The sequence below is a fragment of the Molothrus ater genome, chromosome 27, assembly GCF_012460135.2.
Source record: "Molothrus ater isolate BHLD 08-10-18 breed brown headed cowbird chromosome 27, BPBGC_Mater_1.1, whole genome shotgun sequence".
Taxonomy (NCBI): domain Eukaryota; kingdom Metazoa; phylum Chordata; class Aves; order Passeriformes; family Icteridae; genus Molothrus; species Molothrus ater.
The window spans coordinates 4,986,247-5,116,471 of record NC_050504.2 but is presented as its reverse complement, the minus strand read 5'-3'; the positions used below and the strand labels follow the sequence as shown (position 1 = coordinate 5,116,471).

Here is a 130,225-nt window from a genome sequence, read left to right as displayed (position 1 = left end):
AACGGGGGCACCCGCGGGACGCGCGCGGGCCGGGGGAAGGGGGAGGCGGCGCTGTGCGCATGCGCCGGGGGCCGTTCCCGCGCGCCCGCCCCTTTCCCGCCGCTGCTTCACCTGAGGCGGCGGCGCGCGGGGCGCAGGTGAGGCGGGGAGGGGGCTGCGCATGCGCGGGAACAGGGAGCGGGCTCGGTACCCCGCGCCGGTAATTAGCGACCGGGCCCTAATTAGTGCGGTCCGGGGTTTGCGGAGTGTGTGGGTGAGCCTGTTGTGTGAGGGGACTGATGGAACGGGGAGCGTCCCGGCTCCCCCTCAGCCCGCCCGTGCCCTGCTCCGCGCGGGTAATTAGCGAGCCCGCCCTAATTAGCGCACCGAGGTGAGGCGGGCAGGCCGTGCCCGAACCCTCACGGGGCCCTCAGGGCTGCCGGGGATGGCTCCTGCCCTCGGAGCTGCCCCTCGGGCCCGGGTGAGGCCCTGAGCCCCTCAGTGAGACCCGGAGCGCTCTGCAGGAGCCGGAGCAGTCAGTGCCAAACCCCAGCTCCCGCTTGCTCAAACTTTCTCTCCCCTTAACACGCTAATAACTACTTAACTGCAGCCTGCGGTTTGGTGATGACTCCCTGATGAGTGAGTGTGAGCGGTGTGACAAGGAGCAGCACCTCTGGCAGGTAGCTGGTGACAGGTGCGGGGCTCCCGGGGGACACGGAGCTGTCCCTCCCCGGGCTGGCCCTGCCTTCTCCAGGTGCCACCTGCCCTGGGAAGCTGCCGAGCCTCGGCCGCAGCCCCAAAACCACGGCTGGGGCTGTGTAGGAGGGGACAGCGCTGCTGTGGTTTGGGTTTGGCAGCCGTGGAGGAATTAGTGAGAGGGGGAAGGGCACCGAGCCCTTTGGCAGCGCCGCTGTTTCCCGAGGACTTCCCTCAGCTTTGCGTCCCTCTCCTAAAGCCTTCAGTCCACCATCTCCACCTGGTTTGTCTCCTCACCTGCAAGTGCCCCCAGCAGTGGAGGGCGCTGGCTTTGAGATTCTGCCAAAAAACCTCGGCGCCCTCGCTCCCCCCCCCCCCGGCGTTACAAATGCCAAATTCCAGAGGGTTTGGCTTGCTCTGGATTCCTGAGCATGAAGGCCGGAGCGGAGCTGCCCGTGCCGAGCGGGGATTGGGAGGCAAAGTTCAGGATGGAGTGAAAGGGGCAGGGCAGGCTGGGGCAGCCCCTGGCGGGATCAGAACAATGCTCCCCGTTTTCCTCCTTGCCCCCGCTGTTCCTGCAGCAGAAGGGGACACGCTGACCCAGCCCCGGGGCAGCTGGTGCTGCCCGACCCAGCCAGAGCTGTCCCAATCTCTGCTGGACGTGGTCACCTTGGAGTGCCCGGGCACGGCTCCAAATCTCAGCCCAACACCCCCGAGCAGCGCAGCTCCGGGAGGAAAAACGGTGTTGGGGCAGGTGCTGGGCTGCTGGATAACTCTGGGCGAGGATGTGCTGGAATTCCCTGCCTCGGAGACGGAAGGAGGAAGAATTTTGGGGATTTTTTTGTTCCTTGGGAGGTGAATGCACAAGCAGCAGCGACAGAGCCCCTTTTCCAAATGTGGGATCTGAGGGACAGCGCAGAGGGGGAGCAGAGCCATCAACCACCACCACAGCCACCAAGGGCAGCAGGTACAAATATCCTGGAGCTGCTGGCATGAGGAAAACAAGGAACTCATCTCCCCATCCATCCCTGACTGAGAGGAGCAGGGAGAGAGAGGGGGGAACCACCCCAGGCCCTGCAGCTCTGCCCCACAGCCACAGGTCCCTGTCAGCCCCATTTCCTCAGATCACCTCTGCTCTGGCTCCGGGGTCCTTCTCTCCTGCATTTCCCTTCTCTCCAGCTGTCAACAGGGTTAAAAACCCCTCCTGGGCCAGGTAAAGGTGACACAAATCTCCATTTCCTCCTGAGCCCCTGCAGTCCCTCAGCCGTGGGTGGCCTCCCCTACAATTCAGATTTTGTTTTGTCTAAGCAGCTGAAAAGCTGAAAAAAGTACAGCAAAAGTGGGAGAATGTGCTGGGCCCAGGGCTGCAGACACAGCAGAACGCGCTGCCCCCACCTGCGGGGCTTCCAGAGGCTCTGGGCTTGCTGAGGAAGCAGATTTGGGTCATTGCTGGGGCGCAGGGAGCCCTGCCCGGGGTCAGCAGTGCCTGCGGGGCTGTGGGGAGAGGGGATCGGGGAGGAACAGAACCCCTCACTCAGGAATGAACAGAACCCCTCACTCAGAAATGAACAGATCCCCTCACTCAGAAATGAACAGATCCCCTCACTCAGAAATGAACAGATCATCTCACTCAAAAATGAACAGATCCCCTCACTCAGAAATGAACAGAACCCCTCACTCAGAAATGAACAGAACCCCTCACTCAGAAATGAACAGATCCCCTCACTCAGAAATGAACAGATCCCCTCACTCAGAAATGAACAGATCCCCTCACTCAGAAATGAACAGAACCCCTCACTCAGGAATGAACAGATCCCCTCACTCAGAAATGAACAGATCTGACTCAGAAATGAACAGATCCCCTCACTCAGAAATGAACAGATCTGACTCAGAAATGAACAGATCTGACTCAGAAATGAACAGATCCCTCCACTCAGAAATGAACAGATCCCCTCACTCAGAAATGAACAGATCTGACTCAGAAATGAACAGATCTGACTCAGAAATGAACAGAACCCCTCACTCAGGAATGAACAGAACCCCTCACTCAGGAATGAACAAATCTCACTCAGGAATGAACAGAACCCCTCACTCAGAAATGAACAGAACCCCTCACTCAGAAATGAACAGATCCCTTCACTCAGGAATGAACAGATCCCCTCACTCAGGAATGAACAGATCCCCTCACTCAGGAATGAACAGATCCCCTCACATGAGGGGCACAAATCCCATCAGAGGGGCACAGATCTGACTCAGAAATGACCAAATCTGACTCAGAAATGACCAAATCTCACTCAGAAATGAACAGATCTCACTCAGAGAAGAACAAATCTCCTCCCTCACTCAGGAGCACAGATCTGACTCAGGAATGAACAGATCTCCTCCCTCACTCAGGGATGAACAGATCTGACTCAGGGATGAACAGATCTCACTCAGAAATGAACAAATCTCACTCAGGAATGAACAGATCCCTTCACTCACTCAGGGATGAACAAATCTCCTCCCTCACTCAGGAATGAACAGATCTCACTCAGGGATGAACAGATCTCACTCAGGAATGAAGAGATCTCACTCAGGGATGAACAGATCTCACTCAGAAATGAAGAGATCTCACTCAGGAATGAACAGATCTCACTCAGGGATGAACAGATCTCCTCCCTCACTCAGGGATGAACAGATCTGACTCAGGGATGAACAGATCTCACTCAGGGATGAACAGATCTCACTCAGGAATGAACAGATCTCACTCAGGGATGAACAGATCTCACTCAGGGATGAACAGATGCCCTCGCTCAGGGGCACAGCTGTCCCTCACTCAGGGAAGGCCCCAGCTGGCTGTTGCTGTGCCCTGGGCAGGCTCAGGGCTCTGCCTGCTCCCCGTGTCCCACGCAGCTTTTAGGGCCGGAATGTTCTGGCAGTGCCCAGCCCTGCAGGTCCTGCCACGGGATCCGTGCTGGGAGCTCCGGGCTCCTCATCCCCGTTCCTGACAGGAGGATCCTGGAGCAGCCCTGGCCCTTCACCCCTGAAGTGCCTGGTGATTTCTGAGGCCTCCAAACGCTGCCAGTTCCGCCTTGGGCACAGCCTGGACCTGGCACCTTTGGGACAATTTCTCCTTCCCCAAAAGGGCAGAGCCCTCGGAGCTGCTCAAGGGTCCTGGGAAGGGAAACTGAGGCACAGGCGGTGCTGGCAGCCCCAGCTGTGCAGCCCCAGCTGTGCAGCTCCAGCAGTGCAGCCCCAGCTGTGCAGCCCCAGCTGTGCAGCCCCAGCCGGGCTCCAGGTTTATCCTCAGATCTGCCCAGGATGCCCTGGAGCAGTGGGAGAGGCAGCAGAAGGGGAACAAAGGGATTTTCCTGCTGGGTGCTGCCACAGGAAGGCCTGGGAGCCACCACTGCCGAGGCTTTGAGGCTGTGTCAGTGCAGAGCAGAAGCTCCAGCAGAGGAAATTCCTGTTCCCTTTCCCGGTGTAGAAGCACAGTTCAAGATTAATTGCCTCCAGGCAGCAGAGCTCACACCCAGCAGCATCTCCTGGCGCTGGGGAGCACTGGCAGCTCCATCTGGGCTGGTTCCTTCTCCTTGGGCTCCTGGAGAGCACAACTGCACCATCAGACCCTGCACAAAAAACACCGAAAAATTAAATTCCCCTTTGGCTAGCCTTGGCTAAAAAATTCCCTTTGGCTTTGTGGTTTTTATTTTTTTTGCCTTTTCAAGTTAAGCACAGAACAGATTCCTCACAGGGAAGTTCTAAAGTCCGTGCTGGAGCAATCATTAAATGAAAACTTGGCCCTGAGGGTCTCTGCCCATCTCCCAGCCTGACCTGGGAGGTGATTCCTGCTCTTTTCCACCTTGTTCCTGCTCCCCCACCCCTCTTTCTCCCAGGACATTTTCTGCTGGATCCCCTCAGGTACAAACATCACAAAGGTGAGGAAACTCTTCCCCATCTGCTCTCCCCGAGCTCCAGGGCAGGGATTATCCTGGGTTTGGGTCCTGTCCCACCTGGGGGATGATTCCAGGAGGCTCCAGGGCAGGGATTATCCCAGGTTTGGGTCCTGTCCCACCTGGGGCAGCTGCAGCAGGGCCAGGTGCCCATTCCAGGGCCCAGCAGACCCCGGGTGCCACAGAGGCTGCCCCAGGTGCTCTCAGCTGCTGACAAATCCAGTCAGACTCACACCCCAGGCTCTGGGGGTGGCAGGGTCGATCCCCCTCTTTGCCAGGACTCTTCCCAGCCACCCCAGCCCCACCGAGCCCAACCCTCAGCACAAAAAAAAAACCAAGGACCCAGGGTGCCAGCCTTGGGACTGTGACATTTATTGAGGGCTGGTTACACAATCCCACCCTCCTCACAGCTCCCCTTCCCTCAGCAGGGATGGCACAGGGGATTCCTGCCCCTGGAGCAGCAAGGGGCTGGCACAGGAGCCCGTGGGGCAGGACAGGGACAGCTCAGGGGCAAGGAGGGGAGATGCCCAGCCCCAGAGGGGCTTCCTGCAGAGCCAGAGCGAATCTGTGCTCCTCAGAGCCCCTGCCCTGCCCTGAGCTGTCTCGGGTGACACCTGAAGGTCTGGCACGGCTGAGGGCCCTGAGCTGAGGTGTCCCCAGGCTCTCAGGTGACACCTGAAGGTCTGGCACGGCTGAGGGCCCTGAGCATCCCTGGCCCAGCCAGCCTGAAGGCACTGAGGCAGCTCTGAGCCCTGATGGATGCAGCACCTGTGGCCAGGGACTCACCTGGGCTCCGTCCCAGCAAAACTCTGCTCCTGCTGCTCCACCTGCCCGCAAAGGGCCAATCCCCAAATCTCACTTTCTGAATCCCCAAATTTTCCTGAACTCCCAAACTCAGAGTCCCTGAGTGAGGGGAGGGCAGCGCAGGGGAGGAACCGCAGGCCTGACGTCGCGAGCGTTCACTTTTATTTGATTACCCATCCAAAAAAAAAAAAAACAAACCACCCCAAAAATAAATCCCTCCAATTTCCAAATTTCCGTTTCCTCCGCGAGGAAATTGCAATGATTTCTTTGTGTGTTTCTGGTGTTTCCCCAGAGGGCAGGGGCTCACTGGGGCAGCTGCAGCAGCACGGACTGGCCCGAGGGCAGGTAGGTGATGTTGCGCGAGCGCGAGAGCTGGTACGCGATGTCCTCGGCCGCCTCCAGCTTGCGCAGCTCGATCAGCCCGTCCCCCGCCGTGGCCAGAGAGTTGGCAATCAGCTCTGCAGCCTTGGAGTCGCCCTCTGCAGAGATCACAGCTGCCTTCTTCTGCTGCTCGGCCTGCGGGGACAGCGGGGAAATGGGAATGCACGGATGGACAGACAGACGGACAGAGCGGCGCTGCCCCGCGGGGCTCCCCCAGCCACGGCAGGTGAAAGGGCTTTGCTTTAGGGTGGCGCTCTTTAAACCGGGTTGATGAACAGTGGGATACAGAATAACCAGTTTGCCCACTGTGGGAAAAGGAAAAAAGGCAATTTCGAGCTGAATTCTGGTGGTTTTCAGGCTCTGTCCCACCCGGAGATCCCCGCTGGCAGTTCCCAAAGCCAGAGCCTGCAGTCAGCTGAAATCTGAGCTGACACAAGAGATGATGACCCCACTGTGCTGCTGGACACTCCAGAGATGATCCAGAGTGTGTCACAGAAACCTTTTATGGAAAATCCTAAAAAAGGATTTTTCATAAGAGATTTCTGTGACACAAAATCCTTTCCTTAGGATTTTCCATAAAAGATTTCTGTGACACAAAATCCTTTCCTTAGGATTTTTCATAAAAGATCTCTGTGACACAAAATCCTTTCCTTAGGATTTTTCATAAAAGATCTCTGTGACACAAAATCCTTTCCTTAGGATTTTTCATAAAAGATCTCTGTGACACAAAATCCTTTCCTTAGGATTTTCCATAAAAGATTTCTGTGACACAAAATCCTTTCCTTAGGATTTTCCATAAAAGATTTCTGTGACACAAAATCCTTTCCTTAGGATTTTCCATAAAAGATTTCTGTGACACAAAATCCTTTCCTTAGGATTTTTCCTCCTGAGAGGCTGAGAGGCCTCAGGAACAAAATGCAAACAATGGTTATCTGCTGCTGTGGAATGCAACAGGTGCATCTGGGATTGGGCTCATGTGGTTGTTTCTAATTAATGGCCAATCAAAGTGAGCTGGCTCAGACAGAGAGCCACGAGCCCTTGTTATTCATTCTTTCCTGTTCTATTCTTTGCCAGCCTTCTGTAGAAGTCCTTCTATTCTTTTAGTATAGTTTTAATATAATATATATCATAAAATAATAAATCAGCCTTCTGAAACATGGAGTCAGATCCTCCTCTCTTCCCTCATCCTGGGACCCCTGTGAACACGGTCACAAGAGTGGATCCAAGCAGGGATGAGCCAGGAGCAAACAGCGAGCCCGGCTGCATTCAGCGCTGTGGGGTGGAAGGAGGAGCCTCCCTTCTCCAGCTGGGTTTGGGTTGGATTTTGGGGAAAAAACCATTCCTGATCAGCACTGCAGGGAGGCTGGGACAGGATATTCCAGGAAAAAGCCCTGGGGAGAGACGGGGATGGCAGAGGTGATCCCCAGTCTCCTGAAGGAGCAGGTACCTTCTCCACGATGAACCTGGCCCGCTCCGCCTCCTGCTGCGCCACCTGCTTCATCTCCACCGCCTCCGTGAACTCCTTGCCAAAGGTCAGGTGGGTCTGGGGACACAAACCAGACCAGGTCACCCACAGGGACCCCGGGATGGGCACAGAAACCGGGATCCCTGGAAGGAAATCCCACCGGGACCCCACACCCAGCCAGGGCAAAGCTCCTGAAACAAAGTGTCCAAACTCCCCTTTGGCAGAAACAAAGTCACCTTCTGCAGAGGCTTCCTGTGCTCCCAGCAGGATCAATTCTATTTCTGAAGGGAGCTGGGAGGGCAGAGCTCCCTCCCTGGATAGCTCAGCACAGGAACCAGTGGGAATTTCCTGCTGTCCCAGTGGGGATTTTCCCTCCTGGTGCTTCCAGGGCTGCCTGTGGAGCTGCCCCCAATCCCAAAGCACCCGCAGCCCAACCAATTCCCCCTCAGCAGCTCCTGGGGGGCTACAAAACCCCTGCACAGGGAGGGCTGAGGCCACCCAGAGGCCACCAAGGGCTGCCCAAGGTCACGGGGACAACAGCAGAGCTGTGACCATGACGTCCCTGCAAACACGGCCACACGAGCCCAAGCGTCCAACCCTGGCCACCCGGGGATCCCCTCCTGTCCCAGGGGTCCCCTCCTGTCCCCGGGGCCCTGCAGGGCTCACCAGGGACACGTCGTCCAGGATGAGGCCGAAGGTGGCCGCGCGCTCGGTGAGGTCCTCGCTGACCTGCCGGGACACCAGCTCCCGCTGCGTGATCAGCTCACCCGCGTCAAAGCGCGCCTGGAACGGGACGGGAACGGCGTGGAAATGCTGGGAACGGGATGGGAATGGGATGGGAACGGCTGGGAACGGGATGGGAATGGCTGGGAACGGGATGGGAACGGCTGGGAACGGGGTGGAAATGCTGGGAACGGGATGGGAACGGCTGGGAACGGGGTGGGAACGGCTGGGAATGGGGTGGAAATGCTGGGAACGGGATGGGAACGGCTGGGAACGGGGTGGGAACGGCTGGGAACGGGGTGGGAACGGCTGGGAACGGGATGGGAACGGCTGGGAACGGGGTGGAAATGCTGGGAATGGGATGGGAACGGCTGGGAACGGGATGGGAACGGCTGGGAACGGGAATGGGAACTGCTGGGAACGGGAATGGGAACTGCTGGGAACGGGGTGGACACTGCTGGGAACGGGAATGGGAACTGCTGGGAACAGGGTGGGAACAGCTGGGAATGGGATGGGAACGGCTGGGAACGGGAATGGGAACTGCTGGGAATGGGGTGGGAACTGCTGGGAACGGGGTGGACACTGCTGGGAACGGGAATGGGAACTGCTGGGAATGGGGTGGGAACTGCTGGGAACGGGACGGGAACGGCTGGGAACGGGGTGGGAATGGGATGGACACTGCTGGGAATGGGATGGAACAGGATGGACAATGCTGAGAATGGGATAGACACCGCTGGGAATGGCTGGAGCAGGATGGACACCACTGGGAACAGGATGGAATGGGATGGACACCACTGGGAATGGGATGGACACTGTTGGGAACGGCTGGAACAGGATGGACGCCACTGAGAATGGGATGGAATGGGATTGACACCACTGGGAACAGGATGGAACCTCTGGGAACGCAATGGACGCTGCGGGGAACACGCAGGAGCTGGACACAGCCCTAGGCCGCACCAGTGAGGACAGCAGCAGGAATTCCCCCATGGAAAGGGTCTCCCAGGGAGGTCTGGAGGCCTTGTCCAAGGCCAGGCCGGATGGGGCCGGGAGCCCACGGCAGGGCTGGGTCTGGACGAGCTCCCAGCCGCCTCCCACCCAATCCAGGCTGGAACTCCGCGATTCCAGGGCGCCGCGCGTTCCCCGCCCCGCGCCAGGAGAGCCCAGGGCGCGCTCACCACCACGGACTTGAGGATCTCGGTGGTGATGGAGGGCAGCACGCGCTCGTCGTAGTCCTCGCCGATGCTGGTGAAGATGCGCGGCAGCTGCGCCGTCACGGGCCGGAACAGGATCCGCAGCGTGATGTTCACGTTCTGCAGGTCTGCAGCAGCAGCAGCCGCCCGTCAGGGAGCTGCAGGAGCAGGGAATGCTCCCCAGAAAAACCCCCCACCAAAAATGAGCTGGGCTCGCTGCCCTGCTCCCCTCCGGGGTCCTGCTCTGCGCTGCTGTAGGGGAGAATCCCAACCCCACTGGTGTCACCTGCCCCAGGTGAGCTCCAGAGGTCCCTCCCAGCCCCACTGGTGTCACCTGCCCCAGGTGAGCTCCAGAGGTCAGGATTCAGTGATTCACAGCACCAAAGGAAGATCAAACCATTCCTGTGTCACCCTGGGACGTGTGGGATCTCCAGAGCCAAGGAACATTTGGGACTGGAGGGTCTCCAGAGATCCCTTCCAGCCCCAAATATCTGGGACCAAAGGAAGAGCTCTTTAACCTTTATGTCCTTTATAAAAACCTCAAACCATTCCCGTGTCACACTGGGACGTGTGGGATCACCACAGTCAGGGACGGTTGGGCAGGAGGATCTCCAGAGGTCCCAAATATTTGGGACCAAACAGTTCCTCAAGCTGTTCTTTATTTAAGAGACCAAACCACTGCTGATGGAAGGGACCTCTGGCCATCAGCCAGCCAAGGCAGGGCCACCTGCAGCAGGTGACACAGGTGGGGCTGCCACCTCTGAGGGACACTCCAGGCCCTTCCTGCTCACCCTTACCTCACCCTGAGGTGGACCTTGCTCAGTTTCTGGCCCCTGCTCCACGGCCTGGCCCTTAGGACCACAACTGCAGGTGCAGAAGGATAAACCCCAAACCCCTGGAGCCCCCAGACCCACCTTTGCTGCCGGTGATGACGGGCACGTTGCGGGGCCGCGAGCGGCAGTCGAAGATGATGGGTTTCTGCACCCAGGGGATCAGGAAATGGGTGCCCTCGCCCACCACCACGTCCTGCACCCCCCGGAAGCGGTCGAAGATCACAGCTCTGTGCCCTGCGTCCACTGCAGGGGGCAAAGAAAGAGCACTCAGGGCTGCTGTGCTGCTGCCACGGGGGTTGGAGACTTCATTAACAGCATAGCTTAATTAACAGCAGTGTTTGGAGCAAACAGGGCTGCAGGTCCCCCAGTCTGCTCCTCCCAAGCAGCTCCGTGATTTTTGGAGGAAGGAGTGCACTGCAGGCCCTCAGTCTGTTCTTACTGGGCAATAAAAGCACTGAGAAGTCAGGGTTTGGACAGAAACACAAAATGAAGCGACCAGGGCTGTCCCACTCACCGTTGTAAAGAGCAGAATTGACGACTCCCCCCGCCACAGCCAAGCCCAGGCCGAGCTTCCCGATGCTCTCGAACACCTTGGCAGCCATCTCAGCGCTCCAGCCCCCGCTCCAGAGCCCTCCTGCAAACCCCCAGACCCTCAAACCTCACTGCGACCCCTGCCCAGAGCCCCAGACCACAAAACCGCACCGGGCAGCGACCCCTGCCCAGGGCCCCGAACCACACCGGGGGCTCCTTCTGCCCCACAGACACCTCGGCCCCGGGGGTCTCCCTCCCGTGACCCTGCCGGGGCTCGGACCCTGCGGCCTCGGACCCGTCCAGGGCCTTCCCCCGCTCTCCCGTGCCCCCACGCCCCCCGGGCCTCCCCCTCCCCCTCCCCGCTCCCTCCTAGGCCGCTCGCCCCCAGCACGGGCAGCCCAGGGGCCAAGGCCTCGCTGTGTCCACCCTGCCCGCCCGCCTCAGGCCGCGGCTCAGCTCGGGTCCCCCGGTTTCCCTCGGTTTTCCCGGTTTCTCGGACCCACCGCCACCCTCCCTCCCGCCGCTCCCGCCGCGCCGCTGACCTCCACATGAATCCGCGGCCGCCCCCCCCCCAGCGCGCCTGCGCGGCGCGCCAAGACGCGCGCTCCTCATTGGCCCGCGCCTCCCGGGGCTCTCTGGGATATGTAGTTCTGAGCGCCCGTGCTCTCTGCCGGCCCGCCTATAGGTTCCGGTGTGCCCCGCGGCGCCCCGCTGGCTGAGCAAGGCCGCGCGCTATTGGCTGGGGCGGCGGCCTGCGCGCACAGGCTCTTGGGAGATGTAGTCCTGTTGGGGGAAGGCACCGGGGTGTTGGGGGGCGTGCGGGGACAAGGGACATGCGGGGGACACGGGACATGCGGGGGACACGGGCACCATTCTGGGGCAGCGCTGCCCGCTCCCAGAATGCCAAGATAGGCTGGGACCTCTGAAGGTCACACAGTCCAACCCCCTGCCCAGGCAGCGTCACCTGGAGCAGGTGACACGGGTGGGGTTGGAATGTCCGAGGGACACCTCAGACCCGTCCCGGCCACCCTCCATGGACAGATCTTTCTCCTGCCGAAGTGGGAGTCGTGGTTAATTTCTGGCCATTGCTCCTCGTCCTGAGGAGCAGAGTCTGACACCTCCTGGAGCTATTTCCGTGCATTGGTGGGATCCCTTCTCTGAAATGAGAGATTCCCATGGATATCTGAGCTATTTCCGTGCATTGGTGGGATCCCTTCTCCGAAATGAGAGAATTCCATGGATATCTGAGCTATTTCCGTGCATTGGTGGGATCCCTTCTCCGAAATGAGAGATTCCCATGGATATGTGAGCTATTTCCGTGCATTGATGGGATGGATCCCTTCTCCAAAATGAGAGATTTCCATGGATATCTGAGCTATTTCCACGCATTGGTGGGAATCTCTCCAGTGACAGATTTCCATAGATATCTGAGACGTTTCCATGGATATTTGAGATTATTTCCATGCATTGACGGGATCTCCTCTCCCGTGACAGATTCCCATGGATATTTCAGATATTTCCACAGGAATGTGGGATATTTCCACTCTCAGCCTTCCCTCCTCCAGTCTCACCAGGCCCAGCTCCCTCTCTCTCCTCACCCGAGCCTCTCGAGACCCCAAATCATGTTCGTGCCCTCCCTCGAGCCCTCTCCAGCAGCTCCTTGTCCTTCCTGAGCCGTGGACACCGGGATTTGATGTTCCCCCTGTCCCTGGAGCCGCGGTTCCCCAGCGGAGCGCGGGGACATTCCCGGCCCTGTCCCCTCCTGTCCCCTCCTGTCCCCGGAGCCGCTAGAGGGAAGCAGCGCTCTCCCTTTGGCTCCGGGAATCCCGAAAAACGGGGAAAAAAGGGAAAAAAAACCCCACCCCAGCCCCGCGCCCGTGGCGGGTTCCGCTGCCAGGTGACCGCTTTGGATGCCGGATCCAACAGGGAAAATCCCATTAAACCTGGGATTCATGGATCGGGGTTTGCACCCCCCGAGCTCTGCTCCTCACTCGCTCCTGCTGGGTTCATGTAGCCCATTCCCATTCCTATTCCATTTCAATTCCCAATCCCGCTCCTGTTCCCATGTGGGGTGAGCTCTCCCCATTCCCATCCCCATTCCCATTCCCTTTCCCATTCCCATTCCAATTCCCATTCCATTGCCATTCCCGCTCCCGTTCCCATGCAGGATGAGCTCTCCCCATTCCCATTCCCTTTCCCATTCCCATTCCATTCCCATTCCCATTTCTGTTTCCGTTCCCATTCCCATTCCCATCCCCATTCCATTCCCATTCCTGCTCCCGTTCCCATGCAGGATGAGCTTTCCCCATTCCTGTTCCTGTTCCCATTCCCATTTCCAGTTCCCATTCCCATCCCTTTTCCCGTTCCCATTTCCAATCCCATTCCCTTTCCCATCCCCATTCCCTTCCCATTCCCGTTCCCAATCCCAATCCCATCCCCAATTCCCATCCCCATTCCTCATTCCCCGTTCTCATTCCCATCCCCTTTCCCTTCCCCTTTCCCTTTCCCATCCCCATTCCCATTCCCATTCCTGTTCCCATTCCAGTTCCCATCCCCATTCCCCATTTCCTATTCCCGTTCCCATCCCCATTCCCATCCCATTCCCATTCCCATCCCATTCCCGCTCGGGACGAGCTCTCCCCATTCCCATTCGGGACCGATTCGAGGCCGCGGCTTCTCCCGGGCCAGAGTTTGGGGTGGGGGCTGTGGGATCAGGGAGGGCCCTTGGTGGGGGACCCCGCTCTCGGGGGGCGGTGACACGGGGGACCCCAAAACTGAGCCCGTTCGTGGGGGTGGCTGTGGGATTGCACCCCAAAATTGGGCTGGGAGCTTGTTCTTGGGGGGTGGCTGTGGGGTCGCAAGCCAAAATTGAGCTGGGACCCCGTTATTTGGGGGTGCCAGCAGAACCGCACCCCAAACCAGCACAGGAACCCCGTTATTTGTGGGTGCCAGCAGAACCGCACCCCAAACCAGCACAAGAACCCCGTTACTGGGGGATACCAGCAGAACCGGACCCCAAACCAGCACAGGAACCCCGTTATTTGGGGGTGCCAGCAGAACCGCACCCCCCGGGCCCCTCCCCGAGCCCCCCGAGCCCGCGGTCCCGTTTTTGGGGGACATTTCCTGGCGGGCAGCGCGGGCGGCTCAAGAAGGGCTCATTGTGCCCCCCGGGCTGGGAACGAACGGGAACAAAGCGCGTCCTCTTCTCCTCCCCCCGCCGCTCCCGAGCTCCGCGGCACGAACGCGCCGAGCCCGGGGGGACCCGCGGGGCTTCCGGGGGGTGCCAGGACTGGGGGGGTTCCACCCCAAAGCCGGTGTGGGCCTGGTCCCAGTCCCACCCACCCCAGCCTTCGGGGGTCCTGGCGTCCCCAGGGGTCCCAGCCCAGTCCAGAGGGATCCCGGCCCTTCCCAGGGGTCCTAACCCGGCTCTTCCCGGGGATCCCAGCCCTTCCTGGGGGTCCCACCCCATCCTTCGGGGGGTCCCAGCCCTGCCCAGGGATCCCAACCCAGCCTTTTCCGGGGGTCCCAGCCCTTTCTGGGGGTCCCAACCCAACCTGGGGGTCCCACCCCATCCTTCGGGGGGTCCCAGCCCTGCCCGGGGATCCCAACCCAGCCTTTCCCGGGGGTCCCAGCCCTTCCTGGGGATCCCAGCCCTTCCTGGGGGTCCCAGCCCGGCCTTTCCCGGGGGTCCCAGCCCAGCCCGGGGGGTCCCAACCCAGCCCCGCCCCCGGCACAAACCCGAATTAGGCTCAATAAGCGTTTAAATTCAATTAGTGAAACTGCATTAAAAGCCCTGCGAGGACACGGCTCGGAGTGGAAACGGCCTTAATGTGATTTCGGCCGAGTTCCCTGCCGCGATTTGCAAGTCAGAGAAATCGAATTAGGGCTGTTTGCATTCTGAACTCTGTCCGCACGGCCCCGCAGTGCAGCTTAATTCATTAATGGCTTCAAAGCCAGCCTGCCTTCCGCTCAGACAGCCCCGTCCGCCAAAAACCCCCCCGGGGGCACCGGGACGCCCGGGCAGCCCCGGTTTGGGGATCGCGGAGGGTTTGGGGAGCGGCGGGATTGTCCCGGATCCCAGCGGGACTGACCCTGACCCGGTGCGGCCCCGGTTTGGGGATCGCGGAGGGTTTGGGGATTGTCCTGGAGCGCACAGGGAATGACCCTGACCCGGTGCGGCCCGAGCTGAGCCCCCCGGGCCGGGCTGGGCCGTGCCCGCAGAGTCGCGGGGGGAGCGGGACCGTCCCGTCCCGTCCGGTCCCGTCCCGTCCCGTCCCGTCCGGTCCCGTCCGGTCCCGTCCCGTCCCGTCCGGTCCCGTCCCGTCCCGTCCCGTCCCGTCCCGTCCGGTCCCGTCCTGTCCCGTCCCATCCCGTCCCGTCCTGTCCCGTCCCGTCCCATCCCGTCCCGTCCCGTCCGGTCCCGTCCGGTCCCGTCCCGTCCCGTCCGGTCCCGTCCCGTCCCGTCCCGTCCCGTCCCGTCCGGTCCCGTCCTGTCCCGTCCCGTCCCATCCCGTCCCGTCCCGTCCGGTCCCGTCCCCCAGCCCGGGCGCCCCGCGGCTCCCCGGGGCTTCTCGCCTCTCCCCGGTGCCGTAACCGGGTTCACTCCTCCAGCTGGAACCGGCCGCGTTATCCGGAAAAGCTCCCGGAGTGGGAATTGTCAGCTCCAAGGAAATTGGGGCCGGGTCAGGGAAAAGCGCAGCCCCCAAAACCCGAATCCCCCCAACCCCCGCATTGTCCCCAAACCCCGCATCTCCCCAGACCCCGCATCCCCCCAAACCCCGCATCTCCCCAGATCCCGCATCCCCCCAGACCCCGCATCCCCCCAGACCCCGCATTTCCCGCCCCCCGCATCCCCCCAAACCCCGCATCCCCCCAAACCCCGCATTGCCCCCCAAACCCCGCAACCCCCCAAACCCCACAACCCCCCCAAACCCCGCATCCTCCCCGGTTCCCACATTTCCCCACCCTCCTCTTCCTCGGGCTCAGGGAATTTGCGGAGCGAAGGGCTCTGGGCACCAAGAGGCGCTCCCGGCCGGTTGGGGACATTCCCGGGGCGCGGGGACGGCGCGAGAGCCGCCGGTGCCACCCCCGCGCCACCCCCGTGCCACCCCCGCGCAGGTAACGCGGCGTCCCCAGCAAGGGCTGCAATTAAAAGGGAGTTAATGAACTTAATGAATGCTGACCCGATCCCCGCATGAGCGCCCGAACCTCGGACCCGGCCCCGGCCGCGGCTCTGGGCTTGCGCAACTTTGAATTTCCTCCCGAGTTGGGCTCGGGTTTAATGCCGCGTTTAATGTCCTGGAGGGGAGACAAAGTGGGGACAGGGGCTGGAAAACCCGGCCCGGACGCGGCCGAGCCGCAAAATCCCTCAAAATCCCTCAAAATCCCTCAAAATCCCTCAAAATCCCCCAAATCCCCCCATTCCTTCCCGTTATGGGACCAATCCTGCACCCCCCCGAGGGTCCAATCCTGCACCCCCCAAGGGTCCAATCCTGTACCCCCCCCGAGGGTCCAATCCTGCACCCCCAAGGGTCCTATCCTGCACCCCCCCGAGGGTCCAATCCTGCACCCCCAAGGGTCCAATCCTGACCAAGAGGGGTCCAATCCTGACCAGGAGGGGTCCAATCCTGACCAGGAGGGGTCCAATCCTGCACCCCCCGAGGGTCCAATCCTGCACCCCCCCAAGGGTCCAATCCTGTACCCCCCCCCGAGGGTCCAATCCTGCACCCCCGAGGGTCCTATCCTGCACCCCCGAGGGTCCTATCCTGCACCCCGGGTGGGTCCAATCCTGCACACACCCCCCTCCCCCCCCCCGGGAGGGTCCAATCCTGACCATGGTGGGTCCAATCCTGCACCCCCGGGAGGGTCCAATCCTGACCATGGTGGGTCCAATCCTGCACCTCCGGGAGGGTCCAATCCTGACCAGGAAGGGTCCGATCCTGCACCCCGGGAGGGTCCAATCCTGACGGGGTGGGTCCAATCCTGCACCACCCCACCACCCCCCACCCCAAGGGTCCAATCCTGACCCGACCCCTCCCCCCCCCCCCACCCCAAAGGGTCCAATCCTGCCCTCCCCGCCGGACAAAGCCCCCTCAGTGCGGCCTCTCCCGCTGCCCGCGGGGCCGGAGCCGCTTCCGCCGCCCCCGGCGCCGCCGGTGCCGTCCCGGTGCTGCCGTTTCCAGGGGCACTGCCCGGGGTCAGCGAGGCCTCCGGGGTGTCCCAGCGCTCCCGCAGCGCCCTCTGGGGCGCAGGATCCGCCCGGAGCGTCCCGGGGCCCGCGGGAATCCCTGGAAACGCCTCCCGCCCGTTTTCCTGTGTCTCGCAGCGGGGAACAATCCGGAGCTTTGTGGAGCCGGAGCCGGCCCGGGGTCAGGGAGCCCCCGCTGCCTCCTGGGCCTCGGGCAGGGCCCCGGGGGCACGGGGGGGACAGCGCGGGGCCCTCGGCTGGGAATGAGGGCAGGGGCGGGCAGGGGGGGACCGGGGGGTCACAGATAATGGGGGGTTACAGATATCGGGGGGTTACAGATATCGGGGGGTTACAGATAACGGGGTCACAGGTATTGGGGGGTTACAGATATCGGGGTCACAGATAAGGGGGTAACAGATAACGGGGTCACAGATAACAGGGGTTACAGATAACAGGGGTTACAGATAACGGGGTCACAGATATTGGAGGGTTACAGATAACGGGGTCACAGGTACTGGGGGGTTACAGATAACGGAGTCACAGGTATTGGGGGGTTACAGATATCGGGGGGTTACAGATAACGGGGTCACAGATAACGGGGTTCACAGATAACGGGGTAGCAGATAATGGGGGGTTACAGATAATGGGGAGTCACAGATAACGGGGATCACAGATAATGGGGTCACAGATGTCGGGGGTCACAGATAACGGGGGTTACAGATAACGGGGGTCACAGATATCGGGGGGTCACAGATATCGGGGCCATAGATAACGGGGGGGTCACAGACATTGAGGGTCACAGATGTCAATCAGGCGGTCACAGACACTGGGAGGAGCACAGATAACGGGGCATTACAGATAACGGGGGTCACAGATATGGGGGTCACAGACACGGGGGTCACACATATGGGGGTCACAGATATGGGGGTCACAGATAACGGGGGTCACAGATAACGGGGGGTCACAGACACGGGGGTCACAGATAACGGGGGGTCACAGATATGGGGGTCACAGATATGGGGGTCACAGACACGGGGGTCACAAATATCGGGGTCACAGATACGGGGGTCATTCCTGGGGCTCTCGCACCCCCTGTTTCCCCCCCAGCACAGCCTCCTCCTTCAGCGGCGGGGCCGGGCGGCCCGCGGGGGGGTTCTGGGGCCCAGGGGGCTTTGCCAGCCCCAGCCCTGTCTGAGCCCCCCCGGCGCTTCCATTTCTCGGCTGCCAGGCCGGGCCCTTTCCGTGCCAAATGCGCCCGCAGCGCTCCCCAGGCGTCACTTCCCGCATGGCTCCGTCCCAGCGCTGCCATTCCCCGGCACCGGGAGTCTCTCGGGCGGGACCGCTCCGGTTCCGGGGCGCGTTAATTGTGCGCCATTGATCCCCCAAATTCCCCGCTGACTCCCATTAGGGCTGGGAGGGGGCGGGATGGATCCAGCCGCGCTCGGAGAATCGAGGGGGGAAAAGGTGAAAAAGGCACTTTTGGGGTGCAGGAAGGGGCCCCCCCTTTTGGTTTGTGCCACCCGAAAGCTGCCCTGGGCTGCGGGAAAACCCTCGGGAAAGCCGCCGGTCACCTGGAGGGGATCGAGCCCCGCACACCTGAACTGTCCCTGCGGAAAAGCAGCCCCCGACACTTTTTAAATGATTTTTGGAAGGAGCTGCGGGGGCGCGGGGCATTCCCAGCCCTTGGAGCGGCTCCCGGGGCCAGCACCGAGCGCGGGCTTTGCCCGGGAGGCAAAAAATCCTTTTTGAGCCCCATTGGGAAATCCTGGCTCAGGGATGTGGGGGAGCCCCCGCGCTGCCCCCAGAGCCCCGGGCGGGGATGGAGCCGCCGCTGCTGCACCAGGAATTGTCCCTGGCAGCTCCCGGTCTGATTGGAAGGAGCCCGGAGCAGCTGGGTTGGTAATGACGATTGATAAACGATTGATAATGATTGATAAAATCAGCTCCGGCTCCTGCCCGACACACAGAACCTCCCCAGGGAGGGTGGGCGCCCCAAATCCGGGCTGATCTCCCTTAACGAGCCCACCCAGCTCCTTCCCGGCCCCCTCCCCTCATCCCCGGCTGCTGAGGGGGATCCGAGCCCCCGGAGCACCCCCGAGGAGCTGGAACCGGGGAAATTCCAGCCCAGATTTCCAGGAAGGCTCCGGGTTTCTCCCGAGCAGCAGAGCAGCGGTGGATGGACGAGCAGGGAGGGTGAATGGGGCCGGTGAAGGAGCCGCTCCGATCTGGGTCAGCGGGGCAGGGCTGGCCCGGAGCATCCCCGGAGCATCCCCGGAGCATCCCCGGCCCCGGGAGAGCGAGGCGCGGTCCCGGCACGGCTGCGGAGCAGTTTGCAGATGGGCAGGGAAGGGAGACAGCCAGCGCTGCCGCTCGGGGCCATAAATTACCCTGCAGGTTTCCTAATGGGACCCTGATTTATCTCCTGCCTCTGTCTGGACTAATTGAGTTCATTCCGCTCGGTGATTCATGCCGTGGAAATGGGTTCCAGGGAAAATGGGACCTCGAGCGGCTTCAGCAAATCCCCGGCGCTGCCGGCCTGGGAGCTGGAATGCTTTCAGGAGCGGCTTTAGGAGCGGCTTTAGGAGCTGAGGATCCGCCAGGGCAGCGGCCCCGGCCCATCCGTCACTGCCAGGGCGCGGCTCGGGTTTCACCGGGAGGGAGAGACCCCCGGATCCCCCTGGGCTGGAGAGGTCTGGGGGTCACAGCCCCCGGAAGGGACCCCGGGTCTGTCCCTGAACATCCCAGGGTGGGGAGGGACAGGGGAAGGGAAAACCCGGGAAAGAACAGGGGGGAAACGGGGATGGGATGGATGGAGGGATGGATGGATGGATGGATGGATGGATGGATGGATGGATGGATGGATGGATGGATGGATGGATGGATGATGGATGGATGGATGGATGGATGGATGGGGGATGGATGATGGATGGATGGATGGATGGATGGACATGGATGATGGAGGGATGGATGGATGATGGAGGGATGGATGGATGATGGAGGGATGGATGGATGGATGGATGGATGGATGGATGATGGATGGATGGATGGAGGGATGATGGATGGATGATGGATGGATGATGGATGGATGGATGATGGATGGATGGATGGATGGACATGGATGATGGATGGATGGATGGATGGATGGATGGATGGATGGATGGATGGATGGACATGGATGATGGAGGGATGGATGGATGATGGAGGGATGGATGGATGATGGAGGGATGGATGGATGGATGGACATGGATGATGGAGGGATGGATGGATGATGGAGGGATGGATGGATGATGGAGGGATGGATGGATGGATGGATGGATGGATGGATGGATGGATGGATGGATGGATGGATGGACATGGATGATGGAGGGATGGATGGATGATGGATCCGTCCATGGAGGTATGGATGGGAGAGCAGTCCACAGGATTGGGAGAGGATCCCATGGAGCTGACAGAGAACTCCATGGGGCTGGCAGAGAATTCCATGGGGCTGGCAGAGCCCTCCCAGACCAGCACGGGACCTCTCCAGGTCTCCAAACCCCTGTGCACACCTTGAGGGCTGTCAGGGACCCATCTCCCCACAAATCCAGCACTGGGATCCCTCTTTGCATCCCCCGGGCAGTCCCGAGTGCTCCCAGGAGCCTCTCCCCGCTCCCCTGGGCACGTTCCCTGTCGCTGTCACGTCCTGGCCCTCATTAAATCCCTCCTACACGCCAGGATAAAATTGCTTTTACCCAATTTCCTCCTGGCTGTTTGCTGGCTCGGAGAATTCCAGCGGGGCCGCGCCAGCGCTGCCCGCCCCAATCCGATTATCCCGCCCCGATCGATCCCGGCTCCTGACCTTTGGCAAACTCTCACCTGCCTCCAGCGCGCCCGCCGCCCCCTCCCGCGGCTCCTCCCCGCACCACGACCTCCCTCAACGCTGCCCCGTCCCATTGGGAAAGCGTTAATTAAAATAAACCCGATAATGGAAGCGGCGGGGCCGGGCCGGAGCTGCGGGAGCGGCCCCGCGGATCCCTCGGGGTGTGCGGGGACACGGGGCCGGCTCCGGGCGCGCTCCCGGCTCCGGGCCCCGCTCCCGGCTCCGGGCCCGCTCCCGGCTCCGGGCCCCGCTCCCGGCTCCGCTCCCGGCTCCGGGCCCCGCTCCCGGCTCCGGGCTCCGCTCCCGGCTCCGGGCCCCGCTCCCAACCCCGCTCCCGGCCCCGCTCCCGGCTCCGGGCCCCGGCCCCGCTCCCGCCGCCTCCCGCAGATGCTCGCGGCTCATTTGCATAAGCAATGAAGGCAGCAATTAAGTTCCCTCATCATCTCGGCGGGCTGGAAAAAGAGTTCCCTCCTCCTGCGTCAGGCACTGCTGGGAAGAGGCTCTGGAGGGGTGAAATTCCTACCCCGAGGCGAAATTCCCACCCCGAGGCGAAATTCCCACCCCGAGGCGAAATTCCCACCCGGAGGTGAAATTCCCACCCCGAGGTGAAATTCCCATCCCGAGGTGAAATTCCCACCCGGAGGCGAAATTCCCATCCCCACCTGCACGGGGGAAACTGAGTCACGGCTGAGCTGGAACTGCCGGCACAGCCATGGAGAGAGCCCCGGCCTGGAGTGCGCTGGGAGGAGCCCAAAATTCCACTGGATCTCTTCTGGGCTGCACAGGGGGATTGGGAGATTGATTTAGGACCCTTCCAGTGGGAATATTCATTCTATTCTATTCTATTCTATTCTATTCTATTCTATTCTATTCTATTTACCTCTATTTTATTTCTAATTTATTTCTATTTTATTCCTATTTTTTCTATTTTCTATTTTTTCCTCCTTTATTTCTATTTATCCTATTTTATTTCTATTTTTCCTATTTTATTTCTAATTTTTCCTATTTTATTTCTAAATTTTTTCCTATTTTATTTCTATTTTTTTTCCTGTTTAATTTCTATTTTGTCTCTATTTAATTTCTATTCCATTCTATTCGTCCCTCTCTTCCATTCCTCCTTTATCTCCTTCTCCTCCAGCCGAGCTCTGAGTCAATTAAAATCAATCCCCACCCCCAAACGAGAAACAAACGCAGCGAAAAGCGCAGCCCTGAGCCAAGGAAAATAAAAAAATCTCCTCTCGGCCGGCTCATCCCCACTGACACTCGTTTCCTCCGGGCAGCGAAATTCCTGATCCAGCAGCAGCAGCAGCGCCGGGATCAATCGGTTCCCAAAGAAGGAGCCGGCCCCGCCCGGGGATCGATCAATCGCCGATAACGATCGATAACGATCGATAACGCTGCCGGGTGTGGCCCCGTGCTCCCTCCCTGCCCGTTCCCCGTTCCCGGGATTTTCTCCCCGCGGTTTTTGGAGCTGCCCGGCCCTGGTTTCTCTCCGGGGTTTGTTTTTTCCAGCCCGGCTCGGCTCTCCCGGAGGTTCCTCCAGGCCGGCCTTATAAGGGCCCGAGGATCCATCCCGAACCCCCCCTGCTGCCGGCAGGGTGATGGATGGCGCTGGAAAACACGGGAAGAACGGGAAAAAGGGAAGGGGGAGGCCGGGAGCTGCCGGAGAGGGGGATGGAGGGAGGAATTGCAGGCCTGGAAATCAGGGAGAGAAATGGGGGGCAGAGGGGGACACCCCGAGGGGATGGGAGCGGGACTGGGGGGGTTGGGGAGAGCTGGGTCCCTCCTGCCCTGGGGCCTTTGGGGTGCTCTGAGCCTCGGGGTCACACCCCAGCCCCAGCGGGACAATCCTGTGTCCTCCACGTCCCTCATGCCCTCCCTGTGTCCCCCTATGTCCCCCCTGTGTCCCCCCATGTCCCCCCTGTGTCCCCCCATGTCCCCCCTGTGTCCCCAGGCCCTGCAGTCCATCCCAACGGGAATTCACCTTCCCTGTTCCAACCACACCCCAGAATCGCCCCATCCCTGTAGGAACAGAACAACTGGGCCCCATTTCCATGGGATAACTGACCCCATCCCTACGGGAATCACAGCCCCATTTCCATGGGATAACTGACCCCATCCCTATGGGAATAACTGACCCCATCCCTATGGGAATAACTGACCCCATCCCTACGGGAATCACAGCCCCATTTCCATGGAATAACTGACCCCATCCCTACAGGAATCACAGCCCCATTTCCATGGAATAACTGACCCCATCCCTATGGGAATAACTGACCCCATCCCTACAGGAATCACAGCCCCATTCCAACGGGAAAATCTCCCCTTCGAGACGATTTTCTAGAGCGCTCCCCACTTTCCCCAGGCTGCATCCAGGGCATGGATGGGATGGGATGGGATGGGATAACGGGATGGGATGGGATGGGATGGGATGGGATGGGATAACGGGATGGGATGGGATGGGATGGGATGGGATGGGATGGGATGGGATGGGATGGGATGGGATGGGCAAGGCTGGATTCAGGGAGAGGTGGGAGGTGTCCTAGGCAGTCCCTTCCCAGCCGCCCAAATTCAGGGAAGGGTTTTTTCTCCCGAATGCAAAACGGCTCCGAGGGCTGCTCCCGGTGCTCCTCAGGGCTCCCGGGGCTGCTCCCGGTGCTCCCGGGGCTCCCTTGGAGCCGCAGCTCCAGGGCTGCTGCCGGTCCCGCCTGCCGGGAGCGCCGGGAGCCCGGAGCAGACCGGGTCGGGCTCTTCCAGGGCTGGGGAATTTCCCGGGATGGTCCCAGACTGGCACCGGGACACGGGGGGGGCAGGGCCGGGGCTCGGGGACCGCGGGCCACGACCTCGGTGTCCCCAGCATGGAGGGAGGAGGAGGAGGAGGAGGAGGGCGAGGAGGGGGAGGAGGGATTTATCCGAGGGCCTGAGGAGAACATCTGGATTTGCCACTTGCTGCGGGGAATTAATTGTGGGATCCCGCGGCTGCTGCCCCGCTGTGCCAGCCCTGCCTCCCGTCTGCTCCGGGAATGCCCCCAGGGACGGTGGCCCTTGTCCCCTGCAAGTCCTGTCACCCCCTCCCGTCCTGCTGGGGCTGGGGTGCCATCGGTGACCCCATAAAAACCCCTTAAAATGCTGGGATTATGGCTGGCATCCCTACCAAAGCCCGGGTGGGCATCCCAAAAAACCCCTGGGTGGGCACCCCAAAAAAACCCTGGGTGGGCACCCCAAAAAAACCCTGGGTGGGCATCCCAATGCCGGGTGGGCACCCCAAAAAAACCCTGTGTGGGCACCCCAATGCCGGGTGGGCATCCCAATGCTGGGTGGGCACCCCAATGCTGGGTGGGCATCCCAAAAAAAAACCCTGGGTGGGCATTCAAGCCCCAGGTGGGCACCCCAATGCTGGGTGGGCACCCCAATGCTGGGTGGGCTCCCCAATCCTGTGTGGGCACCCCAATCCCGGGTGGGCACCCCAATGCTGGGTGGGCTCCCCAATCCCGGGTGGGCACCCCAATCCCGGGTGGGCACCCCAGCCCCGGGCAGCTCCCAGCCCGTTCCCACCTGGCCCCAGCGCGGCGTTCTTGGCTGTGAACTCCGCTCCATGTGGCTCGCAGATGTTCCGCCCGTGCCGGAGAACAAACGGCGGCTTTGGCTCGGCTTTAATCCCGCGGAGGAGCCGCGAGAGGGAATTCCGTGCAGCCCTGCCCGGGCTGAGCCGGGCGGGAGCAGCCGGCCCCGAGCACCTCGGAGGCTCCAGAATTGGCTTTTGCAGAGGAAATCCAGCGGGATCCCGGGGCTGCAGGGGTGGGAACTGCTGGATTTTGGGAGCCCCAGAAGCACCTGCAGAGCCCGGAGCGGGGAGGAAACACCTGGAGCTGGAGACGCACACGAGGCCAAATCCGCTGGGCCGTGGCCACGGGAGCCGCCCCGGGGCAGTGACGGCGAGACAGGGGCGCTCCTGTGGCACCAGTGACCCCGTGGCACTGCTGGGTGACCCCGCAGAGCCGTGCCAGGGGTGACACAGAGCTGCGGGATGGGGAATGAGCCCTGGCATTTCAGAGCCGTGCCAGGGGTGACACAGAGCTGTGGGACAGGGAACCAGCCCTGGCATTTCAGAGCTGTGCCAGGGGTGACACAGAGCTGTGGGACAGGGAACCAGCCCTGGCATTTCAGAGCCCTGCCAGGGGTGACACAGCGCTGCGGGATGGGGAATGAGCCCTGGCATTTCAGAGCCGTGCCAGGGGTGACACCGCTGTGGGACACGGAACCAGCTCTGGCATTTCCAGGAACCAGCCCTGGCATTTCAGAGCCGTGCCAGGGGTGACAGCGCTGTGGGATGGGGAACCAGCCCTGGCATTTCAGAGCCCTGCCAGGGGTGACACAGCGCTGTGGGACACGGAACCAGCCCTGGCATTTCAGAGCCGTGCCAGGGGTGACACAGCGCTGCGGGACACGGAACCAGCCCTGGCATTTCAGAGCTGTGCCAGGGGTGACACAGAGCTGTGGGACACGGAACCAGCCCTGGCCTTTCAGAGCCGTGCCAGGGGTGACACAGCGCTGCGGGACACGGAACCAGCCCTGGCATTTCCAGGAGCCAGCCCTGGCATTTCCAGCTGCCGGCGCTGTGGGATCGGGCAGGGCCCGTGGCCGGGCAGAGCCGCCCTGGAGCGCCAGGACAAAGGAGGTGGCACGCGGGGACCTTTCGGGGACCGCAGGACGCCCAGATGGGATTTTCTTTGCTGTGGAGGGCAGAAATACAAAGATTTGATTCAGCCCCCGCCGCATGTGCCCCTCTGGGGCCTCTCGGTGTCACCCGCAGAGCGGGGACAGGCCTGGGGTGTCCCCGGGGTGGGGATGCTGTCCCTTGTCCCCTGCGGCCGGAGCAGCGCTGGTCACCCCATCCCGGTGCCATCGGTGACCCCACCCCGCTGGGGACACAAGGACAGACAGACAGACGGACAGACGGACGGGGAGAGGAGGGGGCGCAGAGGGGCAGAAGGACGGACGGACAGCGCGGGAGGAAAAGGGATGGATGGGCTGAAGAGCTCGGGGCGAGCGCACCCCAAAAGCGCTCCGGGGGCACCGGAGGGGGCTCGGGGGGGTTCAGGGGGGGCTCGGGCTTTGTGTGGCGGCGGCGGCGGCGGCGGAGGGTGCGGGCTCGGCCGCTCCGCGATGCTCCGAGGGCGGGGAGGAGGAGGAGGAGGAGGAGGAGGAGGAGGAGGAGGAGGAGGGGGAGGGACTTGCAGCCCTTTTCTGGCCGCCGCCGCGGCGGAGAGCGGCAGAGCTCGGGCAGCCCGGCCGCGCTCCGGCTCCCGGGGGTGTCACCGGCGCCGCTGCCCCCGCCATGGCCGGGCTCCTGCCGCTGCTGCTGCTGCTGCTGCTGCCGCCGGTGAGTGCGGGGAGCCCCGCGAGCCCCGCGGGGAGGGGATGCGGCGTCCCGGGGGCACCGGGAGCGGCCCCGGAGGCACCGGGGCACGGGGAGTCCCCCCGCGGGATGGAGGGGCCCGGGGGCTTCACACGGGGCGGGTTCGGAGGGGCCCGGGCTCACCGGGATGGGACCCCCCGGGTGAGGAGCGGGGGCAGCGCCGTGCGGGGCTGGAGGGTCCCGGGGACACCGGAGAGCCCCGGGGGGGGCGGGCGGAGCTCTTGGGGTGCGGGGGGAGCTGGGCGGGGATGGGGGTCCCGCAGCCCCGCCGGTGCCGCTGTCCCCGGCTCTGCCACTGCAAAGGGTGACGGAGCCGCAGCCCGAGGGGAGCGGGGACAGAACCCCCCAGCGCCTTCATCAGCGCCCCCCACGCACCCCCCGAAACCTCTCCCAGAGTTTCCCGGCTCCGAAGTGCCCCAGAGCTGGGGCTGAGACCCTTTTGAGACCCTTTTCCCCCTGGCAGAGCCCTCGCCGTGCGCCCCAGACAAAAAAAAAACTTCAGGGCAGGGGCAGGGGGGGCCAGCAGAGAGGGGACTGGGGCGGGGGGGGTCCAGGCCCGCAGCTGGGGCAGGATCGGGGCCGTTTTGGGGCCAGGATTTGCCGGGGGTCCCAGGGGGGCCGTCAGGCACCGGACACCCCTCGGGCAGGATATTAAAGGCGGAGTTCAGCCGGGCAGGGCCGGGAGCGGAGCGGGGCTGGCACCGCCGGCCCGGGGGGGCCCTTTCCCCCTTTCCCCATCGCCCCCTCGGGATCGGGGTGGCCAAACCCCCCTCCCAGCCGGGGCCGCTGGGACAGGGGCGGGGACAGCAGCGCCCGGAGCTGTCCCGGCCGGATGGATCCCAACCATTCCCCCCGGGCATCGCCCTCTCGCCCCCCCGGCTGCTGCGGATGTCCCCAAATCGCCACTGCCCCGCTCGGGGGGCACCTCCGGGGCCGGCTCTGCCCTCCGGGACTGCACCTGCGGGGCTGGGAGTGTCCCGGGAGGGACAACGGGGACCCGGCTGTGCCCCCCCAGCTGTGCCCGCACCCCGGGACCCCCCCGGGACCCTCCGGGACCCCCGGGACCCCGCAGCCGCTGCTCGGAACCTGCCAGGGCCGGCCGGAGCCGCGGGGCTCGGACGTGGCTCCCGGAGCTGCCCAAAGTTCGGGAATCGCTGGGAGCCGGGATTTGGCCTCTCCCCGACGCGGGGCTCGGCCAGGAGCGGCAGAACGCGCCCGTCAGGCTCGGATCTCGGCCGGGCTCGGCTCCAGCTGGAGCATCCCCTGCCCTGTGCGGCCGCTCCGCGCTCCGGGGCTCCCAAATCCCGCTCGGAGCGGCTCCGTCCTCGCCCGGCAGCGGCTCCAACCCTCCCCGAGCCGGCTCCAAAAGCAATTCAGAGCTTCCAGAGGTGTCGCCGGCGCCCTCCGCCCGCGGCCGGGCCGGGCCAGCTGTCAGGATGCTTTATGGCGTTAATTCCGCGCCTTTGTCACCGGGAGCCGCGCTAAGGACGCGCGCGTTTCCGCGGCCTAACGCGGACCAGGTGTCCCTGCCCTGGCTCGGGGGGGCTCGGAGCCCCCAGCCCCGAAGGGAAACCCCCGGAACGAGGGGGCCCGCGGCACCTGGAGCGGGGAATCCGCAGCGTTCCGGGAGCGTGGGCGGGGGAGCCGGCGGGGAGAGGGGGTGGCCCCGCGGGGAGGGGACAGGTGGCACCGGGTGGGCCGGGAGAGGCACCGGGGTGGCCCGGGAGAGGAACCGGGTGGCCCGGCCAGGCCTGTCCCACGCGGGCAGCTCGCAGCTGTGGGGGAGATGGGAGATCTGGGATCGGGGGAAAATTTGGGATCGGGGGAGATTCTGGGATTGGAGGTAGATCCGGGATCAGGGGAAGATCTGGGATCCCTGGAAACTCGGGGATTGCGGGATGCTCTGGGATCTTTGGGTGCTTTGGGATCAGGGGAAGATCTGGGATCGTGGGATGATCTGGGATCGTGGGATGATCTGGCATTGGGGAAAGCTTTGGGATCATGGGATGCTCTGGGATTGAGGGAAGATCTGGGGTTTCTGGATGCTCTGGGATCGTGGGATGCTCTGAGGTCTCTAGAATCATGGGATGCTCTGGGGTCTCTGGAAGCTCTGGGGTCTCTGGGATCATGGGATGCTCTGGGATCTCTGGAAGCTCTGGGATCTCTGGGATCTCTGGAATCTGGGAAGCTCTGGATGCCCCGTGTTCAGCCCCATCACCAGTCACAGCCAGCCCCGTTCCCGGCTGCTGGAAGCGCATCCCGGGGATCTGGGAGCTGCCAAACCCTGCCCCAGAGGAGCTCGGCATGGGCTGTGCCCAGCTGGGCTCCAAAACCCCCAAATGTGCCCCCAATGTGTGGGCACAGCCTCACCCCAAAGCCCTTTCCAGGGGGCATTTGGGGTGCTGGGAGGGTTCCCGATATTCCAATCCCTCCTGCCTGCCTGGAGTGGGAAAAGGGGCTGGGAAAAGGGGCTGGGAAAAGGGACCTGGGAAAAGGGGCTGGGAAAAAGACCTGGGAAAAGGGACCTGGGAAAAGGGACCTGGGAAAAGGGACCTGGGAAAAGGGACCTGGGAAAAGGATCTGGAAAAATGTTCTGGGAAAGGGTCTGGGAAAAGGGACTGGGAAAATGTTCTGGGAAAAGGGGGTGAGAAAAGGGGATGGAAAAAGGTTCTAGGGAAAGGATGTGGGAAAGGGGCTGGGAAAAGGATCTGGAAAAAAGGATCTGGGAAAATGTTCTGGAAGAGGGTCTGGAAAAAGGGTTTGGAAAAGGGTCTGGGAAAAGGGCTTGGAAAAAAGGGCTGAGAAAAGGGTCTGGAAAAAGGAGCTGGGAAAAGGTTCAGGAAAAGGATCTGGAAAAAAGGGTCTGGGAAAAGGGTCTGGGAAAATGTTCTGGGAAAGGGCCTGGAAAAAAGGGCCTGGGAAAAGGGTCTGGAGAAAGGTTCTGGAGAAAGGGTCTGGAAGAAGGGGCTGCCAGGGCGGGCTGGCGGGGGCGCGGCGGGGAGGGGGAGCGGCCGCCTCGCAGCGCAGGGTAATTGGAGCACTTTGTCATTCAGCTGCCTGGAATTGGCGCTCCATTGTCTCGGCCCCGCCGGATGCGGAGCTCCGAGCGCCGCACCGAGCGCGGGGACGCGGCCAAGGCGCTGACGAGGCCGCCAGATGCTCCCCCGGGCCTCTCCCCCCTTCCCCAAAATCGGCCGTGGGTGGGTGGCAGAGGGAGGGAGCGGGGCTGCGAGCGGGAGGAGGCCTGGCAGGGCCGGCACCTGCTGCGGGACGGGGCTCCCGCACCCCGCGGGGCTTTGGGGGGCAGCGCGGCCCTGCCCGGGCTGCAGAGCCCCGTGGGGGTGGCCCGGGGGTGTTGGTGGCGCTCAGGGGCGGTGTCAGCAGCCAGGGAGGGCACCGAGGCTCCTGCTGCTCCCTCAGTTCCCCGTTCCTGGTGCCCAGAGGGTTTTGGGGGGCAGAGGTGCCACCCAGGCTCTCCAGACCCTCCACGGGGGCAGGAATTCCTCCTCTCCTCTCCTCTCCTCTCCTCTCCTCTCCTCTCCTCTCCTCTCCTCTCCTCTCCTCTCCTCTCCTCTCCTCTCCTCTCCTCTCCTCTCCTCTCCTCTCCTCTCCTCTCCTCTCCTCTCCTCTCCCCTCCGGGTGGCTCAGGGCCCTTAGGGGACGTGGCTGAGGGAGGGACAAGGACAAACAGAGGCCACATCACCCCAAACCCCCCTGAGGACCCTCCCAGCTCCCTCCAGCACAGAACTCAGCAGGGCCTTTCCCGAGGAGTGAATTCTGCCTGGAAAAGCGATTTTTTTTTCCCCCCCCAAATCCGCATTCAGCACGAGTGGGGTGTCCCCAGAGCGGGCCCTTCCCGGGCTGTCCCATCCCAGGGGTGACAGGGGTGACCTCTGGGCTCTGCTCTCCCGCCAGGGTCCCGGGGCCGGCGCCTCCAAGGACGATTGTGTGTCCAAGCTGTTCACGGCGGGCGGGGAGTGCTGCCGGCTCTGCAACGTGGGCGAGGGCGTGGTGCAGCCCTGCGGGGTCAACCAGACCGTCTGCGAGCCCTGCCTGGACAGTGAGTGCCCCAAACACCCCCCCGTCCCCCCTGCAAGTGTCACAGCGTTCCCGGGTCACCCCTCTGCTGAGTCAGGAGGGGCTCGGGCCGGGTTCTGGGCAAAGGATGGGTTAAAATGGGAGATTCTTCCCCCAGAATGGGAGTTTGGGGTGTGGAGAAGGGCACAGGCCCATTGTGGGGTCAGGGCAGTGCTGTCAGGCACAGGGCGGGGTTTGGGATGTGCACAGAAGGGTTTGGGATGGGCACAGGCACAGGGAGGGTTTGGGATGGGCACAGGGAGGTTTGGGATGGGCACAGGAGGGTTTGGGATGTGCACAGGGGGGATTTGGGATGGACACAGGGGGGTTTGGGATGTGCACAGGGAGGGGTTTGGGATGTGCACAGGAGGGTTTGGGATGGGCACAGGCACAGGGAGGGTTTGGGATGTGCACAGGAGGGTTTGGGATGGGCACAAGGGGATTTGGGATGGGCACAGGCACGGGGGGGGTTTGGGATGTGCACAGGGGGGTTTGGGATGTGCACAGGAGGGTTTGGGATGGGCACAGGCACAGGAGGGTTTGGGACAGGCACAGGGGGTTTGGGATGTGCACAGGGGGGATTTGGGATGTGCACAGGGGGGGGTTGGGATGTGCACAGGGGGGGTTTGGGATGTGCACGGGGGGGTTTGGGATGGGCACGGGGGGGATTTGGGATGGGCACAGGGGGGTTTGGGATGGGCACAGGCACAGGAGGGGTTTGGGATGGGCACAGGGGGGTTTGGGATGGGCACAGGCACAGGAGGGTTTGGGATGTGCACAGGGGGGTTTGGGATGTGCACAGGAGGGTTTGGGATGGGCACAGAAGGGTTTGGGGCAGGGAGGGAGCAGACAGGAGGCAGAGGAGGCTGGAGGAGCAGAGCCAGGGCAGGGCTAAAAATACCTCAGCGTCCTGAGAAATCGATGGACGGCTCTGCCTGCCTGAGCCCGGCCGGGAAACGGGGCTGGATCTCTTCTGGATCAGGGGATGGATCCCAATGGGGGACAGATCCCAGTGGGGGATGGATCCCAGTGAGGGATGGATCCCAGTGAGGGATGGACCCCAGTAAGGGACTGATCCCACCAAGGGAAAACCTCCTCCCCACCCTCAGCACCTCCTCCCACCCTCAGCTCTTCCCTGAGAGGGATTTTGGGGTGTGGAGGGAAGGAAACCCGCAAACCCCGCAGGTGTCCCTTGCTGGGATGGGGAGAGGACTCCTGTGGCCCTGGATCCCCCTGGATCCTGCTGGACACACCCAGATGCCCCTGAATCCCCCTGGACATGCCCGGATCCCCCTGGAAACCCCCAGATCCCCTCGGATCCCCCCGGATCCCTCCGGATCCTGCTGCCAGGGGCCGGGCAGGTGGAGGCAGCCCCGCGGCTGGCACAGCCTCCAGACTGCGCCCCAGGAATGTGGGCACGGCCCAGGGCCGAGGGTCCCCACCTGCACCCGGGGCTGCCTCCTCCGAGCACTCCCTTGGACGCGTTCCCGACCCTCCGGGGGAATCGTTCCGGAAAAATCCTCTGCAACCGAAGCCCGGCCCCTGCCAACGCCCGGGGGGCTGCCAAAACCACCCCAGAGAGGGGGGGATTGCTCTAATTCCCCCTTCTCCCCCCATCGCAGCCTCCCCAGGGCCCGGGGGCTGCCTCATGATTTATTTAAGCCCCGCAGCCTCCGGGGGAGGGAGGGAGGGAGCGCTGGGGGCTCGGGCCCCGTTCGGAGCGGGGCTGTAATTGCTCAGCTCAGATCCCTTCGGCTGCCACTGCAAATGTGCCCACTCAGCCGAAAGCCTTTCCTGGCCACTTCCCCGCTCTAATGGCGCCCATCAATAATTCAGGATAATGCGAGGCATGAGCCCAGGTTAATGGGAGCCGCGTGTGCCGCCCCGGGGCTGCTCCGGCGCTGCTCGGGCACGGGGCAGGGGCTGCGCGGGGCTGGCGGCGACAGCGACAGCGGCACCAGGGGAGCCGCGGCTGCCCCGACCCCGGGAGCGGCCGAGGATGGGTTTGGGAGCAGCCTGGGATAGCGGGAAATGTCCCTGTCCAGGACGGGGTGGGGTTTGGGGTCCCTGCTGCCCCCAAACCTGTCCGGGATTTTGTGGCTCCGCGTCCTCTGCAGGTCCAGGGAAAGCCTCAGGGCAGGGCCAGGACACCCGGGCACAGGCACAGGGTGAGGGAAGGTGCTGGGAACGGGAAAAATCCACTGCTGAGGCTGGGATGGAACCCCCATCCCTCCCATCCCGCCCATTCCCGGGGGTTTGGGGCAATCCCCCCAGACCAGCCCGAAATTCCTGTCCTTCCCTCGGTGTCCCCAGGGAAGCTGCTGGGAGCAGGAACCCATTCCCAGCACCATCCCTGGGGCTGAGCAGGGCTCGCAGGGGTCCCCGGCCCCTTCTCCACCCCTGGGGCTGGAATTTCCCGGGATGGGATGGGGCGGGCAGCGCGGGGGCAGCAGCAGCTGCGCCCTCCAGGACGGGCTCCGCTCCTTCTTCCGGGGCTAAAAATATCGCCGAGCTCCTCCGGGAGCGGGCACAGCGCGGAGCGGGCATTGATTTCCCCCGCAGCGCGTCCTGCGGGCTGAAACCCGAGCGCAGGAGCCGCGGGGTCAGGCAGAGTCAGCGCTGCCACCATCGCACCCGGAGCGGGGACACGCGGGGCCCCGGGGAGCCCGGCAGGATGTGCAGGGGAAAGCGATGGGGTGTGAGGGGAGGGCATGGCCCCGGGAGGTCAGAAAGGGGAATAAAATCGGGAATTAGCGCGGGGATGGGCAATGGGGGCAGCGCAGCCAGGCTGGACCCCGGGGGGAAATGGGAATGGGGAAGGTGTTAATGGGAAGGACGCTGCAAACTGGGAATTGCGGAGGAATGGGAGGAGGAGGAGGGAATGGGGATGAAGAGACGTGAACGGGGATGAGGTGGGGATGGGGATGAGGTGGGAAAGGGGATGAGGTGGCAGGAATGGTGCAGATGTCAATGGGAAGCTGAGCCTGGAAGGATGCTCCAAACTGGGAATTGCAGAGGAATGGGATGAGGAGGAAGGAATGGGATGAGGAGGCGGGAATGGGATGAGGAGGCGGGAATGGGATGAGGAGGCAGGAATGGGATGAGGAGGCGGGAATGGGATGAGGAGGTGGGAATGGGATGAGGAGGCGGGAATGGGATGAGGAGGCGGGAATGGGATGAGGAGGTGGGAATGGGATGAGGAGGTGGGAATGGGGAAGATGCTACTGGGAAGCTGAGCCTGGAAGGAAGCTCCAAACTGGGAATTGCTGGGGGAATGGTGCAGGTGTCAATGGGAACGGGAGCCTGGAGTGTGCCGGAGCTGGGAATTGTGGTGGGAATGGAGAAGGTGTTAACGGGAATTTGGGTCTGGAAGGATTCCAGACTGGGGATTGCAGAGGAATGGGATGAGGAGGCGGGAATGGGGAGGGTGTTACTGGGAAGATGAGCCTGGAAGGAGGCTCCAAACTGGGAATCGCTGGAGAACGGGGAAGGTGCGAATGGGCTGAAGAGATGAGGAGCTGGGAATTTCTGCGGGAACGGGGAGAGCTCATTAACAGGAAGCCGAGCCTGGGGGGGCCGCAGAGGGGGCACCCCCGTCCCTCTGACCCCAGAGGGGACGGCTGGAACCCGAGGCCGAGCTTTGGTCCCCTCCATGCCCGCCAGGCGTCACCTTCTCGGACACGGCGAGCGCCACGGAGCCGTGCAAGCCGTGCACGCAGTGCGAGGGGCTGCAGAGCATGTCGGCGCCCTGCGTGGAGACCGACGACGCCGTGTGCCGCTGCGCCTACGGCTACTTCCAGGACGAGGCCAGCGGGAGCTGCCGCGAGTGCCGCGTCTGCGAGGTCGGCTTCGGCCTCATGTTCCCCTGCAAGGACTCGCAGGACACCGTGTGCGAGGAGTGCCCCGAGGGCACTTTCTCCAGCGAGGCCAACTTCGTGGACCCCTGTCTGCCCTGCACCACCTGCGAGGACAACGAGGTGCTGGTGCGGGAGTGCACGGCCGTGGCGGACGCCGAGTGCCGGGGTAAGAGCGTGCACGGCGTGGCTGTGTCATTGTCACCGCTGTGTCATTGTCACCGCTGTGCTGCCACTCCAGGGACATTCCCGGTGTGGCTGTGTCATTGTCACCACTCTGCTGCCACTCCAGGGACATTCCCGGTGTGGCTGTGCCATTGTCACCGCTCTGCTGTCACCGCTGGGACGTTCCCGGTGTGGCTGTGCCATTGTCACCACTCCGCTGTCACTGCTGGGATGTTCCCGGTGTGGCTGTGTCATTGTCACAGCTCTGCTGCCACCGCTGGGACATTCCCGGTGTGGCTGTGCCATTGTCACGGCTCTGCTGCCACTCCAGGGACATTCCCGGTGTGTGCCATTGTCACCGCTCTGCTGCCACCGCTGGGACACTCCCGGTGCAGCTGCCGAGGTGTGGCTGAGTCTGGGTTTAGGGAGTAGTGCCGGGATCTGGCACTGCTGGGCCAGCGAAAGGAGCTGGGGTTGTGTGCCTGTCGCCATCAGCATCCCAAGCACAGCTCCAGCCCTGCAGGGAAGGGGAAAATGGGGGAAAAAGGGGAGAAAAAAGGGGCAGAGCAAAGTGAGAGCCGTGCTGAGCTCCTGGAGGATGCAGGGCTGCTCCCACCAGGGCTGCTCCCACCAGGGGCTGCTCCCCCCGGGGCTCCTCGCCAGCCCCAGCAGCGCTCCCGGGCAGGAGCAGCGTCACTCCTGCCCTGAGCATGGCAGCAGAAAAGCTCTTTCTTTGTCCCGGCCGCCGCCGGGCCGGGCAGAGCGGCAGCTCCGCCGAAGGGTCGAGTAAATGGAGCCACAAGTCAAGGACACAGGGATGGCTTTGTCTGCAGCGGGCTCGGGAGCGGCTCCCAAAGGGCAGCGGGGGCTGGGACACAACGGGGCAGGATGGGACTGGGACATGGCCGGGCAGGATGGCACCGACCCCCCTGTGACAGCGACAGCGACACCAATGAAGCCCCGGGGCTGGCGGGGCAGAATTCCAGCCTGGCACAATCCCAGCCCAGCACAATCCTGGCTCAGTCCTGACTCCAGACCGGCACAATCCCAGCCTGGCACAATCCCAGCCCAGCACAACCCCAGTTTGTCACAATCCCAGCCTGGCACAATCCCAGTCTGGTGGCAGGGGGGTGGCAGGGTGAGGTCCCAGCTCCTGCTGCAATTCCCAGCTCAGCCTCACCCCAGGATGGGCTGGGGGATGTGGCCCGGCCCTGGCACCGGGCAAAGGCCCGGAGAGGGCACAGGGAGGGTGGGATGGGGTGGGATGGGATGGATGGGATGGGATGGATGGGGTGGGATGGGATAGGATCAGATGGGGCACCCATGTGTTTCCCCGTGACAAGCCCAGACGGCTCCGCTCTCCCGGGACACGCCCGGGTGTGGCAGGAGCGGGGTCACTCCCGGACGGAGCTGCAGGGGCCGGGAAAGGAGCAAACCCAGGCCCTGGAGCTGCGGGAGCGGCTCCGTGCGGGCCGTGGGCACCTGGGCTGCCTCAGGGCGGGTTTGGGGTCAGCTGGGGCAGCTCCCCTGGGTTCGGGGGCCGCAGCAGGAGCCGTGCCCCAAGGGACAGCGCTGGCACAGCCACGGCCACCCTCAAGGCAGGGCACAGCTGTGCCTCATCCCGACCCCGATTTCCCTTCCCCTCCACCCCGGCAGGGCTCCACCCTCGCTGGACAACGCCTGCCCCGTCCCTGGGGGGCTCTGAGAGCCCCGAGGCCGCCTCCAGGGAGCCGCTGAGCACCGAGGGGGGGCCCAGCACCGCGGCGGACACGGCCACCACCGTCATGGGCAGCTCGCAGCCCGTGGTCACCCACGGCACCAGCGACAACCTCATCCCCGTCTACTGCTCCATCCTGGCCGCCGTGGTGGTGGGGCTGGTGGCCTACATCGCCTTCAAGAGGTACCAGGACAGGGATTTGGGGAGCGGGGAACAGGGGGATCCCCGCTCCGGGTGTCCCACAGCCACAGCTGCCACCACCAAGGGCACCAGGATGGGCAGATTTCCAAAATTGTGTGAGGGGTGAGGTGGCTGAGGGGTGAGGAGGGAGGTGGCAGCAGGGTGGGGGACGCACTGCAGCCTTGTCACTGTCACTGTCCCATTCCCTGTCCCTGTGTCCCTGTCCCTGTCCCATTCCCTGTCCTTGTCTCCTTTCCTCTGTCCCTGCCCCATCCCCTGTCCCTGTCCTGGCACCAGGGCAGAAAACAGAAACTGGGACAAACCGCAGGGAAGGGGACAAGTCCCAGGGAAGGGGACAAAGCCCTGGCAGCCCCGGGGATGTCACCTGTGTGTCGCTGTCCCCGCAGGTGGAACAGCTGCAAGCAGAACAAGCAAGGGGCCAACAACCGCCCGGTGAACCAGACGCCGTCCCCAGAGGGGGAGAAGCTGCACAGCGACAGCGGCATCTCCGTGGACAGCCAGAGCCTGCACGAGCAGCAGCCCCCCGGGCAGGGCACCCAGGGGCCAGGTGGGGCTGCTGGGGTGGGCAGGGAGGATGGGCAGGGACAGCCTGGGATGGGCAGGGACAGCCTGGGATGGACAGGGACAGCCTGGGATGGACAGGGACACCCCAGGGGTGGGTGGGGACAATCTGGGGTGGGCTGGAACATCTCAGGGATGGGTGGGGACACCGGGTGGGCAGGGACAGCCTGGGATGGGCAGGGACACCCTGGGATAGACAGGGACAAACAGGGATGGACAGGGGATGGACAGGAAGGATGGGCAGGGACAATTTGGGATGGGCAGAAACACTCAGGGATGGACAGGGACACCCTGGTGATGGACAGGGACACCCAGAGATGGACAGGGACACCCAGGGATGGACAGGGAGGACGGGCACAGACACCCAGGGATGGACAAGGACAGCCAGGTAAGAGCAGGGACACCCAGGTAAGGGCAGGGAGGGCGGGGAGGACAGGCACAGACACCCAGGGAGAGGCAGGGACACCAGGAATGGACAGGGACACCCAGGGATGGGCAGGGAGGACGGGCACAGACACCCAGGGATGGGCAGGGACACCCAGGGATGGGCAGGGACACCCAGGTAAGGGCAGGGAGGACGGGCACAGACACCCAGGGATGGGCAGGGACACCCAGGGATGGACAAGGACAGCCAGGTAAGAGCAGGGACACCCAGGTAAGGGCAGGGAGGACGGGCACAGCCCCGGGCAGGCTCTCAGACCATTCCCGCCTCTCTCCAGCAGCTCCCAAGGCGGACGGGAGCCCGTACTCGGCGCTGCCGGCCAGCAAGCAGGAGGAGGTGGAGAAGCTGCTGGGCAGCTCGGCGGAGGACACGTGGCGGCAGCTGGCGGGGGAGCTGGGCTACAAGGAGGAGCTGATCGAGTCCTTCACCCGCGAGGAGGCCCCGGCGCGGGCGCTGCTGGCGCACTGGGCCGGCCGCGAGTCGGCCACGCTGGACGCGCTCCTGGCCGCCCTGCGCCGCCTGCAGCGCGGCGACATCGCCGACAGCCTGGCCAGCGACTCCACCGCCACCTCCCCCGTCTGAGGGCCGGCCCCGGGGGCTGACCCTGCCCGGCGACGGGGGGAGATGCTGGGGTCACCCCCAAGCAGGTCCCGGTACCGGTACCGGCCCCTGGTGGTGTTGGAGGGGCTCGGCCCCACCCTGATCACAAATCCCGGCTGCGGGATGGACGGACAGATGGACAGATGGACACGGGAGAGACCGCCGTGCTCTCAGCCCTCTCCTCTCCTCCCTTCCAGCTCCTTCTCTCCCTGGGGCTCCTCTTCCTCCTGCCCCACCCCGTTCCCCTCCAACACCCCCAAATCCGGCTGCTTTTACCCCAAAAGCGGGGGAAGGGTGGGGTTGGGGCACCCTGGAGCCGCTGCCCCGGGATTTGGGGGCTCGGGGGGCTGGGGGAGGGGACCCGGCTCCCTACACTGTGAAATTCGGGGTGCAGCTCCCCACAGCTCCGCAGGGATTTGGGGGAGCAGCCAGGACCAGCCCGGACACTGAGGAGCAGATTTTGGGGTGCCAGGACCCCTCTGTGGGGGCTGCAGGGGACACCGAGGGGACACCGAGGGGACACTGAAGGTGGAAAGCGCTGACCAAGTGCCTGCCCCGCGGGGACACCCCCAGGGCTCTGCTCCTCCCTCCTGCCCTGTCCCTGAGCTGCAGGGACCACTGAGGCCACCCTGGCACCCCTGCACTGTCCCCGAGCTGGGCCAGGCCACCCTGGCACCCCTGCACTGTCCCCGAGCTGGGCCAGGCCACCCTGGCACCCCTGCACTGTCCCCGCTGTCCCCACCCTGCTGAAAGGGCTCCTGCTGTGCCAGCACCGTCAAGGGCAGCTCTGCCCCCGGCGTGACATTGGCACCTTCTCGGGGAGGTGACATCGGTGACATCGGGCAAGGGAATGGCCCGGGGTGACATTGGCACCTTCTCGGGGAGGTGACGTCGCTCAAAGGGCGTTTTGGGGGCGTTTTGGCCTCAGCTGGGTGAGCTGGGGATGTCCCCTGGGCTGTCACCAGCCTTGGGATGTGCCCTGGGCTGTCACTGGCCTGGAGATGTCCCCTGAGCTGCCCCCAAGCTCCCGGCGATGTCCCCAGCGCCAGGTGTGGGCACAGCCCTGAGCCAGGTGTGGCCACCGCTCCCCTCTGGATTCATCCCAAAATTCCTCGCCGAAGGCAGAACCGGGGTTTTTGGGCCCTCCCGGAGGAGAGACTTGTACATAGGAATTTGGTGTTTGACCCAGTGCTCGATGTGACCCCTGGGGACAGCCCTGTCCCCTCCCCACTTCCAGCTGGGAATTCCCATCCCAACCCTTTGGTCCCCCCTCGTTTCTGGCCTTAAAGGCTCCACGGGGAGGCAGAGGAACCAAAATCCCACAGTTCACCCCCAAAATCCCACAGCGGCGTTGGGATGTTCCCAGCATCCAGCTCCAGGGGCTGGAGCGGCTTCCATGGGAATCCAGCACCCAGATCCTCCGGAATCTTCTGGAAATTTCCCTCCCATTGTGCTCTGGATGATGGAGAAGCCAGGCTGGGATTTGGGGGATTCCAGCACCCAGATCCTCCGGAATCTTCTGGAAATTTCCCTCCTGCTGCGCTCTGGATGATGGAGAAGCCAGGCTGGGATTTGGGGGATTCCCACCCAGATCCTTTGGGAAGAGCCACCCCTGGCTGGAAGGGCTGAAAACCCCAAATCCGAGTCCCAAACTCCTCCCGCCACCCAAATCCAAGGAAATTTGCCCCAAATTTCCAACCCCACTCTGGAAACCCCCAGCTCCTGCCAGACCGAGCCACACAACGGGATGGATTTGGTGTTGATTTGGGATGGATCTGGGATGGATTTGGGGTGAATTTGGGATGGATTTGGGGTGAATTTGGGATGGATTCGGGGGATGGATTTGGGATGGATTTGGAGTGAATTTGGGATGGATTTGGGGTGAATTTGGGATGGATTTGGGGTGAATTTGGGATGGATTTGGGGGATGGATTTGGGATGGATTTGGCATGAATTTTGGATTAATTTGGAATGGATATGGCATGAATTTTGGATTAATTTGGGATAGATTTGGGAGATGGATTTAGGATGGATTTGGGTTGGATTTTGGATGGAATTTGGATTAATTTAGGATGAATTTGGGATGGATTCCATCGCTGGCCACCTTCAGGTAGCTCCCATTGGTCTGGGATTTTGGAAAGCGACTCCAGGGCAAGCTGAGGGCGCCTGGATCGAGGTGCCCGAACCCAAACCGAATTTCCTGGCAGAGCCAGCCCAGCCCAGCCTCTCCCGCCGGGAATTCTGTTCCTCAGGACATCCCCGCCTCACCCTCAGGTTTTCTTTGCCATGGGACGGGATTTCAGCGCCCCCAATCCCAAAAAATCAGATTTTCAGGGCCGAGGGAATGGGGACGAACTCAGCATCCAAAGAGGAGCCGGGAGCTGCCTCAAACCCCCCTGGCTGCGGGGGGGAAAAAATGGAAATAAAACTCAAAAAAAAACCAAAAAAAAAAACCAAAAAACCCAAAGCCAGGAGGGAAACCCAAGCCAAAGCCAGAGCTCGTTTCGTGTTGTACCAAGCCCGTGTGTTGCTCCACTCCCCACTCTGTAATTCCAGGGCCGATTTCGTAGGAATAGAAGGATTTTGGGGGGGTCTGGGGGCAGCATGAGCCGGGGGGGATGCACGGGGGAGGCCCAGGGGGGTGGAATTTGTCCGTGTGTATCCTTGGGGTGCCAATAAAGAGCATCCGTTGTCGTTGTCCCGCTCGCTTCTTCCTGATGTCCCCCCCAAAAAAAAACCAAACCAAAAAACCCTGGGAATCCAGGATGGGAAAAAGCCCTCAACGCCTTCCCGATGGGATTTTCACCGGGAACATTCCCATTCTGATCCCAAATCCCTGAATTCCCAGAGCAGGAAAAGCAGGAAGCAAGCTGGGCTTCGTGTGTGGGATCAGGGACAGCAGATTTATGGGGAGAGAGGGGGAAAAAAAAAGGGAAAATTTGGAATAAATCTGGAAAGGGGCCTGGTGTTCTCACGGGCTGGGGGAAATCCTTGGAAAAGCTCCTTCCCCTTTTTAATGGGACTCAGGGGAGGGTCTGAGCTGCTGAATCCCACATCTGCTGCCGGGGGGGGGCGGCAGGGCCAGATCCCTGCTGGATCCACCGGGAAAAATCCCAAACCCAGCTCCGGGGCCTGGGAAAACACAGCAACCGCTGGGAAAAAAAAAAAAAAACGGGGAAAAAATTCCAAATTAAACTCAGTGGAGGCGCTTTTCATTCAAATCCCTGCGGGGAGCCGGGAGCTTCCCTTGGAGCGGGAACGAGATGGGAAAGGAAAAGCGGGAAGGGAAAAGCGGGAAGGGAAATACCGGGAAGGGAAAAGAAGAAAAGGAAAGAGGGAAAGGAAAAGCAGGAAGGGAAAAGTGGGAAAGGAAAAGCGGGAAAGGAAAGCGGGAAGGAAAAACCAGGAAGGGAAAAACCGGGAAGGGAAAAACCGGGAAAAAAAATTGGGAAGGGAAAAGCGGGAAGGGAAAGTGGGAAGGGAAAAGAAGAAAAGGAAAGCGGGAAGGGAAAAGCAGGAAGGGAAAGCGGGAAAGGAAAGAGGGAAGGGAAGACCAGGAAGGGAAAAACAGGGAAAGGAAAGCAGGAAGGGAAAAAAGGGAAGGGAAAGTGGGAAGGGAAAGCGGGAATGGAAAACCGGGGAAAAAAAGTGGGAAGGGAAAAGCAGGAAGGGAAAACTGGGAGGGAAAAATCGGGAAGGGAAAACCGGGAAAAAATAATGGGAAAGGAAAAGCGGGAAGGGAAAAGCGGGAAGGGAAAAGCGGGAAGGGAAAAGCGGGAAGGGAAAGTTGGATTTCCCAGGGAGCAGCAGCGGCTCCCGGGCCAGCCGCAGCCGACGATCCCAAATCTCCCGGGAATTTCCTCCCCCGTTTCCCCGCAGGTCTCTCCCCGGTTCCATCCCGGGTTTGGGGGCGCCGCTCCCGCGGGGACGGGGGGGTTTGGAGCCGTTCCCGGTCCCCGGGCGGGATCAGCCCCCCCGGCCCCCCCAGGCTGGATCTGCCGCCCAGATGGAGCCGCATTCCCCGGTAATGGGAAGCAGTTGGAGCAAAGGGCGCTGCTCCATCCCCCGGGCCCAGCTGCGGCCCGGGGTTTTCCAAAACATCCCGCGGGAAACGCATCCCGGCAGGCGGGACCCCCTTTAACCCTTCCAGGACCTCGGGAGAGCCGGGAATGCCCCCCCGGCCCCGCCTGGATGGGGATTTAATTCCAATTTCCTCTCTGGGGCCGGCGCTGAGCCTTTAATCCCCCCCCGGCGCGGGGGTCGCGACCCTGGCACCGCCTCCCGCTCCCAATTCCCGATCCCGGCCCCTTCCCAGCGCGGACTGGGAGCGACGGGGCCGGGCCGGGCTCGGTCCGGGGTCCTGGGGGGTCCCTGGGGGAGGGGACCCAGCCCGGATTCCCTGGAATCCCCCCGGGATTGGGGGAAAACCCAGAGGGCCCCAACCCCCACCTGGGAGGGGCACAGAGGGATTCGGGATCCGGAGGGATTTGGGATTTTTAGGTTCCTAAACCTCCCAGGATCCAGAGGGGTTTGGGGTCTGGGAGCATTTGGGATTTGGAAGGATTTGGGATTTTTAGGTTCCTAAACCTCCCAGGATTCAGAGGGATTTGGGATCTGGGAGCATTTGGGATCCGGAGGGATTCAGGATATGGAAGGATTTGGGATTTTTAGGCTCCTAAACCTCCCAGGATCCAGAGGGGTGTGGGATCCGGAGGGATTTGGGATCCGGAGGGATTTGGGATTTTTAGGCTCCTAAACCTCCCAGGATCCAGAGGGGTTTGGGATCTGGGAGCGTTTGGGATCCGGAGGGTTTTGTCCTGCTTTGCTTCCCCAGGCTGCCCTTTGGGGTGTGAGGGGTGAAACTCCAGGGAATTCCCTTGGAACGTCCCCCCAGGGTTCCCAAACCCCAATCCCGGTTTAGGAACCCCTGGGGCTGCGTCCCAGAGGATCCCAGGGCTGGAAAATCCGGGTGGGGATGGACCCAGCGCTCCCGGAGCCACCTGAAAAAAGGAGAATTTTCCCAGGAAAAATTCCCTGCTCCAGCTTCCCCCACACCTCCCACGCTCCGTGAGAGCCGAGGGAGCCCCGGCTGCACCTGGCAGGGAGGGATGGAGGGGGGGATGTGGGAATTTGGGGGAAATGTGGGAATTTGGGAGGATGTGAGAATTGCAGGAGGATGTGGAAATTTGGGGGAAATGTGGGAATTCTGGGGGAAATGTGGGAATTTGGGGGGATCAGGGGCCAGGACTGGGGTCCGTTATCCTTTGGGAAGGGGCCTGACCCCCTCCAATTCCCTGGAATGGGATCCCAGGGATCTGCAGATGAATTGCGAGCCCCCGGCTGGATTTATGTGGGAATCAGGGCTCAGGGTGGGATTTTGTGGGAATTCCGAGGCTGGAAGGAGCTGGGAGGGCTTCCCCTGGATTTGTGGCGGAAGGAAGGAAGAATCCCGGAGCTTTTCGGCAGGAAAAACATCCCAGCTGAGGCTGAGGGGAAAAGCTGCTGGGTTTTAGTGCTCCATAAATCCCCCCCAGCCCGGGATCATCCCGGGAAATCATCACCTCCTCCCAAACAAAGCCCAGCACCGGCACCAGGGGAAACCTTACCCCGGTTTCCCTCCCCGCGGGAGTTTTGGGGGGAATATTCCCAGAATCGGAGTTTCCAGCAGCTGACACTTCCCTGCTCTCTGTCAGCTGCGGGGGCTCGGGTTCCCAGGGAAAGGAAGAGACAAAGGAATTGCGGCTCCCTGAAAACCGGCCCCGCTCCGAGGAGATCGGCGCTGAAATGGAAACCCGGCATCCGGGAGAGGGGGAAAGGCGGGAGAAGAGCAGCTCCAGAGGCTCCCTGGGCTCGGATCCCGGCTTTGGGGGAGAGCAGAGGAAAAACTGGGAGCAGGGAGGGGATGAACGGGGCTGGGAATGCCGCGGGGTCCTGGAGTTTTGGGGCGCTCCCCTTTCGCCATTCCCTGGGATCCTCCCTGGCCCATTCCCGGGAATGTCCCCAGAGCCCGGCCCGGCTTCCCGGGGGCTCTGCTGAGAATTCCCAGAGAGGGAATTCTCCCTTTCCCCGCTCCCGGGGCCACGCTTGGCTCTGGATTGATCGGAGCCATTTCCTGGCAATGCCTCGGGGATAAATCCTGCGGGAATCGATGGATGCCCCGAGGCTGCCCGGGAATTCTGCTGCCCTCAGCAGGACCTGAGCAGCCTCTCATTAATCCCGAATTCCTGCTAATTAACCCTGCCCAATCCCGAATTTCTGCTAATTAACCCTGCCCAATCCCAATTCTTGCTAATTAACCCTGCCCAATCCCGAATATCTGCTAATTAACCCTGCCCAATCCCCAATTCCTACTAATTAACCCTGCCCAATCCCCAATTCCTACAAATTAACCCTGCCCGCCTCCTGGGCCCGGATCCCGGGGAGTCCACGGGGATGGATCCCGGATTTGGGGTGGCAGCGGGATTTGGGATTCACCTTCCCACCCCAAACCATCCCACCAGGAGCCGGAGGAGGCTCCGGCGGCTCCTGGAGAAGGTTCCAGAGGCTCTGCTCCGTCCATCTGTCCTTCCCTGCTGTGGTATCGCCTTCCCTGCAGGCAGAGCTCCCAGCCCGGGGGCGGCAGCGCGGGATGGATGGGAAAGGCAGCTGGACACAGCCCCGGAGGTCCTGGAAGGAGCCCGAGGAGGAGGAGGAGGAGGAGGAGCAGATCCCTGTGCCAGGACATGGATATCCCAGCCGGGTCTGGAATCTGGGAAAGCGCTCAGCTCCATCCCAGCTCTGTCCCAGTTCATCCCAGTTCCATCCCAGCTCGTCCCAGTTCCATCCCAGCTCGTCCCAGTTTCATCCCAGTTTCATCCCAGCTTGTCCCAGTTCCATCCCAGCTCATCCCAGCTCCATCCCAGCTCCACCCCTGGAACATTCCCACTCCTCATTCCTGCCCAAATCCGTCCCTTTTTCCCTCCTGCCCCTATAGGATGGGCATGGAGAGGCTCTGGCAGCACCTGGCCAAAAACCCTGGGTGAATCCCACCAAAAAACCCCATTCCCACTGAAAATCCTGTGTGAATCCTGATAAAAATCCCATTCCCACTGAGAATCCTGGGTGAATCCCAATAAAATTCCATTGTGACTGAGATTCCTGGGTGAATCCTGATGAAATCCCCACTCCCACTGAAAATCCTGAGTGAATCCCAATAACATCCCATTCCCATTGAAAATCCCGGGTGAATCCCAATAAAATCCCACTCCCGCAGCATTCCCGGCTCCGGGGGTGCCACAGGAGCCCCATGAATTCCAAAGGGGAGCAAATTCCGGGACCAGCGGCGCTCCCAGGACGCCGAGCCCGTGGAAATTCGGATTATTGGGGGCGGGGGTGGCGCTGGCGGCGCTCCCGGCTCGGGACCACCCAGAGCTCCAGGAAAGGATTCCCAAACCCCCGGGGCTGTGGGAGCTCCTGGAGACCCCCAGGGAACGGGGCAAGGTCAGCACGGAGCCGGCCCCGAGCCCGGAGTGTCCCGGCTCTGCCCCGGGTGTGGGAGGGAACATCCCAAAAATATCCTAAAACATCTCAGAACAGCCCAAAAACATCCCAAAAGCATCCCCGAAACATCCTAAACATCCCCAAAACCATCCCCAAAACCATCCCCAAAACCATCCCCAAAACCATCCCCAAAACCATCCCCAAAACCATCCCCAAAACATCCCAAAACCATCCCCAAAACCATCCCCAAAACCATCCCCAAAACCATCCCAAAACCATCCCCAAAACCATCCCCAAAACATCCCAAAAACAACATCCTCAAACATCTCAGAGCAGCCCAAAAACATCCCCAAAACATCCCCCAAAAAATCCCCAAAACATCCCCAAAAACATCCCAAAAGCATCCCCAAAACATCCTAAACATCCCCAAAACCATCCCCAAAACCATCCCAAAAACATCCCCAAAACCATCCCCAAAACATCCCCAAAACCATCCCAAAAACATCCCAAAACCATCCCCAAAACCATCCCCAAAACATCCCCAAAACATTCCCAAAACCATCCCAAAAACATCCCCAAAACCATCCCAAAAACCATCCCAAAACCATCCCCAAAACCATCCCCAAAACATTCCCAAAACATCCCCAAAACCATCCCAAAAATATCCCAAAAACCATCCTCAAACATCTCAGAGCAGCCCAAAGACATCCCAGAACCTCAAAAAAATGTCCTAAAACATCCCAAAAACCATCCCAGAACATCCCTAAAACGTCTCAAAAGCAACTTAAACATCCCAAAAATATCCTGAAGCGTCTCAGAACATCCCAGAACCATCCAAAAAATGGTCTTAAAACCATCCCAAAACATCCCAAAACCATCCCCAAAACCATCCCAGAACCTCCAAAAAATATCTCAAAACATCCCAGAAATGCCCCAAAACATGCTGAAAACATCCCAGAACATCCCAAAAACTTCCTGAGACATCCAAAGACACCCCAGAAACATCAGAAAACATCCCCAAACCATCCCCAAAATATCCCGAAAATATCCCAGACCATCCCCAAAACCATCCCAGAACACCCCAAATCATCCCAGCCCAGAGCCAGGCCGAGCCAGGCCTCCCAAATGTGGTCCCATCCTTAATTAACCCGGCGTTAATTACGGAGCGCGGCCTCTCCCGCCCTGCCCGGGGAGCGCAGCCAAGGCCGGGCTTGGGATGAGCTCTCGGCTCCCGGGGGATTTTCCCCGTTTGTTTTTGTGGGATTTTTCTGCTGCCCCGGCCCCGCAGATTCCGCCTTGGACGCCGATTCCGTTCCCTCCCAGCCCAGCCCCGGGCTGGGCCAGGGAGGGCTGGGATCCTAAAAATATCCCTGATTATCCCCGAATGGTTTCCTGCTCATTTCCCAGCCCTGGGGTTGTTTTCCCTTCCCAGCCCCGGCCTCCCAGATCCTGCTCCTGGATCCAAAGGGGTTCAGAGCAGCCACGGGCATTTGGCCACCCTGAGCGCTGTCCCTGGGGACCCAAATCCCAAATCTTCCCTGGTGAGACCCAAATCCCTCCTGGAAGAACCCAAAAATCCCCCCGGAAACCCAAATCCTCCCTGGAAGGACCCAAATTCCCCCCTGAAGGACCCAAATTCCCCCTGGAGGGACCCAAATCCCCCTGGAAACCCAAATCCACCTTGGAGGGACTCAAATTCCCTTGGAGGGACCCAAATTCCCCCTGGAGGGACCCAAATCCTCCCTGGAAGGACCCAGATCCCCCTGGATCCCCTTCCCATGGCTGGAGCAGGCTGGAAACCCCAGATCCAGCTGGGAATCTCTGGGATGAGCTCCAGAACCCTCCTGGCCGAGCCAAGGCGCCCGTCCAGCCCTACCTGGGGACACTTGGGGACACTTTTGGGGGGACAATTTTGTGTGGGCCAGGAGGGGATCCTGGCCCGCAGCTCCTGCTGGTGAAAGCATTGGGAATTCCTTGGTGAAAACATTGGGAATTCACTGGGGGAAACATTGGGAATTCACTGAGGAAAACATCGGGAATTCTCTGGGGGAAACATTGGGAATTCCTTGGTGAAACATCGGGAATTCTCTGGGGGAAACATCGGGAATTCTCTGGGGGAAACATCGGGAATTGGCTGGTGAAACATTGGGAATTCCTTGGTGAAACATTGGGAATTCACTGGGGGAAACATCAGGAGTTCACTGGTGAAAAAATCAGGAATTCTCTGGGGGAAACATAGAGAATTCCCTGGTGAAAACATTGGGAATCCTCTGGTGAGAACATCAGGAACTGGCTGGTAAAACATCGGGAATTCCTTGCTGAAAACATCAGGAATTCCTTGGTGAAAACACTGGGAATTCACTGGTGGAAGAATCAGGAATTCTCTGGTGAAACTTTGGGAACTGGCTGGTGAAAACATTGGGAATTGGCTGGGGGAAAAAATCAGGAATTCACTGGCGAAACATTGGGAATTGGCTGGTGAAACATTGGGAATTCCTTGGTGAAACATTGGGAATTCACTGGTGGAAACATTGGGAATTCTCTGGTGAAAAAGTCAGGAATTCTCTGGGGGAAACATCAGGAATTCTCTGGTAAAACATTGGGAATTCACTGGTGAAACATCGGGAATTCTCTGGGGGAAACATTGGGATTCTCTGGTAAAACATTGGGAATTCTCTGGTGGAAACATCGGGAATTCTGTGGTGAGCGCATCAGGAACCGGCCCTGCCTCCCGGCGGGAAGCTCCGGCCAGAGCAGGACAAAGGACAAGGATAAACCCCAGAGCGCCCTGAGTCACATCCCGACCCTGAAAGGTCCCTTTGTCCCCATCCCAGCCTCGGGAATGCCGAGGGCGCCGGGAAGGAGCCCTGGAGCGGCCCCAAATCCCCCGGGAGCCGCCCCGGGGCCGCCAGAACTGAGCTGATCCCGCGGGTTTGGGGTTCCGGACCCGATTCTGGGATTCTAACCCAGATTTTGGCGTGTCTGCCCTGATTTTGGGGTACCCGTCCTGATTTTGGGATGCCCGTCCAGATTTTGGGATGCCCGGCCAGATTTTGGGGTTCCAGCTCAGATTCTGGGGTGCCAGCCCTGATTTTGGTATTCTAACCCAGATTTTGGTATTCTAACCCAGATTTTGGGATTCTAACCCAGGTTTTGGTATTCTAACCCAGGTTTTGGGATTCTAGCCCAGATTTTGGGATTCTAGCCCAGATTTTGGGGTGCCAGCCCTGATTTTGGGATTCTAACCCAGATTTTGGTATTCTAACCCAGATTTTAGGATTCTAACCCAGGTTTTGGGATTCTAGCCCAGATTTTGGGATTCTAGCCCAGATTTTGGGGTGCCAGCCCTGATTTTGGGATTCTAACCCAGATTTTGGGATTCTAACCCCGATTTTGGGATTCTAACCCAGATTTTGGGATTCTAACCCCGATTTTGGGATTCTAACCCAGATTTTGGGATTCTAGCCCAGGTTTTGAGGTGCCAGCCCCCCATTCCCACCCAGAATTTGGGATCCGGTCCCTCCAAAGGAACGCGCCCCTGTCGCAGCCCCAGCCTGGGACCCAGCCAGGCCATTCTGGGATGAATTCCTGCAGATATTCCCACTTTCCCGGGGAGGTCTGGGATGTTTTTCTCTCCTTTTCCTCTCCCGGCCAGGCTCTGGCATCAGCTGGGCTCGGCTCGGGTTTCACCCTCCGCACATTTCCAGCTCTGGAGCCGCCGTTCCCAGCGGGGGGAGCTCGGGAAACTCACACGGAGCCAACCCGGGAATGTGAGAGTGAAATTCCCCCTGAAATGGGGAGAAAATCCAGTGAAATTCACCCTGAAATGGGGGGGAAAATCCAGTGAAATTCCCACTGAAATGGGGGGGGAAAATCCAGTGAAATTCCCACTGACATGGGGGGGAAAATCCAGTGAAATTCCCACTGAAATGGGGGGGAAATTCACTGAAATTCCTACTGGAACAGCCACAAATCCCAGGAATTCCAGGGCTCCTGGCTCCTGGCCCTTTCCCACCCCACAAATCCCGGGATTTGGGGCCGGCGGCTGCGCCCAGCTGGGGCTGGACCCCGGGAATGGGCAAAGTCCCACTGGAATTGGGAAATTCCTGCTGGAATTGGAAGATTCCCACTGGAATGGGGAGATTCCCACTGGAATTTGGAGATTCCCGCTGGATTTGGGGAGATTCCTGCCGGAATTGGGCTCCAGTGGCATCAATTCCCTCAGCCCCAGCCCCCCGGGAGTGGGAAAATGAGGAAAACTTCCCAAAATCCATAAAACCCCTGGGGAAGGGTGGACACCTCCAGGAAGATCAGCCTGGAACAGCTCGGCCTCTGCCGCGTCTCCCACCCCGGGATTAATTGGATTAATTGCATTAATTACCCGCGTTAATCACGGCTGAGTCAGCTCTGGGACGCCAATCCCGATTTTTACCTGGAAAAACCATCCCTGGCTTCATCCCAGCACAACTGGGGGGAGGAAGCTCGATTTTCCAGCCAGGAAAATTCCGTTTTTTTTCCCATGGAATTGGGGCTTTTCCCTGCCCTGCTGGGGGGTCCTGGCAGCCCCCGCTGTCCCCCCAGAGGGTCCCCGATATTTTGATGTTTTTCCCCAAGAAAATCCCCAAGATTTTTCCCCTGAATTCCCAGCTCAGGGAGCTGCCAGGCCTCGGACAGATGTTTTCCATAAATAACCAAACAAGGAGTGCACGGGAACAGGGGAAGCAAATCCAATTAGGCTGGAGAAATTCTCTGGAAAAGGGCTGTGCTTTAATCAGCTCCGTATCAAAATAACAGATTTCAGCCCCAAATTCCTCCCTTTTTCCAGACAAAGCCTGGCTGGGAGCGCGTCCCCATCCCTCTCTCCCTAAATCTCAGATCAGTCTCCTCATCCCAACCCTTTAGAAAAGAGAACAGGAACGTCTGAGCCAAAAAATAAAATTAAAAAGGCAGGGAAAGAAAAGGGTTTTGCCGACAGAAGGGAGAAAGCTTCAGAGTTTGCTCGATTTTCTCAGATAAAAATTGATTTTTCTCCTGCTGCTGGCTGGGATTTTGGCTCAGGATCGGGATCCCCTGGGACTGGGATTCGCAGTGTGGGTTTCACTCAAATGGACAATTTGTTCCTTTAATTGGTTAAAACCTCAAAAGCCACAACAAGAGCGGCTGGGGGAGCCACAGGAGACAATCCTTCCTTCCTTCCTTCCTTCCTTCCTTCCTTCCTTCCTTCCTTCCTTCCTTCCTTCCTTCCTTCCTTCCTTCCTTCCTTCCTTCCTTCCTTCCTTCCTTCCTTCCTTCCTTCCTTCCTTCCTTCCTTCCTTCCTTCCTTCCTTCCTTCCTTCCTTCCTTCCTTCCTTCCTTCCTTCCTTCCTTCCTTCCTTCCTTCCTTCCTTCCTTCCTTCCTTCCTTCCTTTCCTTCCTTTCCTTCCTTTCCTTCCTTTCCTTCCTTTCCTTCCTTTCCTTCCTTTCCTTCCTTTCCTTCCTTTCCTTCCTTTCCTTCCTTTCCTTCCTTTCCTTCCTTTCCTTCCTTTCCTTCCTTTCCTTCCTTTCCTTCCTTTCCTTTCCTTCCTTTCCTTCCCATCCCTATCCCGGGATAATGATGGGGCCGCTTCCCAGGAAGAATCCCCACCATTATCCTGGGAAGAATCCCCATCCCTATCCCAGGAAGAATCCCCACCATTATCTCAGTAAAAATACCAATCCTTATTCCGGGATTAATCCCCACTATTATCCTGGGATTAATCACCATCCTTTTACCCCGGGATTAATCCCCATCCTTACCCCGGGATTATTCCCCATCACTATCCCGGGATTATTCCCCATCCCTATCCCGGGATCAATCCCCATCCCTATCCCGGGATTAATCCCCATGCCTATCCCGGGATTAATCCCCATCCTTACCCCGGGATTAATCCCCATCCCCATCCCGGTATTAATCCCCATCCTTACCCCGGGATTAATCCCCATCCCTATCCCGGGATTAATCCCCATCCCTATCCCGGGATTAATCCCCATCCCTATCCCGGGATTCATCCCCATCCCCATCCCGGTATTAATCCCCATCCTTTTACCCCGGGATTAATCCCCATCCTCATCCCGCTCACGCCTTTCCCAGCCCGGCTCCATCTGCGCGGCTCCCGGGGGATTCCGAGCCCGTCCTCGCCAGCCCGGGCCGGCTCCGCCTCCTGCTCCGCCGGGATCCCCGGGAATGGGCCTGGGATGAGCCCCCCAAACCCCCCCTGCCCCCAGGAAATTCCCGTTCCCGGCCGGTTCCGTCCCTCCCGTCTCCTCCCACCCCCGGTTCTGGAGCCCCTCGTGCGGAAAACGCTTCCCAAAAGCAGAGCCGGGAGCGGGGAGCGGCTCTGGGGCTCTCCAGAGCCTCTCCCGGCCCCGTTTCTCCCCTTTCCCGGTTCTCATCCCGCCGTTTCCCGGCAGGGCTGAGCCCCCCCGGTCCCGGCCGCTCTTCCCAGCGCCGGGTCCCGCTAGAGGGCAACAGAAAACCTGGAAAGAAGCGCCGGGAAAGGGCCTGGCAGCACCGCCTGGGCTCGGCTTCCACCTCAGCGGCACCAGAACCCCCTCAGGCGCTCCTGGACCCCGAACCGCTGCTGGGATTTACCGGCCCGGGGTGCCAGGGAGGGTTTCTGGGCGGATCCGCCACTTTTTTTGCTCCCTTTGGCGCAGGAGCCGGGATCTCCTCCGGGATTCAGGAGCAGCCTGAGAACGGCAGGATCAGAAAGGTCGGGAGAGGCTCCGAGGCCATCAAATCCCAGCTTTCCCTAAGGAATCCGTTCCCAGGAGGTGCCTCTGTCCTGCCGTGTCCCCAGGGAAGCTGCTCAGGGAGTGAAACCCGACCCAGCTCCCAGGAAATTCCCGCCCAAGGTCGGATTTGCAGCCGGATTCGGCTTTCCAAGAATCCCGGGAGGAGCCGAGCAGCGCTGCAGGAGCCCAGCCTGGCTCCCCTTCCCAAAAATCCCGGTCCAAACCCGGTCCCGGGAATCTGGGGGGGAGATGGGGGCAGGCGGGGATCCGCCAGCTCATCCTGCTCCAAACCGGGATCGTTCCCGGGAATTCGCTCCGGTTTTGCTTCCCAAAGCGGCTCAGGGAAAGAGGGGATGAGGGAGGGATGCGGAGAAGAACACAAAGGGATGTAAAGAAACGGGATTTTCTCCCCAGGGCGGGAGAATCCCGGGTTTGACCCCAGTCCTGCCCACGGGAAGTTGATTCCCGCTATTCCAACTTCTCCTGAAAGGTGGGAAAAGGAGAACTGCTGCCCTCCACGGGCCAAAAGCCATCACAGACCCCAAACCCGCGGCCTCTGGCTCCTTCCTGGGGGATCCGTGCCGTTCCTTCATGGATAAACTGGAAACCGAGGCGACCGAGGGCTCCTGCCTTTCCCTGGCGGGGGGGACGGAGCCGATCCCAGAGGGCGACAACGACGGAGCTGGGAACCCCCGCGGGTCCCCCCGTGCCCCCATCCCGGTCCGCCCCCGTTCTCCCGGTCCTGCCCCTCCCCAGGGAGCGATGGGGACTTTGCCAGAGCCCCCAGAGCCCCCCAGGGCCCCCCCATTCCCCAGGGACCCCCTCGGGGGGGCTCTGCTGGGCCGCGGGCACCAAAGGGTTACTCCGGAGGTGCCGCTCGGCCCCGGCACCTGGCGGGGGAGGCGGGAGCGGAGCCGGAGCGCGGCTGGAGCGAGCAGGGATGGAGCGAGCCGGGGATGGAGCGGAGTTTCCCTGAGACTCGGGCGAGCGGCGGGCGGGGGAGCGCAGGGGCGGCCGAGGGGGCCGGGAGGCGGCGGGGCGGGCAGGGGGACAGGGGAGGCGGCAGCCAAGGGGACGCGGGGACGGCAGCGGCCGCAGGTGAAGCCGCCGCGCCTCGCCCGGACCCGGAGCGGCCCCGCGGGGCGGGAGCTGCCGGGGCCACCATGGGCCGGGGGGGGCCGTAGGGAGCCCCTCCGCTGGGGGACCCCCCCTTCCCCTCGCTGACGCTGGAGGAGAAGGGAGGGAAAGACGGAAAAAGGAGGAAAATCCCGGCGAAACCCTCCCCAAAGCGGAGCCGCGGAGAAGGCGGCGGCGGCGCCGGCTGGAAAATGCATCTTCTTCCTCGGAGCTGCGTCCTCCTCCTCCTCCAGGGCAGCATCGCGCTGCTGGTGAGCGCCGGGCGGGCAGGGCAGGGGGGACGGGGGCTGGGGGGAACCGGGGGTCGCGCAGCCGCGGGGATGGGGCGTGCGGGGAGCGGCAGCGATCCCCGAAGCCGAGCCCGCATCCCCGCCCGCCCCCGGGAAAAAAACGCGTCCCAAAACTTCTGTTCTTCGGCCGCGGGGAGCGGGCAGGGCTGCCGGGGAGAAGGCTCCGGATCGCCCCAGAAAACCGCGCGCCCCCAGCCCCGCTCGGCGGCCCGGGGAGGGCTGGGGCAGAGCCGGGGCCGGGCCGGCTCCGGGCTCCGCTTCCCGGAGCTTCCTCCGCTCCCCGCTGCCGCCTGGGCCGGGTCAGCCCCGGGCACCCCGCGGCTTTTCCGGGTCCCCCAGCCCCGGGCGATGCGGCTGCGGCCCCCCCGGGTGCCCCTGGATGTGGCGCTTTGGGGGCTCCGGGAGCGGAGCTGGCGGAGGAGCCGGGGGCAGCTCCCCGGGTGACAGCTCCGCGCTGTTGTCCCTTGTCCTGTGCTGTGCCCCGGGTGTCCCCAGGCCCTGGCGGGGTTGGAGGGGCGCAGGGGGTGCGGGAGCTGTGCCCTGAGCCGGCAGAGAGCGAACCCCGGCTGCTCGCACCCATTCCCGGAGCAGCCGGGAGAGAGGAGAGCTGGAGGTGCCGCTGCCGGAGGGGAAATACAGAGCAGAATGAAGGGGAAATCGGGGCAGCGAGGCTGGGGAAGGGGCTGGGGAAGGGGCTGGCAGGGGCGGGTGACCATGGGGAAGGGGCTGGCAGGGCTCGGTGACCATGGGGAAGGGGCTGGCAAGGCTCGGTGCCACCGCAGCTCCTCCATCCCCGTGTCCAGGTGTTCTGCGCTCCAGAGGAACCCGGGAAAGGAGCGGATCCAGGCGAGCCCCGGGCCCGCGGCAGAGCCCCGAAGCTGCGGGAGCTGCTCTCCCCAAAGCCCCTCCCGGGCCTGAGCCCGGCCCCGCCGCAGAACCGGACCCTGCTGGGGCCGGGCAGCGGCTCCCGGGAGCTCGGGGCAGCCCCGGTGAACCGGCCCGGGCTGGAGCTCGGGGCGGCCCCGGTGAACCGGGCCGGGCTGGAGCTCGGGGCGGCCCCGGTGAACCGGGCCGGGCTGGAGCTCGGGGCGGCCCCGGTGAACCGGGCCGGGCTGGAGCTCGGGGCGGCCCCGGTGAACCGGCCCGGGCCGGAGCTCGGCCCCCGGGCACAGCGGGACCCGCGGCCGGCCCCGGGCAGGCTGCAGAAGCTTTTCGGCTGGGGAGACTTTTACTCCAACATCAAGACGGTGAAGCTGAACCTGCTGATCACGGGCAAGGTCGTGGATCACGGCAACGGCAGCGTCAACGTCTTCTTCCAGCACAACTCCACGGGCCACGGCAACATCTCCGTGAGCCTCGTGCCCCCCACCAAGGCCGTGCAGTTCGACCTGGAGCAGCAAATCTTCATCGAGGCCAAGGAGTCCAAGGTGTTCAACTGCCGCGTGGAGTCGGAGCAGGTGGCCCGGGCCAGGAAGACCTCGCTGTGCACCTTCGACCCGGCCAAGACGTGCTCGCAGGAGCACACGCAGAGCCGCGCAGCCTGGCTGTGCTCGCAGCCCTTCCGCGCCGTGTGCGTGTACATCACCTTCTACAGCAGCGACTACCGCCTGGTGCAGAAGGTGTGTCCCGACTACAACGCCCACAGCCAGCGGCCCTACTTCCCCTCGGGCTGAGCCCCGGGACAGCGATTCCCGGGTTCCCGGAGCCACCATTCCCGGGCCGAGATTCCAGGGTGGCGATTCCCGGGCTGGGATTCTGGGACAGCGATTCCCAGGGTGGCGATTCCCGGGCCACGATTCTGGGGTCGCAATTCCCGGACTGCAATTCCGGGGCTGCAATTCCGGGGCTGCGATTCCCGGGCCGCGATTCCCGAGATCCCGGCGGGGTTCCCAAGGGCGGGAGGGGAGGGATGGGGGTGCCTTTGGAGCGGGGAATGCTCCCTGGAAACCGCAGGCATGGAAGGAAGAGGAGAATTTCCCGTTTTGCCCGGTGGAAGAGCGGCAGCGGCGGCCCCGGGATGGGGAGCGAGGGCTGGGTTTGGGATGTGGGAACCGGACAGAGCCACGGTCGGGACTCGGGTTCCTCAGTGCAATAATGGCTCGGCCGGGACTGGGGTCGGGGATTCCAGGTTCAAAGGGCTCCGGAGGAAGGGTCGCAGCCCCTGGAGACCGGGAAGAGCTCGGGAAAGGGGGGAAAAGCCGCCCGATGGTGCCGCTGCCCCGGGCACCCCCGGCTGCCCCAGGTCCCGGCTCGGCAGGAGCTCGGGGGAGTTCTCCCATCCCAAAGGCTCGCGGGATGGGCAGGGGCCTCTCCCCACGCCGGGCCGGTGCCGCGGGGGGCTCGGGGCTGCATTCCCGGTGGAGCAATCCCGGCGGAGCGGGCCCGGTGTGCGGGAACAGCGAGGGATCCCCGCGGGGGCTGATTCAGGCCCTGCTTCCCCTCCATCCCCTCCCTGCTCTGATCCTGCCCTGATCCTGCCCTGATCCTGCCCCAATCCCAGCCCCGATCCCAGCCCCGATCCCTGCCCCGATCCCTGCCCTGATCCCAGCCCCGATCCCAGCCCCGATCCCTGCCCCGAACCCTGCCCCAATCCCAGCCCCAATCCCTGCCCCAATCCCAGCCCCAATCCCTGTCCCGATCCCAGCCCCGATCCCAGCCCCAATCCCTGCCCCGATCCCTGCCCCGATCCCAGCCCCGATCCCTGCCCCGATCCCTGCCCCGCTCCCGGCGCCGCCGTTCCCGGGCAAAGGGGTGGGAACGGGAGCTCAGGGCCGGGATTTCATTCCCAGGGAAGGAACAAGGGACGGGAACTCCCCCGCGCCGCCCCGGGGAGGGAATAAAGCGCTCACGGTGGCACCGAGGCAGGGCCGGAGTTTTTTGTGGGAGTTTTTTTGTGGAAGTGGCGGCAGGAGAGGGAAAACGAACGTGTGGGGTTGGGAATGATGGCCACGATCCAGGCCCGAGTCCAGCTCCTTCCTGGGAATGGGCTCCGGCTTTGGGCTGCCAGGACCGGGGCTCCCAGACTCCCTTTGTGTGGGTATTCCCAATTTCTTCCCCTTCCCCAGGAATCCAAAGCTCAGGCTCCCATTTTTGCGGTGTTCCCAATTTCCCCCCCTTCCCCAGACATCCGAATTTCAGTCTCTCACCTTTCTGGGTATTCCCAGCTCCCAGGTGTTCCCATCTCCTCCCCTTCCCAGACATCCAAATTTCAGGCTCCTATTTTTGGGGCATTCCCAACCTCCTCCCCTTCGCAGACATCCAAACTTCCGTCTCCCACCTTCCCCTGGCACCTTCCCTCCTCCAGAAAAGACCAAAAAAAGCCACTTCCCTTCCCTTTCCCCCCTTAAATTCCCTGAATCCAGAGCACCAGGCCAACTCCAAAAATTCCTTCCCACCCTCACAGGACAGGTCCTGCCCCCGGAGCAGGGTTGGTACTTCCCAAAATTGATTTATTCCCAAAATAAATCCCTTCCCCAGAGCTCTTTGCCGGCTGCTGGCGGAATTTCAGGATGAGCTCCCACATCCAGGCAGGAGCTGCTCCCCAAAATCCACGGAGCCTCCAGAATCCACGCGGAGACTTTTCCTCACAGAGCCCCAAAAGTTGGGAAAAGCTCTGGGAAATTTCGCTTTTCCAGGAAATAACGGGAGCGAGCATTGAGGAGAGGAGGGAGGGGAAACGTGGGGAACTAAAAACATTCCCGAAGGACTTGGATTTGCGGGAGGAAGGAGGCACAAAAACCGTTAAAATTCTCTCATTAAAAAACAAACCAAACCGAAAAAAAAAAAAAAAAAAGAAAAAAATCCCGGCACAAAAGTTGGAGGAACCTGGAGGAATTGCAGAGAATCGGCGGCGGGAGCAGCCCCGGGAGCGGGCGGGAGCAGGAGGAGGCTCCAAGGATGCGCGGCTGCCGGGGGGATGCGGAGCCGCGGTTTCTAAGGAGACCAGGACGGGCCATTCTTCCAGCCTGGAGAGGAGAATTCCTGCTCCAGGAGCCGCGGCCCGCGCGGGAGCCGGGGAGGAGCTGCGGGAGCAGCAACGCCCGAGGAAAAACCCCGCACCCCAAAGCCACGGTGGGAGCCGGGCGGGACCGAGCGTCCCTGGAATTCCCGGTGCCGGCGGCTGTTGCTGCCTTGGATCCAGGAGTTATCCCGGTTTTCCCCAGCACAGCCAGACCCCAAAGGCCGGCCCTGCCCCACAGACAGCGATGTCAAACATTCCCGGTTTTCCAGCAGGTTCTGGGGTTGTTTTCCCTCCCATCCATGGCCCAGGACGGAGCTCTCCCCATCCCTGCATTGTCCTGTGCCGAGGGGGAGGGAAAACCTTGGGAATCCCATCCCAAACCCTCTCCCAGCATCCAGGGGGGATTTCAGGGAGGGAGGGAAGGATCCCAGCTGCTCCCACCGGGCCGCATTCCCAAAGGGTTGGGATGCAATCCCAAAAGAAGAGGCTGGATGGCTCCGGTGCCAGCCTGGCTCCTGCCCCGTTCTCCGTGGGCCTTTTCCAGCTCCAGGGGCTCCTCCCGAGGGCTGCAGGAGGTGCCTGGAGCCCCTGGGATCAGGGAGCAGCTCCTGGGGATGCTGGAACCCAGCACTCCTGGATCCACGGGCAGGAGGAGCAGGGGGATAGCGGGAGAGGAAACCACAGCTCAGACCTGGAATGAAACAGCAGGGGAAGCTGTCAAGGACAGGAATGGAAAACTCATCCAGCCCCAGCCCAAATCCCTGCGGGCTCCAAGGCCTCAGCAGAGAATTCCCAGCTCGGATCCCAGCCCTGCCTGCAGTGGAAACGCCGTCAATAATTCAGGATGGGCTCCGGAGCCCTGGAACGCTCCCGGCTCCCTCGGGGGCGGCTCAGGAAGGCGGGGATGGAGCAGCCCCCACCCCATTCCAGGGGGGCTCCCGGGTTTGGCAGCTGCTGCTCCCACTTTCCACGGAATTGTGGCGGCTCTGGAAACCCGGGAATGCCTCAGAGGATGAGGCAGGGAGGAGGGAGGGCTCCCACATTCCCAGGCTTTTCCAGCGTCTCTGTTCCAAACTGCATCCAACGTGGCCACTTCCATCCAGGGGATTCCCCACAGGAGAGGAAAAATCCCAGTGACAGCCCAGAGCCGGGGGGAATCCTGAGCTCCAGGCACGGGGGCTCTGGAATGTCGTGTCCTGTTCGGGAAAACACAATTCCAATGGCAAATCCAGGGAAGAGATGGCGCTGAGGGAGATTCCTGATGGATTCTGTGCAGGGAATGATGGATAAGAAGGGGTGAGGCAGTGCTGGAGCACCCCGGGGTCCTGCTGTGCCTGGGGAGCACTTTGGCATCTCCTGCTGTTTTTCCAAACCTTTGGAATTGCAGCCGGGTTTTAACTCTGCTCCCTCTCCTCGCCACAGGATCCGACACATCCCCCTGGATGCTGAAATCCAGCCTGGAATATTCCCATTCCCATTCCATTCCTATTCCCATTCCATTCCCATTCCATTCCTATTCCCCTTTTATTCCCATTCCATTCCCATTCCCATTCCTTTCCCATTCCATTCCCATTCCCATTTTATTCCCGTTCCATTCCCATTCCTTTCCCCTTCCCATTCCTTTCCCATTCCATTCCCATTCCCCTTTTATTCCCATTCCATTCCCATTCCCATTTTATTCCCATTCCATTCCCCTTTTATTCCCATTCCATTCCCATTCCCCTTCCCCTTTTATTCCCATTCCATTCCCATTCCCATTTTATTCCCATTCCATTCCCCTTTTATTCCCATTCCATTCCCATTCCCCTTCCCCTTTTATTCCCATTCCATTCCCATTCCCACCTGCTCCCATCTCCAGTTGTTTTTTTTTTTCCCCTGGGAGGAACCAGAGCCATTCCTGGATTTTCCCTCCCCTTGGATTTTCCTGGGTTTTGGGATGCTCCAGCACTTTCCACGGACAGGGATTTGCTCATCCCAGCCCTGGGTCACAGCAAACCTTGGGATCTTTAATTAACGCCCTCCTTGGCTCGCCGGGCTCAGCCAGATGGAGCTTAATTTAATTAGGAGATTTTAATTACCCACAATAGCAGGATTTCCAAAGCACGGACAGGAGCGAGAGGTTTTGGGATCAGCCCCAGTCCCTCCCCCTGGGATGCAGGGAATGCTGGGCACAGCTTTCCCAAAAATGGCTGGATTTGATCAACATTCCAAGGAATTGCGGCCGTACTCAAACAGATCCCTTGGGAAACTCCGTCCATGCCCAAACTCCTCAGCAGGGGGAACGGCTGGGCCCGAGGGAGCTCTGGGAACAACATCCAGGGATTTTTGTGCTTCAGGGATCAGAATTTGCCAAGGAATGCAGGCAACAATTCCAGAGGGGCCCCCAGGAGCTCATCCCTGCTCCCAGGGCTGGGGCTGCCCCAGTTCTCCCAGTTTGGGCAGTTGATCCCCCACCAGCTGCATGAAATCCATGAAATCCATGAAATCCATGAAATCCATGAAATCCTTGCCTTTCCTGCTGCTCCTGGGGAATCAGGGATCCGGGGAGCTGCAGCTGGGAGCAGGAGGATAATAATAAATAAATCAAATTAAAATAATGAAATCAATAAAAATAAAATATATCAATATGGCATAACAATCAATAAAAATTAATTAAATTATAATAATTATAGTGATATTATTATTATTATTATTATTATTATTATTATTATTATTATTATTATTATTATTATTATTATTATTATTTCTTCCAAGAGGAGCCCTCAGTGCCATCCTCTCCTTCCCAGGATCCCTCCTCATTCCAGGCCACAATTCCCCTCTTCTCCCCAGCCCTTCCCAATTCACTCCCTCAATTAACAAAGCTCCTCCAGGGATTTGAATAATTCAGTCCCAGGGATGGAATCCGATGGAAGGAGCAGCAAAAATCCCAATTCCGCTGGAGCCAAACCCGGGCTGGATTTCCCTGCCCACGCTTTGCCCAGGAAACTTCAAAAAGCCAAATCCTACGGAGCTGCTCCTGCTTTATTTATCCAGTTTATTTTCCAAAAGCCTCCCAGGCCATTTATTTCCCCAATTATTTCATGCGCTGCTCTTTTATTTTTCCCTGTTTTTTTCCCCAGTTTCTTTTTCCTGCCCCACTCAAGGAAGTCTCTCCCCCTTTTTGTGCATCCACAGCACCCCAAGCTTTAAATTGAATTAAATTTAAATTAAATTTATATTTATATTTCAATTAAATTTAAATCAAACACACCCAAGAATCTGGGATTGCCAAATTTCCTGCAGCCTGAGCCTGGAACTGCAGCCAAAGTGCAAAGTGGGCAGCAGGTCAGGAAAGAACAAATAAACCCAACCAAACCCTCTCTAATTAAATGTCTTCATATTAAATTAACTCAAAAAAAAAAAAAAAAAAGTCATTGGGAACAAGGGGGGGGATTTGGGACACCAGGAGGGAGATGAAGGAAAGTGGAGGGAGAATTTCAGAGCATAAATCCCAGGAAGTGGAGAAAGCTTCAGAAATGGAGTCCAAAAAAAAAAAAAAAAGAAATGAAATAAAAATTTGCTCAATTCCCTTTCCTGGGAGAGCTCAAACAGCCAGGAAAACCCTGCAGAAAACACCTGGGACAAACAGGGACAAATCCAGGGACAAATCCAGGGACAAATCCAGGGACAGGGAAAAGTGTCCAGGTTTGGATGCTCCAAGGGGCTGGGGCTGGGAGCAGGGACAGGGCAGGGATCCAGGGATCCATTCCAGGGGGATTCAGGGATCCAGGGATCCATTCCAGGGATCCAGGGATGCATTCCAGGGGGTCAGGGATTAAAGGATGCATTCCTGAGGGATTCAAGGATCCAGGGATCCATTCCTGAGGGGGATTCAGGGATTCAGGGATCCATTCCAGGGGGATTCAGGATCCAGGGATCCATTCCTGAGGGGGATTCAGGATCCAGGGATCCATTCCTGAGGGGGATTCAGGATCCAGGGATCCATTCCTGAGGGGGATTCAGGATCCAGGGATCCATTCCTGAGGGGGATTCAGGGATCCATTCCAGGGGGATTCAGGGATCCAGGGATCCATTCCAGGGGTTCAGGGATCCAGGGATGCATTCCAGGGGTTCAGGGATGCATTCCTGAGGGATTCAGGGATCCAGGGATCCATTCCAGGGGTTCAGGGATCCAGGGATGCATTCCAGGGGGATTCAGGGATCCAGGGAGCCATTCCAATGGGGGATTCAGGGATCCAGGGATGCATTCCAGGGGTTCAGGGACCCAGGGATCCATTCCAGGGGGATTCAGGGATCCAGGGAGCCATTCCAGGGATCCTGGGAGCTGTTCCTGAGGGATTCAGGGATCCAGGGATCCATTCCAGGGGGATTCAGGGATCCAGGGATCCATTCCAGGGGTTCAGGGATTCAGGGATCCATTCCAGGGGGATTCAGGGATCCAGGGATGCATTCCAGGGGGATTCAGGGATGCATTCCTGAGGGATTCAGGGATCCAGGGATCCATTCCAATGGGGGATTCAGGATCCAGGGATGCATTCCAGGGATCCCTGGAGCCGTTCCTGGGGGATTCGGGGATCTCCAGAGCTGCTCCAGGGATCCAAGGGAGAACAGGAGAAGGAGGCACATCAAAGACGGCCCAGGGGGATGCGAGGTCCCCGTGTGATCCCTGAGCAAAGGGAAGAGCAGGAATTCAAAGCCGGAATTCAAAGCAGCAGCACGAGGTGCAGGCTCAGCGTGGCTCCTCTGGAAAGCTGGCGGGTAAAAATTCCCTGTGCCTGAGGAATTCCCAGCTCTGGAAAGCTGATTGTTAAATATTCCATATGGAATTCCCAGCTCTGGAAAGCTGATTGTTAAATATTCCATATGGAATTCCCAGCTCTGGAAAGCTGATTGTTAAATATTCCCTGTGCCTGAGGAATTCCCAGCTCTGGAAAGCTGATTGGTAAATATTCCATATGGAATTCCCAGCTCTGGAAGGCTGATTGGTAAATATTCCATATGGAATTTGGAATTCCCAGCTCTGGAATGCTGATTGTTGAATATTCCCTGTGTTTGTGGAATTCCCAGCTCTGGAATGCTGATTGTTAAATATTCCTTATGGAATTCCCAGCTCTGGAATGCTGATTGTTAAATATTCCCTGTGGAATTCCCAGCTCTGGAATGCTGATTGTTAAATATTCCATATGGAATTCCCAGCTCTGGAATGCTGATTGGTAAATATTCCCTGTGGAATTCCCAGCTCTGGAATGCTGATTGTTAAATATTCCCTGTGGAATTTGGAATTCCCAGCTCTGGAAGGCTGATTGTTAAATATTCCCTGTGGAATTCCCAGCTCTGGAATGCTGATTGTTAAATATTCCCTGTGCCTGTGGAATTCCCAGCTCTGGAATGCTGATTGTTAAATATTCCCTGAAGCCCCTGTGTTTGTGGAAAAAGGAGGGACAGGAACTCTTCTTCCTCCAGGGATGGGAAATCCGGGACAGGAGATCTCTGATCCATCATTCCCTGGGATCCATCCCCTGCTCAGATCCCCCTGGAACTGCTCCCAGGGGATTTGGGGCTCATCCCAACATTTCTGAATCCCACCAGGATTGTCCTGCTCTCCCTCCTCACCTCCCAACAGGCGCAGGTGAAGGGAAGGAGCCAGGGCTGGAGTCCTGCAGGAATCATTAAAAACTCTGGAATTTTGGTCTCACCTGCAGGGAGAAAGAACAGATTTGTATTGAAATTCCCTGTGCAACATTCCTAAAAACCCTCCCTGGCTTCCAGGCAGCTCAGGGTGCCAGCAGGACACGGCAGAGTGAGGAGAAGGAAGCTTAAAACCAGAACAGAATTCAAAAAAAATAACAACGAAAAGAAAAGGCCAGAGATACCACAGGGTACAAAATAGGAATTATTTATATTTTCCAAAAGAAAAACAAAAAGAGTTCCCAGCTATTGAAACATCTCTGCTGTAAGAAGTGACTAAATAGAAAGGGACAGGGCTGGCCCCAGACAGCCAGACCAGGTACAAACAGTGTAAGAATCACGGAGCAACTCAGGGACGTCGCACGCAGCCGTCAGCAAGAGTGAAATTCATCCTGGGGGGGGGTTGGGGTTTGGTTTTTTTTTTCTTTTGTTAAAAAAAGAGGGAGGAAAAGGGGAAATAAAGCAGGGGAAACGCCCCAGAGCGTTTCCCGCAATGTTTAAAACAGAAACCGTCGGTGCTGCTCTCGGCTCGAGGGGTCTGCAGTCCTCTCCCAGCACAGCCTTCACCGCCCCTCGTGCTCCGAGCTGACATTTCATAGAAAAAGGGGCTTTTGAACCATTTTTTTTTTTTCTGTTTGCAGTGGACACACAAGTGCTAAAACAGCAAATTCATCTCCTGGCCGAGGGCAGCGGGGCGCGCGCAGGTCCAGCTCAGCTCGGCCGCCGGGACTTTGGGAACGTTTGCCATGAATCCTCCTGGAGGTTTCCTCCCCAAAAACCTGGGTGGAACTTGTGCCTTCACTCTCCCAAGCGAGCAGAGTCCTCTGCCCCGGGCATCCCACACACACAGAGCCCCGGGCCGGGGGTCCCGGGGGCACAGCCGCATCCTGGAGGGCCTCAGGCGGGTGCAAGGGAACACACAGACACAGGGAATCGCAGGAACAGCCCCAGAGCCCACCCTCCCCCCTTTTCCCAAAGTTTCTCGGTGCTGTTGGACAAAGTCTGGATGTCGCACGGAGCAGCCTCTTCCCCCCAGCAACAGAGTCCAAGCTCCGCGGGCCTCGCCGGCTCCCCGGTGGTCAAGGGCTGGGCAGCAGCGGCAGCAGCAGCTGGGGCCGCTTCCAGAAAAGCTCGGGATGAGGGCGCGCGGGTTTAGGATTGCTTCAGCCGCTTGCGGGGCGGGCCCAGGAACGGGCACTGCGCCGAGGCCAGCGAGCGATAGGCCTCGGCCACCAGGTGGGGGTGGGACACCACCATGGACTTCCAGCCCGACGTCTCCATCACGTCCGAGGCGTGGCTGCAAACAACAACACACACGGGGCGGGCTGAGCCACCGGGGCAACTGGGAATGGGACTGGGGCAACTGGGAATGGGACTGGGAATGGGACTGGGGTCACTGGGAATGGGACTGGGAATGGGACTGGGGTCACTGGGAATGGGGACTGGGAATGGGACTGGGGTCACTGGGAGCAAACTGGGAATGGGACTGGGGTCACTGGGAATGGGACTGGGAATGGGACTGGGGTCACTGGGAATGGAGACTGGGAATGGGACTGGGGTCACTGGGAATGGGACTGGGACAACTGGGAATGGGACTGGGGTCACTGGGAATGGGACTGGGGTCACTGGGAATGAGACTGGGGTCACTGGGAATGGGACTGGGAATGGGACTGGGGTCACTGGGAATGGGACTGGGAATGGGACTGGGGTCACTGGGAATGGGACTGGGGTCACTGGGAATGGGGACTGGGAATGGGACTAGGGTCACTGGGAATGGGGTAACTGGGAATGGGGACTGGGGCAACTGGGAATGGGGACTGGGGCAACTGGGAATGGGACTGGGGTCACTGGGAATGGGGCAACTGGGAATGGGGACTGGGGCAACTGGGAATGGGGACTGGGGCAACTGGGAATGGGGACTGGGGCAACTGGGAATGGGACTGGGGCAACTGGGAATGGGACTGGGACAACTGGGAATGGGACTGGGACAACTGGGAATGGGGTAACTGGGAATGGGGACTGGGGTAATCGGGGTGAGGGACTGGGGTAACTGGGAGCAAACTGGGAATGGGACTGGGGTCACTGGGAATGGGGACTGGAGTAACTGGGAGCAAACTGGGAATGGGGACTGGGGTAACTGGGAATGGGACTGGGGCAACTGGGAATGGGGACTGGGGCAACTGGGAATGGGACTGGGGTAATTGGGGTGAGGGACTGGGGTAACTGGGAGCAAACTGGGAATGGGGACTGGGGCAACTGGGAATGGGGACTGGGGTAATTGGGGTGAGGGACTGGGGTAACTGGGAGCAAACTGGGAATGGGGACTGGGGTAACTGGGAGCAAACTGGGAATGGTGACTGGGTAACTGGGAATGGGACTGGGGTAACCGGGTGCAAACTGGGAATGGGGACTGAGGTAATTCAGAATGGGATAACCAGAAGCAGACCAGGATCAGGGACCGGAATAACAGGGAACAAACTGGGATTAGGGACCAGGATAATGGGGAACAAACTGGGATTAGGGACCAGGATAAAGGGAGCAAACTGGGATTAGGGACCAGGATAAAGGGAGCAAACTGGGATTAGGGACCAGGATAACGGGAGCAAACTGGGATTAGGGACCAGGTTAACAGGAGCCACCCTCCAGGCTCTTCCCAGGGCCCAGGGAACCCGGGCGTTTCTTCCTCCTGGGCTCTCTCAGGTGTCTGAGGGGTTTGGCCCCATTTCAGGCTGGGGGCTCAGGAGGAAAAGCTGCAGCAGACTCCAGGTGGGATGGCAGAACACAGAGCTCACCCCAAGGCCAGCTCTGGGCACAGGAATGGTTTAAATCGATATAAAAAGCACTGGAAGAAGTGCACCGAGTGACAGAAATGTTCCATTTATTAAAGCTTGGCAGGGATTTTCCATCTGCTGCTGGATTGAGAGCTGGAATCAATCCCTCAGCATCAAATCATGGAATGCTTTGGGGTGGAAGGACCTTAAAGCTCATCCAGCTCCATGGGCAGGGGTGGCTCCTGCTGTCCCAGGCTGCTCCCAGCCAGGACAATTCCAGGATCAGAACTCCCTGATCCTGCCCTGCCTGCACCTTCTGGTGACCCCAGCAAGCTCCAGAGCAGCTCCCAGGCTGTTCCCACTCTGGACAACCCCAGGGGACAGGACTGGCCTGGGTTTGGGGCAATTCCATGAGTGGAATGCTGCATAAACCATGGAACACAGGGAGGGAGCTCAAAAATGACAGAGCAGAACCTCCCCTGCACGGGCCAGGAAGAGCTAAAAACAAATCCTGGAATCCTGGGGGTGGGAGGGAGCCCAGCCTTGGTTTGGAGTGAGCAGTGGGAGAAGGGAAGGGGGAAAAGGGAAGGGGGGAAAGGGAGGGGGAAAGGGAAGGGGGAAAGGGGAGGGGGAAAAGGGAAGGGGGAAAAGGGAAGGGGGAAAGGGGAAGGGGGAAAGGGGAAGGGGCAAAAGGGGAAGGGGCAAAAGGGGAAGGGGCAAAAGGGGAAGGGGCAAAAGGGGAAGGGGTAAAGGGGAAGGGGGAAAAGGGAAGGGGCAAAAGGGAAGGGGGAAAGGGGAAGGGGGAAAGGGGAAAGGGGAAGGGGGAAGGGGGAAAGGGGAGGGGCAAAAGGGAAGGGGGAAAGGGGAAGGGGGAAAGGGGAAGGGGGAAAGGGGAAGGGGGAAAGGAGAAGGGGGAAAGGAGAAGGGGGAAAGGGAAGGGGCAAAAGGGAAGGGGGAAAAGGGAAGGGGGAAAGGGGAAGGGTTTGTCCATCCTGGAGCAATTACTCACTAATTAATGAAGTCCACGGCCTGGGTTTTGAGCTGGTCTGCGCTGTGCAGGTCAGCCAGGATCAGGATCTCAGCTGCATTCTCCACGGACAGGTTACTGCAGAGAGCATCCTCACACATCACCTTCAGCCTCTCCAGGGCATACTGGGGACAAAACCATGGAATTACACCCAAAATTACCCTCGGGTACTGCCAAGGGACCCTCACACATCACCTTCAGCCTCTCCAGGGCATACTGGGGACAAAACCATGGAATTACACCCAAAATTACCCTCAGGTACTGCCCAGGGACCCTCACACATCACCTTCAGCCTCTCCAGGGCATACTGGGGACAAAACCATGGAATTACACCCAAAATTACCCTCAGGTACTGCCAAGGGACCCTCACACATCACCTTCAGCCTCTCCAGGGCATACTGGGACAAAACCATGGAATTACAGCAGGGAACACCTGAGGGGGTGGGAACCCTCCAGCTGTGCTCCTCCACCTCAGGTTTCCACCCAGGAACGTTCTGTGCCCTGAGCTGGGATCCATTTGTGGGATCTTTGCCATGGGATCAGCCCCATCACTATAAATTGATTTATTGATTAATTGATTTTAGGTTCTGACTGAGATGTCCCCCCTGTCAAGATTGGATTTAAATGCAGAATTCCAGCCCTTGAACCCCATTTTCCCTCAAGCCTGGCTGATAACAGAGGCAGAGCACTCGGAGTTTTCTCTGGCAAATTGAGAGGGCAAATCAAATTTCTTTGCTAATCTGTCTCAATAAATAAAGCAGTTTATGGGGCCAGCCATGAGTTTGGATAATTGCCTGTCAGAGCCTCCAAATGTAACAAATAAAGCTGGGCACTCTCCTGCTGCAGATGGAACATTCTCCTCCATGTATCCACTTTTTAGTTTAATTTTTGCTACAAATAACTCATTTTTAATTACATTGTTGGCCCCGAGTGGCCACTGTGGGCTCTCAGCAGCAACATTTCCCCTTCCTCCTTTTTTTTAATTCCACCTCAACTCCCCCCAGCCTCCTGCACTGGGAGCTCCTGGAGTTGAATTTTGGTTGGTTTTGGGCTAATTACAGCTTTTTCCTAAGAGACAGCAGAGCTCTGAGGGAGCTGCTTCAGTCCCCGGGGTAAATATTGGATGCTTTATGTGTTTTCATGGAGGAGTTTTTTATTCCTGCTTTTAAGGCACACAATGAGCTGGAAAGGGAAAGCAAAGCTGTGTTAAAAGGCAGGAAAGTCAGAATTAAAGCTCTCCCTGCCCTAAGTGCTGCTCCTCCAGTCAATAGTTCGGAATATTGGATAAACGTGGGGATGGTTGTGTGGAATCTCCTGGCTCTGATTCCCACCTCAATCCCAGCTGGAACGGAGCTTTTCCCCCTGATCCAGCCTGGGATGGAGCTCAGGGACACAAAAGGGGCACAAAGCACCCCCAGCCCAAAGCCCCCAGCCCAGGAGAATCCCAGGATTCCAGGAGCAGGGAAAATCCCAGGATTCAGGCTCCAGATTGGATCTTTCCCTAGCACTGAGTCACTTCTAAAGGGAAAAAAAAAAAAAAGAAAAAGGGAATAGTTTGGGTTGTAAATGATGGATTTTCAGGGGTTAACAGAGCTCTCACTCCCATCTCTGGGGCTGCAAAGGGGAGGGGAAGAGCCCCAGGAATTCCAGCAGAGCCCCAGGAATTCCAGCAGAGCCCCAGGAATCCCAGCAGCTCCCAGGAGCAGCAGGGACTGGCAGTGCAGCAGGAAAACCAACAGCATTTCCCACTCCTGGATTTCCAGAGCCTCAGGGCTGACAGGAGGCAGGGCAGGAGGAGAACTGTTTGTCCAGACTCTGCACTGCTCCGGGGATTTGGGAATAACCACATGGAAAAACATCCCTGGGTCTGCTCTGTAATTGTCTCCTCAGCCCAGCTCGGATCATGCTGAACAGGCTCTTCTGGGAGCTCCAAAAAAAATTCCTTAAAAATGAGCAGTAGAGCAAAAATTCCTGATTGTTTAATGGGAAGATCTGCAGCAGAGTCCTCTGGAAGCTTCAAAAATGCTTAAAAATGAGCAGTGGAGACAGAGATCCCTGAAGGGCCTGTGCAGCTCCAGGTGTGCTCTCTGTCAGTCTGCTGGTCCAGGGGTGTCTCCAGGTTTCCCTGGAAGCCTCAATTCCATGGAATTTGCCCATGCCAGGGCTCTGTGGAAAGGCAATCCCACGGCATTCCAGCTCCCCCAGCACCCACAAATGCCCAGCTCACCTTGTCAGCAGCTGCCAGGAGATCATCAGCCATCTTGTCCAGGTTTGGGGCCTTCCCGGTGTAAATGAAACACATCATTTCCTTGAACACCTCGGGCTCCACGTCGTTGATCTCAACCCGGTTCTGCAAAGGGAAAAAGGAGATTTTTGGGGTCTGCCAGGGGGCTCCAGGGCTGCTCCTGCCCCAAAACCCTCCAGTGCCAGAGGGAAATCGCTTACAAGGAGTTGAACTTGAGAGAGAAGGGGAAAAAAAGGGGGGAAAGGATGGGGGGAAAGGAGGGGGGAAAGGATGGGGGAAAAAGGAGGGGGGAAAAAGGAGGGGGGGAAAAGGAGGGGGGAAAAAGGAGGGGGGGAAAAAGGATGGGGGGAAAAGGAAATATGTGGATGGAGTAAGAACAACTCCAAGCTGTATCCCACATTCTCCACTTCTCCCTGTCCCCCCCAGCCTCCTTCCCAAGGGAACAAAGGGACAGCTGATCCCAGACCCCTCTTTCCCTGCTCCCTTCAGGAGCAGAGGTGTTCCTGTGTGAGAGGAGCAGCTGCAGGTGCCAGAGGGGGATCCCAGCAGGGAACATCTGAGCAGGACCTTTCCCTGCTGGGTGCTCCTCCCCTGAGCAGGACCTTTCCCTGCTGGGTGTCCCATCCTCCCTGAGCAGGACCTTTCCCTGCTGGGTGTCCCATCCTCCCCTGAGCAGGACCTTTCCCTGCTGGGTGTCCCATCCTCCCTGAGCAGGACCTTTCCCTGCTGGCTGTTCCTGCCCTGAGCAGGACCTTTCCCTGCTGGGTGTCCCATCTCCCCTGAGCAGGACCTTTCCCTGCTGGGTGTCCCATCCTCCCTGAGCAGGACCTTTCCCTGCTGGGTGTCCCATCCTCCCCTGAGCAGGACCTTTCCCTGCTGGGTGTTCCTCCCCTGAGCAGGACCTTTCCCTGCTGGGTGTCCCATCCTCCCCTGAGCAGGACCTTTCCCTGCTGGGTGTTCCTCCCCTGAGCAGGACCTTTCCCTGCTGGGTGCTCCTCCCCTGAGCAGGACCTTTCCCTGCTGGGTGTCCCATCTTCCCCTGAGCAGGACCTTTCCCTGCTGGGTGTCCCATCCTCCCTGAGCAGGACCTTTCCCTGCTGGGTGCTCCTCTCCTGAGCAGGACCTTTCCCTGCTGGGTGTCCCATCCTGCCCTGAGCAGGACCTTTCCCTGCTGGGTGTCCCATCCTCCCTGAGCAGGACCTTTCCCTGCTGGGTATCCCATCTCCCCTGAGCAGGACCTTTCCCTGCTGGGTGTCCCATCCTCCCCTGAGCAGGACCTTTCCCTGCTGGGTGTCCCATCCTGCCCTGAGCAGGACCTTTCCCTGCTGGGTGCTCCTCTCCTGAGCAGGACCTTTCCCTGCTGGGTGTCCCATCCTCCCCTGAGCAGGACCTTTCCCTGCTGGGTGCTCCTGCCCTGCTCTCACCTTTTTGCTCTCCTCCATCTCGTGCTCGAACATGGCGCTGAACACCGGGGAGCGCGCTGTGGGGGGAATGGGGCACTCTGGGAATGCTGCATCCCCTGGGAAGGGCTGGCTGCCCCTGCAGCACCTCCCCAGCCCCCAGCCCTTCCCACCAGGCCCTGCCTGGGGCGATGGCATTCCCAGAGCAGCTGTGCCTGCCCCTGCATCCCTGCAAGTGGCCCAGGCCAGGCTGGACGGGGCTGGGAGCACCCTGGGATTGTGGAAGGTGTCCCTGCCATGGATGAGCTCTGAGCTCCCTCCATCTCAAACCATTCCCTCCCTCTCAAACCATTCCCTCCCATTCCCTCCATCCCAAACCACTACCTCCATCCCAGATCAATCCCTCCATCCCAAAGCACTCCCCCCCATTCCCTCCATACCCCCAATCCCTCCATCCTAAACCATTCCCTCCATGTCAAACCATTTCTTCACATTCCCTTTATCCCAAACCATTGCCTCCCTCCCAAACCATTCCCCCCATTCTCTCCTATTCCAAACCACTCCCATTCCCTCCATCCCAAACCATTCCCTCCATCCCAAACTGCTCCTCCCATTCCCTCCATCTCAAACCATTCCCTCCCATTCCCTCCATCCCAAACCATTCCCCCCATTCCCTCTATCTCAAACCATTCCCTCCATTCCCTCCATCCCAAACCTTTCCCTCCATCCCAAACCATTCCCCCCTATTCCCTCTATCCCAAACCATTCCCTCCATCCCAAACCATTCCCTCCCATTCCCTCCATCCCAAACCATTCCCCCCACTCTCTCCTATTCCAAACCACTCCCAGTCCCTCCATTCAAAATCATTCCCTCCATCCCAAACTGCTCCTCCCATTCCCTCCATCCCAAACCATTCCCTCCCATTCCCTCCATCTCAAACCACTCCCTCCATTCCCTCCATCCCAAACCATTCCCTCCATTCCCTCCATCCCAAACCATTCCCTCCCATTCCCTTCATCCCAAACCATTCCCCCCTATTCCCTCTATCCCAAACCATTCCTTCCATCCCAAACCATTCCCCCCATTCCCTCCATCCCAAATCATTCCCTCCATCCCAAACCATTCCCTTCCATCCCAAACCACTCCCTCCATCCCAAACCACTCCCCCCATTCCCCCATCCCAAACCATTCCCTCCATCCCAAACCACTCCCCCCATTCCCCCCATCCCAAACCACTCCCCCCCATCCCCTCCGCGCCCCCGGGCAGTCCCACCTGCCAGGATGGCTTTGTGGCCCTTGAACTCCTGGCCGGCCACGCAGAGGCAGCAGTCGGTGAAGCGCGAGTTCTCCCAGAGCCCGCCCAGCTCGTCGGCCAGGCGGCACTCGGGCACCTTGACCATGTTCATGGTGTTCTGGCCCGAGATGTTCACCGAGTCCTGCACCACGCTCACCTGGGGACAGGGACACTGCACTGCCCCGGCCCTGCGGAGCCTCTGCTCCCAGGGCACAGCCACAGCCCGGGGGACTGAAAACTGCCCACTCCTAAAGGATCCTCTGCAGAGATCCCTGCACCGGGGTGTCCACCCCAAACCCCAAACCCCACAAGCAGTGCTCCCTCCCAGCCCCACACTGACAGCACCTCCATGCAATCCATGAGAAGGTTTCTGAAGGAGGCGGAACCGGATTTTTGCTCTTTCCTGATTTTTTCCAGACACCACACCTGACCCAGTTTCTCCTTCCATCCTCGTGAAATTCCCCAATCAATAATGCAAGAGCCACCACTCCAGGGGAGATGAGGGACACACAGAGCTCCCAGAGCCCAGCACGGACCCCACAGGGCAGGGACTGACCCCTCAGTGCCCTCCTGCTTCTCCTTCCAGGAGAGTTTAAATATTCCACAGCACAACTAAACCCCACTCCAGACCGAGCCCAACAAATCCCAGGTTCTGTCAGACAGTGAGGGAGATGTGGAGGAGGCAATTCCCAATCCCTGCTCCAAGGTGAGGAATCTCCTCCAGAAGGGCCCCATTGGGAGCCTGTGCAGCACCAGCCCCGTGGTTAAAGCCAGGTAAATCACAGCTGCAGCAGAGGCCAATTAGCAAAGCTCTGCTTAATTGTGCCCTGCTGCAATCAGGAGTGATGGAGGGGAAGCAGAGGGGAGGCCATTCCCTGGATTTGCTGTCCAGCCCAAGGTAAATTCCAGTTCTGTTCAGGACCAGTGGCCAAGGGAGAGCAAGGGCAGCCAGGGAAGCTGGAAGTGAAGGAAAAGGAAAGGGAAAAGGAAAGGGGAAAGGAAAGGGGAAAGGAAAGGGGAAAGGAAAGGGGAAAGGAAAGGGGAAAGGAAAGGGGAAAGGAAAGGAAAAAGGAAAGGGAAAAGGAAAGGGACAAGGAAAGGGAAAAGGAAAAGGAAAGGGAAAAGGATCCTAGCCTTGGATGCCAAACTAGATGAGGATTTGTTTCTGCCATGCCAGGCTCTCCTTTCTCCTCCCATTTTGTGCTCAAGGAAGGGCTCCCTCCATCCCTAGGAATTTGTGCTGCTGATCAAACATCCTTGAGGTGTTTGTTCATTTAAACATGTGCATGATTATGATGGCCAAAACCAGAAAAAAAAACCACCCCAAAAACAACCCAAAACCCTCCCAAAAATCCCAGCTGTCAAAGGACTTTGAAGCCCTTCTTTTATTCCTGAAAACACAGCAAAAGAAAAGACTCCCAGAAAAAAAAAGTGCAGGAGATGCAAGGAGAGAACAACTTGTTCTGCTCTCTTCTGGTGAAAAAAATACCAGCTCCAGGAGGGGGTTTGCAGTTAAAAAGACAATGGGAGTGAGCAGAAGAAGCTCTGAAGACACTAAATTAGAGTTTCTATTTGCTCATTAAGGTTTTTCAACCTAAATCTCTGGGTTTGGAAATAACTGGCTGCATCTTCGCCTGGAATAGCACAAGTGAAATAATAATGATGTTGTAGAAAAACACAAACACAATGACCAGAAAATGGTGATTACTGCAAAATCCCCTTTTTTTCACATTTTTCTCCTTGCTGGCTGTGCAGACACATTGAAGGAAATAAAGAGAAGCTCTCTTTTATTGAGCAGGGCAGTTCCCAGTGCAGATCCAGGCTGTGATTATCCCAAGCAAGCCCCAAATCAAGGAGCACAAACAGAGGGATGGGAACACCAAAGCACCAGGAAATGATCCTCAAACCTGCCCAATTCCCACCATCATTCCAGGGAAAAGCCAAAAGGCAGAGGGATGAACCAGGAGGGGAAAAAGGCACAGCCAGAGCAGAGAATGCCAGGGACAGAACAGGCAGCAGTGATCCTGACCTGGGAGAGGAGATGAGGCCAGCCCTGCCTGGGCTGGGGAGCTCTGTGGGGCTGGGGGAGCTGTGTGGGGCTGGAGCAGGGCTCAGGGAGCTGTGTGGGGCTCAGGAGCTGTGTGGGGCTCAGGGAGCTGTGTGGGGCTCAGGGAGCTGTGTGGGGCTGGAACAGGGCTCAGGGAGATGTGTGGGGCTGGAGCAGGGCTGAGGAGCTGTGTGGGGCTCAGGAGCTGTGTGGGGCTGGAGCAGGGCTCAGGAGCTGTGTGGGGCTCAGGAGCTGTGTGGGGCTCAGGAGCTGTGTGGGGCTGCAGCAGGGCTCAGGGAGATGTGTGGGGCTGGAGCAGGGCTCAGGAGCTGTGTGGGGCTGGGGGAGCTGTGTGGGGCTGCAGCAGGGCTGGGGGAGCTGTGTGGGGCTCAGGAGCTGTGTGGGGCTGGAGCAGGGCTCAGGAGCTGTGTGGGGCTCAGGAGCTGTGTGGGGCTGCAGCAGGGCTCACCTCACAGAACAGGGTCAGTTTGTCATCTGGCAGGAGCCCGTTGGCCTCGTCCAGCAGGAAATCTCTCCTGATGAACTTCTTGAAGCCCCAGTCCTTGCCTTGCACGAAGCGATAGGCGCGCTGGCTCTCTGTGGATAGGCCTGGCTTAACCTGGGCCAGGGGCGCAGCAAAGCCCAAAGCCTGGCCCAGCTCACCCCAGGAGGGGTCTCACCCATCCTAGGGGGGTCTCACCCATCCTAGGGGGGTGCCACTCACCCATGGCCTTGGTCTCCTCTCCCTTGGCATTGAGGATGGAGAATTTGAACTTGGCCCTGACCTCGCTCTTGGGGCAGCTCACCAGCAGCAGGTACAGGGACAGGTAATCCTTGCTCTCCTCGTCCAGACCCTTGGGGTTCACACGTAAACACCTGGAAAAGGGGGGTTGGGAATGGCAGCAGGTCAGGGATGCCTCCAAAGGAAGGGCACTGTGGGATTTGCACATTTGCACAGCAAACAAGGGCCCCAGGGGAACACGGGGGCTGAAAGGAGCAGAGCTGGGGTACAGCTGAGAAAAACACCCAGGAATTATGGGCAGCCCACCAAATCCCTAAGGAAAAGAGCAGGGAGAAGGGCTGGAATCACTGAGAAGCCCCCTGGGTACCAAGCCTCACATAAGGAAAGTGAAATAAATAAAATGGAGGCAACGGGCTTGAGGAAGTGCAACAAATACAGAGAAATGGTTGATAAAATGCCACAGGAGGCAACTGCAAGGAACAAGGGATTTCTGGAAGGCTGGTGGTTCTTCAACAAAAGAACTACCAGGGTTAAAAGGAAAAACTCCTCCTGTGTGAAGAAAAGGCAGGAAGAGGCTCTTCCATGACCTGAAACATGACACAGAATCCACCAAGAACAAAAAGCAGAGAGATAATGAACAGCTCCCACATACAGGGACCAAATCCACAGATCCAGATGTTCCAGGGAGGGCTGAGAGCAGAGGGGACAAAGGTGACAGGAACAAAGGCAGGCCAAGGCAAGCACAGCTCTGCCACCCGAAGGAGGGAACTCACACTGTATCCCATGGATACAATTCATCCAGGGGCTGCTTTCCCCCCAGTGGGACTGAAAAGGAAAATTGTGAACCACTCCACAGCCGGATGAAACCAGGAATCAGAGCCCATGGATGCACCAGGACACGGCTCAGAGCAGACACAGGCTCTGAGCAAAGTCCACTCTGAGTTACTGGAAATGATTGAGGCCTCAGGGAAGGAAGGTTTAGAGGAAAGGGAAAGGCTCCAAATGAGGTCAGCCTGAAGAGGCAGCAGCAATGAGAGGACATTGGCACTTGCCTCATCCCTGTGTCCTGCACGGCCACAAAAAGCTGCCACTCACAGAAAGGGAATTCACAGCAGGAGAAATTCACTTTGGAACCCCATGGAGTATGAGGGGCTGGAACTGGGAGGGTGATTTGGGCTGTGCAGCCTCACCTGGGCTCGCCACAGAAATCGGTTTTGAGGGTAAATATTGGTTTGTGTGCAAACACTGCTGAGCCATCGGGGCTCTCATGCTCAGGATTATGATGCTCCCATGGACTCCCCAAAGCCCAGCCCAGCTGGGATGGACCCCTCTCCCTGGGCCTCACCACTTGAGTTTGTCGTTGGCTCCAGAGGAAAAGGTCGAGCTCTTGATGACCTCCCCCATCTCCTCCCGGCAGAAGCTGAAGTTGTTGATGGTCCACATGTAGGAGAACTTCACCACCTTGATCTGGATGGAGACAACAGGAGCTTTGGGTCAGCCCTGCCCATCCCACAGGGACAAGGGGCAGCCCCCCAGCTCTGGGTGGGGGACCTGGAATTGCAGGAATGGCTCCAGGGGCTCCTGCAGGGCACGGGGAGCATCGGCTGCTCCTGTGTGACAGCTGCAGCGTGGGGCTGGTGGAACAGCTGTGCAACTGCTGTGTAACTGCTGTGTAACTGCTGTGCAGCTGCTGTGTAACTGCTGTGGAGCTGCTGTGGAGCTGCTGTGTAACTGCTGTGCAGCTGCTGTGCAACTGCTGTGTAACTGCTGTGGAGCTGCTGTGTAACTGCTGTGTAACTGCTGTGCAACTGCTGTGCAACTGCTGGGATTGCTGTGGAACTGCTGTGCAACTGCTGTGCAACTGCTGTGCAACTGCTGTGGAGCTGCTGTGGAGCTGCTGGGATTGCTGTGCAACTGCTGTGCAACTGCTGTGGAGCTGCTGTGCAGCTGCTGGGATTGCTGTGGAACTGCTGTGCAACTGCTGTGTAACTGCTGTGCAGCTGCTGTGCAACTGCTGGGATTGCTGTGGAACTGCTGTGCAACTGCTGTGCAACTGCTGTGCAACTGCTGTGGAGCTGCTGTGGAGCTGCTGGGATTGCTGTGGAACTGCCCTGTGTGCAACTGCTGGGACTGCTCTGTGTGTAACTGCAGAGTGTGATTGATGAGTGTAACTTCTGTGTGTAACTCCACCACGTAAATGCCCTGTGTGTAACTGCAGTGTGTGATTGCTGAGCATAACTGCTGTGTGTGGTTGTTGCGTGTAACTAGTGTGTAACTAGTTGTGTAACTAGTGTGCAACTCCCTTGTGTAGATGCCCTGTGTGTAAATGCAGTGTGTGTAACTCCCTGTGTGTAAATGCAGTGTGTGTAACTCCGTGTGTGTAACTGCAGTGTGTGCAACTCCCTGTGTGTAACTGCAGTGTGTGTAACTCCCTGTGTGTAAATGCAGTGTGTGTAACTGCAGTGTGTGTAACTCCCTGTGTGTAACTGCAGTGTGTGTAACTCCCTGTGTGTAACTCCCTGTGTGTAACTGCAGTGTGTAACTCCCCGTGTGTAACTGCAGTGTGTGTAACTGCAGTGTGTAACTCCCCGTGTGTAACTGCAGTGTGTAACTCTGTGTGTAACTCCCTGTGTGTAACTGCAGTGTGTAACTCCCTGTGTGTAACTGCAGCGTGTAACTCTGTGTGTAACTCCCTGTGTGTAACTGCAGTGTGTGTAACTGCAGTGTGTAACTCCGTGTATAACTTCCTGTGTGTAACTGCAGTGTGTGTAACTCCGTGTATAACTCCCTGTGTGTAACTCCCTGTGTATACCTGCAGTGTGCAACTGTGTGTAACTCCCTGTTTGTACCTGCAGTGTGCAACTCTGTGTGTAACTCCCTGTGTGTAACTGCAGTGTGTGTAACTCCCTGTTTGTACCTGCAGTGTGCAACTCTGTGTGTAACTCCCTGTGTGTAACTGCAGTGTGTGTAACTCCCTGTGTGTAACTGCAGTGTGTGTAACTCCCTGTGTGTAAATGCAGTGTGTGTAACTGCAGTGTGTGTAACTCCCTGTGTGTAACTGCAGTGTGTGTAACTCCCTGTGTGTAAATGCAGTGTGTGTAACTCCCTGTGTGTAACTCCCTGTGTGTAACTGCAGTGTGTGTAACTCCCTGTGTGTAACTCCCTGTGTGTAACTGCAGTGTGTGTAACTCCCTGTGTGTAACTGCAGTGTGTTAAATGCCCTGTGTGTAACTCCCTGTGTGTAACTCCCTGTGTGTAACTGCAGTGTGTGTAACTCCCTGTGTGTAACTCCCTGTGTGTAACTGCAGTGTGTGTAACTCCCTGTGTGTAACTGCAGTGTGTGTAACTCCCTGTGTGTAACTGCACATCCAGCAGGCCCCACAGCCCCCCAAAGCCCAGGAACACAGCCATGCCATGCTGTGCCATGCCATGCCATGCCGTGCCATGCCGTGCCATGCCGTGCCCTGCCGTGCCAGCTGACCTGTGTGTAGCACCAGCTCTCGGCCACGGGCCCGCTGGACATCTCTGCCGGAGGGGGGGGACTCGGCACCCTGGACATCGCCAGCTTGGAATCGGGCAGGGCACAGGCACGGGGAACGGAGCTCAGGGGCACCTGGGGAAAGACAGGAACACCAAAATCAGCGTGGGAATGGGGCTGGACTTCACCTGGGAGAGAGAGAAACACCAAAATCAGCGTGGGAATGGGGCTGGACTTCACCTGGCGGGGAAAGGAATCATAGAAATCAGCAACCAGCATGGAAATGGAGCTCAGCTGCACCTGGGGAAAGAGAGGGACCATAGAAATCCGCATGGGAATGGGGCTGGACTTCACCTGGGGGGGAAAGGAACCACAGAAATCAGGAACCAGCATGGAAACGGAGCTCAGCTGCACCTGGGGAAAGAGAGGAGCACCAAAATCAGCATGGGAATGGGGCTGGACTTCACCTAGGGGAGAAAGGAACCATAGAAATCAGCAGCCAGCATGGAAATAGGGCAGAAATTCACCTGGTGGGGAGAGGAACCACAGAAATCAGCGTGAGAATGGGAGCTAAACTGGGAGGGTCTCCCTGGGGGGAGAGAGGAACTAACAAAATCAGCAACCAGAATGGGAATGGGAGCTGAACTCCACCTGGGGGAAACAGAGAGGAGAGAGAGACAGAGATGAGCCACCAAAATCAGCAACCAGAATGGGAATGGGAGCTGAACTCCACCTGGGGGAAACAGAGAGGAGAGAGAGACAGAGATGAGCCACCAAAATCAACACCCAGAATGGGAATGGGAGCTGAACTTCACCTGGGGGAAACAGAGAGAGAGACAGAGACAGAGATGAGCCACCAAAATCAACACCCAGCACAGAAATGGGGGCTCAGCTGCACCTGGGGGCACAGAGATGAGCCCCCATCAGAACTGAGGACAAATCAAACCAGCCCCAGGGGTTCAACCTCCCAGGACACAAATTCCTCTCTCCTCTCTAAACACCTTCACAACGTGATGTTACACTGGAAGGCTCCGTTGAAAGGTTTCCAGCAAACACAAAGCAGCCCAAAGGGCAGCCTGGAGGCCAGGATGGAGGGGTTTGGCACAGGGAAGAGCCTGGCTGAGCCTTCTGCTCACGGCTTTGTGTCCTGCAGCACCTCACACACAACGGGGCCAAGGATCCCTCCAGCAGGAGCAGCAGCCAGGGAAGGCAGGCAGGGATTTTGGGATTTTTGGGATTGGCCACCTGTCTGCACGCTGAGCTACAAGATGGTCAGGGATGGAAAGGCTTCAGCAGGAGGAAATGCAGGGAATGAATAAATCAACCATGAGAGCAGGCCGTGAAACTGGAATTTGTTGTTAAAATTGCAGTAAATTTCGGTGATTTAGTTTGTAACTAACACCTTTAGACTCGTTGCCACACGAGGTATTCTGATCTCTGAAAATAAAAATTCTATTTAAGAAGAGTTAAAAGGATGGATTAAAAAAAAAAAAAAAAAAGACATAAAACCAACTTAAAATAACTTTGGAACCCCCTGAAACAGGGATTCCATGGCCCTCCACACACCCCTGGCCAGAAGGTGGGAATGAAACCTGCAGCCACAATGGAATTCTCCATTGGCTGGGTCTGCCTGCTCAGGACACCTCAGGTGTCACCAGGTGCCACCTCCCCAGCGGTGCTGGCACCTCTGCACTGGAGCTGGATGGAAAAGCACGGCAGGCACAGAGCTCTGAGGGAAACATTTGGGAAATAATTCAGATCCCAGGGCTCAGGAGAGGCAGGGACACACGTCAGGCACAGGCAGAAATATCAAAACACAGGAAAGAAAACAGAAAACATTATTTTATGGCCCCCTGTGTACAGTGAGAGTTTGCTACTCCTTGGCTATAAATAACAAACTCCTGGCTCGGGACAGAGCTGGAATCACAGCTCAGAGCAGAGCGATTCTCAGCCCACTCCCAAGCACTTCCAGATGGAGACATTGGATCCGAGGGCAGAGCCAGAGCACCTGGGGAAGCACAGGAAATGTTCCCTTGTCACCCTGGCCTGCCAAAACCCCCTGCGGGCTCCACAGCTCAGCTCTGCCTTCAGCAGGGAAATCCTGGGACCCCACCTGCCACAGGTGGGCACAGAAACCCAACCAACAATCCCGGAACCGAGTCCAGAATCACCAGATTTTTGTCCCAAAAATCAGTCATTTTCTGCCTCTCAGGATAAATCAACTCCCTCCTGAGAAACACAGCAGAAATTCCTGGGAATTTCCACTTCCAGCCAGGTTTACCCACAGAAAGGGAACTCAGGGGAGGCTGGGAAGGAAGGAGATTTTTAATTGAGGGGTTCAAAAGCCGAGTGGCTGCTCCTGGGGCCAGCAAAGCATCAAAGAGTGCCTGGGAACAGCGCAGGGAGAGGGAGCAGGACGGGATCATGGAGCAGGAAAACAGGGACGAGGCAGGAAAAGCTCCTTTACTCCCTGCTCCCTTCAAAGGCTCAGGAAGGACAGCAGAAGGTTGGCTTTGGACCAGGAAAAAGGGGAAAAGGGCAGGGAGTGGAAGGGCAGGGCTCTGCTGGGACATGGGGGGGCTGTCAGCCCTGAAATCCCAGACAGGGATTTCACCTGGGGAAAAGTCTCTGCCTGACACCACCCAAAATGTCCCTGAATGGCATCAAACTCAATGTTGATACTCTGAGCACTCCAGAGTACTTTCACCAGTGTTACTGACCTTACAAGACCCCTGATCTCTAAAATGAGCCCATTTTCAGATTAACCTCTGCACTTCTGCTGTGTCTAATTCCGTCCCAGGTGTGCACAAGGCCGCTCTCTGCTGCTGGGAAATGATTTCTGTTATCACAGGTTGGATCAATTTTCAAAGCCCCGGCATTGCTGTGTTCAATTCACAGCCCGAGTGTGACACCAGACCCAACCTTCAAATGCCCAACTTCAACCTTGTGTTTGTGCCCAAAGCCATTTCCAAACCCTAAACCAGAACCTCCCGTGAGGATCTGTAACACAGGTGGAGAAAAGCTGAGCTGAGGTCTTAATATGAAAATTTCAGCCCTATTTTCTCTAAAATCAGCAGATCCTCCTGGGTTCTGCTGCATCCACGGCCAAACCAGCACCTTCCAGATGGGAATGTTTAATCCCTGCCATGATCCCGACTTTATGAACTCTACAGATGCCTAAAAATAAACTTTATAAATTCCACAGATGTCTAAAATTCCCTGGAGCTGCGAGGCCAGCGACACCTCGGATCACAGCAGTGCAAGCCCTGCCTGCAGCCAGAGAATTCCCTCCCAGGAATTCCCCAGAATTCCCCCAGGCATTGGCCACAGCCGGTGCTTTGGTGCCTTTCCAGCCCTAAAAACGTGGAGGGAAAACCCCAAGACAACGCCAGTGCCCCCAGTTCCAGCTCATCCCTGCTCCTCCTCCTCCTCCTCAGCCGTGCACAGCAGCACAGAGACTTCCAGAACCTCTTGTGGAACAGCACAAAGGCCACAGGGATCACCCACAGCTCCTGGCCCTGCACAGGACATCCCAAAATCCCATCCCAGGGCAGCCTTGGGAATGTGTCCATTCCTTGGGGAGCTGTTCCAGTGCCTCACCACCCTCTGGGGGAAGAGCTTTTCCCTAAAATCCACCCTAAATCCCCACAATCCACCCCAAATCCCTCCTGCCACAGCCCTCGGGTGCTGTCCCTGCTCACCAGAGAGAAGAGCTCAACACTCAATTACCACTCAGATCCTTCCTCCCACAGCAAGCACTGCAGGGACATTCGAAAACACAAAAACAACAACAGAAAGAATCCAGTCTGTTTCCAGCTGAGCCTCTGAACGCCAGCAGCTCCTCTGCCTCCTCGGGGGCACAAACACCTCCTGCCCCATCAGGTGTTTCTGGGCCTGGCCACACCTTTCCATCCCAGGGCTCCCAACTCCAAGCACAGACTCCCAGCAGCAGCTGCTGGGCTGAGAACGAAGGAGCAGCTCCCTCACTAAAAGGGTTTTGGCCGTCCCCGTTTGTTTATTTTGGGTTTTCTCCATTTCCCGACAGGTTTGTGCCAGGAGCAGCAAAGCCCAGCAGAGCGAGGCTGAGGAACCAGAGGGATCTGAGGGATCTTACATAACCCTGGAGCCGTGCAGCAGGGCTGGCTGGGGAGCAGGGATCCCACAGAATCCCCTGCAATTCCCAGCCTGGAGCTCCCCCAGCACAGCAGCAGCTCGGGGAGCAGCAGCACTCGCAGCTCCCTGCAGGGTCACCCTGGCATGGGATGGTCCCAGGTGGGCAGAGTGGGCAGCAAACCCCGCTGGGCACTGCCAGGAGCCAGGCTGGGACATGCCAGGCACAAGAATCCCAGCCAGGAGAGGCTCAGGGCACTCCCAGATTAACCCTGGTGCAAACTGGGCCAGGAGCTGCTCAGGTAACTGGTTTAACTTTGAGCAGGGACATGGGCAGCACTGGTGCCTCCTCCACAGGAAACCAGCAGGAAACTGGAGAAATGACGGCACAAAAATCATGGGTTTTTTAAGCACTTCGGTGTGGGCTGGGCTGGCAGTGGTGCCCTCACTTTAACCCCACTCCCTGACCTGTGTTTGTGCCCAAACCCCCGGGATTTTGGGGAGAAAAGGGGTGGATTTATAACAGGAGCTCCACTCCAGCGAATCAGGCTGTCAAATGTGGCAGCAGTTTCCATTTGACGGGCACAGTTCCGTGCCACTGTCCCCTGCTGATAGAGGGACAGGATCACAGCCTCCGGGCATTCTGCTGCTGGGCTGTCCTGAGCTCAACCCCACCCGTAACAAAGTAACAAAAAGAGGGGAAAAAAACCCCAAAAAACCAATCTGTTTTTTTCTTCAGGTTGCAACAAAACGAGGGAGAAAATGACACCGAGTCGTTGTGGGCAGCTGGTTGGAAAATGTCACTGAAAGAGAAATCAGGCGGATGTTTTACTGAAATAATTCAGGGTTTAGAGTTCTGATTTATAAAGCATAAATAAGTGTCATTCCTCAAACTCTCACAGGGCTTCACAACAAGCCACCACTTAGAACTCCAAAGGCAAAGTGGAAAAAAGAGGAAATGAGGGAAAAGTGTTTCTTTTCCTTATGTCAGGACAATGCTGTAGAACCACAACACGAACACATTCAGCCATGCTGAGTTGGAGAGAGCTGACAGCAGATCTCATCACACCTGAGATCTTCCTGCCCCTCGAAGAACTCCTGTCAGACCCAGACAATCCCATCTCCCACTCCAGGCGCTCTGTTTTCCCTTTGCAGCACCAGGAATGCGGACGATGCTCGGCAGCAGCAGCGGCAGCGCTCCAGGATGGCCCCAGCTCCCCGGGAAGGGGAATTATTTCCCTTTCCACACTGCAGGATGATGCACCATTTCCTCCAAACAGCACCACAGGCCCGACACTCGACTGGGGAGCAGAGCCGCGATCCCGGCTCGCATTCCCAGCGATCCCAGCTTGGCTCCTGCCTCGGGGATGGGCTCACACCGTGGCCAGGCCACAACCTGTCACCCCTGAGCGCTGATGCTGCTGCTCCTCATCGCAGCGCTCCCACTCTGGCCCGCTCCTCTCTTTCCCACTCGTGCTCCCTCAGCCGGCTCCAGGCTCCCCATGGCCCCTGTCCCCCAGCCTGGCGATCTCCAGGAATCCCCGCTCCAGGTTTTTCCCCAACTTTTCCCCGCCGCCCGCCCCCCCCTCTGTCCCTCAGGCCCTGCGCTCTCCCCCCCCCCCCTCCCCTTACAACTCCTTCCCCTCCGCTCTCACCTCGCGGCCCGAGGAGCGGCCCCGCCGGCGGTGCGGCGCTGCTGGGAGGCCGGAGGGAGGCGGGGAGCGGTGGCCGGGCAGGTGCGGTGTGTGGGGACGGCCCCGGACCCCGCAGCCCCCTCAGGAGACCACCAGCAGCTAGGGATCACTATTTGGCAGCATGTCCTCCCGGGCCGGTCTCCGCCGAGCGCGACCCGGGGATCACTATTGCGCAGGTGCCCGCAGCAGCTCAGCGCGCATGCGCGCGGTGCCGGGGCGGCGGGGGGGGGCCGGGATATGGCGGTGCCCTGCGCTCCCCTCACGGCCGCGCACGCGCACTGCGGGACTGACGCCGCCGGCCACGCCCACCACCTTTTATAGCCGTGCGCCCGTCGCGCGAGACCGCTCCCCCCGCCGCGAGCACGCGCGGCCGGGTCGATTCCTGCGCATGCGCTGTGTCTGAGACCCCTCTTTGTGGCAGGTCCCGTCCCTCCTGCGCTTTCACGCTGAAATCACTTTGTGGCAGGCGTGTCCCAGCGGCCCTGCCCCTCTGCTCCCCTCTGATGAACGCTCGTCTGGCAGCGCCGCGCAGCGTGCGCCCCGTGCCTCGCTGGCCCCGCTGTTCCCGTTCGGCAGCGGCTGCTGCTGTCGCAGTGCCGTTCCACCGCGGGGTCGGCGCGGGCGGCGCTCTCGCTGCCCACATGTCCGCCACACACGGCCCCCGCAGGCGGCACCGCCTTTCCGCTGTTCTTGGGGAGGTTTCTGGGCGTGCCATCGCCCTTTTCCTCACGGCTTAGTGAGGAGACACCTGCCTCAGGGAATGGCGGGAGCCATCTCCCCTCACGGCTCCGTGAGGAGACACCTGCCTGAGGGAATGGCGGGAGCCATCTCTCCTTCCCTCACGGCTTCGTGAGGAGACACCTGTCTGAGGGAATGGCGGGTGCCATCTCCCCTCACGGCTCTGTGAGGGAACACCTGCCTGAGGGAATGGCAGGAGCCATCTCTCCTTCCCTCATGGCTCCATGAGGGGACACCTGGCCGAGGGAATGGCGGGAACCATCTCTCCCCTCACGGCTCCGTGAGGGAACACCTGCCTGAGGGAATGGCGGGAACCATCTCTCCCCTCACGGCTCCGTGAGGGGACACCTGGCCGAGGGAATGGCGGGAACCATCTCTCCCCTCACGGCTCCATGAGATTCTGTCTGCCCAAGGAAATGGCGGTTGCTGTTTCCCCTCACAGCTCTGTGAGGAAGTGTTACCAAAATCCTCCCAAAATATCATGAAAAATAAGACTCCACCCATTTTTCAGTGTTATCGAGTCAGGCCTTGCTTTCTTCTTGGCCCAGGCTGTGCGTGGCTGACAAAGTTGCTCCACACCCATGCTGATACAAAACTTTTTAACTTATTTATGCATTTTAAGCAAAGGAAGCAATTAATTAGTTGGTATGGCTCTTCTCTGCTACTTTGTAGTGGTTTGTAACCAGTGAAGCAAAGATGTCATTGTTACCACTCCTTAATTACCCGAAAGTTTGTGAGAAGTTTATCCAGAGCAGCCTTCCCCTCCTCACTTCCAGCCTCAGGGTGAATTAATTCCACTACACACAAAGCACCCCAAGAACCGAATTACTCAGGTTCCACAGCACAGCCATGCTTATTGAAATGGGAAATGCAAAATATTTTTGTCTTCCCTCTCCTTCTGCCAGGTGAGAAATGCTGGTCTGGGCCAGGGGCTGCCATGTCCACCCACGGCTGGCTCCTGGATTATTGGGAATGTTTGTTCTCTGCAGTGTCCCAGGTTTTCCTGGCAAGCGAATCCTCCTCTGAGCAATCCTCGGACCCTGCTGCATTCCTTCGTGTCCCCAAGTGCTGCCCGTGGTGACAGAGCAGCAGGTGATGCTGCGCTGATGAAGGAATGGCTCTGTGAGGTGCAGGGCTGGTGTTTGCATTCCCGTGCTGGCCGCACACTTCTCCTGGAAACCGCCTTTCATCCCTCTTCCATTCCCGTTTATATTCCCACCTAAGCTGCGGATTTTTAGCGGTGCGTTTCTCCTCTCAGAGCTGGAGTGGCAGAGGAAATTACAGCACCAGTTTCACAGACAACAAAGAGATTCCCCCCTCCTCCCTGGCAGCCTCTCTGTAACCAGAACAAACAGAAATTCTACTTTAATCCGGCACTGGCCAAGTGTCACTCTGCAGTGGGGAATTCAAGTTCCTTTTCAGGTTCTCCTGATCAAAATTCTCTTGTTCCCAGGAAGTGAAAAATTAAATTGGGCACCTGTGGAAACGAAGGTGGAATTTCACCTCTCCTCCCTTTGCTAAAGTTATTTAGGCTCAGCTCTGTCCCCCTTGGTGGCTGGGAGAAGAGAATTATTGTCACTTCTTCGTGCCTGGGACGTGATTCTGTGATAAATAAACAATTCCAGGCGCTTAAACCTTGGCTATTGGGATGGGGGTTTTGGTGTGTGTGAAGCGAGAGCTCTGAATTCCCGGCTCTAGGGACAATTCCCACCTGGATGGCAGCAGGCAGGTGGCATTTCCCTGTGACAAGGGACACCAAATGCTGCAGTACCCCCGGCTCTGGAGGTGTCACCCTCTCCCTTTGATTTCCACGGGAAGCTGATTAAACCGACGGCTCTGACAGGAGCTGTACGCAAGAATTTTAACTAGCTGCTGCTTTTTAATATTCACTTCCTCTTCGGGTTTAATTATTTTGTTCCTGCGTTTTCCCTTTCAATTTACTAAAACTCCAGAAATGTAATTAGGGAGAGGCTGAGCTGCAGAGAGCTGCCAGCGATGAAACGGAGCAGCCCAGCCTCCAGCGCGGGCTGCAGGACAGGATTCCAATCATTATCCCCTTATCCAGGAAGGATCTGCGGCACGGCGGGATCAGAGCTGTTGAGAATGCAGCACTAATTAAACTCCCCTATCAGGAGAGGATGAAAACGCAGTTATTTCATTATTTCCTGGATTTGCCAGCTCTCTTACGAACCCAAACAAACCCGCTGCAAACAAAGCCCGGCTCAGTCACGGGGGAGACTTAATGAGGCTTTAATTTGTGCAGCACTCACGGAGCCAGTGCGAGGTGCTGCTCCCCTCTGCCCGTGCCAGGGGCACCTGTGGCGCCCATTTCCCATCTGGAGAGCACCAGGAACGCCGTGCCACACATTGCCACGGAACCTCGGCCAGCTCGGGGGACGTGCTTGCTTTGTGTGCGGCTTTAAATCATTAAACAACGTGCGTACCGCAGGCTGCGATGGTTTCCCTGTGAAATGGTCATTTTTTCGGTAACAGCCAATTAGGAATCCGTTCTCTCCCGCTGGTGCCGGGGTGTTTCCATCCCTCGCAGATCTCCTGCTCGCCCCAGCCCCTCTGGAGGGTTCTCCTGTCACAGCAGCCCCGGCTCTGTCACCTCAGTGCGCCCCAGGGGACGCTCGGGGGCCGGGGACGGGCGGAGTTGCTGGATCCCGCAATCCCTGAACCGTGGAGGGCTGAGCATCCTCCCGGGAAGGGGGATGGAGAGCCTGGGGGTTTTTTTTTGTATTTTTTTAAATTTGTATTTGCTGCAGTCATTCTCCTCCGGGTGGGATCCACAGTGGAACAGCAAAAGCTGAGCCCAGCAGTGCCAGCTTCCCTTCCCTGCCGATCAACAGGGCAGGAGGGGAAGGGAAATATCCCCACCTGGCACAGCTCCTCGGGTGGAGAGAGGCTAAGCAGTTATTTTCGTGTGTAAATAAAATATCGGTGTCTCTTACAGAAATACATCAAATATTGATGGCTTTTACCTATGTGTAGAATTGGCTCCTTCCAGGTTCAATCCAGAGGGGCGCAGGATTTTCCTTCAGGTGGATTTTCCTTCCCTGGGAGCCTGGGGAGGGGCTGGGATGGAATTCCCAGAGCAGCTGTGGCTGCCCCTGGATCCCCGGGAGCTTCCCAGGCCGGGCTGGACACTGGGACAGTGGGAGGTGGCCCTGGATGGAACTGGATGAGCTTTGAGCTCCTCCCATCCCAAACCCGCTCTGGAACTGTGTGATGGAAGCACACAAACCCCAAACCATGACAGTCCAGCGCAGCCCTAAATTCATGGCAAACCCACAGGGACCAGCCCTTCCATGATGAGGGAATTCCTGCTGCTCTGCAGGGCCGGTTCCCTCTCCAACCATCCCCAGTTCCCTGCTCTGAACGTTTCCCACCCAGATTTCCTTCCCAAACGCCACCAGAAACCTTCCCTCAGTCCTCGCTGCCATGATTAAAAGCCACTTTTGTTTGGGAGAAAACAAACACCACTTAAAACAAACCCTGCCCTGGAGGTTTCACTCGCAGGGAAGCTGCTGGGTTGCTATTTTTACCTGGATTCGAGAGGCATCAAAGCTGATTTTGGAGGAGAGGAGGAACTCAGCCCTCAAATTGACAACGGTGAGCGAGCAGCTCCCCCAGCCCTGCGCGGGCTTTGGTGCTCGTTAGCAGCGGCTCCTGATGAGGCTGCTCTTGTTTTCCAGGCTGCTTTTGATCCCACACTCATTAAAACCTGATCCTGCTGTGGGATTGTTTCCCCCTCCCCGAACCTCGGCACCTGCAGGGAGGGGGGGCCTGAGCATTGTCCCCAAATCCCCCAAATTCATCCCCAGGCAGTTTTTCCCCTCAAAGAGGAGCTCATCCTCGGGGACCACAGCCTCCAGCCCAGCTCCCCCCAGCCCAAACCATTCCAGGATTTTGTTTTCCCAGCCACGCTCACCACAGAACAAAATTAACCAACGAGGGGTTTATATTGCCTTGGAATATTCAGCGTTTGGGATATTCCGAGCAGAGTTTTCTGCTGCCCACGGGGAGAGGCCTCTGCTCCTGCCCCAGGGCTGCCTCCAGGTCCCTCCTGGGGGCTCCAGACTGGGAATTTATGAAGGGAAAATCCCAATATTTCATTCAATGTGGGGACAATTAAACCAAACCTGCAGGGAAGCAAATCATTAAATCATCAAATCATTCACCAGCCTGGAAACCTTTCCTTGCTGTCCCCAAAGCATCCTCGAGGTGTTTCAAAGAAACACCAAGATCCAGAGGGAATAACAACAATTCCTTATCCACCTTTACTCTCCTGTGACCAGAAAATCATCACTTACAGGATTATCTCCATCCCTACAAAACATCCACAATTTCAGTCCCCTCTCCAAACATTTGGCTTTTTTTTTTTTTTTTTTTTTTTTCCTGAGCCATCTGCTGCTGGAGCTGCTGGAGCTGCAGGAGGAGCAGCGGGGATGAAAGGAGAGGGAGCGGAGCTGCCAAATTCCCCCTGTGGGAGCCGGGCTCAGCTCCTCAATCCCACCCTCCCCTTCCCGGCCGGCTCCGATCGCCCTCCAGGGACAGAGCTCCCCGGGAGAATCCCAGCGGGAATGGGGCCCAGGCAGAATCCCAGTGGGAATGATCCCAAAGCAGAATCCCAGCGGGAATGGGGCCCAGGCAGAATCCCAGAGGGAATGGGCCCCAAGCAGAATCCCAGTGGGAATGATCCCAAAGCAGAATCCCAGCGGGAATGGGGCCCAGGCAGAATCCCAGTGGGAATGATCCCAAAGCAGAATCCCAGTGGGAATGGGCCCCAAGCAGAATCCCAGTGGGAATGATCCCCAAGCAGAATCCCAGTGGGAATGATCCCCAAGCAGAATCCCAGTGGGAATGGGCCCCAGGCAGAATCCCTGTTCCCAAAGCAGAATCCCAGAGGGAATGGGCCCCAGGCAGAATTCCAAGGGCAGAATCCCAGTGGGAATGATCCCCAAGGAGAATGCCAGTGGGAATGATCCCAAAGCAGAATTCCAGTGGGAATGGGCCCCAAGCAGAATCCCAATGGGAATGATCCCAAAGCAGAATTCCAGTGGGAATGGGCCCCAGGCAGAATCCCAATGGGAATGATCCCAAAGCAGAATTCCAGTGGGAATGATCCCAAAGCAGAATCCCAGCAGGAATGGCCCAAAGCAGAATCCTAGCAGGAATGGTTCCCAAGCAGAATCCCACAGAATCCCAGTGGGAATGGTCCCCAGGCCAGCAGGAGCAGGGCAGGATTTCAGCTCCCAGCCCGGCTCCACGGGGCTCTGCTGGATTAAACACAATAAAAACAGGGATAAACCTGGAGAAAAGCAGGATTTGCAGCTGGGTTTGGCTCCAGCAGCACGGCTCGAGCAGGGGTGGCACAGGAGCCGCTTTTTGCTGGGTTTTTTGTTGGGTTTCTCCCGGTGTTGCTTGGGAATGGTTAAAGCAGAGTTCCCCCTGCCGGTAACTGCGGCCGGAGTGGCTGAAATTGGGATCTGAAGCCAACAAAAGCCGGGAAGGAGGAAAACTGGGATGGGTTCAGAGCTGCTCATCCCGGCCAGAGCCATCTGTACCCACCCGAGGCACCCAGAAAATTCCACTCCTGCCCGTGGGGGAGCAACCCCCGGAATTCCCTGTGGGAATGTCCTGCCCAGCCAGGCCAGCCCGGAACATTCCAGAGCCTCTGTCCTGCCCCAGAATTCCTGCTGGGAAAGAGCTCCTGATCCCAGAGCTGCACAGGCAGAGGGAGCTCCCAGGGCTGAAAAACCCCCAAATCTTTGATTTCCCTGGATTTGCATCCCCTGAGCTGGAGAAGGTCTGGTCCAAGGTGGGGTTGAGCCAGGGCAGGTGAAGCCCAGAGAGCTGTGGGGAGCCTGAGCACTGGGGTTTGTCCCTTGGGTGCACTTACACTGGGAACCACAGAATGGTTGGGGCTGGAAGGGACCTTAAATCCCACCCAGTCCCACCCTGGGACAGCTCCCGGGATCCCAGGGCTGGATGGGGCTCCCTTGGTCACTTCCTGCAGGGAATAAACCCAACAGGCCTTGGCAGCAGGAATTAAAATCCCTTTTGCCCTTCCCTGGATGCTCTGGCAGCACTTTGTGCATCCCTGGCCCTTCCCTGGGAACAGGAGGAGTTTCCTGATGTTTCCCCCCAATCCAAGCCCAGCCTTAGGATAGGAAAAAGGAGCAAAAGGAGCAGAGCCCAAATCCCACAGAACAGACTCGTCCCTCTCCCAAAGTTCCTTGGAGAAGAAGAAGCAGCAGAGGATGGAAATTCCTTGAATCCCACCCTGTTCCTTTGGGATTTATTCCAAGGGACAGCTGGATCCAGGCAGGAACATCCCAAAGGCTCTTCAGGAGCTGCTCTGGGAATTCCTGCTTGGGCATCCCAGGGGATGGGAGAGGAGCTGCCCCGAATTTGGGGAATTCTCATTTCCTGAGGCACGTTCAGGATTTCCCTGCTGGCGCATCCCAGTAGAAGAAAATCCAAGGGGCTGCTCTGACCCTCTGGAAAACCCCACAGCAGGAAGGGGCTGCCTCCAATTAAAATTCTTTAATCCCAGAATCACCCCAAAGGACTGGGATCATTCCTCTCCCTCCCCGGAGAGCAAAGCTGGGTCCCCCCCAAATCAGCCAAATCCCCAACAAAAGTCCTGGAGGAGCAGCCATTGTCTGGTTTTCTTTAATAAAGATAGGAAGGATTTGTGTTTTCCTGTTAAGGCAAGGATCTGCTGCTGCTGCTCGGCTCAGGGGGCAGCTCTGATTACACAAAAAAAAAGCAAAATTACACCTCAAACTAAAGGATTACATTTTAGAGACCATTTGAAATTAAAAAACCAAACCAAACTCAACCCAAAAATAAATTCCACACGGTTTCCTTCTGATTCCCTGTCCTGAGTCCAGTTCCACACCAGATTCTGAGGTACAAGACAATAAATTAAAAGTTCATTCCAACTGCGGGATCGCCCGATCGACCTCAATGCGACGTTTTCTTCACCCCCTTCCCGAATTTGGCATCGAGCCCAAGGCCTGGCAGGAAACAAAACACCAGGTTTGAGTTCTTCAAACCAGCAGGGAGATGGGAATTTGGGGAAAAAAAAATCAGCTGAACATCCCCAAATTTACCCACGGAATGAGCTGGGGAGAAGGGACCGAACCGCACCGCAGGTCCCACACTCCCTGCAGAGGCTCCCGTGGGTTTGGGGAGCTCCCAGGGCAGGGATCCCATGGATTTTAGCCCCCATACTCACCCAGGAACACCAGGACGGTGCCCACCCACTGCATGGGGCTGATGGGGTTGGCAAAGAGCACCACGGAGGCCAGGATGGTGAAGAACTTGCGGGTGGTGGTGATGATGGAGCAGGTCAGGGGCCCGAAGTACACCACGGTCATGAAGATGAAACTCTGCCCCGCCAGAACAGAGCCCCCGTCACTGGCACTGCCAGGACAGGCAGCCAGGGGCAAATCCCAAAGGATCTCCCTTCAAATCCTGGGTTTAAGGGGGTTTGTGGCATCCCGGGATGGGCTGGAGGGGCCTTGGAGCTCATCCAGAGACGCCTTCCCCTATCCCAGGGTGCTGCAGCGTGGCCTGGGATGAGGCAGCCACAGCTTCCCTGGGAATTCCATCCCAGCCCCTGCCAGGGAAGCAAACCCCACCCAAAACCCCAGCCCTGAGCCCTGACCTGGCCCAGGGCGCTGGTGAGGCCAAAGAGGAGGATGTTGGAGATGATGCTGGGATAACGCTCCATGAAACTCAGGAACTCCCAGAGCTCCCCCGTGAACAGGATCCCTGGAAAACAGCCAGGAGGAGCAGCCTGGATGGGGATCCCACCCTCGTGGGGTCAGGCAGGGTTCAGGACCCCCAAAGCAGGCAGTGAACCCCACAAACTCCAGCAGGAAACACCAGCAGCAGAAGCAATCGCCCTCCTGGTTAATTAGTGAAAGGAAGATCATTAACTGGGATCAAATTCCAACAGAACAGTCCCTTAATCAGGAGTGCTAATCCTGGAATGGCTTGGGCTGGAAGGGACCTTAAAGCTGCTCCAGTGCCAGGGGCAGCTCCCAGCCCTCCTGGGCTCCACTTTGTGCTCCCAGCTGGAGCAGGAGCTGCAGGAGAGCCCAGCGAGGGGCAGGGCTGGGCCACGAGCAAAACCCCAAAAATCCCCAACAAAACCAAGCCCCAGAGGGCTCCAGGCCAGGCAGGGCCCGGGTCCAGCCCTGGCTGCTCACCTGCCCCCAGGAACAGCGTGGACCAGAGGTTGACGTTGAGCATCATGTGGTTGGAGCCCGTCTGGTAGTGAGCCCTCATGTGGTCCTGGGACACCCCCGTGAGCCCGTCCAGGGTCAGCGACAGCAGCTGGGCACCCACAGACAGACAGGGCACAGAGAGGGGATGGACAGACAGACAGGGGACACCATCAGGCCCTGCTCCTTGTCCCCAGGGCAAATGGCAATTCCCCTTGCACAGCGGTTACCAACAGGGATTGGCAGGGGGGCTGGAGGGTGCAGGGCACAGGAGGCTCCTCTCAGCACACCTGGGCTGCTGCAGCCCCAAGGCACACCTGGGAGGCCAGGGTGTATGCTGGGGTAAATCCTGGGGAAAATCCCACATGGGAGGCCAGGGTGTATCCTGGGGTAAATCCTGGGGAAAATCCCACACGGGAGTTTGGGTGTATCCTGGGGTAAATCCCACATGGGAGGCCAGGGTGTATCCTGGGGTAAATCCTGGGGTAAATCCCACACGGGAGTTTGGGTTTATCCTGGGGTAAATCCCACATGGGAGTTTGGGTTTATCCTGAGGTAAATCCCACATGGGAGTTTGGGTGTATCCTGGGGTAAATCCTGGGGTAAATCCCACATGGGAGTTTGGGTGTATCCTGCGGTAAATCCTGGGGTAAATCCCACATGGGAGTTTGGGTTTATCCTGAGGTAAATCCCACCTGAGAGCCCAGGGTGTATCCTGGGGTAAATCCTGGGGAAAATCCCACATGGGAGGCCAGGGTGTATCCTGGGGTAAATCCTGGGGTAAATCCCACACGGGAGGCCAGGGTGTATCCTGGGGTAAATCCCACACGGGAGTTTGGGTGTATCCTGGGGTAAATCCCACACGGGAGTTTGGGTGTATCCTGGGGTAAATCCCACATGGGAGGCCAGGGTGTATCCTGGGGTAAATCCCACACGGGAGTTTGGGTTTATCCTGGGGTAAATCCCACCTGAGAGCCCAGGGTGTATCCTGGGGTAAATCCCACCTGGGAGCTTGGGTTTATCCCAGGTGCAAATCCCACCTGAACCCCTGGAATTTATCCCAGGTGAAGGGCAAATCCCACCCAAGAGCCCAGGCTTTATCCCAGGTGAGGGTAAATCCCACATGGGAGTTTGGGTTTATCCTGGGGTAAATCCTGGGGAAAATCCCACACGGGAGTTTGGGTGTATCCTGGGGTAAATCCCACCTGGGAGCTTGGGTTTATCCCAGGTGCAAATCCCACCTGAGAGCCTGGAATTTATCCAAGGGGTAAATCCCACCTGAACCCCTGGAATTTATCCCAGGTGAGGGGCAAATCCCACCCGAGAGCCCAGGCTTTATCCCAGGTGAGGGTAAATCCCACCTGAGGGTTTATCCCAGGAGTAAATCCCACCCCAGAGCCTGGGGTGTATCCCAGGTGTAAATCCCCCCTGAAACCCTGGAATTTATCCCAGATGAGGAGTAAATCCCAGGATTTCTTGCAGGAATAAACCCCACCTGAGGCCCCAGGGCTCCTCCCAGGTGCCACCCCACAAGTCCCAGCCCTGTGGGGTCCCTGCACTCACCAGGAGCAGCTCCCCATAGCCAAAGACGTGCTCGGTGTCCCCTGTCCCTTTTTTGGGCTTGTAGAGGAACAGGGCCACCCCTGCCACGATGAGCAGCACGCACAGGTACTTGGCTGGGGGGTACCTCTTCCGCAGCACGGTCACCCCCAGCAGCATCACTGGGAAAAGAGCGGTCAGAAACTGCCCCAAATCCACTCAGAGGAATTAAATACTTAAAAAAATCACCCCCAGGAGCATCACTGGGAAAAGGGAGGTCAAAAACTGCCCTAAATCCACTCAGAGGAATTAAATCCTTAAAAAAATCACCCCCAGGAGCAACACTGGGAAAAGAGAGGTCAGAAACTGCCTCAAATCCACTCAGAGGAATTAAACCCCTACAAAGTCATTCCCAAATCATGGCTGGGGAGACAGAATGTCACCAACTGATCCCAAAGCCCTCCCTGGAATCCCAGCCCAGCCCCAGCTGGCTCTGCCAGGGAGGCCCAGAAATCACAAACTCCCCAAAAAATGGGCAATTCTCTTACCTGGGATGGGTTTGCAGGATTTGCCCAGGACCTGGGAAAGGAAAAGGGGCATTAATGATCCACACCCCAAAGTGAGACCCCAAAGTGAGACCCCTGGGGCAGCTGAGCCTCAGCAAGGAGAGCTCAGCCCTTGCCCCAGAGGGAGTGACCCCAGTTCCCTGGCAGGTGACACTGCCAGCATTTCTGGGCAGTTCTGTCCCTTCTCAGAGCCCTCCCTGCACCCCCAGCAGGGACCGGGACACAAAAGTGATGCCAGGAAAATGGCAGGGTCGGTGTCACAGCCAGGGTCCCCTTGGTGTGGGGTAGCTGTGTCCCCATGTCCCCTCTGTCCCCGTGCTCACCTGGGTGGAGTAGCTGTGTCCCTGTGTCCCCATGCCCCATACCTGTGTGGGGCAGCTGTGTCCCAGCCCTGTCCCCATGTCCCTGTGTCTCCTGTCCCGTACCTGTGTGAGGTACCTGTGTCCAAGCCTTGTCCCCATGTCCCCTGTCCCGTACCTGTGTGGGGCAGCTGTGTCCCAGCCCTGTCCCCATGTCCCCTGTCGCCTACCTGTGTGGGGTACCTGTGTCCCCCTGTCCTGTACCTGTGTGGGGTACCCGTGTCCCAGCCCTGTCCCCGTGTCCCCTGTCCCGTACCTGTGTGGGGTAGCTGACGAACTGCAGGGCGGAGTTGCTGGACACCATGGCGCCCAGGTAGGACAGCGAGCAGGCCCCGTACAGCCAGCCCCGCGTGCGGTCCGGCCGTGCTGCATCCACGAAACGGATCACTGCGGGGACAGGCACGGCTCAGGAGCGGCCCCGGCCCCGCCACAACCGGCCCGGGGCTCCCGGGGGTGCCGCACTTACGGAGCTTGGCGAAGGCGGCGTTGATCACGCACTGGATGAACACCAGGGTCAGCGCGTACTTGAACTTCTCCTGCTTCGCGCCCTCCCCGTAGCGGCCCCGGGTGCTGCGGGACGCACAGCGGGACACCGGTGACACCGGGACCGGCACCGGTGACACCGGGATAGAGCAGGACACCAGTGACATCGGGGCACAGCGGGACACCGGTGACAGAGTGGGACCGGTACCGGTGGCACAGGGGAGAGAACCCACGGCACGGGAAGGAGCGGCGCGCCCTCGCCGGTGTCCCCGTCCCGTGTCCCCGCAGCCCCAAACCCCCGTCCCGTGCCTCCCTCCCCGCCCCGTGTCCCCCGGCCCCGCTCCGCCCCGGTGTCCCGGTGTGGCTCACATGCTCTCCTGCAGGATGCCGTAGTAGAAGTAGCAGGCGAACACGCCGAGGAAGCAGACGGGCAGGCGGAGGCGCTCGGGCAGCCCCGCGGCCGCGCTCGCTCCCATGGTGGCGGCGGGGCCGCTCAGCGCGGGCGGCACCTCCAGCACCACATCCCGCGGCGCCCCGGGCGGCCTCATCGGCCCCGCCGCGCCCGCCCCGCCCCGCGCCGCCCCGCGCGCTGCCGGACCCGCCGCGGGGGGAAAGGCGGGCGGAGCGCGCTGGGAACAGGGCGGAACCGGGCGGGAGCTGCACACCGGGATCTCCGAACCCTTCCCGAGGCTGCGCCCGCCGCGGTTCAGTCGCGATGGGACCGGCGGTGTGCGGAGCGGCGCAGGCAGTACCAGGGCAGCCCAGCATTAGGGGCCTTCGCGGTGCATGGCGCGCGCAGGCGCGCCACCCGATGTGGAGAGCGGCGATTGGCTGTGCTGAGGGGGCGGGGTACAGGAACAGGCTCTGATTGGTGATCTCGGAGAGAGGCTCCGCCTACTTTGTGCGACACCGAGCGGGGCCTTCTGGGGTCCTTCCGCCGGCCCGGGCCCCGTTCGAACTCGGCGGGGCGGAGCCGCCGGGTTGCGGCCGGGATCGGTTCTGCCCTTCCCAAGGCCCCACTGCTCCGAGCCGCGCTTCTGAGAGGTTCCCGGGCTCGGCGGGGCCGGGGAGCAGCGAGTCACGAAAGCCCTTTGGCCGCGGAGGGACGAACCCCCGCCATGGCACTTTGTCCTTCACAGTTCCTCTCATCCTTACGGGAATTCCAACACAATTCACAATCCCCGGGCCACACATCCCACCTCCAGGGCACCGCTTCCGGCAAAATCCACGGAGGAGCTGCCAGTGCTGCAATTCTCTAGGCTTCACACCACGAGAGAGCTCTGGGAGCTCCTCCGCCTGAGCTCGGCGCTGCCCACACTCAACACGGCGGCCTCGGTAACGGACGCGCCGCGCCCTGCCGGCCTCGTGCCCTCATCAAAGATGGCGCCCGCGAACCCAATCAAAGATGGCGGCGCGCGGCTTCACTGTCGGCGGCGCCTGCCCGGCTCCAAGATGGCGCGCGGTCACGTGACGGGGGTGTGGGCCGCGTCCCGGCGGAAGCGTGAGGGACCGAGCAGGGATCAGCGGCTGGCGGCGGCAGGAGCGGGGCTGGCGCCGCAGGAGCAGACGTGCCGCAAGGCGGGAGACACGGCTGTCACCACGGAGTCCGCCAGCAGCAACACCGCGGCGGCCACCGCCGCTTCGCGGGCCGCGGGCGCCGGGGACCAGGCAACCTCGCTGCCCCCGCCTAGGATGCAGCGCAGGAAGGTGAGCACGGCCGGGAAACGGGGGAGGCGGCCGGCGGGGAGACTGGCGGGCTCGGGCCGCTGCTTTCTACCCTTCCCCACCCACTCCGCGCCTTCTCCCGGCTCCAAAACTGGGGGAAAAATAGCGGCCTTGAGCCCCCAGCGCTCGCCTCCCGCGCCCTCTGATTGGCTGGAGCACTAGCAGGCCGCGCGCTGATTGGCCGCTTTGCCCGTCACTCATCACCCCCAACGGCTACCGTTTTCCCTCCCCCGCGCGGGCAGCGGGGCCCGCCCCTTGCCGTTTCCGATTGGACACGCGCTCGGAGAGCTGGCCGTCTATTGGATGGATCTCCATGCCGGGCTGACCGCTGATTGGCTATTGCTGCTGTCCATCTCCGCCCCCAACGGTCACCTCCCCGCGCTAGCCTTGTTTCTCCCTTCCCCCACCGCGCCGCGGCCCCCCCTCGTTTGGCGTTGCCGTGGGAGCAAGCCTCGCGCTGATTGGCTGCCGTTTGCTGTCAATCACGCTCTGTGGGGCCCGCCTTTTTGCGCCTCGAGCTGCCATTGGTAGGCCTCCCTTTCGGTCCCGCCCACACGCGCTGTGATTGGCTGGGGCCGGCGCGGCTCTACTGGGTGCAAAACAAAGCGGCGCGGGGGCCGCGCTCCCGCCACCGGCGGGAGGCATAACCCCCCCCCCGTCCCCTCACGGCCGCCGCCATCGCCACCCCCCCCACGGGCCTGCCCGCGCCGCGCTCCTGCAGCCGCCCCCCAGCACCTGCCGCTACCCCCAGTGTCCCCTTACGGTGTTAACGTTCAACCGCACCTGGAAATCAGGCACCAGCCTGGAAACGGGAGGGGGGAACAAAATTAAAGGTTTTAGATTGGAGTATGAATTGTTTAATCATGAGAAATTATGTAAAATGCTGTAATAGTGTTAAATAAAGGTGATAAAGAAATAGAATGGAGAATATATTGCAATTGCTGACCGATGCCAGGCCCCCTTCCGACATCCAGATTGCTGCCCCTGCTTTGGGATAATTCTGATAATTCCTGCAGTTTGTATCCTGGGAATGGCACCCTATGCTGGGAATATCCCTTTGGCTGTGAGGGGTCATCTGTCCCATGTTGCTTTGGAAACTCCTCGCTGACAGAGCAGGAGACGCAAAAAGAAAGGGAAAAAAGAGTCCTTGACTTGACATAAACCACACAGATCACTCTTGCAGCTGGGAGAATGTGGAGAATGTGGAATATTCCATCGTTTTTTGTGGTTTTAGCAGTAAGTACAGTACTTGAGTGCAGTGTGTGCCGTTGCAGAGGAACGCGGGCAGCAGCTCGGATGGGACGGAGGACTCGGATTTCTCCACGGACCCTGAGCACACGGACAGCTCCGAGAGCGACGGCACCTCCCGGAGATCCGCCCGCGTCACCCGCTCCTCGGCCCGCCTCAGCCAGAGCTCCCAGGGTACGGGGGGCTCCTCTGAAACCGGGGAAAGGCTCCTCTGAAACTGGGGAAAGGTTCTTCTTTAAACTGGGGAAAGGCTCCAGCCAGAGCTCACAGGGTACAGCAGGGCTCCCCTGAAAATGGGGAAAGGTTCTTCTTTAAACCGGGGAAAGGCTCCTCCTTAAACCAGGGCAAGGCTCTTCCTTAAACTGGGGAAAGGATCTTCCTTAAACCAGGGCAAGGCTCCCCCTTAAACTGGGGAAAGCCTCCCCCTTAAACTGGGGAAAGGATCTTCCTTAAACCAGAGAAAGGCTTCTCCTTAAACCAGGGAAAAGCTTCTCTTTAAACCAGGATAAGGCTTTTCCTTAAACTGAGGCTAGACTCCTCATTAAACCAGAAGGCTCTTGCAGCCCCACACCACAGGCAATCCTGCTGTTCCCAAGGGTTATGAGTTCTTATCTAAACACTGATGGTTCTTATCTAAACTGAGGGATCTTTGCTTCTCCAAATGGGAGCTGGGCGGTAATTATGGGTTAATTAAGTTGTTAAACCCGGAGAAAGCTGGTGGCACTCCAGATTGCTCCATGTGTCCTGAGATTTTATCAGGCAAGGCCAGAGCATGGTGACATGGGCAGGACAGAAGCATGGGGCGTTAGTCAGTGTGGGGCAGGGGGGACCTGTGGGTGCCACAGTGTGACTGTGGTGTCCCCATGGCTTCTCCATGGTGTGACTGTGGTGTCCTTATGGTGTAACTGTAGTGTCTCTACGGTGTGACTGTGGTGTCCCCCTAGAGAAACTGTACTGTCCCCATGGTTCCTGTGGTGTCCCTGTGATGTCCCCATGGTGTGTCCTTGTGTCCCCGTGGTGTGACCGTGGTGTCCCCATGGTGTGTCCTTGTGTCCCCGTGGTGTGACCGTGGTGTCCCCATGGTGTGACCGTGGTGTCCCCACGGTGTCCCCACGGTGTGACAGTGGTGTCCCCCCGCAGTGTCCCCCTGTGTAACTCTGCGTTTCCCCCGTGTGTGCAGACTCCAGCCCGGTGCGGAGCGCGGCGCCGTTCGGGCCGGACGAGCCGGTGTACTCCACGCGGAGGGTGACGCGCAGCCAGCAGCAGCCGGCTCCCGTCACCCCCAAGAAATACCCGCTGCGCCAGACCCGCTCCTCGGGCTCCGAGACCGAGCAGGCCGTGGACTTCTCAGACAGAGGTACCCACAGGGGCAGGGAATGCTCTGTTAGTGCCCACAGGGGCAGGGAATGCTGCATTGGCACCCACAGGGGCAGGGAATGCTGAATTAGTGCCAACAGGAGCAGGGAATGCTCTGTTAGTGCCCACAGGGGGAGGGAATGCTGCATTGGCGCCCAGTGGGGCAGGGAATGCTGAATTAGTGCCAACAGGAGCAGGGAATGCTCTGTTAGTGCCCACAGGGACAGGGAATGCTGCATTGGCACCTGGATGGGCAGGGAATGCTGCATTGGCACCCACAGGGGCAGGGAATGCTGAATTGGTGCCCACGGGGCCAGGGAATGCTGCTCCCAGGGTGGGAGAGGCTCCGTGCAGCCCCTGAGGCGTTTTTGGGAGCGATTTTGGGATCTCTGCCCTGAGCTCCGTCCCCTGTGCCCCTGCCCAGACACCAAGAACGCGGCAGAGCACGACGAGTCCCCGCCCCGCACGCCCACGGGCAACGCGCCCTCCTCGGAGTCCGACATCGACATCTCCAGCCCCAACGTGTCCCACGACGAGAGCCTGGCCAAGGACATGTCCATGAAGGACTCGGGCAGCGACCTCTCGCACCGGCCCAAGCGCCGCCGCTTCCACGAGAGCTACAACTTCAACATGAAGTGTCCCACGCCCGGCTGCAACTCCCTGGGTGAGGCCCTGGCCTCGGCAGCCCTGCTCTGGGGCCGCTGCTTTGGGTGCTGTGGGTCCCGAGAACAAACAGGGAATTGGGGGCAGGAATGCCAAGGAGCAGGTCTGGAGATGGGATGTGAGGCATAAGTACAGGGATGGTGCTCCTGGAGGGGTTTTGTGGTTTGGGATGAGGAACCAGATAGGAGGGTGACCGCAGGTGTGGGAGGAAAAGTGCCAGGTTTGTGGGCAGGGAATTGGTTTTTGCCAGAAACAGGAGTTCAGTGCCAAATTATTGCACTCCCATCCCTGGCTGCTTTGGCTTAGTGTGAGGGGCAGGGAATGCCCCTTCCTTTTTAAACCAGGAAGTTTCCTCTTCCTATCCCCCTGCCAGTGATCCTGAGGGAGCAGACAGGAGGGTGAGCATAGTTGTGGGAGGAACCATCCCAGATTTGTGGGGAAGGAATTGGTTTTTGCCAGAAACAGGATTTCAGTGCCAGACTATTGCACTCCCATCCCTGGCTGCTTTGGCTTACAGTGAGAAAGGTTTCCCTTCCTTTATAAACCAGGAATTTTCCTTCTCCTATCCTTGTCAGTGGTCCTGTGGGAGATCTGCCCATGTGGGAGATGTCCTCCGCCTCTTTGGGACCATTCCTCACAGGTTTTGTTGTTTTCCTGATGCTTTGCAGGACACCTGACAGGGAAGCACGAGCGCCACTTCTCCATCTCGGGGTGCCCTCTCTACCACAACCTCTCAGCAGATGAGTGCAAGGTAAACCTGAATGGTTCTGCCTTCTGATTTCTCCTCCTTTGGGACTTTTAGGGTAAAATGCTGAGCCTTGTGATGTGTGAGCAGCAAACTGCTCCCCCCTGCGTGCTGCTGTGCTTGGCTGTGAGGCAGCAGCGTTTGTGTGTCACACCTGGAGGGGCAGGGGGTGACAGGAGGTGGCTGCAGCCCTGACAGGTGAATTTTGGCCTCCAGGTGCGAGCACAGAGCCGGGACAAGCAGATTGAGGAGCGGATGCTGGCCCACAGGCAGGATGACAACAACAGGCACGCCACCAGGCACCAGGTGAGGCCACAGCCTCAGCTCCCAGCTCCCAGCACAGGGACTGGGGCCTGGGCTCCCTTCTCCACATCCTGGGAGCTGCTGGGGCAGTCCTGAGCCTGCCCAGCTGCCATTCCAGAGGGGGAATTCCCTGGATCCCCTCAGAGAGATGGGAGCAGAGCTGTGTTCTGGGGATGATCCTTCCCCTGAGTTTGGATGTGCAGGACCAGGGAATTCCTGCAGAGCTGTAAACTGCAATTTCCCTCTGAGTAAGCAGCAGAGAGCCAAACCAGGGCAATGACATTTCCCAGTCCCTGAGTCAGCTGGGAGCTGTTCCCCAGCAGGGAGCTCACCCTGTCCTGTGGTGGGAAGGAAAATTTCCTGCTTTGCATTCCTGGGCTGCAGCTGCAGTGCCCTGTGATTAGCAGAGGATCTGCCTCACACCTCAAGGAATGGCTGCCAGCATGGAATTCTTTGGGGTGGGCAGGGAAGGGGGAGCTTTGGAGGGGCTGGAGCCTCTCAAGGCCCCACCTGGGGTTTCTTTCAGGCCCCCACAGAGAGGCAGCTGCGGTACAAGGAGAAGGTGGCTGAGCTCAGGAAGAAGAGGAACTCGGGGCTCAGCAAGGAGCAGAAGGAGAAATACATGGTAAAAGCAGGAATTCCATGCTGTCATTCCCCCTGGGATGGAGTCTGTCTCTCCCAGTCATCCTGCAGCATTCCCAGCTAGAAAAGCTGCAGGATCCAGGAGCTGTGCTGTGTTTTTCCAGGAGCACAGGCAGACCTATGGCAACACCAGGGAGCCTCTCCTGGAGAACCTGACCAGCGAGTACGACCTGGAGCTGTTCCGCAGGGCCCAGGCCCGCGCCTCCGAGGACCTGGTGAGAGCCTGCCCCAGGCACAGCCCCAGGGGCTCTGGGACCTGGTGAGAGCCTGCCCCAGGCACAGCCCCAGGCACAGCCCTGGGCTCTGTGGGACCTGGTGAGAGCCTGCCCCAGGCACAGCCCCAGGCACAGCCCCAGGCACAGCCCTGGGCTCTGGGACCTGGTGAGAGCCTGCCCCAGGCACAGCCCCAGGCACAGCCCTGGGCTCTGTGGGCTCTGTGAGACCCTGCCCCAGGCACAGCCCTGGGCTCTGTAGGACCTGGTGAGACCCTGCCCCAGGGGCTCTGTGAGACCCTGCCCCAGGAGCTCTGGGACCTGGTGAGACCCTGCCCCAGCATAGCCCCAAGCACAGCCCTGGGCTCTGTGGGACCTGGTGAGACCCTGCCCCAGGGGCTCTGTGGGGCCTGGTGAGACCCTGCCCAAGGAGCTCTGGGACCTGGTGAGACCCTGCCCCAGGCACAGCCCCAGGGGCAGCTCTGGGCTCTGTGGGACCTGGTGAGACCCTGCCCCAGGGGCTCTGTGAGACCCTGCCCCAGCACAGCCCCAAGCACAGCCCTGGGGCTCTGTGGGACCTGGTGGGACCCTGCCCCAGGGGCTCTGTGGGACCTGGTGGGACCCTGCCCCAGGGGCTCTGTGGGACCTGGTGAGACCCTGCCCAAGCTATGTCCCCAGGCTCCGTGGGACCTGTCAGGCAGCACAGGGAGCTGGGCAGCAGCTCCAGGCCAACACAGCCAGCCCAGGCTGGGGGTGAGTGCCAGCTGTCCCCAGGGAGTGCTGGAGCTGAGCTCTGCACTCAGGAACGTGTGGTGACATTCCAGGGGGGCTCCCAGGGGACAGTGGCAGCTTCAGTGTCCCTGCTGAGGGCTGGTGACAGCAAAAGCCACCTCAGCCTTTGCCTGTGACTGAGTCCATGGGCTGGTGGTGTTGCTGAAGCTCCTGAGGAGCCTCCCAAAGCCACATCCATTCCAGAGAGGTATCAAAGGATCCTTTGATGCTTTTCTGGGACGGCTGGGGCACCTGGGGCAGAGCCCTGGGCTGTGTCACAGAGCCACAGGATGGACTGGGCTGGAAAAGCCCTCTGAGCTCATCCAGTGCCACCCGTGACCTGACACCACCTTGTCACCAAGTGCCACATCCAGGCTCTTCTAAACACCTCCAGGGACAGTGACACTTCCCTGGGCAGCCCCTTCCAATTCCCAATCCCTCTTTTTTGGGAGGAAATTCCTCCTCCTGTGCAGCCTGGCACAGCTGGGAGCTGTGTCCTCCTGTCCTGTTGTTCCCTGGGAGCAGAGCCTGGCTGCATTCTCCTCTTGGGGTTATGGAGAGCCAGGAGGCCTCTCCTGATCCCTTTCTCCAGGATAAACACCCCCAGCTCCCTCAGCTGCTCCTCACAGCACTCATGTCCTATCCCTGGGCATCAGGAAAGGACCAGGAGTGGCGAGGAGCTGTAGGAATTGAATGAAAAAAACAAATTAAAAAAAAACTTGAACCGGATTTCCTCCAGGAAAACCAATCCCAATTCCCCCCCCTGCTGCTCGGAATTCACTTTTTTGGCTCACCCTGCTTTCCCCCTGGGGCAGGAGAAGCTGAGGCTGCAGGGGCAGATCACCGAGGGCAGCAACATGATCAAGACCATCGCGTTCGGGCGCTACGAGCTGGACACGTGGTACCACTCGCCCTACCCCGAGGAGTACGCGCGCCTCGGCCGCCTCTACATGTGCGAGTTCTGCCTCAAGTACATGAAGAGCCAGACCATCCTGCGCAGGCACATGGTGAGGGCTGGGGCCAGGCCTGCTGGGGAGGGTGCTCTGGGACCCTGGAACGGCACAGTCCCACTGGGAGTCCTGCTCTGGGGTCAGGGAGGGCTCAGTCCTGCTGGGGAGGCTGCTCTGGGACCCTGGAACGGCACAGTGCTGCTGGGGAGGGTGCTATGGGACCATGGAATGGCACAGTGCTGCTGGGGAGGGTGCTGAGGGACCCTGGAACGGCACAGTGCTGCTGGGGAGGCTGCTCTGGGGTCAGGGAGAGCTCTTTCCTGTTGGAAATGTTGCTGTGGGGTCAGGGAGGGCTCAGTCCTGCTGGGAATGCTGTTGTGGGGTCAGGGAGGGCTCAGTCCTGCTGGGAATGCTGCTGTGGGGTCAGGGAATGGCTCAGTCCCACTGGGGAGGGTGGTCTGGGGTCAGGGAGGGCTCAGTCCTGCTGGGAATGCTGCTGTGGGGTCAGGGAATGGCTCAGTCCCACTGGGGAGGGTGGTCTGGGGTCAGGGAGGGCTCAGTCCTGCTGGGAATGCTGCTGTGGGGTCAGGGAATGGCTCAGTCCCACTGGCAATGCTGCTGTGGGGTCAGGGAAGGCTCAGTCCCGCTGGCAATGCTGCTGTGGGGTCAGGGAATGGCTCAGTCCTGCTGTGGGGTCAGGGAACAGCTCAGTCCCGCTGGGGAGGCTGCTCTGGGATTAGGTGGGGCTCTGTCCCGCTGGGAATGCTGCTGTGGGACCAGAGGGGGCCCAGGCAGGCTCAGCCTGTGCACGTGGCAGTGTGTGACAGCAGGCTGCAGTTCCCTGTCCCCAGGCCAGCAGTGACAGCCCCGTTCTGTCCCTGTCCCAGGCCAAGTGTGTCTGGAAGCACCCCCCGGGGGACGAGATCTACCGCAAGGGCTCCATCTCCGTCTTCGAGGTGGATGGCAAGAAAAACAAGGTGAGTGGGGCCGGGGTGGCCCTGGGGACAGCCAGGGTGGCCCCGTGGCCCTGCTCACAGAGGGGCTGCTGCAGTTGGGCCGTTCCTGCAGGAGTTTTGCTGCTGCTCCTGTGGTGCTCCAGCAGCTCCCTGTGTGTCTCAGCCAGCAGAGGTGAGGGGCAGGATCCAGGCTCCATCACCACTGGAATTGTTTCCTGGCCCAGCTGCTCTGTTTCCCCATCATTTCTCAGATGATTCTGAGGTTTTTCTGTCCTTTCCCAGGTGGTTTTGCCCACATTTGGGGTATCCCAGTGGAATAAACAAACACCTGCATCTTGGGGTATCCCAGTGGAATAAACAAACACCTGCATCTTGGGGTACTCCAGTGGAATAAACACCTCCATCTTGGGGTATCCCAATGGAATAAACACCTGCATCTTGGGGTATCCCACTGGAGTAAACACCTGCATCTTGGGGTATCCCAGTGGGGTAAACACCTCATCTTGGGGTATCCCAGTGGAATAAACACCTGCATCTTGGGGTATCCCACTGGAGTAAACACCTGCATCTTGGGGTATCCCACTGGAATAAACACCTGCATCTTGGGGTATCCCAATGGAATAAACACCTGCATCTTGGGGTATCCCAATGGAATAAACACCTGCATCTTGGGGTATCCCAGTGGAATAAACACCTGCATCTCTTTTCTGTGCCCAGATCTACTGTCAGAACCTGTGTCTGCTGGCAAAGCTTTTCCTGGACCACAAAACCCTCTATTATGATGTGGAACCCTTCCTCTTCTACGTCATGACAGAGGCTGACAACACTGGCTGCCACCTGATTGGGTATTTCTCCAAGGTCAGTGGAGAACATTCATCCCCCACCTCACTAAAATGGAATTTAGGGCCCCCTCATCAGCACTGAATCCCTTTGGCAGCCTCAGGATTTGCTGCTTTTGGGAGCAGGTGAAAGTCCAAGGCTGAGCTGCAGGGGTTGTTGTGTTTGCTGAGGGATTGCTGGTGCTGTGCTGCTCTGTCTTTTTCTCATTCCCAGCAAAAACCAAACCAGCTCCAAGGAATTGGAGTTGCCAGGGAGCAGAGTGGTGTCGTCACTGGGGAGAAAGAAACTGGGGAGGAATGTGGAGAAAAATGCATTAAAATAAATATTAAATAATAATAAACATTAAAATAAAAATAAATATTAAATAAATTTTGAAAGAAATCACCGTGATTTCTTCTGCCAGGAAGCAGAGTGGTGTCTTCGTTAGGGAGAAAGAAACTGGGGAGGAATGTGGAGAAAAATACAGGAAAATAAATAATATTAATAATAAATATTAAAATAAAAATAAATATTAAATAAATTTTGAAAGAAATCACCGTGATTTCTTCTGCCAGGAAGCAGAGTGGTGTCTTCATTAGGGAGAAAGAAACTGGGGAGGAATGTGGAGAAAAATGCATTAAAATAAATATTAAATAATAATAAACATTAAAATAAAAATAAATATTAAATAAATTTTGAAAGAAATCACCGTGATTTCTTCTGCCAGGGAGCAGAGTGGTGTCTTCGTTAGGGAGAAAGAAACTGGGGAGGAATGTGGAGAAAAATACAGGAAAATAAATAATATTAATAATAAATATTAAAATAAAAATAAATATTAAATAAATTTTGAAAGAAATCACCGTGATTTCTTCTGCCAGGAAGCAGAGTGGTGTCTTCGTTAGGGAGAAAGAAACTGGGGAGGAATGTGGAGAAAAATACATGAAAATAATTTTTAAATATTATTAATAATAAATACTAAAATAAAAATAAATATTAAATAAATTGTAAAATAAATCACCGTGATTTCTTTTTAAATAAAACAGCCAAAGGAATAAAAATTCTGAGTTCCCTCCTGTCTGCCCTTGTTTCCAGGAGAAGAATTCCTTCCTCAACTACAACGTGTCCTGCATCCTGACCATGCCCCAGTACATGAGACAAGGCTATGGCAAAATGCTCATTGACTTCAGTGAGTGTGGGGGGAAATTCTGGGCAAAAAATTCCTCCAGCTCCACCAGGAAATCTCCCCTGGCTGCTGCTGCTGGAGCAGCTTCCATCCTGGCTCGTTCCTGAGTCGTTTAAATGTGGTTATTTTTATAATTTTTTTAGGCTATTTGCTGTCTAAAGTAGAGGAAAAAGTTGGTTCCCCAGAGCGTCCCCTGTCCGACCTGGGCCTGATCAGCTACAGGAGCTACTGGAAGGAGGTTCTGCTGCGGTACCTGCACAACTTCCAGGGCAAGGAGATCTCCATCAAAGGTCAGGGGGGGTTTGGGATCATCCCTGAGCCTCTCAGGCCTGCCTCACCCACCCAGGTGCTGGTGGAGAGCACTGAATTCCATGGGGTCTTGGGAATGGCTGAAATTTGAAGCATTTTGAAGGATGAATTGGCTGCTTGATGGAAAAAAAACCTGCAATTTTCAAAAGATTCAGCAAAAAGCTTCGTCCTGCTGTGTATTAGAATATTAATTTTAACCAAAAACGGCTCCAGCAGCCAATATTGAGAATATTTGGCCTTTTCTTAATGGCATTTCTCTGTTGGTAGCACCTGGGAGGACGTGGAGTTTTCCTGTGGGGGTGTGGAAAAGCAGGATTGCATCTTCCCTCAGGGGATTTGTTACAGATCCCAAACCCAGCACCCCCAAACCCCTGCAGCCCTGGCCAGTCCCACATTCCTGAGGGGATGGCACCGAGCTGGCGCTGGCCCAGGGCTCTGGGGCTGTGTCAGAGGCTCTGGGGGGCTCTGATTGCAGAGATCAGCCAGGAGACCGCTGTGAACCCCGTGGACATCGTCAGCACCCTGCAGGCCCTGCAGATGCTCAAGTACTGGAAGGGCAAACACCTGGTCCTCAAGAGACAGGTGAGCCTGGGGCACCTCCCTTCACCTCCTCCTTTCCTTGCTGCAATCAGGGATTCCTTGGGTTCTCCATTCCTCCTTTTCCTTGCTGCAATCAGGGGTTCCATGGGTTCTCCTCCTTTCCTTGCTGGAATCAGGGGTTCCTTGGGTTCTCCTCCTTTTCCTTGCTGCAATCAGGGATTCCTTGGGTTCTCCTCCTTTCCTTGTTGGAATCAGGGGTTCCTTGGGTTCTCCTTTTCCTTGCTGCAATCAGGAATTCCTTGGGTTCTCCATTCCTCCTTTTTCTTGCTGCAATCAGGGGTTCCTTGGGTTCTCCTCCTTTTCCTTGCTGGAATCAGAAATTCCTTGGGTTCTCCTTTTCCTAGTTTGAATCAGGAATTCCTTGGGTTCTCCTTTTCCTTGTTTGAATCAGGAACTCCTTGGGTTCTCCTTTTCCTTGTTTGAATCAGGAATTCCTTGGGTTCTCCTCCTTTTCCTTGCTGCAATCAGAAATTCCTTGGGTTCTCCTCCTTTTCCTTGCTGCAATCAGGGATTCCTTGGGTTCTCCTCCTTTTCCTTGCTGCAATCAGGGGTTCCTTGGGTTCTCCTCCTTTCCTTGCTGCAATCAGGAATTCCTTGGGTTCTCCATTCCTCCTTTTCCTTGCTGGAATCAGAAATTCCTTGGGTTCTCCTCCTTTTCCTTGCTGCAATCAGGGATTCCTTGGGTTCTCCATTCCTCCTTTTCCTTGCTGCAATCAGGGGTTCCATGGGTTCTCCTCCTTTTCCTTGCTGGAATCAGAAATTCCTTGGGTTCTCCATTCCTCCTTTTCCTTGCTGCAATCAGGGGTTCCTTGGGTTCTCCTCCTTTCCTTGTTGGAATCAGGGATTCCTTGGGTTCTCCTTTTCCTTGCTGCAATCAGGGATTCCTTGGGTTCTCCTTTTCCTTGCTGCAATCAGGGATTCCTTGGGTTCTCCTTTTCCTTGCTGCAATCAGGAATTCCTTGGGTTCTCCTTTTCCTTGTTTGAATCAGGGATTCCTTGGGTTCTCCTCCTTTTCCTTGCTGCAAACAGGAATTCCTTGGGTTCTCCAGCCTGCTCATTCTCCTCTCCAAGTAAAGCAGGAGGTGGGAATCCAACCTTGTTCTTCAGCAGGGCAGGAACGAGCCCTGCAGGACGCCCCAAAATCCCACCCTGGGCATCCCTGGCAGGGGCATCCAAACACCCCTGGAGGTCTGGCAGCCTCAGGGCCGTGCCCATTCCCTGCTCCAGTGCCCAGCACCCTCTGGATGAGGAACTTCCCCTAAAATCCAGCCCAAACCTCCCTGGCCTGCAGTGAATGGGATCCTGCATGGCTCCTGCTTGTTCCCTCCCTGATAAATCCCTGGGTGAGGGGTTTAAACCCCAAACCTTTTCCCTTCCCTGGGGCCCCTTTGGAGCTCGACTGAAGGGCTTCTACAAAGCTCCACGGAGGAGAAATTGTTCTTTTGGGGCAACTTTGGTGTCACTTTGCTGTTATTGTGCTGATATTTTGGTGTTGTTTTGGTGTAACTCTGCTGATATTTTGGTGTTGTTTTGGTGTTCCTCTGCTGATATTTTGGTGTTGTTTTGGTGTTCCTCTGCTGTTACTTTGGTGTTGTTTTGGTGTAACTCTGCTGATATTTTGGTGTTGTTTTGCTGTTCCTCTGCTATTTTGGTGTTGTTTTGGTGTTCCTCTGCTGATATTTTGGTGCTGCTTTGGTGTTGCTTTGGTGTTGTTTTGCTGTTCCTCTGCTGATATTTTGGTGTTGTTTTGGTGTAACTCTGCTGTTACTTTGGTGTTGTTTTGGTGTTCCTCTGCTGATATTTTGGTGTTGCTTTGCTGTTCCTCTGCTGATATTTTGCTGCTCCTTTCCCATTCCTTTGAGGCATTAATGAGTGAGCCCCCTCCCCTTTGGGGTGCTGTCCCAGGGGTGGTTCCCCACCAGGATCACCCCTAACCTGCCTCCCCCCTGCTCTCCCCAGGACCTGATTGATGAGTGGATCGCCAAGGAGGCCAAGAGGTCCAACAGCAACAAGACCATGGATCCCAGCTGCCTGAAGTGGACCCCTCCCAAGGGCACCTAGGTGTCCCCAGCAGCGTCCCCAGCAGAGGAGGATCCGCGTGCTTGGCTCTGCAGTGTCCCCAGGGCGGGTCACCCCGGGCTGGCCTGGCCTGGCCCTGTGTCCCCACAGTTCTGAGGAACTCGGAAGTTTCGGCCTCAGTGAGGCCGCGAGGACTGGAAGTGTCTGGGAGCCCCAGGAAGCTGAGGAGCTCTGGCTGCTGGGCCTGTCCCCGTCCCTGCTGTCCTGCTCCGTCCCTCTGTCCCTCCTGCAGCTCCCCTGGGGGCTGGGGTCACCCCTGGCTCTTGGACAGGGCTGGAAATGCTTCTCTGGGGCAGCACCATCAGTGCTTGGAGCTGCTCCTGTCCCATCCTGTGTCTGGAATAGCTTTAGTGGGATCATTGCCCCTCTCCCAGCAGTTTTCCCTAGGATCCACTTAGTTCCTGTTTGTACAGCCAGAATTGCACCTCCTGCACCTGAGGCAGTCGCTGGGTGTCCCTGTCACCCCTTCCTGGAGCCACCACAGCCCTGCTGGAAGCACCTCTGGAGTAGAATTCCCATTTTTTTCCCTGGTGTGTATCTCGTGGAATTGCTGAGTTCTGTACATAAACCACCTGCTGAGTGTATTCCCCTGGAGATGTTTTTCCCAGAGCAGCCTTCCTGGAATTGCAGGTCCCTTTTTATTGGAGTTTTTTTTTTTTGTTTGTTTGTTTGTTTTTCCCCTCCAGGCTTGAAGGAATCCAAACTTTGGCCTTTTCCAAGGAGCCACAGGAACTCCCAGCCCCAATTCCAGGAGCTGTTGGGCTGCTGTGCTCCAGGCAGGGATGGATTCCCTGGCAGAGCAAAAAAAAAAAAAAATTTAAAAAAAGTTTTGATTCCTCCCTCCCATCAGCAGAAATATCCCAGAATGGCCTCCCAGTAAAGCCACTGTCCTCATGCCACCCATCCCTGGGTGGCTCCAGTGTCACTGACAGAGGGACAGCCCTGGCAAGGGGCTCAGTTCCCTGATCCCAGGGCTGAATTCAGTGATCCCAGGGCTGATTTCAGTGATCCCAGTGCTGGATTCAGTGATCCCAGTGCTGATTTCAGTGATCCCAGTGCTGGATTCAGTGATCCCAGTGCTGGATTCAGTGATCCCAGTGCTGGATTCCCTAATCCAGGGCTGATTTCAGTGATCCCAGTGCTGGATTCAGTGATCCCAGTGCTGAATTCAGTGATCCCAGTGCTGATTTCAGTGATCCCAGTGCTGGATTCCCCAATCCCAGTGCTGATTTCAGTGATCCCAGTGCTGGATTCCCCAATCCCAGTGCTGATTTCAGTGATCCCAGTGCTGGATTCAGTGATCCCAGTGCTGAATTCAGTGATCCCAGTGCTGATTTCCTCCACCCCAGTGCTGATTTCCTCCACCCCAGTGATTCCTCACGGAACAGGGTGTGAAATGAAGCACTCCTGGGCAGGTGGGAGCCGTTCCCATTGACCACTGCCCCGTCCTGACTGGAAGAGCTCCCTCCTGGCTCCCTCCTGTTCCCCTGCCTTTCCCCTGCAGCCCCAGAGCACCCCCAGCCCCTGGTGCTCGGCGTGGGCCTCGTGGGCATTACTGACCCCGCTGTCCCTGCTGTCCCCAGCTCAGATCCCCAGGAATGTCCCGGGAGGGCAGGGGGAGGCTCCTGCTCCCCTCCCTGCTGGGCCGTGCTGCTCCTGTACCCGCTCCTCAATAAAAGCATGTTCCTGCTCATGTTCCTGCTCCAGCCCTGCCTTCTGCTTTCCCCCTGGCCCCAGGGTCCTCTGAACCCACCCCAGGCCTGGGGGTTTTGGGATTGGGACCGGAGCAGCCTCGGCGTTGGGTATTTCCCAAAAATCCTGCTCTGGACGGTTGAAGTGCTTTGAACCCTTTCCATGAAGGAATTTTCCCTGATACCCATCCTAAACCTCCCCTGCAACTTGAGGCTGTTCTTGGGACAAGCAGAGTTTTCCCCAGATGGAGTTTTCCTCCTTCCTATGAAGGAATTTTCCCTGATACCGATCCTAAACCTCCCTGGAATTTCAGGCTGTTCTTGGGACCAGAGGAGTTTTCCCCACATGAAATTTTCCTCCTTTCCATGAAGGAATTTTCCCCAAGATCCATCCTAAACCTCCCCTGGCACCACCTGAGGCTGTTCTTGGGATCAGAAGAGTTTTCCCCACACTGAGGGAAAGCTGCTGGAGGAGAATTCCCCGAGATCTCCCTGAATTTCCAGGAGCTGCTCTGTGGTTCCTGATTGGAATTCCTGCTGGCTTCTCCCTTTCTGCTGGGCTGGTTTGGGGCAGGATGTGGTGGGGAACAGGGACTGATGTTCCCAAAAGGAACCGGGGGAAGCAGAGGAAGAGACGGGCGCTAAATCCATGCAGTGACTTCAGCTGTTCCTATTGTCATCCTCCATCCATGGGGACAATCCCTGTGCCCCAGCCCCTCCCTCGCTGTCCCAAACCCATGGAAAGAGCTGGAACAGCCTCTCCTGGCCAGGGCAGGGCAGCTCTATTCCTGGGACCATCCCCTGTCATTATCTCAGCCTTTCCTGCCCTCCCCAGCCCGGCCCACGCGGCCCCAAAACCACCCGAGGTGCAGGAGAAAAACGGGAGCCAGGAGAGGGAAAAGAAAACATCCCCAGGAAACCGCGGATCCCAAAGGCTCCTGTGGCTTTTCCTGCAGGAGAGCTCAGCCCCCGGAGCTGCCAGGCAGGGCTGGCACCTCCCTGCAGAGCCCAGGGGGCCAGAACCTTCCTGAGCCCGGGCCTGCTTTGGGACCACAGCTCTGGAATGGTTTGGGATGGAGGGATCCTAAATCCCGGCCATTCCCACCCCTGGGATGCAAGGAGGATCCTAAATCCCGGCCATTCCCACCCCTGGGATGCAAGGATCCTAAATCCTGGCTATTCCCACCCCTGGGATGCAAGGAGGATCCTAAATCCCAGCCATTCCCACCCCTGGCATGGAGGGATCCTAAATCCTGGCTATTCCCACCCCTGGCATGGAGGGATCCTAAATCCCGGCCATTCCCACCCCTGGGATGCAAGGAGGATCCTAAATCCCGGCCATTCCCACCCCTGGCATGGAGGGATCCTAAATCCTGGCCATTCCCACCCCTGGGATAGAGGGATCCTAAATCCCGGCCATTCCCACCCCTGGGATGCAAGGAGGATCCTAAATCCCAGCCATTCCCACCCCTGGCATGGAGGGATCCTAAATCCCAGCCATTCCCACCCCTGGGATGCAAGGATCCTAAATCCTGGCTATTCCCACCCCTGTCATGGAGGGATCCTAAATCCCAGCCATTCCCATCCCTGACATAGAGGGATCCGAAATCCCGGCCATTCCCACCCCTGAGATGCAAGGATCCTAAATCCCGGCCATTCCCACCCCTGAGATGCAAGGATCCTAAATCCCCTGCCCTGGCCAGCCACCTTCCACCATCCCAAGCTGCCCCAAGCCCCGTCCTTGGGCCCTTCCAGGGGTGGAGCATCCACGTTTTCCCAGGAAAACCCATTCCAGCCCCTCATCACCGCCTGCTGTTCCCAGTTCTCCCAGTTTGGGCACGTCCTGTCCTGAGCTGGGAGCTGGGATCAGGCGGCTTCTCCCACCTCTGGAGGCCCAGCCTCAACCCTGGGCAGCTGGGAAGGAGCAGGATCCCAGGAAAATTTGGGATTTTGGGCAATTCCGGCGAGTTCCTGGTGCACCAAAGTGCCTGGGAAGTGTCAGTGAGGGAAAACCTCCCCGAGTTTTCCAGCGGGACTGGGATTCCAGGAAGGGCAGCAGAGGGTGCTGCTTCCCCGGGCAAGGCAGGAAACTCCCGCCGGGAGCTCGGGGTGGCTCTGGCCGGAATTTTTCCCTGAATTCTGGGCAAAAAGAGAGGGATATTGGGGACGTGGGAAGGGCACGGGCAGAGGGACAATTCCTGAGCTGTGCCTGGGGGCGTTTGAGCCATTCCCAGCTGGGCAGGGCGTTGGTGGGGAATCAGGGAATCATCGGGGAATCATCGGGGGATCACCAGGAATCATCACCCAGCGATCCCGAGTGGGATCCCGAAATCCCAATGACCATCCCGAGGTTCTGGGATCATCAGGAAAGGTTTCTCTGCACGGGGCCCTGGTGTTGTTTGGGCAGAGCAGGGCCTGGCTGGGACACTGGGATCACCCAGGGGAGCTCTGCCTGCAGATCCGGCTGGATCAGGAAGTTCTGGTGATTCACCGGGAGCTGCTGCTGCTCCCTGTGAGTCACTGCAGGGGTGAGGGAGGGAGGGAGGGATCCATGGAATCCATGGATGGATGGATGATGGATGGATGGATGGATGGATGGATGGATGGATGGATGGATGGATGGATGGATGATGGATGGATGGATGATGGATGGATGGATGGATGGATGGATGGATGGATGGATGGATGGATGGATGGATGGATGGATGGATGGATGGATCCATGGATCCATGGATGATGGATGGATGATGGATGGATGGATGGATCCGTGGATCCATGGATGGATGGATGGATGGATCCATGGATGGATCCATGGAGAAAGGGATGAATCCATGGATGAATCCATAGATGGATCCTCATCCTGAACTGAAAGCAGGAATTGCTGCTGTGGCTCCTGGGCTCCATCCTAGTGGGAGAAGAAAGAAATAGGAATTTGCAGAAAAATGGCCTCAGGATCAGATTTTTCCACCAAAAAAGCACATCCCAGGCCAGGCCAGGACACCCCAGGACATCCCAGGACACCCCAGGACACCCCAGGCCATCCCAGGCCAGGCCAGGACACCCCAGGACATCCCAGGACACCCCAGGCCAGGCCAGAGGGGTTTGGCTGCCCAGAGCTCTCGCAGGGCTCTCTCCTTTTCCCGACACCCCCAGGAATTCCCCGCAGCCACTCCAGGGATTCTGGGGCTCCAGGCATGGAGGATCTTTCCCGAAATGTTCCTCCCTGCTGCTCCCGAGGAGCAGAGCCTGGCGCAGCCTCTGCCCGGCCGGGCTCCAGCCCCGTCCCTCTGTAATTACGGGATATTTTTGGCGTCCCTTCCTCTCGCTGTTCCGGGCCCGCTGCCCCCGCAGGATGAGCCGGGAAGGTGCCCGGCTCGGGAAGCAGCAAATCCCGGCCTGCAAAGGGCCGGGAGGAGCAGGAGCCGCTGGCCAGGGCTGGCAGCGAGCCCCGGGCCAGCTCCAGCACAGCCATCCCAGTGTGGGAGGGATGGGGGAGCTGGGCTGGGCCAGGCCGGGAAAACCGGGGGGTTTGGGGGAGCAGGGGGTGCTCTGTCCCTCTGGGAGAAAATTCCCAGCTGGTTGTCCCCAAAAAAATGGATTTGATGCTGGAAGTGCTGCTGGGGGCTGTTCCCAGAGCTGCCCTGGGATTGGGATTTCTCCTGGTTCAAACCTTCTCTTTCCTGAAATCTTATTTTCAAGCCCCTTCAAATTTTATTTTTGTACTCACCAAATTGAAGTTTTTTCCACTGAGCAAAATTTGGGATTTGCTGTCACCTGCAACGGGGAGCTGGCTGAGGGACCACAGCCATTCCCTCAGGAGCAGGTTTGGAACCTTGGATCCAGGGCTGGAAAAGCAGCACGGCCGCTCCTGGTTTGGGATGTGGAGCTGCCTTTGCATTCCTGCTGGGAATGCCCGGGCTGAGCCAGCCCTGGGCTCCCAGGCTGGATCCAGAGAGCCCCGGGAGCTGCCCTGGAGCAGCCCCAAGCCTTGGCCCCATCCCCGGGCTGATCCCATCCCATCCCATCCCATCCCATCCCATCCCATCCCATCCCATCCCATCTCATCCCATCCCATGGATCCTATCCCATCCCATCCCATCCCATCCCCATCCCATCCCATCCCATGGATCCTATCCCATCCCATCCCATCCCATCCCATCCCATCCCATCCCATCCCATCCCATCCCGTCCCATTAATTCCATCCCATCCATCCCATGGATCCCATCCCCTCCCATCCCATCCCGGGAGCCCCGGAGCCGCCTCTGGAGCAGAATTCCCAGCTCAGCTGCTTCCAGTTACATCCCCAGCACATGAAAGGGGCTCGGGTTTAAATTTAGCTGGGCAGGAAAAAGGAAAAGCCTTTTATCCTCCTGCTGCTCGTCCCGGCTCCAAACCCATCCTGGGGAGCCGCAATTCCCACTGGGATTGGGGCTGCGGAGCCAGAGCCGGAATGGGATGGGCTCGGACACAGGGACAGAGGGACACAGGGACAGAGGAACACAGGGACACAGGGACACAGGGACACAGGGACAGAGGGACAGAAGGACACAGGGACAGAGGGACACAGGGACAGAGGAACACAGGGACACAGGGACAGAGGGACACAAGGACACAGGGACAGAGGGACACAGGGACACAGGGACAGAGGAACACAGGGACACAGGGACACAGGGACACAGGGACAGAGGAACACAGGGACACAGGGACACAGGGACAGAGGGACACAGGGACAGAGGGACACAGGGACACAGGGACAGAGGAACACAGGGACACAGGGACACAAGGACAGAGGGACACAGGGACACAGGGACAGAGGAACACAGGGACACAGGGACACAGGGACACAGGGACACAGGGACACAGGGACACAAGGACAGAGGGACAGAGGGACACAGGGACACAGGGACACAGGGACACAGGGACACAGGGACAGAGGAACACAGGGACACAGAGACAGAGGGACAGAGGAACGCAGGAACACAGGGACAGAGGGACACAGGGACAGAGGGACACAGGGACACAGGGACACAGGGACAGAGGGACACAGGGACAGAGGGACACAGGGACACAGGGACACAAGGACACAGGGACAGAGGGACACAGGGACACAGGGACACAGGGACAGAGGAACACAGGGACACAGGGACACAGGGACACAGGGACACAGGGACACAGGGACAGAGGGACAGAGGAACGCAGGGACAGAGGGACAGAGGAACACAGGGACACAGGGACAGAGGGACACAGGGACACAGGGACACAGGGACACAGGGACACAGGGACACAGGGTTTTGTTGCACTCTGGGGGCTCAGACAGCCCCAATTCCCGGGTTTTCACCCCAACCCCACCGCATTCCCCCCGGGCAGGCTCACCCGGCTCCTCTCCCGGCCCGGGGCCGTTCCAGCGGGGAGGGAGCGGCTGCCAGGGCCGGGGAGCGCTCCTGGCCGGGAGCTCCTGGCTGCGAGCGCCTCTTCCTCCCGCCAGGGGGAATTTGGGGTGGATTCGCTCCAGGTTTGGGTTGGCTGCCGAGGGACTCGTCCCCCGCTCCTGCTGCTCAGCCCCGGGGCCAGCGCTGGAGCATCCCCGTTCCCGCTTTTCCAAGGAATTCCATCCCGGGGCTGCCGGAACGGCCGCGGGTGCGTTCGGATCCCAGTTCCCCCAGTGAGGGCCGCGGCCCCGTCCCAGCCCGGAGCTGCCGCGGGAATTTCCAGGCTCCTGGGTGTCCAAAGCCAGGGCGTGAATTCCATCTCCCACCGCTGATTCCAGAGGTTCCCTCCCCTGGGAAACCCCTGGGATGGGCTCTGTGTGTGCTGGAGCAAAGCCAGTTTGGGACTGGGACCAGTCTGGGACCAAACCGTTTCCTTCATTCTCTTTCCAAGAATTAATTTTATTTTTCCACTGGATCTGGAACGGGGAATGTTGAGGTTTGGATTGTTTGGGTTTTTTTTGGTTTTTTTCCTTTCCTTGTGTCTGGATGCGTTCCCAGCCAAACACCAAAAATGAAATTTTTCTTCTTCCCAGTGAGAAAATTTCTTCTTTTCTGGGAAGAGGTGCCGGGGTGGGGGTGGAACTGCCCTGATCCCCGATTTGGGAGGGGCAACCGCGGCCAGGGAAGGCAGAGCCCGGAGAAAAGGCACGGGAAAGTCTGGGACCACTGCAGCGAACCTGCCCCGGTGGCTGCAGCTCCCAGACCTTCGGATTCCGAACGCTCGGGGGGGAAAGGGAAGGGAGGAATTCCCGGCTGGAGGAAATGGGAGATGCTCAGGTTGGATTAATTCCCACTGGATCCGCGGCTGGATCCTGCTTTGCAGGCGGGGACCGGGAGCCAGAAAGGACCGGGAGCCCTCGGGGAACCGGGAACCTGCAGGGACCGGGAGCCCTCGGGGAGCCAGAAGGGACCGGGAGCCTGCAGGGACCGGGAGCTCGAACGGAACCGGGAGCCAGAAAGGACCGGAGCCCTCGGGGACCGGGAGCCCTCGGAGCGGAGCCCTCGGGGCGCGGCACGGAGCCGCCCCGGTGTTTTTTGTTTGGATCCCGCGGTTTCCCAGCGGTGCCCGCAGGTCTGCGGGAGCAGCCGCGGCAGGAGCCTCGCCCCGGGCCCGGGACGGTGGGAACGGAGCTGGGAGCGGCTGTGGGGTCGCTGCCACCCCCTTGGAGCTCTGCAGGAGCTTCCCAAAACCCCGGTCTAACCCCGGTCTAACCCCGGTCTAACCCCGGTCTAACCCCGGTCTAACCCCGGTCTAACCCCGGTCTAACCCCGCGCCCAGCCGGGCCCGGTCAGGAGCGGGGGACGCTCTGGACTTTCCCGAGAATTGTGAAATCCCCCAGGGAAGGCTGGAAGAGCGGGAATGTCTCGGGCTGCAGCACCGCGGAAGGTCAGGCCGTGCCAAGCTGGACTCGACGATCCCAAATCCCGGGATTTGGGGCGGGGGGATGGAGCAGCGGCACCCCCTGACCCACCCTGCCCCTCGGGGCGCTCGGGGGCTCCGCCACCCACGGTGCGAGCGGCGTCACCCAGGATCCCGCGCAGCATTCCAAGGAATCCGGGGCTGGCTGCGCTCCCCGGGCCCGTTCCCGTGTGCAGGTAGGAGCAGGTTCGGGGAGCGGGGCTTGGAACGAGCCCAGGGCCCCTCCGCGCTCCCCGAACCCGGCACGGTTCATCCCCCCCCGGCCACGGAAGCTCAGGGAAGCCGCAGCTCAGCCCCCGAGGGCTTGGAGGTGGAATCTCCGCCTCGCCGGCTGCGAAATCGGGAATTGTTGTGGAAATCTGAGCCCAGGAATGAGAGCGGGACGCTGCAGAGGGAGGGATGATGCCAGAGGAACCAGGATGGGCCCCGGGATGCGGGAACTGCGCGGACAAAGCACAAAACACACAAAAAAAAAAAAGCACAAAAAGTGCGAATGGGTTTGCCCAGGGCGGTGCAGGAAGCCCAGGGGGGAGACAGGAAATCCCATCCAGTCCCATCCCGTCCCCATCTCAGCCCCATCCCAACCCCATCCAACCCCATCTCAGCCCCATCCCAGCCCATCCCAACCCATTCCAGCCCCATCCAACCCCATCTCAGCCCCATCCCAGCCCATCCCAACCCATTCCAGCCCCATCCAACCCCATCCCATCCCATCCCAGCCCATCCCATCCCATCTCATCCCATCCCATCCCATCCCATCCCATCCCATCCCATCCCATCCCATCCCATCCCATCCCATCCCATCCCACCCGGCCCATCTCATCCCATCCCATCTCATCTCATCCCATCCCATCCCATCCCATCCCAGCCCATCCCAGCCCATCCCAGTCCCATCCCGGTGCTCCAGCTGCTCGCACCCTCTGGAGCCTCCCAGTTTAGGGAACAGCCCCGGGGGCACAGCCCTGACCCGGATTTGCCCCTTTTGGCCCGGGAACGCCCCTGTGAGGAGGCTCCAGCCCGGAGCCGTCCCTGGCTCCCCTCGAGGCTCCCGGGAGCCCAATTCCCTCTCCGGGCCCATCCCAGCCCATTCCCAGGCCACGGCCGCGCTGTTTCCCAGCCCTCCTGGCCGCCCTTCAAAGCCGGGCAGCGCAGAAACCTCTCCGGGCTCATTCCCATTCCCTTCTCCCAGCCGGGCCGGGCTCCTGGAGCCTTCCCTGGCCGAGAGGAGCCCGGGCCCGGCTCCTTGTGGGATCTGCCCCCGTGCCAGGCTCCGGCTCCTCTTTCATCCCGCCCCTCCTCGCCTTTGATTCCCGGCGCTGCGAGGAGGCTGGAGCAGGGAATTGTCAGCTCGGGCCCCTCCCGCCGGCTCCGTGCGGTGCAGACGGAGCGGGAGATCAAAGCCCGGCGCCTTTTTTGAGCTGGAATGCGGCGGGCCGGGAGCTGCGGCCAATTCCAGCGGCGGTTCCTCTCCCGTAACTCGATCCCACAGCCCTGGAGGCGTCCCCGGCCCTGACAGGTGACACTGGAGCCGCTCCTCGGGAACAAGTTCTGACTTTGCAGCGCACGGAGCTTTTCCGGCAGCGTTTGGAGGCTGCGGTCGGGCTGGGATGAGCTCGGCTTGGAAAGGACTCACCTGGATGGGATTAACCCTTTCCGGAGCTCCGGGGTTCTTCGCCGCTGCAGTTCCGAGGGATGTCAGCCTCTCCTGTGGGATTTGGAAGCAGCTTTGGCGTCTTTCCCCACCGTCCCGACCTCCCTGTTCCCCACGCTCCTCAGGAAGCACCATCGGGAGGAAGCTCCAGTCGGGATTTCCCTCCCTGGAAGCAGGAAAATCGCTCCATCCTTTCCCACAGCAGCAGGAGGCTCCAGGAACCACCTCTTGGAAAAGTTCCTGACCCAGCTTGATCTCGGGGAGGGGGAGATAAATCCCAATAAATCCCAATAAATCCCAATAAATCCCAATAAATCCCAATAAATCCCGCTGGGCTGGCAGGAGTGCCCGGGACACACCCGGGATCCTCTCTGGGATCACATCCAGGCTCGGGGGGGTTTCCCCAGCCCCAGGAGATGCTCTGGGGATTGAGGATGAGATTCCCCAAGCCCCGGAGCGGGTTCAGGGTCTCCGGGAACCCTGGGAGCTGCCGGGAAAGCTCCAATCGGGACTTTGCTCCCGGGGATTCCATGGAATGGCTGAGCAGGGAACAGCCGGGAATTCTCTGCCCAAATCCCACCCTGGAGCAGAGGCCTCGGCCGGGGCAGGGGGCAGGGGGGCACTCCTGGACTTTGGGGTGCTCAGAGCATTTTCAATTTTCAATTTTCTCGGATTTTCCTTCAGGAAATCTGGGAAGCTCCCCCTCCTCCCTGGGTGTGTTTGGGGAGAAATGGCTCTGGTGGGATCGTTCCAGGGTTTCCCCTCAGGACAGGAGCTCCAGGCACACCCCGAGCCCATAAAACCACGGAATGCCCGTGCTGGAAGCAGGGAATGAGTCTTGGAATGGGCCCAGGTCCCAAGGAAACCTCGGGGATGCTCCAGCCCCACACGGCAGAGGGGAAACTGAGGCTCGGGGCGGCATTCCAGGGCCAGGGAATGCTCCCAGGTACGCTTTTCCCTGCGGGAGCCGGGCGTTCAAAGGGCTCCACAAACAAAGGAGGGCTTTGAACTCCTCCTCATGGCGGGGAGGGCAGGAAAACCTTCCCAGCCGTAGCCCCCAGCCAGGGAATATCCTGGGATCCCCTTTGATCGGGCCTGGGGAGCAGGAACTCGGGATGAGGTTTGGAAAAGGTCCTTTCCTCCCCTGGGTGAGGAGCAGGACGGGGATTAATCCTGACTGCTCCAGAACTGGGCCTGGATCCGAAATTCCAACATTTTCCTCCTCAGCCTCCAGAGCTCCCCAGGCCTCCATCCCTGGGATTTCCCCGTGGGATGCACAGCAAGGCCAGGACAGGGGGAAATGGGGAATTCTGGGAGCTGTTGCTGTCCCAGAGCAGGAAGGGGAGGACGGAGCCCACCAGGAATTCCAGCCCTGGCGGGGTTCTCCCAGCCTGGCACCCACAGGGGCAGCCCAGAGGTGCCACCAGGGTGAGGTGACAGCCGGGGACAGCCCAGGTGGCAGCGGCAAGGCCGGGAAACGCTCTCCCGGTGTTCATTCCCTGCTTTTCCCGGCCAGGGAAGGGGATCCGGGGGGAGCAGGGCCTGGCCCAGCTCAGGGACGTTTTGTTTTCCACCCTCCCGCGGTGCCACTCCCCGAGCCAGGAGCGCCAGGGCTTGGAGGGAGATCCTTGGGGAAGAGGCGCTCCCAGACTCCGGGATGAGATGAGATAAGGTCTCGGGAATGAGATAAGGGCTCCGGGGATGAGATAAGGGCTCCGGGAGGTGCCGGCGCAGTCTGGAGCGGTGTTTTCCTTCCTCCATAGGTGGCCCGGCTGGCAGCTCCGTGGTGCCTGAGCAAACAGTTCCAAGGGGAGAGGAGCCGGGGCCAATTCCCTGCCGGCTGCGGGTTGAACCCTCATTAGCAGGCGGCGCTAATTGCGCTCCCTGCACGGGCCGGGCCGAGGCGGAGCTGGCAGGAAGAGCTGCGGGCTCGGATCCCTGCGCAGATGCGGATGCCGATAAGGAGCTGATTTATCCCCTGCGCTTCCTCCCTCGTGGGCACGGACACATCCCCGAGCGGCTCCCGGCTGAGCTCACCCGGCCCCGGCAGCACCGGGAGCCGCTCGGGGGATCCCGGCTGGAGCCGGGCGGGGCTCGGGGGCCGGGCCGGGCCGGGATCCCGGGATCGCGGGGCTGGAGCCACGGGAAGCTCATGGAAAAAACCCTCTGGAATGGGATCCGGCTCTGGATTGGCTGCCCGGACAGAGGGGAATCCGGGAATATGGGAATATGGGAATATGGGAATCTGGGAATTTGGGAATCTGGGAATATGGGGATATGGGAATCCTGGAATCTGGGAATTTGGGAATCTGGGAATATGGGAATTTGGGAATCCAGGAATCTGGGAATTTGTGAATATGGAAATCTGGGAATATGGGAACCTGGGAATCTGGGAATATGGGAATCCTGGAATCTGGAAATCCTGGAATCTGGGAATATCGGAATCCTGGAATCTGGGAATCCTGGATTATGGGAATATGGGAATCTGGGAATCCTGGAATCTGGGAATATGGGAATCCTGGAATCTGGGAATCCTGGAATCCTGCTGTTCCCTGGCTCTTCCCACGCCGTGGGGCTGGGACAGAGCAGCTCCTGGAGCTCGACTCGGGGCCAGGAGGTCGTGGCAGGTTCAGGTCTTTGGGAATTCAGCTCCACTGGGGAAACCTCCCGTGACCTTCCTGGGGTCCCTCTGGGCCGGGCGTGCCGGGAATGAAACCATTCCCTGTGTGGGGAATAAAAACATTCCCTGTGTGGGGAATAAAATCATTCCCTGTGTGGAGAATAAAAACATTCCCTGTGTGGGGAATAAAAACATTCCCTGTGTGGGGAATAAACCCATTCCCCGTGTGGGGAATAAACCCATTCCCTGTGTGGGGAATAAACCCATTCCCCGTGTGGGGAATAAACCCATTCCCTGTGTGGGGAACGCTCCCGAATCCCTGTGGCTGTGCCAGCCCCACCTGCCGGGAGCAGAGGTGACACTCGGGAGCAGAGGTGACACTCGGGAGCGGAGGTGACACTCGGGCATGGAGGTGACAGCCCAGGCAGGTCCCCTCTGCTCCCTCCCGTCTTTCCCAAGCCCGCCCGGGCAGCCCCGACCTGTTCTTCCGAACTTCTCGCAGCCCACAGCTCCGGGATTGAGGAGCGCCTGGCCCGGGGCATTCCCAGCTCAGCGGGCATCTCTGGAATGCGGCGGCTCCGGAACGCTCCGAGCTGGGCCGGGAACCCCGGGAGCTCCAGCTCTGAGCCCCATTCCAGGCGCGGGGCTCCCGGGATGTTCCCGGCCCCGCGTTCCCGGGATCCGGCCCCGGTGCTGAGCGGCGTTACCCCTGTAGATGGCATCCCAGGATCTCCGCTGGGATGCTCCCGCATCCCTGTCCTGCCGCCGCCGCGATCCGGCTGATCCCCACGCCCCGAGGCTCCCTGGGATCCCGGATCCCGGCCAGGATCCACCCTGGAGAGGGAATCAAACCCGGGCTGGCTCCCAGCCCCGGCTCCCGGCGGGATTTGCTCGGGGATTTAAATCCCTTCCCAGGCAGGGTTTGAGTCCCTGGGGACATCGGGGAAGTTGATCCCGTTCCCTTTGAAAGGGGGAGTTCAACCACATTAAAGGGGTTTGTTGGGAGCTCTGCCTGCTGTGATGTGGCCGGGCTTGATTCCCTTGGAGCGCTGAACTGCACGGAATTAAACCCAATTCCACGGAATTAAACCCAGTTCCACAGAATTAAACCCAATTCCACAGAATTAAACCCAATTCCACGGAATTAAACCCAGTTCCACGGAATTAAACCCAGTTCCACGGAATTAAACCCAGTTCCACAGAATTAAACCCAATTCCACGGAATTAAACCCAATTCCACAGAATTAAACCCAATTCCACGGAATTAAACCCAATTCCACAGAATTAAACCCAGTTCCAGAGAATTAAACCCAATTCCAGGCCCGGGTGAGAACAAGGAGCAGGACGGGCTCGGACTGATCAGCTCCAAAGTCACACTTTTAATTAATCTTTTAATTAATCTGAAGGGATTTTCCGCACTGGCTCCGGGTGGATCGGCCTGGCAGGGAGAGAAACTGCTGGGACAGGGGTGGGATCTGTGGGATCTGGGGGATCTGTGGGGTCTGGGGGATCTGCGGGATCTGTGGGATCTGTGGGATCTGCAGGATCTGGGGGGTCTGGGAGGTCTGCAGGACCTGTGGGATCACATTCCCTGTCCCAGGGCCAGGCTCTGGAGGGAGTTTGGGGGTTTGGAGGGTCTGGGTTGGCACCAGGATTGGCTCTGCCCAGCTCTGTGATGGGACAGGGACAGACCTGAGGGGTTTGGAGGGTCTGGGTTGGCACCAGGAGCAGCTCTGCCCGCTGGAGCCCCGGGCTGGCTCTGGGGAAGCAAACCCCAAAGCCCTGGAGCGTCTCCAGGCCGTGGCTTTGGGGTTTGGATCTCCCCCAGGAATTATTTCGGGCAGCGCCGCCCTCTGCTCCTGGCGTGGGCAGCGGAGCGGCCGGAGCCGCCGGCAGCGCCTTGGGGAGCCTCTGCGGCCCTTCTGGAGGCTTTTTTTAGCTTTTTGTCCCTAAATCCAGCGCGTTCGTCCCACTCTGGGGCCTCTGGATGTGGCTGAGCCCGGCTCGAGGCTCGGCCACCACCACGTGTCCCCTGTGCCACATCCCAGAGGGTGGCACCGCCAGGCTCCCGGCAAACAGAGAGTCCTGTCCTGGATTGTGACATTGCAGGGACAAAATAGGGACAGGGACAGGGCTGGGACAGGACAAGGACAGGGACAGGGACAGGGCACAAATCCTCAGGATCCAGCGCTGTCCCAGCTCCCTCGGGCGCTGTTGGGCTCCCGTCTGCAGAGGGAAGATAAGGCCTGGATGGCCATGACAGGAATTAATTAACAGATGTTTGATTAATGTCTGATTAGTGCTGGGGGGTTACACAGCCCCTGATAAACCACGAGGGTTCCTCACATCCCAGATTCCCTGAGTGCCTCAGCACCAGAGATGGATCCTGCCAGGATTTGATCTGGGTTTTTTCTTGGACTTGTTCCAGATTTGATCTGGAATTTTCCTGGATTTGTACCAGATTTTGTCTGGATGTTTTTCTGGATTTGCCCCTGTGTTTGCTCTGAGTTTGTTCTGGATTTGCTCTGTGTTCGAACCAGACATTATCTGGATTTTTTTTTTCCTGGATCTGTTCTGAATATGTTCTGGATTTGTTCTGCATTTGCTCTGGGTTTGCTCTGAATTTGTTCTGGGTTTGTTCTGGATTTGATCTGTGTTTGATCCATATTTTATCTAGATTTTTTTTCCCTGGGTTTGTTCTGGATTTGTTCTAGGTTTCTTCTGGTTTTCTTCTGGGTTTGCTCTGGATTTGATCCAGATTTGCTCTGGATTTGTTCTGGGTCTGTTCTGGGTCTGTTCTGGGTTTAATCTGGGTTTGTTCTGCGTTTCCCTGCAGGGAGCTCTGGGCAGACCCTGCTCCTCCGGGCGTTCCCCACATTCCCAATGTTCCCATCCCGTGTCCAAACCTCTCCATGAGCTCCCCTGACCCATCCCGGTGTCCCCGCTCCCCCCTGCTCCCCTCCCCTTCTCCCCAGAGCTGTTCCCCACAAAACCTCCCCGCGTTCTGTATTTATTCACTGCCTCGGTCCCTCCCTCCCCTCTGCCTCCCCGCGATGACAAAACCCTCCCGGACAGGAAATCTTCCTTAATCTCTCCCAAACCCCAAACACTGCCAGATCAGCGTTTAATGACAATAATTGAACAATGCTCAGCCGCACTCGCGTTTTCTCAGCCCTTTCAGACACGGGCTAATTAATGAATTAATTGCGAATTTACCCGCGGGCTGATGAAAGGATGCCCCGGCTGAGAGGGAAAAGGCGCTGGGAGCAGAGCGGGGATTGCGGAGGATCTCCATAAATCACGGCGGGGAAAGCGGCAGCCCCGGGCACTGGGAGCTCCCAGGACATTCCCGACCTTTGGGGAATCCGAGCTGGATCCGGTTGGAGCTCCCGGGATGAGCGGGGCTGGGCGGGAGCTGATCCCAGCCCAGCCACCCCCGGGGCGGCTGCCCCGAGCCCAGGGTGATTATTATTCGTTAATTGTTTGTTATTTATTGTTTGTGCCGCGGGTGTCCCGGAGGATTCCCGAGCCCGCGGGAGGGCGGCGGCGGCCCCGGGACGTGGCAGCAGCTCCGGGCTCCGCTCCAGCTCCCGCTGGCACCGCCCGCGGCTCCCGGGGACTTTGGTGACCCCATCAAAGGCCACCAGCGCTGTCCCTGTCCCTGCCCCTGTCCCTGCGGGCGGGGCCGAGCTCCGGATTTTGGGGACACAGAGCCAGGAGAGCAGAGGTCAAGTGGCCAAAAGTGGCCAAATTCCCAAAAGGATGAGGAGGTCGGGAGAGGCGCAGGGAGAGGGGAAGTGGCTGCGCCAGAGCTGGGGGGGCTTTGGGAGCTGCCCTGGCACGGGCGGGATTGCCAGAGCTGGGAGAGCCAGGCAGACATGCATGGATCCATCCATCCATCCATCCATCCATCCATCCATCCATCCATGGATCCATCCATCCATCCATGCATCCATCCATCCATCCATGCATCCATCCATCCATCCATCCATCCATCCATCCATCCATCCATCCATCCATCCATCCATCCATCCATCATCCATCTGTCCATCCATCCAGCAGTGGGAACTGTTCCCCCTTTCCCTGCAGGTTTCCCTTTATTCCCGCCCCATCTCCCTGTGAACGTTTCCCCCTGGAATTTCAATTTACAGCACCGACGTTCCCATTTCCTTCTCCTCGTTAAAACCCTGGGGGACCCATGGGGGAGCCAGAGGCCTCTGAGCCTGGCAGGGTTGGGTAAGCTCTGGAAAAACACGTTCCCAAAGTTCCCAAAGTTCCTGGAGTTCCCGGAGCGACTCCTCCCTCCTCCTGTGCTGCCCTGGCACCTGCAGATCTGAGCTGCTCCTGGGTAGGCCCTGGATGGGAAAGGGAAAGGGACAGGGAAAGGGAACGGGAAAGGGAAGGATTTTATTGGGATGTGGCCATGGGCAGCTGCCTTGGTGCCCCTGCTTTGGTGCCACCTCCTTGGTGCCACCGCCTTGGTGCCACCTCTTTGGTGCCACCACCTTTGTTCCAACACCTTGGTGCCACCTCCTTGGTTCCCTCACCTTGGTTCCCTCACCTTGGTGCCACCACCTTGGTCCCACCACCTTGCTGCCACCACTTTGGTGCCACCTCCTTGGTTCCCTCACCTTAGTGCCACTGCTTTGGTGCCACTGCCTTGGTGTCCCAGCCTTGGTGCCACCTCCTTGGTGCCACCACCTTCGTTCCATCACCTTGGTGCCGTCACCTTGGTGTCCCAGCCTTGGTGCCACCACCTCGGTGCCCCCTGCCCATGCCTGGAAGATCCAGAGCCCCCAGCAGTGCCCGGCGCTGGCTCCTGTCCCGGGAAGGCATCCAGAACGTTCCATCCCCCAGCAGCCCCTGGATGTGCCCGGGATCCTCTCCGGGTCAGGAATTCCCAACTCCCGTGGCTGCAGCCGGCCCAGGGCCGGCAGGGCCAGCCCCAGGTGACTCCTGTGTCACATCCCGGAATGGGGACAGGCCTGGAGCCTTCCTGGGCTCTGAGGCAGCCGGGATGAGACATCCCGAGCTCTGCAGAACTCATGGAAAATCCAGGCCAGCCCAGGGACGGGGATGGGGCCAAGCCAGAGGTTCTGGGGCCAGGCTTGGGCTTTTCCAGCTTTTCCAGGGCTTTGAGGAGGGAGTTTTGTGTCAGCTCCACTTCCAGCCTGATTTCCTTGGATTTCCCTGGACATGGACACCTGGACCTGCTCAGACCTGGGGGACACATGGGGGCACTCCCAGAATCCCAAAGCGAGCAGAATCCCAAATGAACAGAATCCCAAAAGAACAGAATCCCAAAGGGAACAGAATCCCAAATGACCAAAATCCCAGTGGGAACAGGATCCCAAAGGGAGCAGAATCCCAAAAAAACAGAATCCCAAAAGAACGGGATCCCAGTGAGATCAGAATCCCACAAGAACGGAATCCCAAAGGGATCAGCATCTGCTGCTTCCCATTGCCCAGACCCCGTTTCAGTGCCCAGCACGGGACATTTTTCCTTGGAAAAGGGAATCCCAGGAATGTTGGGATGCTCTGAGCAGCCTCCAGGTCTCGGTGGCTCCCTGAGGATGCTGAGGATTCCAGAGGGGCTGGGGAGCAGGGACTGAGGGAAGTCTGAGTCAGCCCAAGGGCACGAGCGGGGAGGGTTTGCCTGGATCCCGACACGTGAAGCTCCATCCCCGTGGGACTCAGGCCAGGGCGTTTTCCTGCCTGGATCCACGGCCTGGGCTGCAGGGATCTGCTCTGGTTCACAGCTGGGAGCTCAGTTCCAGCGGGTCCCTCCCTGCTGGGATGTTCCGACCCTGTGGAAAGGCAAAAGACCCCAAGGATCCCTCCCTGGTGCATCCCCAGCTCCCTGGCCCAACCAGAAATTCCCCTTTTTGTGTTTCTCCGTGCCAGGGCCTGGATCCGGGGCTCTCCCGGCTGTTTGTGCTCCTCGTGGTGGAGCTGAGGCTCCATCCTGGAAATCTGGGTGGCGACCGCACTTCCCGGGACGTGCAGGTTCCTGCTGCGTCCCGAGAGGGGGCAGGGAGGCAGAATTTACCTGCAGGAACCTCTCAGCCTCTGCCTGGATGGAGGATCCGGCTGGAGCCAAGGATTCTGCAAGCTGGGCAAAGCTCCCGGCCCGGGAAAGCTTCCTTGAAACTCCTGGAGCAGGCGGTGCCTCCCTTGGCTGCTGCCGTGGCCAGAATGTCCGGAGGCTGTTCCAGGGCAGGACTGGAGCCTCCCGTGTTTTCTGATGAAATCCTCCCACCCCAAACCTGCCAAGAAATCAAAGGCATCGCGCCTGTCCCAGGGCTACACACTCAGCGCTGGAGCCCCGCGCCGCCGCCGCTGCTGCTGCAGGATTAAAGGCGGCTCTGCCTCCCCCCAGTTCGGTTCTGCCTCCCCCCAGCCCGGTTCTGCCTCCCCCAGCCCGGTTCTGCCTCCCTCAGCCCGGTTCTGCCTCCCCCGGCCCGGTTCTGCCTCTCCTGGCCCGGTTCTGCCTCCCCCAGCCCGGTTCTGCCTCCCCCAGCCCGGTTCTGCCTCCCTCAGCCCGGTTCTGCCTCCCCCAGCCCGGTTCTGCCTCCCTCAGCCCGGTTCTGCCTCCCCCAGCCCGGTTCTGCCTCCCCCCAGTTCGGTTCTGCCTCCCTCAGCCCAGTTCTGCCTCCCCCAGTTCGGTTCTGCCTCCCTCAGCCCGGTTCTGCCTCCCTCAGCCCGGTTCTGCCTCCCCTGGCCCAGTTCTGCCTCCCCCCGGCCCGGTTCTGCCTCAGCCCTGCCCAGGAATGTTGGGATTTGGGCCTTTTCAAGGACCTTTGGTTTCTTGCTGGAAATTTCCGTCATTCCGCACTCGGGCTCGGGGACACGTGGGAATTCCAGCCCCATCCCGCCTGGAAAAGGGGCCTGAGCATTCCCAGAGCATTCCCTGTGCATTCCCCGAGCTATCCCAGAACATTCCCGGAACATTCCCAGAGCACTCCCTGAACATTTCTAGAACATTCCCAGCCCATTCCCACCCCGTTCCCCGCAGGAGGGCTCCCACCCCGTGCTGGAGCAGGTGGAAATCCAGAGCCAAGGGGTTGGGAAGGAGCAGGGAAAAACCCCTGGATGGGGATTTGGGGATTTCACACCTGGGGCTGCGAGGGC

The 130,225-nt window shown here is 59.0% G+C and overlaps 6 protein-coding genes across 8 annotated transcripts; 3 read left to right on the top strand and 3 right to left on the bottom strand.

The window, feature by feature from the left end:
• Positions 1-4,955: 4,955 nt before the first annotated feature.
• On the bottom strand, positions 4,956-10,658 carry PHB1 (prohibitin 1). Its single transcript, XM_036398964.2, has 6 exons — positions 10,518-10,658; positions 10,085-10,246; positions 9,156-9,298; positions 7,924-8,040; positions 7,240-7,335; positions 4,956-5,927 (listed from the first exon to the last, which is right to left on the bottom strand). The coding sequence occupies exons 1-6, from the start codon at positions 10,603-10,605 to the stop codon at positions 5,715-5,717; spliced, it is 819 nt and encodes a 272-aa protein (XP_036254857.1). The 5' UTR covers positions 10,606-10,658; the 3' UTR covers positions 4,956-5,714.
• Positions 10,659-25,918: 15,260 nt separating this feature from the next.
• Positions 25,919-37,886, top strand: NGFR (nerve growth factor receptor). Its single transcript, XM_036398673.1, has 6 exons — positions 25,919-25,963; positions 29,915-30,059; positions 33,740-34,099; positions 35,752-35,995; positions 36,400-36,560; positions 37,294-37,886. Exons 1-6 carry the CDS (start codon positions 25,919-25,921, stop codon positions 37,596-37,598), a joined length of 1,260 nt encoding a protein of 419 aa, XP_036254566.1. The 3' UTR covers positions 37,599-37,886.
• A 15,068-nt stretch (positions 37,887-52,954) lies between these two features.
• NXPH3 (neurexophilin 3) lies at positions 52,955-55,855 on the top strand. 2 transcript variants are annotated; one of them, XM_036398888.2, is made up of 3 exons: positions 52,955-53,236; positions 54,079-54,894; positions 55,404-55,855. In XM_036398888.2, the coding sequence occupies exons 1-3, from the start codon at positions 53,177-53,179 to the stop codon at positions 55,695-55,697; spliced, it is 1,170 nt and encodes a 389-aa protein (XP_036254781.1). In that variant the 5' UTR covers positions 52,955-53,176; the 3' UTR covers positions 55,698-55,855. The 2 variants fall into 2 exon arrangements, with proteins under 2 accessions (XP_036254781.1, XP_036254782.1); XM_036398889.1 differs by having other exon boundaries at positions 54,079-55,513.
• A 7,261-nt stretch (positions 55,856-63,116) lies between these two features.
• Positions 63,117-83,962, bottom strand: SPOP (speckle type BTB/POZ protein). 2 transcript variants are annotated; one of them, XM_036398890.2, is made up of 10 exons: positions 83,695-83,958; positions 77,933-78,064; positions 75,797-75,918; positions 74,434-74,585; positions 74,179-74,306; positions 71,642-71,819; positions 70,392-70,447; positions 68,950-69,072; positions 66,705-66,847; positions 63,117-64,221 (listed from the first exon to the last, which is right to left on the bottom strand). In XM_036398890.2, the coding sequence occupies exons 2-10, from the start codon at positions 78,008-78,010 to the stop codon at positions 64,077-64,079; spliced, it is 1,125 nt and encodes a 374-aa protein (XP_036254783.1). In that variant the 5' UTR covers positions 78,011-78,064; positions 83,695-83,958; the 3' UTR covers positions 63,117-64,076. The 2 variants fall into 2 exon arrangements, with proteins under 2 accessions (XP_036254783.1, XP_036254784.1); XM_036398891.2 differs by lacking the exons at positions 63,117-64,221; positions 66,705-66,847 and adding an exon at positions 66,917-67,120 and having other exon boundaries at positions 83,695-83,962.
• Positions 83,963-91,136: 7,174 nt separating this feature from the next.
• Positions 91,137-96,208, bottom strand: SLC35B1 (solute carrier family 35 member B1). The gene is made up of 9 exons (XM_036398836.2): positions 96,031-96,208; positions 95,645-95,748; positions 95,435-95,565; positions 94,802-94,832; positions 94,278-94,435; positions 92,700-92,826; positions 92,153-92,259; positions 91,721-91,874; positions 91,137-91,499 (listed from the first exon to the last, which is right to left on the bottom strand). Exons 1-9 carry the CDS (start codon positions 96,135-96,137, stop codon positions 91,447-91,449), a joined length of 972 nt encoding a protein of 323 aa, XP_036254729.1. The 5' UTR covers positions 96,138-96,208; the 3' UTR covers positions 91,137-91,446.
• Positions 96,209-97,147: 939 nt separating this feature from the next.
• Positions 97,148-111,915, top strand: KAT7 (lysine acetyltransferase 7). The gene is made up of 15 exons (XM_036398835.2): positions 97,148-97,368; positions 98,661-98,808; positions 99,815-99,991; positions 100,415-100,654; positions 101,322-101,404; positions 101,615-101,704; positions 102,228-102,326; positions 102,448-102,558; positions 104,142-104,333; positions 105,164-105,253; positions 105,950-106,090; positions 107,144-107,237; positions 107,378-107,524; positions 108,019-108,125; positions 110,103-111,915. Exons 1-15 carry the CDS (start codon positions 97,354-97,356, stop codon positions 110,202-110,204), a joined length of 1,836 nt encoding a protein of 611 aa, XP_036254728.1. The 5' UTR covers positions 97,148-97,353; the 3' UTR covers positions 110,205-111,915.
• The last annotated feature ends 18,310 nt before the right edge of the window (positions 111,916-130,225 follow it).

What these genes read in the sequence shown, in the direction of transcription:
- PHB1 (XM_036398964.2), bottom strand. Translation starts at nt 10,605, where the DNA reads ATGGCTGCCAAGGTGTTCGAGAGCATCGGGAAGCTCGGCCTGGGCTTG. An exon ending in CAATTCTGCTCTTTACAACG is followed by an intron (nt 10,247 to 10,517) that starts GTGAGTGGGACA and finishes TGCCCCCTGCAG; the next exon opens with TGGACGCAGGGCACAGAGCT. An exon ending in TCCTGGACGACGTGTCCCTG is followed by an intron (nt 7,336 to 7,923) that starts GTGAGCCCTGCA and finishes TTGTGTCCCCAG; the next exon opens with ACCCACCTGACCTTTGGCAA.
- NGFR (XM_036398673.1), top strand. Translation starts at nt 25,919, where the DNA reads ATGGCCGGGCTCCTGCCGCTGCTGCTGCTGCTGCTGCTGCCGCCG. An exon ending in TGCTGCTGCTGCTGCCGCCG is followed by an intron (nt 25,964 to 29,914) that starts GTGAGTGCGGGG and finishes CTCTCCCGCCAG; the next exon opens with GGTCCCGGGGCCGGCGCCTC. An exon ending in GCAGGGCACCCAGGGGCCAG is followed by an intron (nt 36,561 to 37,293) that starts GTGGGGCTGCTG and finishes GCCTCTCTCCAG; the next exon opens with CAGCTCCCAAGGCGGACGGG.
- NXPH3 (XM_036398888.2), top strand. Translation starts at nt 53,177, where the DNA reads ATGCATCTTCTTCCTCGGAGCTGCGTCCTCCTCCTCCTCCAGGGCAGC. An exon ending in AGGGCAGCATCGCGCTGCTG is followed by an intron (nt 53,237 to 54,078) that starts GTGAGCGCCGGG and finishes CCCCGTGTCCAG; the next exon opens with GTGTTCTGCGCTCCAGAGGA. An exon ending in ACTACCGCCTGGTGCAGAAG is followed by an intron (nt 54,895 to 55,403) that starts GTGTGTCCCGAC and finishes CGGGGATTCCAG; the next exon opens with GTTCAAAGGGCTCCGGAGGA.
- SPOP (XM_036398890.2), bottom strand. Translation starts at nt 78,010, where the DNA reads ATGTCCAGGGTGCCGAGTCCCCCCCCTCCGGCAGAGATGTCCAGCGGG. An exon ending in GCCAACGACAAACTCAAGTG is followed by an intron (nt 74,586 to 75,796) that starts GTGAGGCCCAGG and finishes CCCCTTTTCCAG; the next exon opens with GTGTTTACGTGTGAACCCCA. An exon ending in AGATGGAGGAGAGCAAAAAG is followed by an intron (nt 69,073 to 70,391) that starts GTGAGAGCAGGG and finishes TTCCCTTTGCAG; the next exon opens with AACCGGGTTGAGATCAACGA.
- SLC35B1 (XM_036398836.2), bottom strand. Translation starts at nt 96,137, where the DNA reads ATGGGAGCGAGCGCGGCCGCGGGGCTGCCCGAGCGCCTCCGCCTGCCC. An exon ending in ATCCTGCAAACCCATCCCAG is followed by an intron (nt 94,436 to 94,801) that starts GTAAGAGAATTG and finishes CTCTTTTCCCAG; the next exon opens with TGATGCTGCTGGGGGTGACC. An exon ending in GCTATGGGGAGCTGCTCCTG is followed by an intron (nt 92,827 to 94,277) that starts GTGAGTGCAGGG and finishes GTGGGTGCCCAG; the next exon opens with CTGCTGTCGCTGACCCTGGA.
- KAT7 (XM_036398835.2), top strand. An exon ending in CCTCAGCCAGAGCTCCCAGG is followed by an intron (nt 98,809 to 99,814) that starts GTACGGGGGGCT and finishes CCGTGTGTGCAG; the next exon opens with ACTCCAGCCCGGTGCGGAGC. An exon ending in AGCAGAAGGAGAAATACATG is followed by an intron (nt 102,327 to 102,447) that starts GTAAAAGCAGGA and finishes GTGTTTTTCCAG; the next exon opens with GAGCACAGGCAGACCTATGG.